This window comes from Rhinatrema bivittatum, chromosome 18 (genome assembly GCF_901001135.1).
Source record: "Rhinatrema bivittatum chromosome 18, aRhiBiv1.1, whole genome shotgun sequence".
Lineage (NCBI taxonomy): Eukaryota > Metazoa > Chordata > Amphibia > Gymnophiona > Rhinatrematidae > Rhinatrema > Rhinatrema bivittatum.
The window spans coordinates 58,447,616-58,577,378 of record NC_042632.1 but is presented as its reverse complement, the minus strand read 5'-3'; the positions used below and the strand labels follow the sequence as shown (position 1 = coordinate 58,577,378).

Sequence of the window (129,763 nt, the reverse complement as noted above, 5' to 3'; positions counted from 1 at the left end):
ACTGCCGCACCGGCATCACCCACAATCCCCACGGTGTCATGATGCCTCCCCGACTCCTTTTCAAGCAATTTCCGGGCTGACCTCTCCCTTGGAGAGGCAGCAGGGACAAATACCCGCTCGGAACAGGTGCGCACACACACATATTACCACACGTGAAGCACCGGCTGCCACATGACATAGCCCGTCATCTTGGTCGAGCGCACCCTGACAGCTGCTCAGAGGTCGCCAAAGAAAAAAAGTGGACAGAGTTCTGCACCTGCTGGGCTGCCTGTGATCTGACCCTCCTGTCGAGTGAAACTACAGAAAAAAAAAAGACTTATCTTTAAAAATGCAAACACGAAGGACACTTCCCTGAAGCTGGGCAGCAGGCTCCAGATGTCCTCCTGGGGTGAGAGAACTAGCCCCACCAGTTATCCACCTCCGGCGGCGAAAAGGACTGAGCCAAGAGTCCCCAACTCCCTGCTTGTCCACCTCAAGACCAGAAGGGATGTCCCCACCAGGACCTGCCAACCTTCTGGGAGGAACTCCTCTTCTTTCCCAATCCCTCTCTATCTTTACTATATATATTTTTTTTAACTAAAATTTAGACTCGGGTTTGCACCTCTACTACCTGCTGGAGACAGAGAAATACTGAAGATCTGCAGGTGGCACACCAGGTTATGTGGCAGTCAGCACAACTCTGTCTCCATCTGCTGGGAGGCAAAACTCAGGAGTCTGGACTGATCTGGGTACGGACAGGGATCAGGGGTGCTGCAAGGCAGGAGGTGCACTGACAGAGCTGTGTGGTGGGCACCAGTACTGTAACAGCAGGGGAAGAGTGAGGTGCATTGGCAGAGCTGTGTGGGGTTCTCACTGCTGGATTAGTGAGGAGCACTGCTGGGTACTGCTAGAGCTACACTAGCAATGCTGTAGAGGGAGGGGGAAGTACCATTAGTATTGGAAGAGCAGGGGGTTATGTAGAGCTGGAGTTAATTAAATTGGCAGAGCTGTGTATGGAGGTCTCATTACTGATATAGCAAGGAGCACTGTAGGGCACTGGCAGAGCTGCACTACCAGTGCTGTTGGGGAGGGGGGGGGGGGGGGGGTGAGAATTGGAGAAATTACTTACCTGATAAATTTGTTTTCCTTAGTGTAGACAGATGGACTCAGGACCAATGCGTCAGCCCTAGTATATATCTTGCTGCAGGAAGCTCTGCTCTTCAGTATTCTCTTTGAAAAGCAATTGTGGATATATGTGTTACTGAACAACTTGATTAACTTTGATTAAATTGGTTAACTTGAACTGGTTGATGTGGATATAACTGGAGACCGCCAGTGCCTTCAACATAGAAACATCGACACCCCGTAGGTATGGGTGTCTTAGAGGGAAGCTTGGCTTACCCGTGTTTGTCTTGCTCTCGGGGATTGTCACCAGAGGTTTCCGTGTTTGTCGGCAGCCGTGGGCGGGATGCTGAGTCCATGTCTACACTAAGGAAAACGAAATTATCAGGTAAGTAATTTCTCCATTTCCTGGCATGTAGCAGATGGACTCAGGACCAATGGGATGTACAAAAGCTACTGCCGAACCGGGTGGGAGGCTGCCTGTAGCCCACTTAGTACTGCCCTTGCGAATGCTGTGTCTTCCCGAGCCTGAACATCCAGGCGGTAGAACCTAGAGAAGGTGTGAATGGAGGACCATATCGCCGTCCGACAAATCTCGGCAGGTGACAGCATCTTGGTTTCCACCCAGGACACTGCCTGGGCTCTAGTGGAATGGGCCTTGACTTGTAGAGGTGGAGGCTTGCCTGCCTCTATGTAGGCTGCCTTGATAACTTCTCTGATCCAGCGGGCTATGGTGCCCGTGAGGCCACTTTCCTTTGTTTCTTCCCGCTGTGAAGGACGAAGAGGTGGTCTGTCTTTTGTACGGATTCTGACCTTTCCTCATATCAGACTAGGAGTCTGCCGACGTTAAGATGGCGAAGGCGGCAAGATTCTTCCGAGTCCTTATGCTCATGTGGCGATGGCAGCAAGATGGTTTGGTTTAGATAGAAGTGAAAAACCACTTTTGGGAATAAGGAGGGGACTGTGCGTAGCTATATGGATCTCGGTGTGAACCTGAGGAAGGGTTTTCGGCAGGACAGTGCTTGAAGCTCGGAGATGCGATGGGCCGAACAGACTGCCACTAGAAATGCCGTCTTCAATGTAGTCTGAGGGACAGACCACGGGTGGGTCGAAGGAGGCTCCTACTAGGAAGTCTAGGACTAAATTGAGATTCCATAAAAGTGCCGGCCACTTTAGGGGGTGGTCGGATCTGTTTGACCCCTTTCAGGAAGCAGGAGATGTCTGGATGAGAGGCTAGGTTGCTGCCCCCCACCTTGGCTCTATAGCAGGCCAATGCAGCCACCTGCACCTTTATGGAATTGAGAGACAACCACTTCTGTAAGCTGTTCTGCAGGAATTCCAGAATCGTGGGAATTTTGACTGTCCGCGGGAGGATGTCGCGGTCTTCACACCAGGCTTCGAATATTCTCCACATTCGTATGTAGGTTAGAGATGTGGAAAACTTGCGTGCTCGGAGCAGAGTGTCAATCACCGCCCTCGAGTATCTGCTCTCCTTCAGGTGTGTCCTCTCAATGGCCAGACCGTAAGAGAGAATATAGTTGGGTCTTTGTGGAGGATCGGGCCTTGTTGGAACAGATCCCTATGAGGAGGTAGAGGGCTCCCTGTCAGTAGTCTTCGCATGTCTGCATACCACAGTCTTCTTGTCCAGTCCGGGGCCACTAGAAGTACTGGTCCCCTGTGGTGTTCTCTCTTGTGGATGATTCCGCCCAGTAGCGGCCACGGTGGGAACACGTATAGCAGGATTTCCTGTGGCCGGGTCTGGACAAGAGCATCGATCCCTTGGGATTTTGGTTGCGACTGAAGAAGTTGGGAACTTGGGCGTTTGACCGGCTTGCCAGGAGGTCCATGGCTGGTGTTCCCCAGTGGTTTACTATCAACTGGAAGGCTGTGTTCGACAGCCTCCATTCCTCTGGGTCTAGACTTTTTCTGCTGAGGTAATCCGCAGTGACGTTTTCTTTTCCCACGATGTGGGTGGCTGAGATCTCTTGTAGGTTTGATTCCGTCCACGCCATTAGGGGGTCTATTTCCAGGGACACCTGTTGGCTTCTGGTTCCTCCCTAGAGGTTGATGTAGGCCACTGTTGAGGCATTGTCCGACATAACTCAGACAGATTCGCCCCGGAGTCTGTGACTGAACCGTAGGCAGGCTAGCCTGGCTGCCCGTGCTTCCAGTCGGTTGATGTTCCATCCCGACTCTTGACTGCCAGGAATGGGACAAGGGACTCCCCACCCTTGTAGGCTCACATCCGTGGTGAGCAGGATCCAGGTTGGCGGGGATAGCCTTACTCCCTTGCTCAGATGGTCTTCTTGTAGCCACCATTGTAACTGGTATCGAATTTCCTCTGGGAGCTGGAGGTGAACGGAATAATTCTGGGACATCGGATTCCATCGTGATAGTAGGGAACGCTGTAGGGGTCGCATGTGAGCTCTTGCCCATGGGACCACTTACAATCTGGATGTCATGAGACCGAGGACTTGGAGGTAGTCCCACACCTTGGGACGAAGCCTGCTTAACAGGTTTCGCAATTGTTTCAGTTTTGTTCTCCTTCTAGGAGTCAGAATGACCTTGTCTTGTCTGGGTCAAACCGGACTCCCAGGTATTCCAGAGATTGGGAGGGCTGCAGACAGTTCTTGTTTGTGTTGACCACCCACCCGAGGTTCTCCAGTAGAGTTTTGATTCTGGAGGTCGCCTGATGACTTTCCTCTGGGGATTTTGCCCTGATCAGAGTTCAGATATGGGTGTACGAGGATTCCTTCTTTCCTCAGTGTCACTGTCACTACAACCATGATTTTGGTGCACGACGGGGTCCTGTGGCTAGCCCAAAGGGTAGTGCCCGGAACTGGTAGTGGTGGTCCAGGATCGTGAAGCGTAAAAAACGTTGATACTCATGATGGACCGGGATGTGCAGGTAGGCTTCTGACAGATCCAGGGATGTGAGAAATTCTTCCGGCTGTATCGCCCTTATGACCGAGCATAGGGTTTCCATGTGGAAGTGGGGTACCCTCAGGTGGCGGTTGAAGGACTTGAGGTCCAGGATGGGCCGGAACGTATCCTCTTTCTTGGGAACGATAAAATAGATGGAATAGTGCCCCGTATTTTCTTGTTGCGTGGGCACCGGTGTTATGGCCTTTAAGTCGAGCAATTTGGCTAATGTAGATTCCACTGCCGTCCTCTTGAAAGGGTCGTGGCAGGGAGATTTCACAAACTTGTCTGGAGGGATGTTGTGGAAGTCCAGATAATATCCCTCTCGAATGATGGTTAGGACCCACTTGTCCGAAGATCTCAACTCATCTTTGGTAGAATAGGGCAAGTCTGCCCCCTATGGCTTCTTCCTGTGGATGGGTCGGCTGATCTCCATTGCAGGGTGCGGCTGGGGCCTGGACCAGTGCCGGCTCCCCTTTTGTTGTGTTTTTTTCCCGAAAGGACTGGCCCCTGCCTGCGGGGCGAGATGCTTGATATGTACTTCTGTATGGTTTGAAGCGCTGCAATCCCCTGCCCTTAGATGTTTGGGGGGAGGGGCGCTGGCTTCTCTTGCTCTTGTCCTCCAGTAGCCATGGTACTGGGGATTCGCCCCATTTGTCGGCTAACTTCTCCAGTTCGCTTCTGAACAGGAGGTTTCCCTTAAAGGGATTCTTGTGAGTCTCGTCTTGGACGTCGCGTCGGCTGACCAGCTTCTGAGCTAGAGGTGTCTTCTGGCTGCCACAAATGGACGAAACGCCTCTGGCTGCGGTGCACACCAGGTCAGAGGTCGCATCTGTGAGGAATGATACTGCTGGTTCTAGTGCTTCGACAGGTGTGGTGGTGGTGTTCCTGGTCTTTGATAAGCAGGCGTGTGTCACCATGGCACAGCAGGCCGCGATCTGTAGTGACATAGCTGAAATGAATGACTGTTTAAGGATGGATTCGAGACGTCTGTCCTGGGCATCCTTGAGTGCCACTCCTCCCTCAACTGGGATGGTAGTGCACTTTGAGACTGCGCAGACCATGGCATCCACTTTGGGGAATGCCAGGTCTTTGGCAGCGGGGTCCAGGGGGTAGAGGGCTGCCAGGGTCCGTCCCCCCTTGAACATGGCCTCTGGAGCCTCCCATTCCAGGTCAATCAGCTGTTGAATGGCCTGCAGCAAAGAGAAATGGCGGGAGGCCTGACAGACCCCCTCGAGGAGGGGGGTTCATCTTCGGTTCTCCTGTGGCACTCGTGCCTGGGATAGCGAGCTCTTTCAGGCTGTGAGCTATGAGGTCTGATAGTTCGTCTTTAGCAAAGAAACGCCTCATGGTTCGGTAAGGTTCCGTTCCTGGAGGGATTTCCCCTTCCTCCAGTGAGTCTTGATCCTAGTCCGATGTGTCCATGTCCCCAACAAGTTGGGGCTTTAAGGCGGGAGGGGCACTTCTCTGGGTTTAGAGTGTCCTGGGATGTTCGGGTCCTCTGGGGCAGGCTGTGGCATCGGGGGCGCCTGCTGCATGTGGACAAAGGTATGTAGGCCTTAGAAGAATTCTACCCAGGAGAAAGATGCTGGGTCTAAATTGAGAGGCACCGTGTCCCCGGGGAGCCCTGTTTGAGGCTTCCACCGGGGGTAGCCAGATCTGGTGCACTGTCAGTGGATCCGGATCCCAGTGCCAGCTGGAGAGACCTTGGCCTGTGTCACCCAGAGCCTCCTCACACTGTAGAACCGGGCCGTGGCCTCTTTGTGCTGCGCAGCTCTGATATGGTATGTTGGGCAGAGGCCCTGAGCCTTGAGCTTCTTGTCCGGTGGTGCCATGGCTTGTGCGTGTAGGATTGCAGAAAACTCCGGTTTGTGTGTTCAAGTGTATGCCGGGAGGCCTAGTTATGCGCTTCGGGTGCGCTGAAGTTGTGCGTGTAGGTCGGATGCGCGCGCTGCTGTGCGCACAGGGTTTACTTATGCACCCGGCACAGTGAAGTGTGTGGCTGTGCGCACAAGTGATTTTGTGCGCATGGCTCGAATCGGCAGACAGGGCAGCGACCAAGTTAAAATGGCGACGGCGAACAATATGGCTACCACCTTGGAGGGTCTCCATGTGGGAGGACCCTCGTGTCGGACAGGGGTCTAGCCCAGATAGGGCTAATCAACCTGGTAGCACTGATGCCGGCTGGCGATCTGTGTGGCTATTTGAGCCTAGGAGACTTTTAGGAAGTTTTCTACCTTACCTTGTCTCGGCGTTTCCTGGTCTCATCCCGGGTGGTCTCTGGTTGTGGGGGAAGAGGGAAAGTACCTTCGCCGCGCTCGAAGTTGCACCCAATGCCTCTCAGCCGCCCCCGTTGCCGGGGGCTAAGTCCACACTGGGAGCCGGCTGCCCGACCGAGGCCTACCTCTGAGGGATTGTGGAAATCACCTCAGGAATCTCGACTGGGGGAGGGACCCATAGGTATCACCGCAGGAGAGCGGGGCTCATCTGAGAGGTAAGTTTTCTTCTTTGCTTTGGATTTCTTTGGTTAGAATACTCTAACGCTGTGCAAGCGTGTATAGAGTCCCGAACTGCTATGGAGACGGAAAATACTGAAGAGCAGAGCTTCCTGCAGGGGTATATGTACTAGCGCTGACGTCAGGTGGAAATCTGATCCTTCTCCAACTGCTATCAGGAGCACACTATACCCACTGGTCTTGAGTCCATCTGCTACACGCCAGGAAAACCATTACTATTGGAGTGAGGTACATTGTGAGGAGTTCCAGTACTAAAACCTCAGTAGTAGTTTTGGTCAGGATACTTCTGCCAGGTACCTCCTAATGACCTGGCTTGCTCATTGTCAGAGACATATTTTATGTTTAGGGTGGAGATATCTAGTGCAGAAGTATATGGGGGGTGGGTTGTATACTTAGCAAGAGTTGCGTAAGACAGAATGCAGTTACGTAATGCAGAGCTGTTTTGGGGATCCTGGGCACTGAAATAGCAGGGAGGGGGGGGGGGGTGGAGGTGCTTGGTCAGGATGAGGTACAGTACAAAACTGAATGGAAAGTGCATAACTACTAGAACAGCAGAGGGTGTTGTGGAGTAGGAATGAGGTACTTTGTGCACGGCCATGTTTGGGAGGGGCGGGGGGTTAGGGATGAGGATGTCTTAGTACTAGCATAGCATAAGGGTTGCAGAGCAACCTAACTCTTATCCAGCCCTCTGCTCTTTAACACCACTGTAATCTATATCAAGCAGCTGCAGTCGAGGTCTGGGAATGACTTGAGAGCCAAGTTATTGTATTGCTGCGGTTTCCAACAGGTGCCGACTAGCTGTGCTGGGAAAGAAGGATGTGCAAAGCCCTCTAGAGCACATTAATTGTGTTCGATATTGGCAGCTGCAGCACCATTGCCTTGTTTAAGGGCTCTAAAATTCATTGAAGCTGGAACAAATGTGAGGAAGGGATGCAGTCATGCGATTGGTATTTGCTTTTCATAGAGGCTTATGGACAGTGCTGCCATGTGCTGTTACCTATCATCCCGCATCACCAGTAAAGTGCACGGTGCTAAAACGTTCCTATAATGTGCTGCTGTGCCCTCTACCACTCTGCACGCAGAGGTCATAGCAGGACCCTAACTTCTCGCTTGCAGCTTTCCCATCCTATTCCCAGACAGCAGCTGGACTCCTGCTCAGTCTATGAGGATTAGAAGGCACTAGGAGATACTCAGATGGGGCACTCACTCAGGATTTTCCCTCAATTTAGACAGAGGCATCAAGACCAGCTGGTACTATGAAACAAAAACTGCAGTTTAATATCTAAACAAGGCCAATCTTGTACAGTGAAAGGCAGACATGAATACACACAAGTCCACAGTGCAGGGGCCTTCCCTCCCACTCTTAACCCATACTAGTGTAAGTGTAGCCCACACAGCATTCTACTAATGTTCAAGGTTTATATATACACACATACACACATACTGTGCAGAGAAAAATTAAACTTTATAAAAGAAAGAACAGCAAGATGCTGAAGGATTGATTTTCGCTTGCTGTATATGGGATGCAGCACTTAGACCTAAGTTTATCCAATGTGCCTGACAGCAAATGACAGAATCAGAAGGACAACGTACACATTAGCAGAGTAGCTGACACCTCAAAAAAATGCAAAATCTGGAAATTCACATCTCCCATTTCTTTCTGGTTTCTCTCAGCAGTGTACATGTACCTCTGGGAGGGGGATGAGTTCCTGATCTTCCACCGAGCGGTCCACAGAGGCCTAACAAAGGAAGGCTCTCACTACCTAGGAAGTCCACCAACTTGATGACCAACAAGGAGTATTAAGAAGCTGCCAAGCAAATAGTTACTTAACGTAGAAAATAATAAAAAGCCTTTAAAAGTAGGTGCTCTCGTAAAGAAAAGGGAGGGCATAGCAAATGTGCTGACCATCTCCAAAATAGGGGAGAAGAGCTTCTTTGTAATGTTTGTTGGAAGAATTCCCTCCCTGAGACCCAAACATACTCCAGTCACAGAGTTTAAATGAGCCACTGAGACTTAGTCAAGAATTATTTTTTTTTCAAAACGTTCTGCATTGCTAATTTGTAAAATTATAACTTTCTTAAAATTGGAGTCCAGTCAGTGTTATTTTTTTAAAATACTGTAGAGCCAGACTAACGAGAACAACGCAGCATGGAAAGACTCTCAGAGTAGTGTCGGAGATTTCCAGCTTTTATCACTGTCTAATTACACCCACTGAGGTAGCTTTCTTCACAAGCATCGGAACAGAGCTTCTGCCAGCATTCATTCTGGTCATTACCAGCCCCCACAGCTTACAGCATTAGACTCAGAAACAGAAACTACTTTATTGCAAGTATTTCACAAAAAAAAAAAAAAGACAGACAACCAAGAGCTGCAACTTACAGAACCGAGAGGTGATCAGCAGCCCGGCCCACCTGACCTGGTGGGCTGTTGGCTCCGGCAGAAATCTTCCTCAAGAGTTAGGGCAACTTCAAATTGTTCCACCAAAGTGGCACCTCTGTGATGCAGGAGAGCCTCTTCAATCAGGGACAGGCAAAAAGCAATGTAAAAAGGAAGCCATGGACACTATTCAGTACAAGCGAGGTCCACAGCACCATTCATTAAGCTGCCCCCCAGCTATTCCCAGCATCACACGCCTCCAGCGCACTATAGCAATTGCCACCTGATAAACAGGCCTGGGTGGTCTTAAACGTTTATCACATCACCTTTTGTTCTGGCCTACTAAAGCCAATCAGATCCAGTCAGTGTGAGGTAAGCTGTGGTGCCTCAGGTGAATCACAGGAAAGCAGCTTAAGGAATCTGAAAACAACAAGAAAGCAGCAAATCTGTTAAAAGGAAAAATGCGAGTCATCACTGTGTGTAAACTTCCCCAGCACTGCAGCGTAAGACGGGGGCAAACTACAGCCTGTGGGCCACATCTGGCCCCCGTTATTTCCTAATGAGGCTTCTGGAGGAAGCGCAAACAAATGCTGCACAAAATACAAGTTGGTGCAACTGCTTCCTGGAGAGGGAATGATGGTAAGACGATTGAGAGGGAGTTGGAAAGGTTTCAGTGACACGGGCCTCTTGGAACAGCTGCACCCGCACTGTGCCAGCAATCGTTTCACCCTGGCGCCGAGGTAGTGTGGCACAAACGAGAGGCAGAGGTCTTGCACCACTGCTGAGGAAGAAGGGCTCTGAAATGAAGTAGCAGCAGAAAGTTGGGGAGTGAGTTTGAGGATTAGACCATATCCTCTCCTCCCACCTCAGTCCGTGCTTTGCCATGGCCCTGAATCTGTAGAGAAAGCTGAATTAGGGGCACTAGAAGACAGACTGCTCTATGGCAGATTGTTGAGAGGGGGACACTCACCCTGGATTCATCATCTCTCATGCCATAAAATGTACCCCCTCTGGGATAAACAGCGCCTGCCATGAAAGCACCAGATGTGGGCAGCTTCTGTCAGTCTCCTATTGGACAGAGTGTAGTGTGGACTAAAATGCACGGATACAAAGATAAAAACACAAAACCTGATACGTCTTTATCAGATTCCAAAAAGCTAGTTAAGAAATGTATTAACACTCCCTTCCTCAGGTCCAAACAGAGTGAGCAGCTAAGAAATGACCTTGCCAGAAAAAGTAAGAGAATCACAGAGTAGATTACAGAGGTAGGAGGAAGATGTAATGTGAGAGAGGTAGTAGGTAGTGAGTTAGAGTAGTAATCAAATACTTCAGAACAGACCTAAAGGGACATCAGAGACTTGAGCTTTTTTTTTTTTTTTTACAGTCTCTCGCTTGCATCAAACTATCCCAACTCACCTCTGTAATGCCTCACTCGATTTTCTGGCAAAAGTCATCTTTTGCTCCAACTTGCTCATTCTGTTTGGACATAAAGGAGGAAGTCAACTCCCGAAAGTTAGTTAAGAAATGTATTAACTTAGTCCACTGAAAGCGCTCCCCTTATTTCTGTGCTACTGAGAAGGAAATTCACAGTGCCATGCTTGTTCCTGCTTCAGATACAGGCCGTAGCTTGTACGCTGGGATATAAAGGAGGGGGAATCAGAATAGAGAAGTAACCATTCCAGTGGCTTCTGCTCTGCCCTGTGCCCACACACACATTAGGAAGTGCCGGTAAGAGATGAAGTCTCCCAAGCACATCCTGTACAAATACATATACCTCTACTCCTGCGCTACGTGTGCACTGCAGCAAGAGATGACAGAAACATGTGCATGGGGTGGGGGTGGGACGTAACCATTGTGGGCTGGCAAAGGGCTTCCATTCCTGGCTCTAGGAATCTGCCCTAGAAGTCTTGGTCTTCACTAAAGTAGCTGTAGCCCTCTGGGCCCAACACTTCTTCTGCAACATATGGCTGCTGCGGGGTATACTGACGCTGCTGCTGAGCTCCTCCCTGTGCTGGCAGACCTCCAGTCATCTTCGATTTTAAACTGAGAAAGGAAACATAACGTGTTAGAAAGTCCCACGAGCAGCTGCTACACAGTGTGTGTGTGAGGTCTTGCATGGGAACAGTGTCTGCTCGGCCAGTTTACTGGAACTAAGAGGATGTACCATGCCCATGTAACACACAGAAGGCGTCCCTGCTGAATAAACTCTACAAAGTCTGGACTGATCAGGCTACGCACAGGGAAAGAAAAATTGGTTCTTCCCTGCTAATGTCCGTTCCTGTAGTACTACGGATCAGTCTGTTTTGTGGAGGTGGAGAGTCGTCCGCTCAGCTGTTCAAGAGTTTTTATTATACAAGTTTTGTTATACAAGGTTTCGACTGCCTGTGTTTTGGTAGGGCACAGGTCAATACTGAGAAACTGCAGGTGGCATCAGGGTATATGAAGCAGTGTCAGGTTTGCTTTCCAACTGCTGGCACGGATGAATAAACTCAGGACTGATCCGGGTATGTACCGGGAACGGCGGCACAAAGCACAGCACAAGCTTTGTAGCACTTGCTCCCCGGCCGGGCTTCTCCATGCTACTTGCAGTACTTTTTTTTTTCTTGGGTGCATCTCCCCCTGCACTGCTGCTGAAGCCAGCCAGTCCCTCACCTGCTGGTGCCTTACACACAGGTACCCTGCAACCCTGTCCTTTTCCTTATGTAAAGGTTCGAGCCTGGCTACCAAACACAATAAAGGGGGGGGGGGGTGTAGGGAGAGCTGACCAGGAGAGAAGAACAAACCAAGGGGAAAGAAACCCCCAGCTCAGAATTCTAAATGGAAAATTAGCTGAAGTCGCTTGCTCTGTCTTTTGGGGTTTTAAAATTTACTGGTCCTCCAGCTCTGATCAACCAAACACATCCTTAGGGGCTGGCCCAGGGGTCTGATCTCTGATCCAACATCAGATGATGGAGGCAGAGAAAACGGGATCTCTGCTGCTAACACCACTCTTAAGTAGTGGCTACGATATCATTGCAGGATTCAGTTTAGTCTGCCTCCACCTGCTGGTAGGGAGAGATAACCTAGATATTTGTCATTGCTGGACTGGTGTTACTTTCCTTATTGACGTCTTCATCCAGAGGGAGGAGCATGAGAGAGCTCAATGCCCCACTTATGTTGAGCTAATCCAAAGTCATCAAACCCCTACTTGCCCTATTCTATTAGGGGGATAGCTCTTTAAGGACTTAACACCCCTAGCAGCGATCTTCCTGCGTCTCCTTTCTTATTTTTTTCTAACAGACTGCAGATTTTGCACCTCTACCACCTGCTAGAGACAAAGAAATACTTGGGGAACTGCAAGTGGCACATGGCTTAAGTAACAGTGTCAGTAAAGCTTTTCTTCTGTCTCAGTCTGCTGGAAGGGGCGAAAAACCCATGTATCTGGACTGATCCGGGGAACGATAAGGAAGCCATGTTTGAATGACACTTCTCTGCCATCATGGTGAGCCAAGAGACTGACAAATTACAGACCATGCACAGGAAATTTAGTTCTTACCTGTTAATTTTCGTTCCTGTAGTACCATGGATCAGTCCAGACCGTGGGTTGAGCCGATGGAGACAGACCAATACTGAAAGGGTATCCTATATCAGGACAGAGCCTACCCTGCAGCCCTTCAGTATAACCATTGTCAAAGCAGATAAGAATAAAGATAACCAATAAAAGATCAAGCAAGTAATGAGAGAACTCACAAAAACTAAACAATTTGCAAACATTGAATGGACTCTGTATATGATCGCTCTTGCATATCCACTGTCATCAAAACAGATGCTTCCGGTGCCTTTAAGGATAATCATAGATAAAAAACATCCAGTAATCTGCAAAAAGAGCTTCGACTGGATAGCAGAAAATACAGGAAAGGGTGGCTGGACTGATCCGTGGTACTACAGGAACGAAAATTAACAGGTAAGAACTAATTTTCCTTTCCCTACGTACCCGGATCAGTCCAGACCATGGGATGTACCAAAGCTTCCCTACAGAGGGTGGGACCGAGATAGCCCCGCTCGAAGCACCTGCCGACCGAAGGAACCAAACACTGGTGCCTGTACATCAAGGCAGTAATGTTGAGCAAAGATATGCAGGGATTTCCATGTAGCAGCCCTGCATATTTTCTGCGGAGAGACCGATTGACTCTCCTCCCAAGAAGTAGCCTGAGAACGCAAGGAATGAGCCTTTAGGCCCTCCGGAACCGCCCAACCTTGGCAGATATAGGCCGACGAGATTGCCTCCTTCAACTACCGAGCGATCATAGTCTTAGTAGCTTGGTTGCCCCTATTTGGACCACTCCACAGGACAAAAAGATAATCGGAGACCCAAAACTCATTGGTGACTTGGAGGTAACGTAATAAAATGCATTTGACATCAAGGTGACGAAAATCACCGCCAACTGTACTCGCGAAATCCTCAGGAGAGAACGCGGGCAGTTCTATCGCCTGATTAACACGAAAGGAAGAAACGACCTTCGGCAAGAAGGAAGGTACAGTCTTGAGAGAAACTCCAGAATCAGAAAACCGCAGGAAGGGCTCCCGGCAGGACAACGCTTGAATCTCCGACCCCCGTCTGACAGAGCAGATAGAAACCAGGAAGACTGTCTTGAGTGTCAGGTCCTTAAGGGTAGCCAGACAGAGAAATTCAAAAGGAGCCTCACAGAGAGCCCGAAGTACTAAATTAAGACTCCACGAAGGACAAGTGACCCGGACGGGCAGCTTCAAATACTTGGTGCCCCTGAGGAAGCGGACAACATCAGGGTGTGATGCTACTGCGTGACCATCAACAGAACCTAGGAGAAAGCAGAGAGCGGACACTTGAATGCACAAAGAGCTGAAGGAGAGACCCTTGGAGAGGCCTTTTTGGAGGAAGAAGAGAATCACCGGAACCAGAGCCAAACGAGCTGAGACACCCGATTCTGCACATACAGTTTCAAAAACCTTCTAAACACGGACATAAGCCAGAGAGGTAGACGGCTTACGGGCACGTAGAAGGGTGGATATAACTTCCTCTTTATATCCCTTCTTTCTCAGTCTTCGCCGTTCAAAAGCCAGGCCTCTAGACAGAAGCGATCTGCCTGGTCGAAAAATACGGGACCCTGCCGGAATAGGCGAGGGAGATGGCAGAGACCCGTCCGTTGCCAGGTTCACCAGATCCGCGAACCACGGTCTTTGGGGCCATCCGGTGCCATTCGGTTGACCGGTCCCCTGTGAAGTTCTATTCTTCGGAGAACTTTTCCCACAAGAGGCCAAGGAGGAAACACGTACAGAAGAGATGTCGTGGGGCCAGGGAAGGACGAGCGCATCCACTCCTTCCGAACAGGGGTGGAATGACAGGATCCTCATCATGGGCCTGCACTGGGCTCAAATCAGGGGGAGAAAATGAAAAATCTGTCTCCCCTGAGTGCTGCAGCCCCGAATCGGGAGCTGTGGAAATCCCCAAGATGGCCTCCGTTCCTACGGTTTGCCAACCCCGGAACGGCCTGGCCACGCGATCAGAAGACTTCCCCCGGGTGGTATATTTTGCTGCTGCCGGGGAGGGGCCCTTCCCACCCGGCAGGCACCCCGAGCAAAGGCCTTCGCGGGAAAGCCGCAAAGCAGGCTCCCCCGCAGGCCAGATACTGATTGGAACGTAGCATAACAGAAAAAAGCCACAAAGAGAGCCAAAAATAGCTGAGCTGTCCGGTGCTGAGGAGCGAGAGCACAGGAGAATGAACCCTGCTCGCTCCTAGCCTAAAAATCAAAACGCTGCCAAACAAACAGTCAGCACTGAAGCTGAAAGTGCCCCAAAAATCAGAACCCCCCCCCCCAAAAAAAAAAAACCAAAACCCTTTTCTCTTATGTTTTCTCAAGTGCAGGGGAAGGAATCTTCCCTGCTGACCCAGCGTCCCGGGAGATAAAGGGGAGTGACTGGAGCACCAGTATCACCCCAAAAAGGTGCACCAGGAAAGGAGCCTGGGCTGCTTAAACAAGGGGTAAAAAATCCCCTAGCAGACAGATGCTTTCTCCTGAGGAAAACAGAGTCTTTTCTGCTTTAAAGGATTTTTTTTTTTTATTATTATTATAACACTTAAATTTGAAATACTTGCTTGATCCAACAAGAATAAGGAAAGAGCCCAACAGGGTAAAGGCTAAGATGAAAAGCCAGGGAACCACAGGGTGAGCTGTCGCATCTGCTGGAGACAGACAAATACTGAAGGGCTGCAGGGTAGGCTCTGTCCTGATATGGGACACCCTTTCAGTTTTGGTCTGTCTCCACCTGCTGGGCAGGAGGCTCAACCCACGGTCTGGACTGATCCGGGAACGTACAGGGAAAGACTTCTACCCCCCCTACATCGCTTGCTGTCTCATTGTGGTCTCTCTTTTCCTGACTGCCCAGAGCCCTCGTGTCTTTACAACAGTCAATGACTTACGAATTCTTGTGTTTGGCCCCACTGATGTGAGCCTGGTACTGCTCTATGGAATTCAGGATGATGTCACAGGTGTCACAGGGGTATCCTTTCAAAGCTGACAGGGAAAAAGAGAGTCAATAAATACCACGGTCAATCACGTGCAGACACAGAATAGGACATCAACCACAGTTACTCTTACTCCCCCTCAGTTTAGGTACTACTTGAAAACATGCTGTTAATGCTACAATTACAATCAAGTGGGACCACACAACTGAAAAAGCCATTTAGCAAGGACTTACCCAAGGAAGAGGGTACAGCAGAAGCAGTGGAAGAAGAAGAGAAGGAGGTGCTGGAAGAGGATCCATCAGGTGTGGGAGAAGAACCCGAAAACTGTGTCATCAGCTTCAGTTTAGTCTCTTGCTTTTTGTGTTTCTTGCCTACATAATGCTGTTTGGCCATCAGTGGGTTGTTGAATGTTGCATGGCAGAGCTTACAGAACTTATCTGGGTCAGATTTGTCCAGCATCTCTTCATTTTTAGGAAGCACAAGAGCAGCAACAAAGTTTGTTGGGTTTCTCATCTGAGAAACAGCTTCAAGAAAGCAAAACATGAAGGATTATTAACTTTTTGGAATAGTTTGCAAGAGACTGTCATCAAACTGTAAGCAACAATAATACCTTCTCCATAGGGGCCCTGCTCCTTTATCTTCAGGTTCTTGGCATGGGTTTTGCCTTCATAATGAGACTGTGCCACAACTGGTGATGAAAATGTCATATTACAGATAGGGCAGCATTTATTACGATCCTCGTTCCCATTGCTGCTTTCCTGAAGATAGAAAGGAACACAATGGGCTCAGATTTGCTTTTCAGAAGATAAATATTTGATATACTCCTTGTCTTTATGGATTCCAAAATTTGAATGCACAAATTTTCCATCTAGAAAACTGGAGAAATTACTTACCTGATAATTTCGTTTTCCTTAGTGTAGACAGATAGACTCAGGATCAATGGGTTATGTGCTCCCCTGCTAGCAGATGGAGACTGAGTCAGGTTTCAAAGCTGCTGTCACCCTAGATGCTCCCCTGCAGTGACCTCAGCCATTCAGTATTCTCTTCAAAAGCCATTGTGGACATACTATCGAAAAAAAACCAAACTTGATTAAAACAATTAAAAAAACAGATAACCGTAACTGTATTCAACCAAACGCTGAATCCCAGCAAGATTATAGATGCCCTGATCTAAGGATTGGGAGACGGCTTACCCATAATCTCTTGGAATAGATATTCGTTTCATGGATGATTCCTTGGCACAGTTCTTGGGCAGCCATGGGCGGGATGCTGAGGCCATCTGTCTACACTAAGGATAAGAAATTATCAGGTAAGTAATTTCTCCATTTCCTAGTGTGTAGCCAGATGGACTCGGGACCAATGGGATGAAGAAAAGCTACTCCCACTCGGAGCGGGAGGCTGCCCGCAGTCCAGTTAGTACCGCCCTTGCAAAGACTGTGTCCTCTCGGGCCTGGACATCCAGGCGATAAAACCTGGAGAAGTTGTGCAAGGAAGACAACGTCACCACTCGGCAGATGTCGATGGGAGGCAGCAGCTTAGCTTACGCCAAGGATACTGCCTTAGCCCTACTGAAATGAGCTTTAACCTGAAAGGGTAATAGCTTTCCTGCCTCTACACAAGCTCCCATGACCAACTCCTTGATCTAGTGAGCTAGGATAGCTCTAAAAGCTGGTTCTCCCTGCCTCCTTCCACCATGAAGACCGAACAAGCGATCCGCTTGTGCACCTGTTCTGGAAGTTCCAGATATTGCATTAAAATCCTACTGACGTTTAAATGGTGGAGGAGGCGGTATTCTTCTGTATCCTTGTGCCTATCTAGGGATGGCAACGAAATGGACTGATTCACATGAAACTCCAAGACTACCTTGGACAAGAAGGATGGAATGGTATGAAGTTGTAATGCCCCTGGGGTCATCCGGAGGAATGATTCCCTACACAATGTCTGTAGTTCAGAGATGCGACGAGCCAAGCATATCGCCACCAGGAACACTGTTTTCGGGGTTAACAGGCATAAGGACAGACTGCGCAGTGGCCGAAAAGAGGGCCCTACCAAAAATTCCAGTACCAGATTAAGATTCCATAAGGGAACAGGCCTCTGTAGGGGTGGAGGTGCTTCACCCCTGTCAGAAAAAAACGGGCCATGTCCGGATGAGCTAACAGACGGGTTTTGTTCACCTCGCCCGTGAAACAGGAGAAAGCCGTTATCTGGACCTTCAAGGAGTTAAGGGTCAAACCTTTATTCAAGCTGTCTTGCAAAAAATTCCAGAATCAGTGGGACTTTGAAACTCGAGGGGGAATATCGCATCAGGCCTCTAATACTCTCCAGACCCTCACATACACCAGGGACATAGATAACTTCCGCGTGCGGAGTAAGATGGCAAATACTACCGCTGAATTCCTCATTTTATCAGGCAAGCCCTCTCAAGGGCCAGACCGAAAGACAGAATAGAGTCAGATTCTTGTGAAGGACGGGTCCCTGCTGTAGCAGGTCCCTGTGCAGTAAGAGGCACAGGGGGGGTCTCCACCGGGAGTCTCCGCATGGGCCAATCTGGAGCTACTAGTAGGACTAATCCCCTCTGGTGCTCAATTCTGCGAATGACCCTACCCAGCAGGGGCCCCGGAGGGAAGGCATTATAGCAACTCCTCTTCCGGCCAGGTCTGAAGGAGAGTGTCGAACCCCAGGGACCACTGATCTCTTCTGCGACTGAAGAATCGGGGAACCTTAGCATTGTGAGATGCAGCCAGGTCGATCTACTACCAGCTGAAAGGCTTTGGCCGACAATGCCCACTCTCCTGGATCCACACTCTCCCTGCTTAGAAAGTTTGCTCTGACGACGTCTTTTCCAGCAATGTGGGAAGCTGAGATCATCTGTAGATGTGTTTCCACCCATTCCATATGGAGAGCCATCTCCTGTGACACTTGAAACATATAGAAACATAGAAATGAAGGCAGAAGACGACCAAATGGTCCATCCAGTCTGCCCAACAAGCTTTCACACATTTTTTTTTCATACTTTGTTACTCTTGTCCCTTTAAATAACTTTTTTGGTTCTATTTCCCTTCCACCCCTGCCATCGTAGATAGCAGTGCTGGAGCTGCATCTAAGAGAAGTATCTATTCTATTCTATCTAATATGGACAAAAAACAACCACATCTTTTGATACTACTAGATCTCTCTGCAGCCTTTGACACTGTCAACCATTCATCTCTATTAAAATGTCTGGCAGATATAGGCATTAAAGGAACAGTCTTCAGCTGGTTCAAATCCTTCCTAGCAAATAGACAATTCAAAGTAAAGATTAACAACAAAGAATCACAACCGATCCCTTCCAACCGGGGGGTCCCTCAGGGTTCCTCCCTTTCCCCTACCCTCTTCAACATTTACCTCTTACCTCTATGTCATCTACTTACTAAACTAAACCTAACTCACTATCTCTACGCGGATGACATCCAGATACTCATCCCAATCTCAGAATCCTTACAAAAAACCTTGGCTCACTGGAACAATTGTTTGCAACAGATCAATTATCTTCTCTCCAGCCTTTGCCTCATTCTTAACAACAACAAAACTGAGATCCTAATCATCAATCAAGACATCAACATCAAACTTCTAAACCCAGCTGACCTACTCAACTCATCCACTCCCATATTAAATCACTCACCACATGTTCGAGATCTAGGTATAATGCTAGACAATCAGCTCAATTTTAAAAAATTCATAAGCACAACCACCAAAGACTGTTTTTATAAGTTACAAGTCTTAAAAAAATTGAAGCCTCTTCTTTATTTCAACGATTTTCGGATGGTCCTACAAGCCATTATTCTATCAAAAGTCGACTATTGCAATTCGCTTCTCTTTGGCCTTCCATATTCATCCATCAAACCCCTCCAAATGCTACAGAACTCTGCAGCCAGAATCCTTACCAATACGAATAAAAGAGATCACATCACCCCCCATTCTCAAGCTCCTCCACTGGCTGCCTATAAAGCAAAGGATCCTATATAAAGTACTCACCGTAATTCATAAATCCATTCACAATATCTCTCCTCTTCAATTATGTAACCAACTACGCCCTCACTCCTCCTCTAGACCCATCAGAGGAGCATATAAAGGCACACTCTATGTACCTTCAACAAAATCCTCGCATCATAAACGTGCCATATCTACAGCAGGCCCCATTCAATGGAATGCGCTCCCACCAGACATTCGGCTTGAGTTCTGCCACTCTTCATTCAAAAAAAAACTTAAAACCTGGCTCTTTAGCCAAGCTTTTCCAGGACCATGATCATCATTTTTTCCCCTCCAACCAGCAAGAACATATCTTCTTCACAAACCCCCATTTTCCATACCACTACCTACTTCGGTATCTAATCTCTTGCTGCAGGACACTTGAGACTTTCTCACTTATACGTTATCATTTTTATGCTCAATAAGACCTGTCAACTTAATTGTTTAAGTCTTTTTTTTTTTTTTTCTCCTTTATCTTTTGGTCATCAATGTTACAACGTTTTGTTAAATTTTGAACTTATGTACACTGTTCCAAGTTTCATAACCTTGTTCTATGTAATGCCTTTTGGCAATTTTCATGTTCTGTTTCAATGTAAACCGATGTGATCTTTATTTCATATAGGAACACCGGTATATAAAAATCTAAAAATAAATAAATAAATCTAGCTAATTGGTTTGGGGTAGTAACCGCCGTAATAAGCAAGCTACTCCCACACTTGTGTACCCAGCCTGTGCAACTCAGTCCTTGTTGGTTGTCTGAATACAAATCCTCTTTTCTTCATTCCCCCTGCCGTTGAAGCAGTGAGCTGCGCTGGATATGTATTCTAAGTGAAGTATCAGGTTTGATTCGGGGTAGTAACCGCGGTAACAAGCAAGCTACACCCATGCTTATTTGTTTTACCCAGACTATGTAAGTCAGACCTTGTTGGTAATTGTCTGAATATAAATAAGAACATAAGAACATAATCTTTTCTTCATTCCCCCTGCTGTTTAAGCAGATAGCTATGCTGGATATGCATTGAAAGTGAAGTATCAGGCATTTTTGGTTTGGGGTAGTAACCGCTGTAACAAGCAAGCTACTCCTCTGCTTTTATGTGGATGCAAATCCTTTTTTCCACATTTCCTCTTGCCGTTGAAGCATACAGCAATGTTGGAGTTGCACTAACCGTGTGTATGTTTATTGAATAAGGATATTAATCTCCAGGTAGTAGCCGTCATTTCCACAAGGCACCCCCATGCTTCTTCTCTTCATCCACATCCTCTAGACTTTATGGATCCACAGTATTTATCCCACTTGCTGGCTTTTGGTTCCACCCTGGCGGTTGATGTAGGCTACCGTTGTTATGTTGTCTGACATTACATGGACTGCTTGACCCTGGAGTCTGTGGCTGAGTTGTAGAGATGCCAATCTGACTGCCTGGGATTCCAGGTGGTTTGTGTTCTAGAGGGTCTCTTCCTTGGCTCAACGTCGATGGGCTGTCAGTTCCTGACAATGAGCTCCCCAGCCCCGGAGGCTCACATCTGTTGTGAGGACCAGCCAGTTCGGAGAGTAGAGGAGTACACCCCTGCCCAGATAAGCTTCCTGCAGCCACCACTGGAGCAGAGAGCATACTCCCATCAGTAAGTGGAAGTGAATCGAATAGTCTTGAGACTGCGGGGTCCAACTTGACAGTAGGGAGCGCTGAAGTGGTCGCATGTGTGCCCTCACCCACGGCACTACTTCCAGGGTTGCTATCATCAAACCAAGAACTTGGAGATAGCTCTACACCATTAGACATATCATGCTCGTCAAACAGACACACTTGGTACATCAACTTCCTTATCCGTGTGGTCGGAAGACCATGCCCTACTTGGTGTCGAACCGGACTCCCAGATATTCCAAAGACTGTGAGAGTTTGCTTTTGTCCAGGTTTACGACTCAATCAAGTTCCTGAAGTACCCACAGACTCTCTTCCATGGACTCTGCCCGAATCAACCAGTCATCCAAGTATGGATGCACCAGTATTCCCTCTTTTCTCAATGCTGCCGTTACGACCACCATAATCTTGGAAAATATTCTGGGGGCGGTGGCCAAGTCAAAGGGCAGTGGCCTCTGTCAAGCGCTATATAAGCGCAGTTTATGTTTAATGTAAACCGATGTGATATTCCCAATGAACGTCGGTATATAAAGCCATTAAATAAATAAATAATGGCGACAGAGTACTGCAAAGCGTAGGAAACAATGTTCTTGATGGATTGGAATATGCAGGTAGACCTTGGATAGGTCCAGGGAGGTTAAGAACTCTCCAGATTCTACAGCCAGGGTTTCAGTGTAAAAACGATTCACTCATAGATGTTGGTTGACGCGCTTGAGGTCCAGGATGGGGCGAAAGGAACCTTTCTTCTTGGGTACGATGAAATAGTTGGAATAATGCCTCGTATTTACCTGGGGCGCAGGTATTGGGATTATAGCCCTCATCCTGAGAAGCCTTAAAAGAGTAGTCTCCACTGCCTGCTTCTTGTGCTGGGAGTGGCAAGGAAATATCATGATTATGTCCAGACGAGTGCTGTGAAATTCCAACACATATCCTTCTCGTATGACCTCCAGTACCCATTTGTCTGAAGTGATCTCGACCCACTGTTGGTAGAAGAGGAACAGTCGACCCCCTATCTCCTCGTTCTGAAGGTGGGTCGGCAAAATTTCGTTGGGGAGTTCTGGTCAAACCTGAACCTGCCTTTCTTGGGCTGTCGACTCCGAAAGGACCGAGACCTCCCATAGGACCAAGACCTCTGAAACATCGAGTTTCTGTAGGGAAAAAGCTTTGGGAGTCCCTGATCGACCCCTCATAGGCGAGGGGGCGCTGTAATTGCTTTCTCTTATCTTCTGGTAGCTGGTGAACTGGAGACTTGCCCCATTTACTGGCCAGCTTTTCCAATTCGCTTCCGAAGAGGAGAGATCCTTTAGAGGGCATCTTTGTGAGATTTGCATTGGAGGTTGCGTCTGCTGGCCAATTCCGCAGCCATAGCTATCTTCTGGCCGCCACCACCAAGGCCGCTCCTCTAGCTGAGGTACGGACTAGGTCCAAACCCTTGTCAGCTAAAACAGCGGCGGGTTCCATAACCGTTCTGGAATTTGCTCCAGAGTTATCCACCTCCCGAGAGAGTAGCAGGCAGGAACAGGTTACCAGGGCACAACAAGAAGCAATCTGTAAGGTCATTGCTTCTGCGTCAAAGGTCTGTTTAGGATGGACTCCATCAGTCTATCATGCACATCCTTTAAGGCCATTCCTCCCTCCACTGGGATAGTTGCTTGCTTAAAGACTGCACAAACCAGCACATCCACTTTAACGATATGCAAATGTTCTCTGGCTGCCGGATCCAGTTGGTATAGAACTTCTAATGCTCATCCCCCTTTAAAACTTGCTTCTGGGGTATTCCATTCCAGGTCAGTCAACTCCTGGATGGTTTCCAGTACTGGAAAGTAGCAAGAGGCTTTCCATAGGAAAATCAGAATGGGGTATTCTTTGGTTCCAGAGAGTCTGCCCCAGGAACTCCCAGCATCTTTTCTCTATAGAAAAACTAACATGGTCTGATTCTGTTCTAAACCAGGGGGGAATTTCCCCATCTTCTAAGGAATCTGTATCCTCTTCGTCCGTGCCATCCGGGTCCCTGCCAGGGATACCCTTGGTGAGGCAAGAGATGCCTTGAGGTCTGCCGATAGGACTGAGAGAGGGAGGGCTTACCGGCTGAGGTTCCGTCCAGACAGGGGTAGGTAAGGTAGTAGACTGCACCTGTACAAAGGCTTGAAGGATGTGGTTAGTGCAGTTAGTGTAGCTGGGTTCAAAAAAGGTTTGGATAAGTTCTTGGAGGAGAAGTCCATTAATCAATTATACTTAGGGAATAGCCACTGCTATTAATTTCATCAGTAGCATGGGATCTTCTTAGTGTTTGGGTAATTGCCAGGTTCTTGTGGCCTGGTTTTGGCCTCTGTTGGAAACAGGATGCTGGGCTTGATGGACCCTTGGTCTGACCCAGCATGGCATGTTCTTATGTAAGGCCTTGAAAAAACTCCACCTAAGAGAAGGCAGCCAGGTCCTTATCTAGCCCAGGAGGTACTGGGGTAGGTGCTGCTGATGACCCAGTCCCAGAGGTACTCAGATCTGGGGTACTTCCAGTTAAGCCTGTGGCTGATCAATCTTCCGAAAGGGAGGAGCCGGGTTTAGTAAAGTCCGGGGAGGCCAACTCTCCCTGGGCTTCCTCAAAGTGCCGACAAGCATGAATCCATGTCAGACTGTGCAGCCTTACTATGACAAGCAGCACAGAAAGAAAGGCGCTTATGTTTCTTTGTTGCCGGAGCCATTGGCGACAGAAACTGTGTTCAGTCGGTTCGCGCTTAAAATTTTATGCACACAGTTTTTGGGCGCTTGAGGGCTGCGGCGAGGCGCACATATAGACTGCACGCCCAGCTTTACTTGTATTCTGCGCTTAGTAGGTTGTGCACGTATATACCTGCGAAACATTATGCACACACCTCGTGTGCAGAGCAGACATGCACAGCATATATCAATGATCTATGGAGGGCAATCCAGCACGCACAAAGACGCGCAAGATGGCGCCTCTGGACAACCACGTGGTGTGCCGACCAAGCCTAAAGCGGGGCCTAGCCCACTGGGAATGCTGCTCAACCTGCTCAGAACCCCACCTCCCCTTACCCCAACAGGATCGGGAACGTCGTCGGTAAGGCACGCCGAGCAAGGAGACCTGAGGAAGTCTTACCAAAACCCATTCAAATGTCTCTGAATCCAGGAGGTAAATCCTCTTTTTTTTTTTTTTTTTTACCTGGGCTCAGCCTTACTGGCTGAGTACAGAAACTGTCTCTGGATGCAGGGGAGGAGGGATTTGGCAGTCACCACCATGCTCGGCTTCTTGCACTCACTGCCTTTCAGCTGCTTAAGCAGCAAAGTCCACGCCGGGAACTGGCTACCAGACCAAGGCACGAGGGATCTCGGATATCACCTCAGGAATTCTCAACTGGGGGAGGGATCTTTAGGTATCACTGCAGGAGAGCGGGGCTCAATTTTTTCTTCAATTTAAAGGTAGAACTTCTTCCAAGAAATACAGCAATCCCCATAGGGAGAAATACGTCCACTATCTGCTGGAGGAGAAATACTGAAGAGCTCAGGTCACTGCAGGGGTGTATGTAGGGTGATGTCAGCTTTTAAACCTGACTCCATCTCAATCTGCTGGCAGGGGAGCATAACCATTGGTCCAGAGTCCATCTGACTACATGCTAGGAAATTCCTGTTACTCACTTTCAGAGATAGCAATAGCTTTCTTTAGTCTCTCTGGCTAATAATGTGTTACACACTTTTCTTCCAGGAACTTGTACAAACCTCTTTTAAACCCAGCTATGCTAGTCGCTTTGATCATGTCCTCTGGCACTTGTGAATTGGATTGGCCACTGTTGGAGAGATGATACTGGGCTTGATGGATCCTTGGTCTGACCCACTGCTGCATATTTGAGTGTTTTATACAGGGTGGCCCATGGAAAAGTAGCCTGTCTCTGGCACTGGTATTAGAGATGGGCTACTTTTTCATGGGCCACCCTGTATACTGTCGATCAATGTGAGAATGACTAGTTCACGATGGTGTACAGGGTAGACACTCACAATGAATTACAAAGGTAGGCAGGTACACAGGTGAACAAGGATAACATTCTAAAACTAAGGGTGTACTTCAAAGACAGATACATAAATAAGCAATCGTAGCTGGATTATAAGGGGGTTGAGAGAAAGGAAAATTTGTTTTTACCTGCTAATTTTCGTTCCTGAAGTACCACGGATCAGTCCAGACGAGTGGGTTTATGCATCCCTACCAGCAGATGGAGGCACTGCTACATAACCGAGAGTGCAACCTGCAGTGCCTTAGTATTGACCTGTACCCAAGCCAAGATGATTACGTTAACAAAATCTTCCCCTTCACTAAGGGCAAATAGAGATAAAGTTGGAGTCCCTGAAACTAGGACTGCTTCAGTTAAAAGAAAAAAAAAAACATATATCCGACTATGTACACTTCTTGTTACTCAGCAACATTCAGAAGCGAGGAAATCTTTCGAATAATGGGGACAGGTCTCTGGACTGATCTGTGGTACTTCAGGAATAAAAATTAGCAGGTAAGAACCAATTTTCCTTTCCTGTTCGTACCCCGGATTAGTCCAAATGAGTGGGATGTACCCAGGCCCCCTTATTCTGTGCGGGAACCCAAAAAGACCCGCGACATAAAACACTCTCCCCAAACTGCCTCTTCTGGGGCCCGCACATCTAAGCAATAATGTTTGGTAAAAGCGTTAAGATGTCGTCGCCGCACGGCAGATCTCTTGTGGAGAAAGCAATCGACACTCCGCCCACGAGGTCGCCTACGCTCGCAACCCCTCCGGCACTGGCTGGCCCTGGCAGAAGAAAGACTAAGCTATCTTCTCCTTTAACCAGCGAGAAATCGTGCCTTTGGAAGCCTTATTTCCCTTCTTTGCTCCACTGAACAAGACAAACAGATGATCCGATTTCTGAAAGGGATTAGTCATCTTGAGATATCTCAAAAGGATACGACGCACGTCCAATAAGTGAAGTTCTCGAGCCATTGAAGAATCGGCCGCAAGTTCGAAAAGGCAGGAAGCTCCACCACCTGGTTAAGGTGAAAAGAGGACACTACCTTTGGTGAAAAGGAGAGAACCATTTGTAAAGAGACTCCATCGTCCAAAAAATGGAGGAAAGATTCCCTTCACGACAACGCTTGCAGCTCAGAGATTCGTCTAACTGAACAAACAGCCACCAGGAAAACAATCTTCAAGATTAAATCTTTCAATGACACCCTCCGCACTGGCTCAAAAGGGGGTCCACACAGCACCTGAAGAACCTAATTCAGATTCCATGCCCGGCAGATCTTCTGCACTGGAGGATGCAGATGCTTTGGCCCTCTCAGAAAATGAGCCACACCCAGATGAGATGCTAGCAGCTTTCCCCACAATCTTGCCATGCAGGGAACCCAAAGCTGCTACCTGGACCCGGAGGGAATTGTATGCTTGCTCCTTAGATAACCCGCACTGCAGAAGTTCCAAAATCTGCGGGACATCCACTTCTAAGGGCTGTACTCTCTTCAAACACCATAATTCGAATACTCTCCACACCCAGACATAAACCATTGAAGTGGAAGGCCTCCTCACCTGAAGCAGAGTTGCAATTACCGGTTCTGAATATCCCTTCAAATGGAGCTGCCGCCTCTCAAAAGCTAGGCCACTAGACAGAAGTGATCCTCCAGGTATGAAAATACAGGTCCCTAATGAAGTAACCCTGAGAGATGAGCCAAGCGAACGGGTCAGTCGACGGCGAGTCACAGAAGGTTCACAAACCATGGACACTGTGGCCACTCAGGCGTTTCCAGAATCATCCTGCCCGGATGAGTTTCGATGTGCCGCAGCACCCGGTCTACAAGCGGCCATGAAGAAACACGTACAGCAAGAGGTACGTCAACCACGTATGAACGAGAGCGTCGATGCTCTCTGCTCAGACTTCCCGTCTGCGACTGAAAAAGCAACCCGTTTTCGCATTCACTGGACTCGCCATGAGGTCTATCACTGGTTTGCCCCACTTTGCTTGTAGCAAGGCGAAGGTTTTGGCTGAAACTCCCACTCCCCTGGATCCAGACACTGTCTGCTGAGGAAGTCCACTTGCACGTTGTCCACTCCAGCCACATGAGAAGCAGCTAGTCTCTCTAGATGTTTCTCCACCCTGCGCTTTCGACGCCACTAGACAACTCTTTGTACCACCCTGACGACTAATGTATGTTGCATTGTCCGAGAATACTCACACTGATTTGCCCCGAATGAGCGGAAGAAACGCCAACAAGGCCTTGCACTCTGCTCTGGTTTCCAGTCAATTGATCAACCAAGTCGCCTCGTCTGGCGACCCCTGGGCTGATTTCCCCAGGCAAATTGCCCCCATCCTGAGAGGCTGGCATCCGTGGTTACCAGCACCCAGTCGGGCATTTCCAGATCCATTCCTTTCTCGAGATTGTGCCATGACAGCCACGAGAGACTGGACCTGGCCTCCTCTGGCAATAGTGATAGAAGCTGAAATTCCTTTGACAGCAGATTCCAGCGGGATAACAGAGCTCTCTGCAGAGGACGCATGTGAGCAAAAGCCCATGGCACTAAATCCAGCATAGAAGCCATGGACCCCAGGACCTGTAGGTAACCCCAGACCTTGGGCACTGCCAAGCTCTGCAAGCGAAGAATCTGACTCTGCAGTTTGAGGACTCTCTCCGCAGTCAGGAACAACTTCCCCAGACTGGTATCAAAGTGAGCCCGTAGATACTCCAAGGACTGAGTCGGCTTCAGATGACTGTTTGCTAGGTTCATCACCCAGCCAGTGCCCCCAGAAGCTGGAGCACCCGCTGGACTGAACGATCACACTACCTCCGACTTTACTCGGATGAGCCAATGGTCCAGGTATGGGTGTACCAGGATGCCCTCCTTCCTAATGGTCGCCGTCACTACCACCATCACCTTTGTGAATGTGCGGAGCACCGTCACTAACCCAAAGGGAAGAGCTGGAAACTGAAAAATGTTCTCCCAAAATCATGAATCTCAGAAACCGCTGATGATCGGGTCGAATAAGGATATGAAGGTAGGGACGCTAAAAATTCCCCTTTGTGCACCGCTGCTATCACTGTGCGCAGCATCTCCATCTGAAATCACGGCACCCGGAGGGCAGCATTCACCTTCTGTAGATCGAGAATGGGCTGAAAGGTCTCTTCTTTCTTTGGGACCATGAAGTACACTGAATACCTGCCCTGCCCCCTTCTCCTGAGGGGGCACCAGAACAATGGTGCAAAGAAGCTGTAATCGCTGTAGCGTGTCTCATACCACTTCCTGTTTGCTCTGGGAGATGCAGCGAGAGACTACAAAGGCACCCCTGAGCAGATGAGAAAATTCTAAGGTGTAATCGTCTCTTACCACTTCCAGGACCCAAACGTCCGACGTTATTCTGATCCACTCCTCATAAAATAGAGAGCCTCCCTCTGATAGCTTACTGAGAGGACCATCACACCTTTATTTTTTTACCTTACTTCCGCTGTCCCCTTGGGATCCACCATCCTAGAGGGCCTGTGCTGATTCCGAAAGGGCTGCTTTCTGCCTGAACTCCGTTTCTGCGAAGCTTTTGCAGGGGCTCTGTCTGCTCAAAATCTCCTGCCCTCACAAATCTGGGTTCGCAGCAGAAAGGACTTCTTCGGACCCTCCCTGTCTTCAGGCAACTTATTGCCTTTCGACTCTCCCAAATGCTTCACGAGCTTCTCCAAATCCTCCCCAAAGAGGAGCTTCCCACTGAAAGGGAGGTTCGACAGTTGGGCCTTAGACCACACATCCGCCAACCAATTTAGTAGCCACAAGAGCCTACACGCTGCCACCGCTGAGACCATACTCCAGGAAGAAATCAGGACCATGTTGTACAGAGCATCAGCCACATAGACCACTCCCGCATCTAAACGGGCTGCCTGCGCCATCTCAGATGCCGTTCCTGAACGCTTGTCACGCACCTTCTGCACCCAGGACAAACAGGCTCTCTGCATCAGACTTCCGCACACCGCTGCTTGAAGGGCCAAAGCTGAGACTTCAAAAAGCTGCTTAAGCAGAATCTCCAGCTTCCTATCCTGGAGATCCTTGAGAGCCGCCGCTCCCATCACTGGGATGGTAGTCTTCTTAGTAACCGCCGAAACGGCTGCATCCACCTTGGGAACTCTGCATAACTCTAAGGTCTGTTCCGGCAAGGGATATAATATACCCATAGCTCTTGCGATCTTCAAGCCTCCCTCGGGAGATTCCCACTCCCTATCCACCAACTTCTTCACCTGTTTCAGCAACAGAAAAGCGGTAGAAGGCCCCTGCAATCCCTCCAGCAGATTCACTCCTCCTTTCTCAGAGTCTTCCTGGACGACCGATGGCAAGCTCCTCCAACACCTGGGGAATCAATGGACCCAATTCCTCTCTGCGGAACAGCCGAACTACACGTGGGTCATCACCTTCTGCAACTGGGAACGTCTCTGGTCCTGAGCATCTGTATCCTGTATGGGATCCTCCAAAACCACCAACGGGCCTCGGTCTAGGTTCTGCGTCAGATCTCCCAGAGCACTTACAGGGTCAGTGACTGATCTCCCAGGGCACACACAGGATCCTTGTCCGGTGCCACAGGACCCCCTTGGAGCTGGTCAGGATCATCCATGCTCTATGACAAATCTCCCTCCTCCAGGGCCCTTCCGAGACCCAGCATCCGCAGGATCTCGCCTGACTCCACAGGGCCTCTAGCCTTCTTGGTCATCTGGGACTTCCTAGGTAAAGGCCTCTTTGCCTCCAACTCTTTCTGGGCTAAATAAGTCTTATGAAGGAGAAGCACAAAGCCCTTGGAAAAATGCCTCCGGGTCTGAGGAGGAAGAGTCATGATCAACTCCCTCCCGAACCCCCCCCCCCATCCCCTGCCAGCAGCAGGGTCCTTTCCCACCGGAAAAAGCATGGGAGGCCAATTCTGGGCCTGCAGAATGGCAGCCTGCACGTCGGCATGTGCTGTCAAAATGGCCGCTGACTCATCTGACCCCTCCCCCTCCCCCCCCGGCCTCTGGAGCTGACCCAGCTGCCTGCACTTTGTCACCACTCTCTGGGGGGCCCTACCGAGGTCCCGCCCCCCACGAAGCACAATTGTGGCAAAACAAGGCCGGATTGATGAGAGATCACCTAAGGCTGCAGCCACGGCAAAATCTGCCGTGCTGTGCAGAAGGCGGCATGTCGGGGCAGTTGGGTCTGCACACACTGTCAGGTCTAAAAATAAACGGAGCCTCAGCAACCACACTGATCGCTGTCCAGTGCTGAAATACAGCACTAACCCCAATAAAGGCAGGCAATTTGGCCCGCTTCCTCCTGGCAGACAAAAAAAAAGCACAAAAAAACCACAACTTATCTGCTCCTCAGTCTTGCACAGAAACGCTGCTGCAGCCTCCCGGCTTTTTTTTAAAGCAACAGGGCCAGAACAAAAAAATAAAAAAGTCGAGGGGGGTGGGGGGGGGAATACAACCAGACTGCTCCCCTACTTCTGGAGGCTACTGAGGAACCAGACACACCGAGGGAGCGAAGGGTCCAGAGGGGGAGAGGGAACCAGGGCCCCTGGCTATCTACCCCCCCCCCCCCCCGCCAAAAAAAAGGGCAGAGTCCCGACAGGGATTGCCAACCCCCGCTTGCCCTGCTCTACCCAAAGGATGGCCCACGAAGGAACCTAGCATCTCGGGGGAGCTGAATCCTCTTATCTTCCTTTAAAAAAACCCAAAAAACCCACCTCCAGATGCAGCTTGCACCTCTACCATCTGCTGGAGACAGAAATACTGAGGGACTGCAGGCGGCACTCTCGGTTCTCTAGCAGTGCCTCAAAGTTTGTTCTCTGCCTCATCTGCTGGTAGGGATGCATAAACCCACTCGTCTGGACTGATCTGGGGTACGGACAGGAAGGGGGAGTATTGTTCAGGACAAATTTTGGTTGTCTGTGTCAGTCAAACAGTAGGCATTAGTGAATAGCCAAGTTTTCAGGTATTTGTCTGTTGTGTATTGTTTCTTATGTTCAAAGGATTCCACAGCTTGATAGTGCGCTGAGTGACAAAGTACTTGTGATCTGTTTTGAATCTGCTGGTTGTTAGTTTCATGGAATATCCTCGTTTTAGTATTACTTGAAAGGGTAAATAAACATCCTTTATTTACCCGTTCCACCCCACTTAAGATTTTATCAAATTCTATCCTGTCCCCTCTCAGCCCTCGCCTGCACAGCCACTTATAGCAGGAAAGAGGTTCCATCCGCTCTAATCATTTTTGTCACCCTCCTCTGCGCCTTTTTCTAGTTCTGAGATGGGGTGGGACCAGAACTGCACACAATACTTAAGGTGCACTTGCACCATAGCTCGATACAGAGGCGATATATTTTCCATTTTATTCTCCATTCCTTTCCACATTACTAACATTCTATTTGCCTTTTTGACTGCCTCTGTGCACTGAGCAGAGAATTTCAACATATTGTCCCAAAGGATTCCAAGGTCCTTTTCCTGGGTAATGATTTGCAATATAGGACTCAGGATCATGTACCAGTAACTGGGATTTTTCCCTATGTGCACTACTTTGCTCTTATTTACATTAAATTTAATCTGCTCGTTAGATGCCCAGTCTTAGTCTCAAAAGGTCCTTCTGTAGTTCCTCGCAATACTCTGCCATTTTAACAACGTTGAATAAATGTGTCATCTCACTCACTGTTCCCTTTTCCAGATCATTTATGAATGTTAAACAGAACAGTTACCAGTACTGATCCCTGTGGTACTTCCTAGGTCTTTTCACCCCTTGAAAGTCCTGGCCTTTGATCCAAAACCTAACTGCAAGCTCAAGTCTGTCTTCCTGAAGTCTCACACAACTCCTGGAGCTCAGAGTTCCTCGGCTTCCCCAGGTCGTCACCAAAAAGGAGCTTCTCCAAGAAAGGAAGTTTACCCCAAATGGGCCTCAGATTTTCAGCCCAACTGTGCAACCAAAAGGAGACCCCACATGGCAATTAGCGCTGCTATCACCTGAGAAGAAATCTTCACAATGACATAAAGCATCAGCTATGAAGGCAATTTAAGACTCAAGCCGCATCACTTCCGAGCTTTCTGGGAATTGCTGGGATCAACGATCAGCCCAAGCCGTTTGTCCCCTCCCCAAACAGAGGACTGAACTATAGGAATCCAAAAGAAAAAGGTTGATTTGAGAACGATCTCTTTCTATCCTGTGTATCCTTTAGGATGACACGCCCTTCCACAAGAATAAATTTTACACGTCACTGTAGATATTAAAGCATCCACCTTGCAAAACCTCAATTTGCCACTGGCAAAGGATAAAGTCTACTAATAGCCTTACTCCCTTTCAAGTCTCCCACTTCATAAGTACAATGTACCTTTAAAGACCTATGTAGGGAAAATTTTGGTGCCAATTGCTTAACTCCCTTAAGGATACGCTGTCCATTCAGTGCCTCCTGCATCTTAGAGGTAAACATTCAGAGGGAAAAACAATTAGAGAAGGCAATCCTTTTCTAAAAGAGACATACTACAGAAAATCTTTCACCTGCTGACGACAATTCTCACTCCAAGGAGACAGTCAGGCTCACAACCTCAGCATCCTCCAAGAATCCTAAGGAAAAATCAGAATCCTTATCCTTGTACAAAACTCCCCTGGACAGTCTCAGACAGCTGCCAGAAAGATCACCAGCAGACAGTGTGTTGGAGACCTTTGGAATCCTCACATCTCCGGGAGGTCCCCACCTAAAGAGAATGGCATTAATTGTGATCATTATCCAAGATGGGATCTCCAGATCTACTCTACTTCCAGATTCCAGCTGGGTCTCATCTCTGCTGAAAGTGGAAACCTCGTGGAGTTCACTTACAACTGAGGCGTCCACTAAGACAGGAGAGATTGCTGCAATGGCTGCACATGTGCCTTTGCCCAGATCACCAGATACAGAGCTACTGCCATCAAACTCAAAGGCTCTTGTCAATTTCTTCATGTCTGCCATAAGAACTCTTGTCACTTTGCTCCCCTCAACCTGGTCTTCTGTTATACCCAAGACACTCAGCGCACTAAGGATCAGAAAAGGCAAAGCATCTCTTCTAAACAGTCAGATCGCTGAAGATCTCATCTTCCTTAGAAGATGTCGCACCCTTCTCCAGACTCTCCCTGATTCACTGCTGCCAAGGATATCCTTTAGTCAGAAACAAAGACAAAGGCCTCAGTCCAGGGGTACTGTCGCTCTTCCGTGGAAGCCCTCTGGTGTGCACTTACGGCACCGGGGAAGGATCAGAACCTAAATCTGTTGCCCCAGGAGCATCTTGGCCAAACAAAAAAAAAAAGCTTGACTCCAGAAGCTCAGGTAAGCTAACATACCATCTGCTGGAGGCAGAGAATACTGACAGGTGAGATAAAAACAAGACCCTTTATAGAGTGATGTCAGAAAATCAGTTGCTCTCTGCTCCATACATCTGGACTGGTCTGGCAAGATAATAAGGAAGTGAAAGATCAAGGCACATTTAACACAAGAGTGTTAAATTCAAGAGATGGCCAGGGGGTGGGAAACTATTACAATTATGAATGAGGCAGATTTAATTTCTTTGTCATCTCCTCAGGATCTCATCTGAGCCCAACCTCGCATTAAAACAGATTGTGAGAGCATCCTGAGGTGCTGATAACATGCTGCATGGATTTAGGCTGTTTTGAATTGCTTGTGATATTTAACAAGGACACTCTGCATCACTTCAGGGACATTTTGTGAAAGATAAGTTGTCTTAGTCTTCCTGATGAAGTTCCACAAAGTTAAGTTTTCAAACCTTATTTTTGAAATAAGACCATTATTTTAACTTATTCAGGCTTACCTTCGTTCACTATTGGAGGCTTTAAACAAGGTGTAGGGTATTTTTTCATATATAATTGGAGGTTTCATATGCTTAACAAAGAACAGCATGGACAAGATAAAAATATGCTTTTTATAAAAAGTTGATACAAAAATCATAAAAAAAAAAATATTATAAAATCACCTTGTAGGTTTTTATCTAATGATGGTGCCCTAGTCATCTGATCACAAGCAATCATGGCCGAGATCAGGCATCTGAAGTTTTTCCTCCAATCTGAGCAATTACCATCAGTGCAGTAAAGCATACGTAACTGAGGGCTTTTCTTATTCATTCAAAGTTATAAACCCACCAAGGTGAATAAAATGTATAAATCCAAAAAATAAAAAATAACCCTGAATTTTACACAATATGTAATCAAATGCATAATAGTGAGACCGTGATAAAACTATGGTCTTCTTAAGGCAAGAAATCATTGTGTTCAATTGACAGAGTTGTTTAACATTTTGGAGAAGTGATAAGACTAGATGACTTACTTTTTCAACTATTGATGTACATAATTTTGTAATATACAAGGCTAAAAATTTCCCAGAGAGACTGATTACTAACATTTGCACCCCTCCAAAGATGTTTTGACATATTGCGGTTTTATGATGGTCTTAAGTCTCGATTACAAATTGTGTAAAATTCAAGACATAGGAGGTACCTATTACCTCCTATGTTGCACAACAACCTCAGTTTTGTAGACGACACATGCAGGTCTGATGGTGTAATTCAGTGGTGCTCAAGCAGAATTACACACCCCACACCCAGAAAGATGAGTTTTCAGGATATCCCTAATAAATATGAAGCTATTTACATATAGTGAAGGCAGTGCAATCTCTTAACATATTAATTAGAAATATCCTGAAAATTCAACTGGCTGTGGGGATCCAAGGATTGACTTGAATACCATTGGTATAACTTATGTGCTAATCCATGGACTCAAGCTGCAACTCATACTTGGGACTTGCCAGGAATTTTCTCACTAAGCTATAGATGCAGAATGTATTGTCTTCCCCTGGATTATCATACAGAGATGTGTCAGGCAATCACAAAACTGGACTTGGAGCTTTTACCTCAAGATTTTAATCTAATTAATTAACTTATAGCTTGACTCAAATCCCTTTTAGTCACAAGGTAGCAGTGATGTGTGTATATGTTGTTTTTTGCTTACGACCTCTCCTTCCCCTCTGCCACTATTCTGTACCTTGTCTACAAACTTCATCTTTTTCTCTGGAGATAGCTCATCTTCTTCCTCCTCTCTATGAATGGACATGTACCTCCGCACTTTGTTTGCATGCTTCTTACTCTAGAACAGAAAAAAAAAAAAATCAAGACATACTTAGATGGTGAAACTTGAAACAGGTGTGAAATCTAGGCAATCTTGCCCATTAAGCAGTACTGTAGCAGATAAGCAGACACACTATGCAGAGGCAAAAGAAACAAAGTAATTATTTTCTAAGTCATAATAACCAAAACTTCAACTTCTTTTAATTATTTTATGAGACGTATTGATATTTTGAGGGGGAATAAATCAAACACAATGCTCATTTAAGAAAAGAGCATGTACATAAATCTAAAGCGTGTTAGTACCTGGTAATGTGCAAGCTTCTGGGACTCCGAAATAAGAACAGCACTGCACACTTTGCAATGACCATCTGTGAAAAGTTGGCTATTCTCTTGGATCAGACGATCAACTGTGAGGGAAGGAACAAAAAGGCTCAGAGGAATTACATAACATTGAAGATACTCTGGAGGCACAAAAATCCTCCAGATACTTGATGACCCACCATGAAAATAAATATCTGAACTTTCCAGAATTTTCACTATACAGTTTCTGTTCCAAGATGATCTTACTAATTCTGTAACTATAGTTACCTCTCCCAGACCTCCTCAATGATAAGAGTTTACAGAACAAAAGGGTAATTCTACGGGAGAAAGATAACAGAGATAGAGGCACAGACACTGACAGCATCAAGTATGACCAGTGTGGAGATCAAAAGGTATCCAGGAAGAAGCAAAATCCGGCAAAGCAAGTAGGAGGGATTAGCTGTAAACGTGTAGTGCCACAAAGGGGAGGAAGAAAACGTGGCAGTACCAGGACTGGAGGTGCAGGCATGATCAAGTAGGGCTTGCCTTGAAGCAGGAACCGGTAAACTCCTGTTGGGATGGAGTAGAAAAGTTAAAATCTGAGCAGGGCAGGATCAGACATGGATGATCCGACTGGGGTACAGGCCCGACAGGATGAGTGCAGGGTCTGGCTAGAGCAGCGTCAGGATGCCAGAGGAATGATCAGGGATGCCCTTGGAGAGGAAAAGGGCCCAGTGATGAGGACTCATTTGACCAAGGGAGGGTCAGGCATGTCCTAAAAGGGGGAGGGGAGAGGTCTCATTTAGCCAGAGCTAGGTCAGGGTCAGACAGAGGGAGCAACAAACAAGCAAGTCCACAATTGGAAAGGCGGGTGCGGTAAGTACAGGCAAGCCCCTGAAATGGGGAAAGAGGACTGAGATAGTGGAGGGGGGGGGGGACGTGGTCTCAGGGCTTAATTAGATGTTTTATGCAGGGTACAAGCTTTCCAACCTGCCTGTGAGCCACCGCGGCAGCCTAGCGTCTGCACACGAGCTCGGCCCACACAGCTCACCTGCCGCTTTCCCCACTGGCAATGCTAGATCGTCTCCATTACTACCAGTTTCGTCCGCCATCTTCTCTCCCTTCACACCAGCAGCGGCCGTAATCTCGCGAGAAGTGGCGGCTGCGGCGTATTGCCCGCGCGGAATCCATGTCGAATCTCGCGAGGTTTCCGCAGAGCCGGCAGGAGTGGCGGCGGTTGGAAAAGCGAAGCCAAGCGCGCGGAGTGAAATAACGGGATCTACTCTCGCGAGATCTCGTGCACAAGGCTTTGTTCTTCCCGCGTGATGTCACTGACATTGGAAGCGGGGGAGGGAGGGGGGGTGCCACTTACCATAGAGTTAGGTGCTTGCGAGGCAGATGTTATTGATAAGGCTTTGGTGGCAGGGGTGTGCGGAAGTACAATGCTATACCAGGTCCAGCAAGGACCAGTGCATGCTTCTCACGCCCTGAAGTCACCCAGTTCTAGCCTTCAAATATTGTTAATGCAAAAAGTGTCCAAACCTTTTTTAAACCCAAGTATATTAGCCTTGACCATATTCTCTGGCAAAAGAATCCAAATAGCTCAATGACTGAAAACCCCCCAAAATTTTTAATTAAATCTGCTGTTTGTTTAATGGTGGGGATAGAGTGGAAGGGGTTGAGCCTAGATGTGGAAGGGAGAGATACTGGTAAGTGGAGAAGTTGGGGCCTGAGAGGGCAAAGTGGCCAGGGGAGTAGGGAAAGCGAGTGGAAGGGACACTCTTACAGTGAATTTCTAGGGAAATTCTGCTCAAAATATTTAAAATTCTGCATCTTTAAGTAATAACTTTTTTCTGTATTAATTTAAAATGTAATTACTTAAAGACTGTCATGTAAATTGTTTTTTTTTATTTATACTTTATTAAGTTTCTTGAAAATTGTACAATGCATTGTAAATTGTATTATTTTGACCAATATAAAGTTTGCAGAATTTTACAGAATCTTAAGTTTTTGTGCACAGAATTTTACATTTTTGCGCAGAATTCCCCTACGAGTGTGTGAGAGATTGGGAGTTGGTGTGTATCCCCTTTTCTAGTCCAATTTGAAAGAGTAAATACTGTCCTCTATTTACCTGATTCATCCCACTCATGATTTAATAAACCTCTATCCTGTCCCCTGTCAGCCATCTCTTTTCCAAGCTGAAGAGCCCTAACCTGTGTAGCCTTATCACATGGGAACTTATTTCATCCTCTTTATCTTTTTCAACACCCTCACACAGGCTACCTATGTCTCTCTCTCACACACCCCATCACACAAGCTAGCACCCTCACATACACATGATTTCGTTTTCATACACACCAACTCCCAATCTCTCACACACATACACACTTCTTCAGAATCTCCTCATATAGGCTCCCTCTCTGGCACCCACACTTAAGCACCCCCCTGGTCTCTCTTCCCCCTCCCCCCTGGTCTTTCTCACACTCCCCTGCTTACCCCCCATCTTTCTCACACACCCTCCCAATCACCCCCCCTGCTCTCACCCCCTCCCCCCGCTCTCTCTCTCATACCCTCTCACTCTTCCCTCTTTCACAACCCCTTCCCTCCTTTCACACACACAATTCTCTACACACATTCTTACTGGGGCCTTCATCTTCGCCACGAGTGGAGCATGTCCCGTAGCACCTTCATCTTTGCCACAAACGGCGCACATTCCACGGCACACCTGAGCCTTCACCTTTTCTGCGAACAGTGCGCCATGGCCTTCATGTTCGCCGCAAACGGCGGGCACTCCGTGGCATGCTGAGGCCTTCATCTTCACCGCGAATGGCGCGAGCCCCATTCACGGCACGCCGGGATTTCCTCTGTCATTTTCTGCGCAGAATTGACACAGTAGCACAGAATTCTCCCTGGACTAAAGCGCATGGGATACACACTTTATATCCCTAGAGGCTAGAGAATGGAAATGAAGAAATGGGGTAACCTGTTAACATTAAATGTAACACTTCTGTATAGGGATAATGTGCACAGAGTGGCAGTTACTATCCAAAACAATTTGCTGGGCAGACAGGATAGACCATTTTGGTCTTTTTTCTGCCATCATTTACTATGTTACCTTCTCATCACTGGGTGTGACATGCTGATGTTAGAAGGCTCCTATACAGAAAGGCATAATAAAGTAACAAGGCTCATCGACAGAAAACTGTGAATAGTATAACACCACTTTACTAGAAAAGCACTGGATCGCGATCCTGAAAGAAGTGTAGAGAATGAAGAATTTGTGATCACCTGGGTCCAACTGATAAAAAGCTTGATGCAAGGAAACCAGATATTTAGTAAAGGAGCATTGCTGGTAGAAGTTCCAGTACTATCCATAATGGACATATTTTGAAAGGTGCAGAATATAAAAGATGTTAAATAAATAATAAAATATTAAGTGTGCAACATATGGAGAAAAGATCTCGTTTCAAAAAATGTCTCATCAAAGACCAGGAAAATGTGACAGAAAGTTTCAATAAAGTTATTCAGATCTGAGTATGTAGAAATAAGGAAAAACAAACAAGTTGTTTTGTAGATTAGCCAGTTACGAAGTTTAAAAATAAATAGATTGTATGGGAGGCCTTTTTTATTGAAATATATACCTGAAATGTCTAATACTTTTGTGCCATAATTTCGTTATTATGTTTGATATACTATGTAACTTGCTTTGAACATTTCTTTGAAAAGGAAGAAATAGAATTAAAACATTTTTTTGGACCTTTATTTCTACACTAGAAGGCTTGTGAAATATGAGCAAATGTTAAGCCGATCAATAGGTTAGAAAACATCCTCGAGCAAAGCCTTTGTTCATTCTCGTCATCTTTACTGCCAGCTGCCCACGTGTATACAGACAAAAGCAGGCTACCCAAAGAGGAGAAATGCGCTTGCGCACAGGCGGATGAGGTAGCCGAAGGAAACGCGCTTGCGCAAAAGCGGAAGACGTACTCAGCTGAGAGAAGGGACGCTCGCCGGCTCAGAGGCGGGCAAGGCAGGAAGAGGCTGAGCATGCGCCTGCGCAGAAGTGGGCCAGGTAGGCGGTGCCTGCAGGGCGTAGGCGCGCCTGCGTAGAGACGGGAGCGCGCTGCTCCGTGCGCGGACTTGTTCTCCGGCCTTTCCCCCTTGCTGGGCCCGGTGAGTGACTTTTCCCTCCTGGTCACCGGGAGTTTCCGGGATCGCTCTGTTTACTGCCCTCGTGCTCCTGCGGCTCTCCTCTGTCCGTTCCAGTTAATTTCTCTAAAGCACCTTCTTTTAGGCAGAAATCTTATGACTTAATTCTGGTCCATACCTGCGGGCGCTATTTCGAGGCCCGGCCCCACCTCCTATGACGTTTGTGCTCGTCATCATCGTTTATTTATGTCACGCTTTTGTACTCAGCTCTTGCACTCTCATTTGTTTCTTAGCAATGTATAGACGTATCCCGAAAGGCAGGATTCATCTTAGAAAAGTGCTTGCCTTCTGACCAGTGCTTGACAATATTAGTGGGATTTGCTGTGCATTACAGGTCATGGAAATTCTAAAGGGGATTGTAAACTCAGTTTTATGGGTTGGGAATTAAGCAACAAGTAGGACTTTAAAACCATGACTTTACAACAATAGTTAATATTCTTTCTATCAATGATCAAGGACTAACATTAAAATTCAGTTTTCTTGTATTATTTCTCACCGGATCCATGTTCTGGTCATGTTCTTCTCCCCATGTTTGCTGCACCCTGATAATCCCACTGTTCCTCTTTCCCCATCCTTCCCATGTTTGCAATTTCTATGAATCAACTTGAATGTTCCCTCCAACAGATTAATGGCTTAAGTTACTCTCGCGTTTAATTATTTAAATTAAACATACATGGTTGATTATAGTTACAGTAGTTATATTTTGGTCTATGGAAACATTATTTATGTAAAGCCAAGCTGCGAATTGTTTACTTACTCTATAAACTGTTATATGTAAAAGATGTTGCTAACTTATATTTACTTTACTGTTTACTTATTGTATAAACTGTTTAATGTAAAGCCTGTTGCTAAAATTAATGTTTACTGTAAACCGAGGTGATGTATAACTATAAGTACCGCTGTATATAAAAATCTCTAAATAAATAAATAAATAAATTTGTAGACACTCTTTCCAAATGATGCTCCCGGTGGCTTAGAAAACATTATTAGAACACAGGTGCAATAAGTTGCTGGTTGAAAGAGCTTCCAATCTAACAGGCCGATGCAATATCGTGTGCTGAGCCTAGTTTAAAGGTCAACGAGTGCTTGGCTGCATGGCCAAGTGATCCAGGCCACCATCGCTACCAAACTGGACTACTGCAACGCTCTCCTCTTAGGCCTCCCCTATGCCACAATTAAACCCCTGCAAATGTTGCAAAATGCAACAGCAAGAATCATCTCAAACACACGCAAATACCAACATATCACCCCCATTCTCAAAGAGCTCCATTGGCTTCCCATCCTATCCCGTATCCACTACAAAGCCATCACTATTGTACACAAATCCATTCACTCACACAACTCCAACTGGCTAGATATCCCATTCACCCCCCCACCCACTCCTCCCCGCCCGTCCAGATCCACCAATAGTGGCACCCTACATGTACCCTCTCTAAAGACAGCCTGCCTCTCCTTCGGCCCTTCCCTCTGGAACTCCATGCCCCTTACCCTGCGCCTCAAACCTTGCCTCATCAAGTTCAAAAAGAAATTGAAAACTTGGCTATTCAAACGAGCCTACCCAGAATAGACCATGTTACCTAATGCCCCTAAACCATGCCACCTATCTCATGAACATCTAATTTTAGTCCATGATCCCCCTGATCATCTTCTGAAGCAACTGATGTATATAATGTTACTGATGCGGTAAATGTTGTAAACGCTTGTTATTGTTTATATCGGCTTGTTCACTTTCCTTCTACGCTTTCCTAGTGTTCCTTCGACCTGTTATAATGTAATTTCTGATCTGCTGTTAATATGTGAACCGGTGTGATGTCCCCACTAACACCGGTATATAAAAGGTTTAAAATAAATAAAAAAATAAATAACCCCTTATGCTATAAGGGGATTAGCGTGTCCACACCAGCGCAAAGCTAATAATGCTCATCACATGTAGATTAATGTTAATGAGGTTATTACCCACTTGTGTGAAAAATAAATGTGCGCCTGAGGTGCCCATTTTTACTGTAAAAAATAAGTGCCTGCATTGGAGCAGGTATTAACTTTAGGGGCACCTCAAGACTTAAAAGAAAAGCTGAAAATACTGCTTTTCTGTAGTTCCTCTGACTTAATATTGTGGTGATATTAAGTCGGAGGAGCTGAAAAAAGGAGTACAATTAAAAAATTAATTTAAAAAAGTTGCCGGTGGTCAGGTTATGAAAGCAAAGGATATGTTGAGGCTCTATTTTCCTAACCCCTGGCTGTGCACAGGTTAAGAAAACTGGTGCTTGTAAAATTAAGTGTCTTTCTTTCTAACCTACGCACAGCCACTTTTCCTGTGCGCTCGATGCCAGGGAGGCGCTGGGGATCACAATTTCCCCTAACGCCTCCTTTTTACGCAGTGGCTCATTTGCCTGCTGCATCCTTCGCCTGGGAGAGATGGATGGGTGCACGTTAGGAAAGCGGGCGTCCAGTTTGGACTCATGGTTTTAGCGCATCCATATTGCTTCGGCCTGTAAATGAGGGAACCAGAGACAAACTGATTTGCTTAAGGTCACTGGGAGTGTCTGTACAATTTTATACTTCTAATATTATTCCGGGGAGAATTCTGCACCAAAAAATTAAAACTCTGTGCACACACTTTCTAAATTTTGCAAAATTCTGCACATTTATTTGTCAGAATAACAATATTTTTTTGCAAATTATCATTCTGCATTTCAGTGCAATCCAGTATTTACATTTTTCTGACTTAACAAGAGTCTGTAGTGCCCTGGGCAAACCAATTTAACAGCCCCTCTTAGAGTGGTAGATATATATAAAGTCATGTTCTACCTTGTACAGTTCTCATTCTCTCTCTCTTCCCCCCATGGTGACAGCTCTCATACTGACTTCAGAGGTCCTCCCAGAGATGGGCCAGGAATGGTTTTCAGGCAGGCTCGAGGAGCTAGGCTGTACTGCGAGACTGTGCATTGCTACCATTCACGTGCTTCCGCAGATCATGCTCTTCCTCTTCTGACAAGGCTCGCAGAGCAAATATTAATTATTGCCACGCTCATGCTTGCAATAGTACTCAAGAGTGGCGGTGTGGCTTGGATTCTGCAAGGTGAAGGGGGGAATCTGCGGGAAGGGGCAATTATGTGCAAATTCCGCAGTAGTACAGAATTGCCCTAGGAAACGCATTCATTTATGTGCTGGGTGCATATTTGCTGTCTTTAAAACTGTTTATACTTTCTTATTTATGTGTGCTAATATTTGATTATAATCATGATTACTAAGTAGATCTGGATTTATTGGTAAATTGATGTTTATCATATTGATTATGCTGTGGTACTATTTCTGGTAGTTTTATTGTATATAATTTTCCCATTTAATTTCAATTGCTGTGAGCTTTATTGGATACAGTGATCCTTACAAACAGGCTGATACAGTAAACTGCACGGGAGAGCCGGTGCTCCGAGGCGCGCGCCCGCTCTCCCGATGCACTTCCAGGCCCCTCTCCTGTGCGCGCAATTTTGTATTCAAATGAAGGCCCGCGCTAATAAGGAGGCGCTAGGGTCACTAGCGTGTCTGTAGCGCCTCCTTATTGGCAGAAGCAGTGGCTGTCAGTGGGTTTGACAGCTGACGCTTAATTTTACCGGCATTGGTTGTCGAACCCGCTGACAGCCACAGGTTTGGAAAATTGAGTGTCTGTCTTCCAACCCGTGGGTAGACTTTTTTTTTTTTTGGGGGGGGGGGGGCCTCCGACTTAATATCGCTATGATATTAAGTCAGAGGGTGTACAGAAAAGCAGTTACATGTGATGAGCGCTATTAGTTTTGGGGGGGGGGGGGGGGTTTGGCCACGTGTTTTCCATGCGCTATTACTCCTTAGTGTATAAGAGGTAAAAATAGCGTCTCAAACACGTGGCCAAATGGGGGCTAACGGTGCACTCGGCCGAGCGCACCATACTGCTGCTCCCTTTCCTCCACCCTATTTAACATTTATATGCTCCCCCTCACCAACCTTCTTTCCAACCTTGGTGTGACACATTTCATCTATGCAGACGATGTGCAAATCCTTATCCCTTTCACCAATTCCATTCTCACCGCACTCCAAAACTGGAATACCATTCTTGCTTCCATCAACCAGCTCCTCACTGACATGCACTTATCCCTCAATTCCCAAAAAACAGAACTCCTTATCATCTCTTCCAAACAATCATCAACACCCATACCCTCTACCCTCTCCTCTACCACTTTCCCATCTAATACACGAAACCTGGGTGTTATACTTGATAACCAACTCAATTTCAAACCCTACATCAATTCTATCCTCAGCAGCTGCTATTTTAAACTACAAACCCTTAAAAAACTCAAACCCCTTCTATATCTCTCGGATTTTCGTACTGTACTCCAATCTATTATTTTTTCGAAAATTGACTACTGCAACTCTCTCCTCCTTGGCCTCCCTGCCACCTACATCAAACCTCTACAACTCCTTCAGAACGCCACTGCACGCATCCTCACAAATATCAACAAGAAAGACCACATCACTCCCACTCTCATTGCTCTCCACTGGCTTCCCATTCAATCACGCATCATATACAAAACCCTTACCCTCATCCACAAAAGCATCACCAACGAACAATACAACTGGATAAACCCACCGTTCCTCCCTCGCACTTCCATAAGACCAACCCGTGCCTCCCTACGTGGAACACTAGTCTCCCCCTCTATAAAATCGACCAGACTTATCTCCACAACCTGCAGAGCCCTCTCTCTCGCCGGCCCCACCCTCTGGAACTCTATGCCTCGAGACCTACGCACTGAAACCTCCACACCCTTATTCAAAAAGAAACTTAAAACCTGGCTCTTCCTCCAAGCCTACCCTCCCTCACTTCCGCCTACTGACCCTCCCTCTCCTTAACCTTCCACCAATTTTGACCCTCACTTGACTTTCCTCCATTTACCCTCACTAGCCCCTTCTCCCCTTTCCCTTCCCCTAAACAAGAACCAGCATTATCTACAAACTCATCGTGGAGCTCTGTATATAACCTTATCCTGTTCTGTTTTGTTATTGTTATCTCTCCCCCCCTAGTTCCCTCATGTTTCTCCCAGTTTGAATCCCTCCCACTAATGTAGCTAGTTTCTTTGTTATTGCATCATATTGTTACCTGTTATTATGTGAAGGCAATGCCTATATAACCGTGGTTAGTAAGTTACATGTAAACCGACACGATGTGCAAACGGTTGTTGGTATATAAAACTGTTCAAATAAATAAATAAATACTGAATTGGTCTGATTGTAAGTGATGGCAGAAAAAGCCCCCTGTGATCCATCCAGTCTACTCAGCAAGTGTTTTTTTTTTTTTGTTTTTTTTTTAAGTAGTAATTTCTGCTCCATGCCTTCTGCTATGGGTAGTAACTGCTGCTCTGTGCAGGTTACCCCTATGCCTTCTGTTGAGGGTAATAATTGCCACCCCATGTAGGTTATCCCTATACATTCTATTAAGGATTGTAACTATCACTCTGTGAAGGTTACCCCTCTTTCTTCACTTCCACCCTTTAGCAACTAAAGATCTTTTTGTGTCATCCCATGACCTTTTGAATTCCATTACCATTCTTGCCTTCACTACGTCTTCTGTAATGTATCCATTACACTTTCCATGAAGAAATATTTCCTGATGTTCCTTGTTCTACCCTCTTGGAGTTTCATATCATGATTCATAGTTTTATAGCTTTGTTTAAATTGGAGAAGGTGGGAAAGAAGGGAGAAGTGTTGCTTGTTGGAGATTTTAATCTGCCGGATATGGACTGGAGATTTCCTTCTGCAGAAACTACCAGAAGTAGAGAGATAGTGGATGCCCTGCAAGGGGCTCTGTTCAAACAAATGATAATGGAACCCAATCTAGTGCTCACTAATGGGGATAATGTCTCTAAGGTCCACCTCAGCACCAGTGATCAAATAGTTTATGTAACATGGATCATTATCTAACATGAGTTAGACGTTGTCTTTTGGCGATCTATTTTTATTTCTTCTTCCTTTATAAAGGCTATTTAAAAGTTTTATTTAAAACATTAAGACATTTAGACATTTATAACTCAATGTATTTGTCTAATATATTTCTCTATTTAACTTTTGTTTAAAAGGTTCTATTTATCTGTTCAAAAAGTTATTTGTTATATGTAATTGCTCCCAAGCAAACCTTTCAATAGTTCTCTGTAAACCGATTTGATTTGCATATAATGTAAGAAGACCGGTATATAAAAAACATAAATAAATAAATAAAATCATAAAATTTGTGCTCTTTGGTGGGCATAGCAAGGGGAAAAGGGCATCAAAGGTGAATATTTCCTGGTTAAGAGGCATCACGTTATCCTGACCATGGATGCCTCCACCTGGAGCTGGGGTGCGTATCTTCTACAATTCAAAATGCAAGGATTATGCTTGCTCAAGGAATCACATTGCCAAATCTCCTAGAGTTGAGAGCGGAACATCATGTCCTCAGGGTTTTCCAGCACATACTTCATCCTCGGCATATAATAATTCATACAACCAAGTCACATTGTATTATCTCAACAGGCAAGTGGGAACTGGGTCTTGTACCCTTCTGCAAAGAGACTTTAGCTACCTGGAAGTAGGCAAAGATCCACTGTGCCACCCTTCAGGCGTCTACTTCCAGGGATCCAAAACAGAAGTGGACAGACTTGGGAGAGTTTTAGACCTTACAAATGGATTCTTTCTCAAACTATCGCGGGCAAGCCTTGTATATGACTCTTCGCACCAGAACAGAACGGGAAGTCTCTCTTTATCCAAGCTGGTTAAGGGACGCACCAGATGCTTTCCTAATTTCTTGGTCCAAGAAGAACCGTACAGAAAAGCATGCAAAATGGGGCCAGGATGATGATGATAGCCCCAGCATGGCCCAGACACCCATGGTATGTATGTCTCATTCAACAGAGCCCCCACAAAGTCTGGGAACAGATCCCTCCCTATTCACTCAGGAGGGAGGGTTACTCCTCTCTCTCTTGCAACCTTCTTTCAGTCTCACAGCTTGGAAATGGAGCGCTTGACCCTAGCCCACTTCCACCTATCATCTGCTGTCGAAGACGTCTGTCTCTGCAAGGAAACCATCCACTCGATGAAACTATACCTTCAAATGGAAACGATACACCAGATGGTGTGAAGAATGTTCCTTAAACTCGTTCACATGCGTACCTTGGCTATTATTAGATGACCTCACTACTTTTCCAGTAAAGGTCTTACAACGTCTTCCATTTGAGTACATATGAGTGCTATATCTGCTCATCATGTTTCAGAGGAGGGAAATTCCATATCGCACCATTCTCTCGTTTTTCGATTCATGAAGGGACTTCTACACTTACAAAAGCCTCCCGTGCCTTGGGTTGTTAACATAAGACTACAGGGACTGATGGAACTGCCCTTCAAAACTCTGGATAATGTCACACTAAAGTTCCTAAATTGGAACATAGTCTTTTTAGTAGCAATTACGTCAGCAAGAAGAGTAAGCGAACTTTAGGCCCTTGTGCACTTCTCACCTCACGTACAATTTTTCCATGACAGAGAGTGGTCTTGCGAACCCACCTAAAGTTCTTTGCAAAGGAAGTCTCCGCATTTCATATAAATCAGTCTGTTGTGCTTCCCACATAAATATGAGCAAGAAGAGAAATTGCATTTACTGGACTGCAAGAGGGCTTTGGCCTATTATAAACGGTGAATGGAGAGTACTACACAGTCCTGTCAACTTTTCATGTCTTATGATCCAGATTGGGAATGCCAGTTGTGAAAAGAACTCTCTCTAATTGGATTGCATCCTGCATACAACATTATGTGCCAAAATCCATGACTTTTCTCACACCAAGTCAGAGCAAGGGCAGCTTCCCTGTTGCATCTGGAAAATGTTCATTGATGCCATCTGCAAAGCGGCTACACGGTTGTCCATCTATACCTTCACATCACACTGCTACCTAGACGAATAGGCTAACTTGGATGGCACAGTGGGAAGAGCAGTATTGCACCACTTTTCATTGAGATGGGTGCTCTCTACAGAGGAGTCTGGGTTGTAGCATCTCTACATGCTCTGGATGTTTTTTTGCTTTGATATGAACTGAGGAGACTTCTGGAAGGCTCGTGTGCACAGGAACTGTTGCATATTCCCAGTAGTGCAAAAAAGCCTTAAGCTTTGAGAGACAGCTCCGCCTATTGCCGCCCTGATGATGTCATCCATGCAGCATGGCCAATTCATCCTGCTAGCTATGGAAAACACCATTTCCAGTAAGCAAACGTGCTTTCAGCAGATATAGTTTTGAAGCAGTACTGAAATGGAAGAAAAGTCTTTGAGATTTTTCTGAAGGAACTTTTTCCAGATATAAAATTTTGCTTAATGGTGACATTGATTTTAAAGATTAAACTATTTGATTTCTATAATGGGTTTTTCAAGTACTTGGAATCGGAGCATTGCAAAAGGAATTCCTCTGTAGTGTCTGAAACCAGAGATCTGTTCCACAAGGAGGAACTGCACCACAGAGGGTTTCTATTTTGGATCCTCGATTTAAGAACTAGTGTTCTAACAGTGTCATACTTGTTGGGACACAGTGTTTGGGGTATCGTATGAATGCGTGAGTTGTATTAAGGCTTTTTATAAGATGAAAGTAGAAATATGAATATTGTGAATACTAGTTTGAAATGAAATATCAATAACATCCATTTTTTGGAAAGTGTTAGAAATAAAATTAAATATTGTACAGTTTCTTTCGATATTAGTATTACAGTATTAGGTAAGAACAGGCTAGTAGCTTTCTGTGTGTAAATATGCCAGAGGTTATGTTCCAGTGCTTTCCAGTTTGGAGGGTATTTTCCCCCTGCTTGATTGGAAGTGGGGGTAGTTGGTTATTTTAAATTTATGTACAGTTTATCTGGAGCGACTTCAAGTGGCACACTGTCTTCAGTACCATGGGTAACTGTGAAGCTTTTCTTCTGGGTCTATGGACGGAGACGAGGAGAGTCTTACCTGCATAGCTAGCCCTATGTGAAATGTTTATTCATGTAAATCTCTTTGAAAATTGATCTCTTAAATTTGCCTTTACTGGCAGTAGAGCTCTTTTTCTGCTCTGCTTTGGGACTGCCTCTTCCCCCTGTATCTTAGGTTGATAGATTCTCTCTCATTTTCGTCTCAGTTGAAACTTCTCTCTTTACCTTTGCCTGCCTGTGTTCTGTGTTATTCAGACTCACTCAGACCCAGTTTACTTATTTTTATTCTCATCTTTCCCATTTTTATTTACCTGTTGAAGCATTTTGGGATATCTTTATGTGAAAGATGTTTACAAAATACAGTTTTTATTTAAATTTTATTATAAATCTTATCTGCTTTTTTTCTGAGCTTGTGAATAACAAATGCCATCGATAGGATTCTAGGGAAAGATGAAAACTGGATTAAATTACATTTTTGCTTCTCATGTTTTGTAGTTTGCTCTAGAGTAAAAGATGCCACGCAAAAAGAGGAAGAGTTGTGTGGATGGAGCTGGCTTACAGTCGCTGGAGGGTGAGGAAGAAGTTGACAGTGAAGAGCAAGAGCAGATGAGCGCGGCAACTAAGAAGTGCATTTCTATGGATGCTTTTATTGTTATATCGGACAGCGAAGGAGAGGTCAGTAAGCAGAGGAGTGGTCACATCTGGGGAGGGATGGGGAAGGGCAAACCCATAATAAATACAGTGATGCCAGAGACCCGTCTCTCTTCTCATGTGGTGCTTGAAGGAGAGTTATGTCTCTGTGCACACTAAGTAGTAGATATTACTTGATTTGGGGAGCAGAACAGTGACAATGATACACTTACATGGAGTGGGAGTTTACTTTTCCTCCTATCTACTTGTGCTCTCCTTCATTTTTCTCTGAAAAACTTCTGTTTTTCCTCCTCACAGTGTTGCAGGAATTGGGCTGTTTGTTTGCCTGCCTCATTTTGCTTTGCTCTTTCTCTTCTGTCCTTCCCATCTATATGCTTTGTCTTCTCTTTGTTTCAACAGTTTCCCTTCACTCCTTTGTATCGAGAACATTAAAAACAGGAAACCTGAAAGAGAATTAGTTGGCTGAAAGTGGCTTTGAGTGAGGATATGGCCACAACAGTAAAAGGAAATGAGTTCTTTGGTTTTGTTTTTACTGTGGAGGATATGGGATATAACCACATTGGAATCATTCTTTGTAGGTGATTTGGAGGATCTAAAATAAGTCAATATGCAACTTGAATGATTAAACTAAATGGTAGCAAATCACCTGATGGTATTCACCTGGATGTAGATCTGTTTGCATCACCCTGTGTAGGTCAAATGGTGAACCAGCCTCAGACGCCCTTGCCTGTCACTGAGGCAAGGGGCTTCTGTATGCATATCCTCTTCCTTTAGTGGTGAAGACTCTCTCGAAGCTTCATGAGGACAAGGTGACTATGAACCTCATAACTCCTCATTGGCTGAGACAGGTCTGGTTTCCACGTCTATGGGAGTTGTCCATCTGGAGACCGATCAGTCTGGGGACTTCCCCAGATCTTATCACCCAAGATCAAGGCAGGCTGTGGTATCCGAACCTCCAGGCCCTTTTGCTCACAGCCTGGATGTTGAGAGGTTAATCCTGCAGCCACCTGATTTTTTCAGAGGATGTGTCTTGGGTCCTGGTGGCTTTTAGAAAGACTTCTATGGATTGAAGTGGAGGAGGTTTTCTGTGGTGAGAGCAGAAGGCCCTAAATCCGTTCTGTCCCATACAAAAACTGCTTGACTACCTTCTACACCTATCTTAAGCTGGCTTAAAAACCAACTCCGTTAGAGTTCATCTTAGTGCAGTTGTCGCATACCACCAAGGTGTAGATGGTGCGCCCATCTCTGATCAGCTATAGTTGTACGTTTCACGTGGGACCTGCTTCAAATGAAGCTGCCTGCTGTGTCTTGGGACCTCAACATGGTGTTAGCTCAGCTGATGAAAGCTTCTTTTGAGCTGCTGTGCAACTGTGACCTAGAAGATCATATTTTTGGTGGCTGTCACTTCTGCGCTCAGGTCAGCGAGCTCCAGGCCATAGTGACCTATCCACCTTACACTAAGTTTTATCATGACAGGGTGGTCTTGCATATGTACCCTAAGTTCCTGCCTAAGGTGGTGATGGATTTCCATCTTAACCAGTCAATCGTCCTGCAAGTATTCTTTCCCAGGCCATTCACACCAAGGAGAATGAGCATTGTACAGTTTGGACTGCAAGCGAGCCTTAGCCTTCTGTCTGGATCAGACAGAAGCCCATAGACAGTCCACACAACTTTTAATTTATTTTTTTTTTATAAGAATAGGTTGTGCATTGCTGTTGCCAGACACTGTCCAGTTGGCTAGTAGATTGCATCTCCTTCTTCTGTTATGCCCAAGTGGGACTACATCTTGGGTGTCATGTCAAGGCTTATTCTGTCAGAGCCATGGCAGTGTCGATGACCCACTTGCGAGCAGTTCCTGTTGAGATCTGCAAGGCTGCGACACGTGAAGTTCTCTCCACACAGTCACATCTCATTACTGTCTGAATAGGGGTGGTCTATGCGACAGTAGGTTCGGCACCCATACTTGGATGATTGGTTGATCCGGGCGAAGTCATTGGAAGAGAGGCTCTGGGTGACCAGCTGGGTGACATGGACAAAAGCAATCTCAAGCCCTCCCAATCCTTGGAATATCTGGGAGTCCAGTTCAAACCAAGCAGGGCAATGTCAAACAACGCAACAGCGGTAGCCTACATCAACCACCAGGGGGGAACCAAGAGCTTATGGAATGGGCGGAATTACATCTACAGATAATCTTGGCCTCCCACATCACAGGAAAGACAACGTCCGAGCAGACTTTCTATGTAGGAAGAGTCTGGATCCAGGAGAATGGGCATAGTCTGCCAAAGCCTTTCAACTGGTGGTAGATCGCTGGGACCTCCTGTCAATAGACTTGCTGGCTGCATCTCAGAATGCAAAGGTTCCCCGGTTTTTTTTCAGTCGTGGAAGAGATCAGTGGTCCCTGGGGATCAATGCCCTAGTTCAGACCGGGCCAGAAGAGTACTTACTATACTCCTCTCCATGGCCCCTGCTGGGCAGGGTCATTCGTAGGATCGAGCACCACAAGGGATTAGTCCTACTAAAGGTTTTGGATTGGCCCAGGCATCCGTGGTATGCAGACATGCGGAGAATCCTGGTGGAGACCCCCTGTGCCTCCCACCATACAGGGACCTGCTCCAGAAAGGTCCGGTCCTTCACGAGGATCAGTCGATTCTGTCTTATGTTTAGCCCTTGAAAGGGTTCGCCTGATGAAGCATGGATATTTAGCAGCAGTAATTACCACCTTGCTCCGCACATGGAAGGTTCTCTACGTCCTTAGTGTATGTGCGGGTCTGGAGAGTATTTGAGGCCTGATGCAAGGAACATGGTGTTGCCCCTCGGATGGTCCAAATCCCTCTGGTTCTGGAATTCTTACAGGATGGCTTGAATAAAGGATTGGCCCTTAACTCCTTGAAGGTCCAGGTAGCGGCTCTCTCCTGTTTCAGGGGCAAGATGAACGGAACCCGCCTGTTGACACATCTGGATATGACTGTTTTCTGAAAGGGGTAAAACACCTCCGGCCACCCGTTCGGTGGCCAGTTCCCTTGTGGAATTTTAATCTAGTATTGGAGTTTTTGGCAGGGCCCTCCTTTTGGCCGCTGCGCAATCTTTCCTTACACTTATTAACCCTGAAAATGGTCTTCCTGGTGGTGAGATATTCAGCTTGTCACATCTCTGAACTACAGGCATTGTTTGTGTCAAGAACCGTTCCTCAGGACCACTACAGGAGCGTTACAACTTCATACCATTCCATTCTTCTTACCCAAGGTAGTCTTGGAGTTTCATGTGAATCAGTCCATTTCGTTGCCATCCCTAGGTAGGCACAAGGTCACAGAAGAATACCGTCTCCTCCGTCATTTAAACGTCAATAGGCTTTTGTTGCGGGAAGTTTCAGAACTATTGCGCAAGACGAACCGCTTGTTTGTTGTTCATGGTGGAAGGAAGCGGGGCGAACCATCTTTGCGGGCTACCATAGCTCACTGGATCAAGGAGGTGGTCACAGGAGCCTTTGTAGAGGCAGGAAAGCCATTACGCTTTCAGGTTAAATCTCATTCCACCAGGGCTCAGGCAGTCTCCTGGGCAGAAGCTAGAATGCTGTCTTCCATCGACATCTACCAAGCGGCGATGTGGTCCTCCTTATACACCTTCTCCAGGTTCTATCACCTGGACTTTCAAGCCCGAGAGGACGCAGCCTTTGCAAGGAAAGTGCTAACTGGACATAGGCAGCCTCTCGCCCTGATCGGGAGTAGCTTTTGTACATCCCATTGGTCCTGAGTCCATCTGGCTACACGCTAGGAAATGGAGAAATTACTTACCTGATAATTTAATTTTCCTTAGTGTAGTCAGATGGACTCAGCATCCTGTCCACGGCTGCTAAGGAATTAACCGTGAAATGAATATCGATTCCAAGAGATTACGGGTAAGCCGCCCAATCCCTAGATCAGGGCATCTGTAATCTTGCTGGGATTCAGTGTGTGTTTGGATGAGTACAGTTAAGTTATCTGTTTTAAATCATAAGAACATGCCATACTGAGTGAAACCAAGGGTCCATCAAGCCCAGCATCCTGTTTCCAACAGTGGCCAATCCAGGCCATAAGAACCTGACAAGTACCCAAAAACTAAGTCTATTCCATGTAACCATTGCTAATGGCAGTGGCTATTCTCTAAGTGACCTTAATAGCAGGTAATGGACTTCTCCTCCAAGAACTTATCCAATCCTTTTTTAAACCCAGCTACACTAACCACGTCCTCTGGCAACAAATTCCAAATCCTCAGCTGTCTCTTCTCCAAGCTGAACAGTCCTAACTTCTTTTAACCTTTCCTCATGGGGAAGCTGTTCCATCCCCTTTATCATTTTGGTTGCCCTTCTCTGTACCTTCTCCATCGCAATTATATCTTTTTTGAGATGCAGCGACCAAAATTGTACACAGTATTCAAGGTGCGGTCTCACCATGGAGCGATACAGAGGCATTATGACATTTTCTGTCTTATTCACCGTTCCCTTTCTAATAATTCCCAACATTCTGTTTGCTTTTTTGACTGCTGCAGCACACTGCACCGACGATTTTAAAGTATTATCCACTATGACGCCTAGATCTCTTTCTTGGGTTGTAGCACCTAACATTGTGTAACAATAGCATGAGTTATTTTTCCCTATATGCATCACCTTGCACTTATCCACATTATTTTATTTATTTATTTATTTATTTATTTAAATGCTTTTAAAATATACCGACATTCATAGGACATATCATGCCGGTTCACAATCAACATTGTAAAGGAGGAAGAGGAAATTACAAATAACAGGGAGGGGGGAGGTGGAGCAGTGAAGGAAAAAGGAGAGGATGGGGGTCAGGTGACAGTAAGCGCAGAAGTTGCGGGAAGGAGAAAGGTAGTGAAGTGCTAGGGGAGAGAGAAATTGATAGGAACTGTGTTAAAAAAAACTGAGAATAAAAAATTAACAAATTTACAAAATCAGGAATTCCCTAGGATGCATCAACAGATTAGAAGGGGTAAGGGAATTGGAAGTGACAGTGGAGGGGGTTTAGGTCTGATTGGAGTCAGGGTATGCTTGTAAGAAAAGCCAGGTTTTGATGCCTTTTTTGAAGTTGGGTAAGGAAGGTTCAAGGCGGAGATACGTGGGAAGAGAGTTCCAGAGGGAGGGGCCGGCTATGGTAAAGGCTCTCTCTCTGGTAGTTGAGTGGTGTGCTATTTTGAGGGGTGGGATGTGTAAAGTGCCCGCCGTGGAGGCTCTGGATGGACGATTGGATGTACGGAAATGTGGTGTTTCCTTGAGCCATTCGTGGTCATTTTTGTGAAGCATGTTATGGAGTATTGTAAGGGTTTTGTATTTTATACGGAAAGGGATGGGGAGCCAATGCAGTTCTTTTAAGATGGGTGTGATGTGTTCTCTCTTACGAGTGTCTGTGATGATTCGTGCCATGGAGTTCTGCAAGATTTGTAGGGGTTTAATTGTGGCGTAGGGCAGGCCTAGGAGAAGTGAATTGCAGTAGTCTAATTTTGATAGGATTGTGGACTGCAATACAAGGCGAAAGTCTTGAAGGTGGAGGAGGGGTTTGAGCTTTTTGAGGATGTGGAGTTTATAGAAGCCGGTTTTTAGAAGGGATTTGATGTGTGGATGAAAATTAAGGTGTTTGTCTAATACAACACCTAGGTCTCTTATAGATGGCAGGATGGGGAGGGTTGTGGGGGGTAGTTTTAGTAGAGGCCTGTGAGGTAACCTCGAGTTTGTTGGAAATGAGGATGATTTCAGTTTTTGCTGTGTTAAGAGCAAGTTGGAGGCTGTCTAAGAGAGAGTTAATGGAGGCAAGACAGGATTCCCAGAAGTTTAGAGTTTCTTGTAGGGTTTTTTGCATGGGGATGAGGATCTGTACATCATCCGCATACATGAAGAAATTGAGACCGAGGTTAGAAAGTAGATAGCAGAGGGGAAGAAGATATATGTTAAAGAGGGTGGAGGATAAGGAAGATCCTTGGGGGACACCCTGGAGGAGGGGTATGCGTGGGGACTCAGAGTTGTCAATGTTGACCAGGTATTCTCTATGGGTGAGATATGAGGTAAACCATGATAGTACAGTGCCAGAGATGCCGATTTCTGATAGCCGGGATAGGAGTATTTGGTGGTTGACAGTGTCGAAAGCAGCAGAGATATCTAGTATAGCGAGTAAGAATGAGGTTCCTTGGTCCATGCCTATATGTATGGTGTTGGTGACTGCCAGAAGGAGGTTTTCCGTATTGCGACCTTTACGGAAGCCGAATTGTGCGGGGTGCAGAATGTTGTGGTTTTCGAGGTAGTCAGAGAGCTGGGTATTGACAACCTTTTCAAGTATTTTAGATACAAAAGGGAGGTTGGATATAGGCCGGTAGTTAGAGGGGTCTTTGGGGTCTAAGGTGGGCTTTTTTAGGAGGGGCTTGACTATTGCAAGTTTGAGTGGGTCTGGGACCTTGCCATATGTAAGAGAGCAGTTGATCAAGTCAGATAGAAGTCTGGATATGGATGTGGGAGAAGATAGGAGGGTCTTAGAGGGGATGGTGTCAGCAGAATGGGAAGCAGGTTTCATTCTTTTTAGAATGGTTTCAATTTCAAGGGTAGATGTTTGTTCGAACGTTTGCAGATTGGTTCTGGATGTTTTGGTAGGTAGGTGGAAAGTGGTGGGGGGCTTGGTGGTGAAGCGAAGGAGAATGTTGTCAATTTTATTCTTGAAGAAATTAGCAATTTCTGTGCATTTCTCTTTGGCGTTTTGTTCTGGGGAGAAGGGGCATGGGGGGGCAGTGAGATTAGCAACAAACGTGAAAAGGGCATTTGCATCGAATTGATAATTGTGGATTTTGGCTGCGTAGAAGTCTTTTTTGGCTTGGTTAGTGGCTTGACGGTAGTGGTGTAATGAATGTTTATATGCTGACTTGTGTGTGGGAGTGGGGTTTTACGCCAGGTGCGTTCTTTGGCTCTAAGGTCCTGTTTGATCGTTTTGAGTTCTTTGGTGTACCATGGTTTTTGTCTGTGTTGGCTAAGGGTATTTTTTTGTGTATCATGGGGCAGACTTCCTCCGCTATCTTGGCATTGATGTTATTCCAAGATTGCAAAGCTGTGTTCGGGTTGGAGAGGTCCAGGGATTTGTTTGCTTTCTCAAAGGCACGGGAGATGTCTTCCGATGAGCAGTGCTTGCGGAAGGCAATAGTCTTGCTGGTGGCCTGAGTTTTATCTCGAGAGAGAGAGGATGAGGAGGGGGCATTGTTGTGGAGGTGGGCGTTAATGATGAAATGATCAGACCAGGGGATGGGAGTGGAGGTAGGGGTGCTGTGTGAGGTGATGTGCTTGTTGACAAAGAGGAGGTCCAGTGTGTGACCAGCCTTATGTGTGGGAGAGGTGATGAGTTGCTTGAAGCCTAATGCTTGGAGGGTGATCATTAGTGTTTCACAGGCAGGTGTGATAGGGTTGTTGTCTGCATGGAGGTTGAAATCTCCGAGAATGATTGCTGCAGAGTCAAGTTTGATGTTGTTTGTTATATATTCTATGAGGGGGGATGTGTCGTGTTCAAGTAGGCCTGGGGGGGCGTAGATGAGGCAGATCTGCATAGTCTTAGATTTAAAGAGGCCAATTTCCAGTTTGTGGGGTGGTTTAGAAGGGTGGAGTTTGAGTTTGAGGTGCTTTTTAGCGGCGAGGAGTAATCCTCCCCCTTTTTTTTGAGGCGGGGGATAGAGAAGATATCATAGGTCTGAGAGGGGAGTTGGTTGATGAAGACGTGGTCAGAATCTTTTAGCCATGTTTCAGTAATGGCACATATGTCGGGGCTGGCATCAGTAAGTAGGTCATGAAGAATTGGAGCTTTTTTGCAGATAGATTGGGCGTTGACGAGGGATATGACTAGTGAGGCAAGGCCTAAGAATTGTGTGAGGGGCGTAATCATGATGGGTATTAGTGATCTTTGGGTGATAATTGGGCAATGGCTGGTGGTATTTGTTTTGGGTCGGCTGGTGTGTGGGAGGATAGGGATGGTGAGACGGCACATCTCTGAGGAGGGAGACTTGCCAGTAAGAGGGGGAGAGGTATAAAGTGAGAAGGGGATGGAGGCAGGGAGTTATATCGACTGGAATGAAGGGCAGAGGTGCTTTGGCTCTTGGGTTTAAAGAGTCTGAGCTCTGGCTCTTATGTAACGTAGTTTGTGGTGCGGGGGGGGGGGTGGGTTGAGAGTGAGAGGGTCAAGGGGGGTGGATGGTGGGGGGTAGGATGCTTTGTTTTCTCTGGGATTGGGGTGGGTACTGAGAAGAATGCTGTAGTGGGAGGTTATCAGGTGGATACAATACATGTGCAGAAAGCAGGTGGAAGCAGGCGGATATGCAATACAATAGATGCAGGTGGATGCAATACAATAGCAGGCGGATATGCAATACAATAGATGCAGGTGGAGGCAATACATGTGCAGAGTGCAGGTATAAAACAGACTGCAGTTGGAGTGCAGATAAAATACAGAAAATCATACAGAATATAATATAATACAGAAAGCAGGTGGATATAGTACAAGTATGAAAATCAGTGCGAGATACAGGGCTAAGCACTGATGGTACAGTACAATAGATACAAGCTAGCAGGTGGGCCTTGCTGTCCGGCTCGTGGGGGGGGGAGGGGTAGGGCCTTACCCTGCGGTGGTATGCTGTTTGTTGTAGAATCCGACCGGGTCGGGGAGACTAGGTGGATAAGATCTGAGCTGGGAAGATAATAGTTATATTCTGTATGAAGAGTAAAGTGATCGTCATTGGTCCTGGACAGTTCAGCGGAGGACTGTGGCCAGCCTGTTTGGTGGGAGTTAGGTGGCAATGGGGTCCTTGAAGAGAGCACAAGTTAGGTGGTCTCCCGTACGTCAGGGTCCATAGAAGAGACACCCAAAGAGGCTCACAAAGGAGCGCACTAAGGAGCAAGCTCCTTAGGGCGCGCTCCTTCGGGTGCGTGACGCCCGGTGCGTGACGCCCCAGGACGCTCCGTTACTTTTAAGGGGCCAAATCCGAGCGGGGATAGGCCGGCTGGGGTGGGGGTGGGAGTGTTTCAACTCACCACGTGGTTGCAGCGTTTGTCTCTCTTTTTTTTCAGCTTTCTTTAATTTATTGGTTTTGGAGATTTTGATATTTAGAACACTTTCCATTATTTTTCCTGGCACTGAAGTCAGGCTAACTGGTCTGTAATTTCCCGGATAGCCCCATGAGCCCTTTTTAAATATTGGTGTTACATTTGCTATCCTCCAGTCTTCAGGTACAATGGATGACTTTAATGATAGGATACAAATTTTTACAAATAGGTCTGAAATTTCATGTTTGAGTTCCTTCATAACTCTGGGGTGTATACCATCCGGTCCAGGTGATTTATTACTCTTCAGTTTGTCAATCAGGTCTTACCACAGCTTCTAGGTTCACCATGATTTGCTTCAGTCCATCTGAATCATTACCCATGAAAACCTTCTCCGGTACTTCCCCAACATCCTCTTCAGTAAACACCGAAGCAAAGAAATCATTTAAACTTTCTGTGATGGTCTTATCTTCTTTAAGTGCCCCTTTAACCCCTCAATCATCTAACGGTCCAGCTGACTCCCTCGCAATCTTTCTGCTTTGGATATATTTTAAAAAGGTTTTACTGTGAGTTTTTGCCTCTACGGCCAACTTCTTTTCAAATTCTCTCTTAGCCTGTCTTATCAATGTCTTACATTTAACTTGCCAATGTTTATGCTTTATCCTATTTTCTTCTGTTGGATCCTTCTTCCACTTTCTGAATGAAGATCTTTTGGCTAAAATAGCTTCTTTCACCTCCCCTTTTAACCATGCCGGTAATTGTTTTGCCTTCTTTCCACCTTTCTTAATGTGTGGAATACATCTGGACTGTGCTTCTAGAATGGTATTTTTTAACAATGACCACGCCTCTTGGACACTCTTAACCTCTGTATACCGCCTTTACAAATTTACAGGTCGATCCAGTAAGGCCGCGGTAAAAACAGTGAGGTAGTGTCAGGCGCACCCTTCCTCCCCGCACGCACAGTTCTCTTCACTAACTCCCCGATACTCTCCTCTAATCGCATGCAAATGCATGCCGCGGCTGTGAAGCGTTAGGGAAGGGTTATGCCCGCGCAACCCATTTTACTGTATAGGCGCTGTAACAGCGCCTATACAGTAACCTGGGTGCGCTGGTACCTGTCATTTCAAATGACATTTGAAATGACAGGCACCAGGAAGTGTAAAAAAGTTTAAAAAGTGTAAAAAACAAAAAACCTGTGTGTTATATAAAAAAATAAAACAATTTTAAATACCTGTCGGAGGGCCGTGGGTCCCGGTGGGCGGCGGGCAGCCATCAGCGGCATCCGGTAGTCCCTTCTCCCTTCCTCCCTCCCTCCCCTGCCTGGATGAGCGCCAAAATCGCACGGGCGGGTCGGCAGCGGGGGGGGGGGGGGGGGCGGCAGCAGGATCCGGGAGCGGCGGGTAGGCGGCAGCGGGGTCCGGGGGTGGCAGCGAGATCCGGGGAGCCAGCAGCGGCAGCATGTTCGATCGGGCAGGCAGCTAGGTGGCAAAGTAAAGATGGCCGCCTGCACGGGAAAATCGTGCAATTGGCTGCTGAAGACGTGACGTCACACCCCGTGACGCCAAACGTCGTGACGTCACGTCTTCAGCGGCCAATTGCACGATTTTCCCGTGCAGGCGGCCATCTTTACTTTGCCACCTAGCTGCCTGCCCGATCGAACATGCTGCCGCTGCTGACTCCCCGGATCTCGCTGCCGCTGCCCCCCGGACCCCGCTGCCGCTGCCCCCCCCGGCCCCCGCTCCCGCCTCCCCGCCGCTCCCGGACCCTGCTGCCGCCCCCCCCCCCCGCTGCCGACCCGCCCGTGCGATTTTGGCGCTCATCCAGGCAGGGGAGGAAGGGAGAAGGGACTACCGGATGCCGCTGATGGCTGCCCGCCGCCCACCGGGACCCATGGCCCTCCGACAGGTATTTAAAATTGTTTTATTTTTTTATATAACACACAGGTTTTTTGTTTTTTACACTTTTTAAACTTACCATAGCAGGCCCGAGCCTTGCTACTTTTTCGTTTGTTTTTTTTTGCCCTGGTCCCGTCCGGTCTCCTGCAGCCCCGTCCGGTCCGGACGGGGCTGCAGGAGACCGGACGGGACCAGGGCGGGTAAGCAATGTTTTTACCCTACACTACACTACACTAACTCCTACTAGGGGGAGGCGGTAAACTAGCAGGTTAAGGCCGCGGCAGAACAGCGGGTTACGGAGGAGATAATATCAGCGCCCGTTACAGTATCGCAGGGGAATAGCTAATTCCTTCATTATACAGCTTTTTCGTTCATTTACATGCCGGGTGCGGAAAAGGTTATGCGTCTGTTTTCAGAAGCGATACGGACGCATGAAACTGGAGACTGTATCGCCGAATTGCCTTGCGCGCCCGAATTGTGCGCTACGAGCACGTTACAGACGGGCAATCCTCGAGCGGACGATACTGGATCGACCTGTTAGTGAAAACTGTTTACAGTTTAAAACATACATAATCGATAAAACCAAAATAAACACATTTCTGCAGACAAACAATGAGCTCCTATCAAACAAAAGTGCCATAACTCGCTTTAAATGTAAACTTAGGGTATTGGAGAGGAAAGGGGGGGAAGTAACTGCTCCTTTCAGGTTTTTTTTTCTAACTATTTTCCTCCTTTTATCAAAGTTTCCCTTTTTGAAAGTTTAGCACAAGAGCTGTGGATTTACTTATTGTCTCCCTTCCAGTCATTAAATCAAATTTGATCATATTATGATCACTATTGCCAAGCGGCCCCACCACCGTTACCTCTCTCACCAAGTCCTGTGCTCCACTGAGAATTAGATCTAAAATTGCTCCCTCTCTCGTCGGTTCCTGAACCAATTGCTCCATAAAGCTATCATTTATTCCATCCAGGAACGTTATCTCTCTAGCGTGACCCGATGACACATTTACCCAGTCTATATTGGGGTAATTGAAGTCTCCCATTATTACTGCACTACCAATTTAGTTAGCTTCCCTAATTTCTCTTAGCATTTCACTGTCCATCTCACCATCTTGACCAGGTGGACAGTAGTACACTCCTATCACTGTAGTCTTCCCCATCACAGAAGAGATTTCTATCCATGAAGATTCAATTTTGTATTTAGTCTAATGCAGGATGTTTATCCTGTTGGACTCTGTGCCATCCCGGACATAAAGCACCACACCGCCTCCCGGGTGCTCCTCTCTGTCATTGCGATGTAATTTGTACCCCGGTATAGCACTGTCCCATTGGTTATCCTCTTTCCACCAGGTCTCTGAGATGCCAATCAAGTTGTATTGAAGTTTTTCGATAGTATGTCCACAGTGGCTTTTGAAGAGAATACTGAATGGCTGAGGTCACTGTTGGGGGGAGGGGGGGGTATCTAGGGTGACGTCAGGTTTGAAACCTGATTCAGTCTCCATCTGCTAGCAGGAGCACATAACCCATGGGTCCTGAGTCCAGCTGTCTACACTAAGGAAAACAAAATTATCAGGTAAGTAATTTCTCCAATATTTATAAACGATCTTTAAAAGGGGACCTAATTGTAAATAAGGGGAGCAGTGAGCACACTAACCAGTCGTACCTCCAAGTATTGAAGGAAGGTATGAGCAGGCAGCACCAAATATCCACGAGGAACATATTAGAAGCAAAACACTTTATTTCAATAGCAAAACAGTTCTTAGAACAATGCTGATAAAATGCTGCTTGTTTCCAGCTGAGAGATATAGTTTTCCCATGGCTACAGGCAACATTTTGTCAGCATTGTTCTATGAATTTTTTGCTTTTGACATAGTGTTTTGCTTTTAATATGTTCTTTGTGGACATTTGATGCTGTCTGCTCACTCCTTCCTTCAGTAATAGAAAAGGGGGATGACAAGCAAGGTGATCAAATATGCAGACACAGTTATTCCAAGTTGTTAAATCATAATTGGATTGTGAGAAATTACAGGAGGACCTTGGAGACTGGAGGTCCAAGTGGCAGTAAGTGCAAAGTGTTGTACACAGGGAAAAATAATCCAAACTATAACTCAATGTTAGGTTCCATAGTAGGAGTCACCACTCAGGAAAATGATCTAAGTGTCTTCATGGACAAGTTGTTAAAATTCTTGGCTTGGTGTGTGGTGGTAGTCACAAAAGCAAACAAGGTTAGGAGTTATTGGGAAAAAGAATGGAGAATGTCTTCAATCTTCTGTATTGCTGCATGGTGAGATCACATCTAAAGTAGTGTGAGCAAGTTTGGTCACCACAATCTCAAAAAAGATATAGCAGAACAGGAAAACATTCAGAGAAGTGATAAAGGGAATGGAATGGTTCTCCTATGGGGAAAAGACTAAAGAGATTAGGACTGTTCAGCTTGGAGCTGTGATAGACTGCACGCCATTCATGATTTTGTAATGGGTAAATGTGAATCAATTGTTTACTCTTTTTCAAAAAAATTGACTGTAAGTAGCACATTTAAAAGAAATTGAAGAAAATAGATTTTTTCATGTGATGCATAATTAAGCTCTGGAATTCATTGCCAGAAGATATGGTAAAGGCAGAAAATGTAACTGGGTCTAAAAAAGGTTTTGAGCAAGTTACTGGTGGAAAAGTCTGCAAACTGTTAGCCTTATCACTGGGTGTACGCAACATGGGATCTATCTACTTTTTAGGATCCTGCCAGGTACTTGTGACCTGGATTGGCCATTGTTTGAAACTGGATGCTGGGCTTGATAAAACCCTTAGTCTGAGACAGTATGGCATGTTCTTATATGATGCCTTTGTCATGCTGAGATTATGATCCCTTTTGCATTTCCCTGCCAAAAATACTAGTAGTCCACATGTTTGGAATGTTGTTGTTTTTTATTGTCTGGGGAATTGATCTGCAGACATAAAGGGAAAAGCACAGGACGGCTTCTACGGCCAAGTTCAAACGCAAAGCTCATCAAGCAGCATTGTCTGAATTCTCAAGGTGGCTCCTCACCCAGTGACAATGTTGCTTTGTATATAGACAGGCTTAGGGTGGCAGTTACATGGGGGTAATCTGCACAGAGTAGCAATTATTACCCTAAGAAATTTGGGCAGACTGGGTGGAGCATATGTGGTTTGTTTTTTTCTGCCGTCGTTACTCTGGCATTATTTGCTCTTGTTAATGGACTCCTTTCCTTCCCATACAGCAGGAGATGATGGAGAAGAGTGGATTGCAGAAAAGAAGAACAAAACCTCAGTTGGACAGAGCAAAGCTTGCAGTCAGAAGAAGAATTGCACGTAGGTGTGGCTGTTTCTCTTGGAGCTTTGTCCATCTAGGTGCAGTGACGCGGCACAAGTCGTCTTAGCAGTTGGAACTGTGCTGAGAGAATACTCACTCAATTGTTGAAGTGGTGCTGTCTGTCTCGCTACAGACAGCAAGCAAACCTAACTGCTACGTGGTCCAGCAGTCAGTTTTATTTATTTATTTTTATCTGATCAGATTTATGGTCCGGGTATGATGCAAAATACGGTAACACTTTCTTTCCAGCAGTCACAATACACGTGACTAGGACAATAATTAACACAGACAAACCTGCCTTCTGCAAAACAGACAAAATACCACATTGTTACCAGCATCGTTGGCAGTAAAACACCAGAGAGATGCAGAAGCTCTGAGCTACTAGAAACACAGAAACATGTAGTATGTATTTATTTGTCGGGGTCCATCACATCTGTTTACATGTTGGTGTGGAGAGATAGTAGGACGAGCGTGTCACTATTTTACATGGAGGAGGCAAATCAAAAGTATAAGTACCCCCCCCCCCCTTGTAATGCCCATTGCCCAGAAACTGCTGCTCCCAAATAAAAAAAAAATTTTGCTGGCTGTCATTTAAAGAAACCTCCCCCCGTTTGCGTAGTATTTCTGGCATCAAATTGCTGCAGACGTTCATTAGCAATGGCATGAGCTGTGGTGTCAAATGCCGCAGAACGATCAAGCAAGAAGATTGTTGTATTTTGTTCTTTGAAAACCCGACTGGCTGGTGGGCCCCCAGGACAGGGTTGGGGACCACTGCTCTGTTCCATTCTGCTGGCCTGGTAAATAGTGTGGCTAGATGTGAGGTATTGCCCAATTCCATATTCTTATGGACTCCAAACAGAGAAGAGATCCAGTTCCTCCTTGTTTGTTGATGTAGAGCATAGACTCCAGATTGTTTGTTTGTATTAAAATGATCATCTTGGATATCAGTTGCTGGAAAGTTAAAAGGGCAAGACATGGCTCATAATTCTAAGAGACTGATGTAACAGTTCATTTTCTGGGTAAACCACTTGCCCTGTGTTTGGAGGACTTGGTTTATGCTCCCTAGCCTAGGGGTGAAGCATCTTTAGTTAGGTCAGCCTAATGTGATCTGTGAAAAAGAGAAATGAGTCATCAGCTTTTCCCTTAAAAGTCACCAAGACAGAAATTTGGGTTTCTTGGTCACATCTGTCTGATGTTATAAGCTTTGCAAAGATTGATGCCAGTGGGTTTAAGATCTATTGAGACCATCTCATATAGAATCTGGCAATGAAGCCATACAGACCCAAAACCATTGCAAACTGTGGTTGCTGGGCTGTGGAAATTTTACAGATGTTATTGATAAATTACCTAGTCAGTAGGAGGCAACAACAGGCCCAGTATCCTGTTTCCAACAGTGACCAATCCAGGTCACAAGGATCTGGCAGGATCTCTAGGGTTGACAGTTTCTATGCTGCTTATCCCAGGGATATGCAGTGGATTTCCCCAAGTTTACCTTAATAATGGTTTATGTACTTTACTTCCAGGAACTTGTCCAAACCTTTTTTAAACCCAGCTAAACTAACAGCTTTCACCACATCCTCTGGCAATGAATTCCAGAAATTAATTATGCATTGAGTGTAAAAAAAAATATATATATTTCCCTATTTGTCTTAAATGTATAACCTAGCAACTTCACTGAATGTCCCCTAGTTTTTGTACTTTTTGAAAGTCTTGGGATCTCTGTATGGTACTCACTCAGCTGATCAGATCACTTTTTTGAGTCCATAAATACTTGTCATCTCAGGTATTTAACTTGGAAAGTGGTGTTCTTATTACAGTCAGTTCTGCCAGAAGAGTTGGTGAGCTTCAAGCCCTATTGACTATACACAGTTCTACCACTACAGAGTAGTTTTGCATACACATCCACAATTTCTTTCCAAAAATGGCCGATTGCTATTTTATCAGTTTGTTGTTCTTCTGGCCTTTTTATTCCTGAGATTTCCAACACAGAGCTGAATTTACCTTATATGCCTTAGATTATAAAAGAGTTCTCTCTTTCTACATCAACAGAACTAAAGGAGTTAGAACATACACAGAGTTTCTTATGACCCTAACAGACCTGGGCTAATGATCAAAACAGTTACGTACAAAATAGCAGTCAGATTGCATGCAGTTCCTTTTGCAGTGCATAAGCAATTCTCTTGTTAGATGGCCATATAAAAGCACACACTAAGAGCAATGGCAGCTTTTCTAACTCATCTTTGCTCTACATTCATTGAGGAACTATATGAAGTTTCTACATGGAGTTTAATGTACAGTTTTTTGAAGGGATGAATAAACATGTGGACAAAGGTGAGCCAGTAGATGTGGTGTATTTGGATTTTCAGAAGGCATTCGACAAATTCCCTCATGAGAGGCTTCTAAGGAAACTAAAAAGTCATGGGATAGGAGGCGATGGCCTTTGTGGATTGCAAGTTGATTAAAAGACAAGAAACAGAGAGTAGGATTAAATGATCAGTTTTCACAGTGGAAAAGGGTAAACAGTGGAGTGCCTCAGGGATCTGTACTTGGACCGGTGCTTTTCAATATATTTATAAATGATCTGGAAAGGGGTACAATGAGTGAGGTTATCAAATTTGCAGATGACATAAAATTATGCAGAACAGTTAAATCTCAAGCAGATTGTAATGAGTTGCAGGAGAACTTTGCAAGAGTGGAAGATTTTGTAATTCTATATATTATGTTTTGAATTATGTTGCAAATTGCTTAGGAAGATATTTTCTGTTAGGCGATAAATAATTTTAAATAAATAAGATTGGGTTTCCAAATGGCAGGTGAAATTTAAAGTGGACAAGTGCAAGGTGATGCATATAGGGAAAAATAACCCTTGCTGTAGTTACACGATGTTAGGTTCCATATTAGGAGCTACCACCCAGGAAAAAGATCTAGGCGTCATAGTGGATAACACATTGAAATCGTCGGCACAGTGTGCTGCGGCAGTCAAAAAAGCGAATAGAATGTTAATTATTAGGAAGGGAATGGTTAATAGAACGGAAAATGTCATAATGCCTCTGTAACACTCCATGGTGAGACCGCATCTTGAATACTGTGTACAATTCTGGTCACCTCATCTCAAAAAAGATATAATTGCGATGGAGAAGGTACAGAGAAGGGCAACCAAAATGATAAAGGGGATGGAACAGCTCCCCTATGAGGAAAGGCTGAAGAGGTTAGGGCTGTTCAGCTTGGAGAAGAGGCGACTGAGGGGGGATATGATAGAGGTGTTTAAAATCATGAGAGGTCTAGAACAAGTTAATGTAAATTGGTTATTTACTCTCTCAGATAATAGAAGGACCAGGGGGCACTCCATGAAGTTAGCAAGTAGTTCATTTAAAAGAAATCGTAGAAAATTCTTTTTCACTCAGTACATAGTTAAGTTCTGGAATTCATTGCCAGAGGATGTGGTTACAACAATTAGTTTAACTGGGTTTAAAAAAGGTTTGGATAAGTTCCTAGAGGAAAAATCCATAAACTGCTATAATTAATAAGCAATAGTAGCTTGTGATTTATCTAATGTTTGGGTTCTTGCCAGGCTCTTGTGGCCTGGTTTTGGCCTCTGTTGGAAACAGGATGCTGGGCTTGATGGACCCTTGGTCTGACCCAGTATGGAATTTCTTATGTTCTTAATGCATGCATTTACCTCTTGGTACTGCCTGGGTACGGACTCTTATCACAGTATTAAATGTGGGCAATCAGTACAAACATTTTTTTTTGAAGTTGACTCATAATGTTTGTTCATCTACTTCCGGCCATGCACCTATTGCTTAGGTTATCTCAAGGGAGAGTATGGATAGGGTAATTCAGGCAGCTTGGGGATCCCCATGGGATATTGAATTCATCTTGCTTGTCCATGAGAAAAGCAAATTTGCCTATTTGTAATTGGTGTAATCCATCAATAACAAGATAAATCAGTTGCACATCCTCTCCACTCTCCCTGGCGTTTAAAATGTATTTTCTGATATGAATGAGGAGGCCTTGTGGTACGGTGCTCACTGCACATGAGCAGAAAAACCTTTTAGGCCTTTCTAGTTCCATTTGGAATCAGGCAAGGTCCTCGCATCCTGTCTCCAACAGTGGTAAATTGAAAAGGGAAGTCCACTTCTTGCTGCCTTTCCCAAGGCTCCCTGGCTAATAATGTGATAGGCACTTTTCCGCCAGGAGCTTGATCTCGTCCGCTGGCCACAGCTGAGTGAAATAAATACTTTCTCCAGTTTGTTGAAAATCTGCGAAAGGGTAAAGAACCATTCCTTAGCTACCAGTTCCACCCCAAGCATGAGTTTATAAATCTCATCTCTTCTCCAAGCAGAAGAGCCCTAACCTGTTTAGCCTTTCTTTATAAGGGGGGAGTTCATCTCCTTTATCATTTTTGTTGCCTTTCTCTGTACTTTCTGCCTTTTTTTTTTTGAGATGGGATGACCAGAACCACACACAATATTCATGATGTGTTAAGACTGGTAAAAGACAGGAAACGAGATTAAATGCTCAGTTTTCACAATGGAAAAAGTTAAACAGTGGAGGGTCTCAGGGATCTGTACTGGGACCAGTGTTTTTTTAATATATTTATGAATGATCTGGAAAGGGATACTTGCAGATGACTCAAAATTATTGAGAGTAATTAAATTGCAAGTGGATTGTGATAAATTAAAGTAGGACCTTGCGAGACTGGAAGATTGGGCTTCCATATGGCAGATGAAATATGTGGACAAGTGCAAGGTGTTGCATATAGGGAAAAATAACCCTTGCTGTAGTTACACAATGTTAGGTTCCATATTAGGAGCTACCACCCAGGAAAAAGATCTAGGCATCATAGGGGACAATACTTTAAAATATTCAGCTCAGTGTGCTGCAGCAGTCAAAAAAGCAAACAAATGTTAGGAATTATTAGGAAGAGAATGGTGAATAAAATGGAAAATGTCATAATGCCTCTGTATCGCTCCATGGTGAGACCGCACCTTGAATACTGTGTACAATTCTGGTTGCTGCATCTCAATAAAGATATAATTGTACTACTTCAGGTCAGAATTCAAATGCACAAAAGGTGAAATTGCCAGGAAATATAGGATAGTGTGGTTGCAATAATCATAAAAGGTGTGAGGTTTGATGGGTGATCAGAAGGTGACAGGCAATATAATTTTGTTTCATAATGCGTCTTCAGGTCCTTTTTTGTCTGTTCCAAAGTGTCTATAATCATTTTAAATTAAAATCACAGTTATGTATTTAAAGTCATGCAAGAGAGGTTTCAGATCCCAATGCATAGTCAGAGTCCCTGATAACTCTGCGACATCTCGGTGAAGTCCTGAACTTGCTTTCAAGATCTGCCTTGTCAAAGCAGAGGTGGTTATTGGAGAAATGATGCACCTCCATTAAGCTATAACCTGCATATCTGCTGCTGCGTCAGAACAAGGCTTGTACTGTAGCTATCTCGGTTTTAAAAAAAAAAGAAAAAGAGGCTTTGTAGGAAGCACTTGCATCACTGGAAATAGGACATCAGGGAAGGGCTGCCATCTTACACGGAGTCCAAGAATGGATCTAGGGTTAGGGTTTGTTTGCTTGATAGCAGGCAAGTAGCTTTAAATGCACGTCATGAAGGTCAAATCAGAGCATGAAAAGTTAAAGGGACACTTGGAGGATGTGCTGCTGCTTGTTAAAGCGTGGAGTGAGGTAATACTGAAATTAATTGTGCACCATGTTATAAATGTGAACTGAGTGCAAACTGTAGGCAGGGCTTTGTGTTCTGCGGTGGCCTCAGAGTAAGGTGGTTTATTTCCTTCTTGTAGAGATGACTGAGGAGGAGCAGCTGGCTCTGGCTGTGAAAATGAGTGAACAAGAAGCCAGTCACATGAGCTCACAGCAGGAGGAGGAAGAGGAGCTCCTGAGGAAGGCTATTGCAGCAAGTCTTAATGTAACTGTCTTATACTCCATGATGCGACTCAGCTCTCCCCCAGCCAGGAGAGAAAAATGGAAACCCTGGGCTGCTAAATTTGTTTATGTAATTTGGAAGTAAATAGGAACAAATAAGGGCAAATCAACTGATGATAAATGAAAAGCAATTTGTCATGAGCCCCATCTGTAGTGGATGAGACCCTGGACAAGTGCTTCTTGGGTTGGGATGTAACTACTAAACGGTTAACCAAGAAGTATAATCTTTAGTTTTGAGCCTGACCCTTTCATAGATTAGCTCACAGCATCCCCCAGAGAAGTTTGACGGAGGCTGGTGCTGCTCTGGACTGGCTTTGGCACTTCAGACTTGTAGGCCTTGGGGTGGGATTGTCACAATACTGACTCAGCTCTGCCATGCCAGACAGTATTCAATGACTGGCACTGTGCCTTCCAGTCTCCTGCTCTGTACTTGTTAACGGTAAGATCAGAGGTTCCCCAAACCAGTGCTGGGGGCCCTCCAGCCTGTCAGGTTTTCAGGATATCCACAATAAATATGCATGAGCTAAAATCCGCATGTTATGGAGGCAGGATGAGACCAATCGTGTAGTAAAGGGAAACTTTTTTTTATTAAAACACAATTGCCCAACTCAGGCCGAGTTTCACCTTAACCATGGGCTGCGTCAGGGGCTTAATGGGGCGGTATGGAAATGTAAAATAAGTGGGTGATATGTTCCAGCGGTGGCTCTATGCAAAATGTTCTTAAAAGGTGGTGTGAGATCTGTGGGTAAGTCGCCACTCATGATCAGGGATATTCTGTATTTAAAGCAACTAGGACACCCCCCTCCCCCCCCCCCCCCCCCCCCCCCCCCCCCCCCCGGCTTTCCTGCCAGTGGGAAGAAGGGAAGGAAAGAAATGCACAAAGGTCTTTTGAATGAGGTGAGAGGAAGGAACAGGAGGTGGGTGAGATATGAATGGAAGTGGCAGATCATGGGGCAGATGAAATGGGATCATGCAGGGTGGGAAAGAGTGCATCACGTGGAAAGGGGGGTGTGAGGGAATATACAGACAACTCCCTCATTCTACCTTAAGAAGACCAGCTCAAGCTTTTAAGGGTCATCCTTAAGGCAGAACGCCGCAAGAGATTCTGGGTGAAGGGAGGTTCTCTTTTCACGTAGATAAGCAGCTGAATTAGCCATGCTGTCTGGATACGTCTTCCATGCCACCAGGTGGCGGAGCTCTCTATAGTAAAGACTTTCAGCCGGGTGCTCCCTCCTACATCCTCTCTGTTCCCTGTACGTACCCAGATCAGTCCAGAGTCCTGGGTTTGCCCCCCCCCCCCTCTAACGGATGGAGACAGAAGTTTAACAAACAAAACTCTGCCTTATATAGGCTGGTGCCACCTGTAGTCTGGCAGTCTTCTTCTGTCTCCAGCAGGTGGAGGAGGTGCCAAACCTACAGTCTGGTGTGAGAGAGTGTAGATAGGTTTAGATAAGGAATACAGATTATTTGAAGGTACGAAGGACCGCAGTGTTTTCCTGCAGGTCATAGCCTCCCAGGGGGTGGTGAGGTCCTGAGGGGACCATCCCCCCCCCCTCTGTTTCAGAGGCAGCTGAAGTACGGGAGTAGACAACCCCGATTACCAGTTTGTGGAGATCACTGGGGGTGACACTGGGGAGCCCTGCTCACTCCCCCTAGTTTGATCCGGGACCCCGAGGCTTATTGTCAGGTATTTAAAAAAAAAAAAAAAAAAAATTTTCTCTTGGTCTTTTTCTTCGGGGATCGACTCTCCCTTCTCTTGGGTGCTAGTGGGGGCTTTTGGGCTCCATTTCGCCGTGTTTGCGTTCACATTTGAGGGGTTGCTGTTGAGGCGGCATGCCGTATCGGGCCGCGTGGCTGCATTTGTCGCGCAATGGTATTTGCACCGACTGCCTTCCGGGGGGAGAGGGAGCCTCCATGACCTGTGGCAGGGTCTAACTTTGGGTCCAAACTGTGACCGGCGCCTTTAGGGAGTTGCACCCCCCGGCCTCAGGTCCGTTCCCGCGAAACGTGGGAACGGGTGCCATTTTAGGTGCGTTCAAGTCACTGCCTCTGGGGACGGGCACCATTTTAGGTGCACTTGGGTCACTGCCTCTGGGGACGGGCGCCATTTTGCCTCCGTTAGCGCCGGCAGCCCCCACAGTGCAAATAGCACGTCAGTAGGAGGACCCTCCTCTGTGACTATCCCCACAGCGAAGGGTCCCTGAGGGGGACAAGGCTGAGGGGTCTGGCTTGCCCATTGATGCGGACCCCAATATGGGGGGTGAGGGTACGTCCTCAGACTCTTCTTTCTCCTCTGACTTCGTTTTATTAATGCATAAAGCCTTTAAGGCCCGGAAGGCGGGGAGGAAGAGGCCGTACAGTCATATCTCTGCCGGAGACCCAGAAGCGAGCCAGGTCCGACCCGGAGCCAGGCCCCTTGGGGGCACAGCGTCCCTTGCGCACTCAGGCACCGGTAGGGGACACGCCGAACTGGTACAGAAGGGTCTGCGGGCGTCCCATGGAGCGGACGGGAACGACCCGAAGGTGGTCAGGCTTTTTCCAAGGGTTGAACTGAGTCCACTCATTCCAGCGATACTGGGAGAATTGGGGATCCAACTGCCACAGGAAGAGTCGTGCTTAGGGGCTATGGATCCAGCGGTGCTGGGGCTCTGGGGTCCACCCTCTGCTTTCCCTTTTCATTTTTCAGCAATGGATTTGCTTTTCAAGGAATGAGATACTCTGGATTTGGGCCTTAAGGTTGCGAAGGCCATGGATAAGCTTTATCCCCTGCTGGAGGTCGTCTTGGAACTACTGAAGGTTCTGCGGTGGTGGCAGTCACTAAGAAAACAACTATACTGGTCACCGGGGGGGTGACCCTTAAGCATTTGCTGGATCGTAAGCTGGAAGTTCAACTCAAGAAGATCTTTGAAGTTTCAGCGCTGGGAATCAGAGCGGCCATTTGTAGTAATTTTTCCTTGTGTGCAGGTCTTCGTTGGGTGCAACAGCTCCTAACCAACGATTCGCTTTCGCAAGAGGAAGTGCTGCAAGCGGGACGCCTTGAGGCGATCATTGCTTATAGCGCGGATGCCTTTTATGACCTGCTCCGCATGTCGGCCAGGTCCATGGTATCAGCATTGTCAGCACGCCGCTTATTGTGACTTCATAACGGGGCAGTGGATGTGTCTTCAAAATCTCAGCTGGTATCTTTACCTTTTAAGGGCAAGCTGCTGTTTGGCAAGGAACTGGAAGATCTGATTCAGTCTTTAGGTGAAAATAAGATGCATCAGTTGCCAGAAGACAGACTGAAATAGAGAGGGGCCTTTCCTGCCAGACCTAGATTGCGTGAGGTCTGAGACCTCAGACATCACGGGGCTCTGTTTCTTCCTTTCGCCACAATCCCAACAGGCAGCAGACACAGTCCTTTCGCGGGCGACGTTTTGGTAGATCGGGCTCCACCCTGAACGTTTCGGGTGGCAAGTCCTCACAATGATGTGCAGCCGGTCCATTCCTCTGTTCCAGTAGTAGGAGGTAGTCTATCCCTTTTCTACGAGGAGTGGGCCAAAATTACATCGGATCAGTGGGTTCTCACTGTGATAAGACACAGTTACACGTTAGATTTTGCACGCCAACCCCAACAACGATTCCTGGTGTCGCTATGCGGGCTTGCAGCAAAGCGCCGGACAGTCCGGGAGACTTTACAGCGTCTTCTCGATCTCTGCGCTATTATTCCGGTACCCTCCACGGAGCGTCGAAGAGGCCAGTACTCCATTTACTTTGTAGTACCCAAGAAAGAGGGAACTTTCCGACCCATCCTCTATTTGAAACGGGTCAACAGATGTCTGCGGATTCCTCAGTTCCGTCGGTTCGGTTGGGAGAGTTTCTGGCATCCTTAGATCTCACCGAAGCCTTTTTACAAATCGGGATCCGGACAGATCATCAAGGGTTTCTAAGGTTTTCCGTGCTGGGACAGCATTATCAGTTTCAGGCACGGAATTCAAAACTCCAGAGCAGACAAACTCAGCAGGATATTTCATCCTCACGAATGGCAGTTGGACAAGAAAGTAGCCCAATGCCTATTCACGATTTGAGGTCATCCCTCAATCGATCTTTTTGCAACAGAACACAACACACAGCTGGAAAGCTTCTGTTCAATTTACCTGAGCTCACAAAGAATTGCATCTGATGCCTTTCTCATCAGTTGGTCTCACAACCTACTGTATGCATTCCCCCCCATACCTCTCATCTCCCGCATCATACAGAGATGCATCGAAGATGAAGCCGATCTAATCTTAATAGCGCCAGCTTGGCCAAGACAACCATGGTACAGCTACCTAGTTCGTCTATTGATATGCAACCGCATTCCCCTGGGAAGCAACCCTCAGCTGCTAACCCAGGACAACGGGTATCTCCTACATCCTCTTCATTCCTCCCTACATCTCACAGCCTGGAGGTTGAACAGATTGCATACCAACACCTAGATATTTCTCCTGCTCTTCAAGAGATCTTAGTATCCTCGAGAAAACCTTCAACTCGACTAAGTTACAAAAGAAAGTGGTCTCGCTATGCTTCGTGGTGTTCGACAACAGAAACAAAATCCGTTCACTTGCCCACCTGAACGGCTTCTTTCATACCTTCATGTAATCTATAATGAAGGCCTGGCGACTTCTTTACTCTGAGTTCATCTAAGCGCTATTGCAGCTTACCATACTTATCTTAATGGAGAACCCATTTCGTGTCGTACTTTAGTCTCCAGATTCATGAAGGGAGTGTTAGTCTACACCCTCCATTACAAAAACCACCAGTACAATGGGACATTAACGTGGTCATTGAACAACTAATGCTTCCCCCCTTTGAACCATTAGACACTTGTCACCTTAGATACCTTTCATGGAAAGTACTTTTCCTAGTTGCGTTAACTTCAGTGAGAAGAGTAAGTGAACTGCAGGCGCTAGTCCACTATCTGCCTTATCTGCAATTTCACCATGACAAGGTGACTCTTCGCACTCACCCTAAATTCCTACCAAAGTTTTTTTTCCAGTTTCCACATTAACCAGACTATAACCTTACCAACTTTTCATCTGAAACATGCAAATGACAATGATAGAAAACTCCACACTTTGGACTGTAAACGTACACTAGCCTACTACAAGTTGTGCACTACTTCACCTAACAGACCTTCGCAACTCTTTCTATCTTTCAACCCGAACGCGCAAGGACGTCCAGTGACTAAACGAACGCTTTCCACATGGATTTCGAACTGTATCCAATTTTGCTATCGGCAACGTTCGCAAACTCTTCCAGTCCAAAAGCGCACCAAGTTCGTACGCTGGCAGCTTCGATGGCCCATCTCCATGAAGTTCCCATCATAGATATTTGCAAAGCTGCAACATGGTCATCACTGCACACTTTCACATCCCATTACTGTTTGGACAAACAAACTGTGAATGATGCACTAATGGGTAGGACTATCCTACAAAAGAGCACATGTTCCTTGCATATACAGCCTTCAAAGGAACTGTCCGCCTCAAACTCTGTATTGAGCTAATTACAAATTACACTAAACGATAGCTCAATACTTCAACAGGGGACTCCCAGACAGCATGGCTAATTCAGCTGCTTATGTACGTGAAAAGAGCAAGTTTGCTTACTGTTAATGGTGTTTTCCGTAGATAGCAGATGAATTAGCCATGCTGACCCACCCGTCTCCCCAAACAGTTCCAGCAACATCTTCACTTGCTTTAATACTGACTGAGGAGCTTGAGGTGAATCAGAGAGGATGTAAGAGGGAGCACCCGGCTGAAAGTCTTTACTATAGAGAGCTCCGCCACCTAGTGGCACAGAAGACGTACCCAGACAGCATGGCTAATTCATCTTCTATCTATGGAAAACACAGTTTACAGTAAGCAAACTTGCTCTTTACCCTGCCATAAAAACCCAGGCCTAGAGAGCTTGAGGAGGCCTCAGGATTCACCCAGACAGAGTAAGTTTATCTGATAGTTATGCCTGACATAAAGTGAGCTACTGTTTTGGTTTCTGCATCTTTGAAGCACTATAATGAAATACTTGCACCAGTATTAAGCTGGCCCAGTCTTATTATGTTCCTGAGGTATTCCTAAGGCTGCAGCAGGCCTGAAAACCCTACAGGGGGTAAGGATCATAGTTTTAAAAACAAAATGTATATGAATATGTTGAGGGCCCCACAGAGACCGATCTTGCCCTGCACCCTGCTAGGGTCAGCCTGACAAGTATACATGTTGCATTGATAAATTCCCGGATCAGTCCAGACTGCTGTGAAGGATGCAGTGAGTGAGTTCCCATGCGGGTAATATTTTAGGTAAATTACCATTTTGACTTGTTTATATCTTCTTCATCTTAGAACTGTTATCCATCAGATTCCTGGGAACAAAGCACAGCCCTTCCTGAACAGGCTATGCAGGTGGAAGAGGAAGTGCACTTGGAAGTTCTTGGATTTACAGAGGCCATTTCCGATTTGTCTGAGAGCACACAGGCTACCTCTGATGGACAGACAGCTGTGGCCAAGAGCCCCGTGGTGTTACTGCAGCGACTGAGTCAGGATATTGTGGACAGCTCAAGCATTATCCTGTCACCAGGAAGAGAGAATCTTTTTGCAAAGTTGATAAAAGAACCTTTGACCCCCTTAGTAAGCGATTCCAGTGACTCTTTATGTTCCTCTCCTTGCAGCCCCATCTTCCCTTGTCGATCCCTAGATCAGCTGGTTCCTCGGAAGCTGTTTGCAGATTCAGGCACAAGACTGCAAGCAGAAAGCCAGCAACTGGATAAATGCTCGGACATAGCTGGAAGTCCAAAGCTGGAACCCAGTGCTGGCTCTCAGCCAAAGCAGGATTACAGGGCTGAGGAAAAGGAGCAGGCAGGAACAGGCAAAGGGGCAGTGCACTATTACTGGGGCATTCCATTTTGTCCCAGAGGGGTGGATCCCAGCCAGTACACTCAGGTTATTCTGTGCCAACTTGAAGTGTACCAGAAAAATCTGAAACTGGCACAAAGGCAACTACTGCAGAAGAAGGAGTATGGGGAGCCAGTACTGCCCTGCACATCTGCTTTGAGACTGAGTGAGCATGATAAAGGGAATGAAAAAGATGTGGAAAGCCAAGGAGCCACAGAAGAGGCAGGGCAGGAGGAAAAGAGAGGGGAGGAGGCTGGACCTGCAGGCTGGCAATCCTATGTAAACAGTAATAAATCTCTTAGGAGTCCTGTGCACGATCAAGAAGCAGAAGTGGAGAGATCTGAACCAGCAGACACAGCAGCCAGCAATGGCCTGCAGGTAATGGGATGTGATGGCAAGAGATAGCAGGAAGGGGATTAGCACTGAATACTGTATCCCTAATATTGCTTCAACAATTTAATGTTCAGTTAATCAGGGAATGCTATTCCTTCCTCTCCTCCTAGTGACTGTGATTTTATTCCTCCTTTTCCTTGTAGCTGTGCTTTCTTATTCCTCTTCCTCCCCCTAGTGAGTGCTTTATTTCTATTTCTTTGGTATTTCTCTTCCTGTGCTCCTTGCTACCTGGCCTAGTGCTAGCTGCTGTTGCACACTAGGTGGCAGTGCTGTCTTGGGTTTGATCTGTGCTTCTCATTTGGTCCAGTTTCATTCCCTGTTAGATTGCAAGTAACTTCTAGAGGCTTTTTGCCAAGTGGCTGCTTTTGTGTTTTAGCACAGTCCAGTCCTTCAGTAGTGAATTATTGCCTGCTTGCCCACTGACGTGCTTTTTATGTTTAAGCATTTATGAGATGCCCATACCAAAGCCCTGGTTGATGTACAAATGTACAATCACAATAAAATAGCATATGAACAAAACCATCAAAAATACAAGTACCATTAAAATGAGTAAAATAATTAACAAAATAAAATTAGAACATAAAATCTCCAACAACTGAATGCTTGCATTTCTTTTCTAGGTTTAACATTTATAATCTTTGTCCTTTTAATAAGCAGACTGAATTAGTTATTACAGGTAGGTGACATTTATCTGGCACCAAATGGACTCGTCTCTCCAAACTAGAGCTCTGAGCTCTGCTGAGCATGTGCGGGAGTTCCCGTGCGGGTGTTGCCTCGATCATTTTTTTGTCCGAGCACAGTATGGACGTGAACTCAATCTCTCCAAATATTTTTTTTCTCTGAAAGTCCTTATAACCTTTTAAATTTGATATTTTTTCTTCATTCTCTTCTTAAGTTGCCTCACTGTCTCTGCAGCTGCACAATAGCACTTTTCAGTGGCACAAAAAAAACAACAAAACGTGGGCTTCTCTTCCATTATGTCTGGCCAGAAGAAGAATTCAACAGTGGTGCAATTTTTAAAGTTGTAGCAGTGGAAAGATTGTCCCTCATCGACAGGTATGAACTGTTACTGATGATTTGGCCCAGGGCATGACCAGAAGAACTGCTGTACCTGTGGATGAATGCATGCAGCATTGTAGGGCGCTTTGCATCAAGAAACTGCGTAAATCTCTCTGGAGTCACAGTAGGATCTCATCTGCTGCCTCGTCTGCCTTGCTGGGAATAGAGCTGAGCAGGAGCTCATCTAAAACTCCCCCATCTGCTCAGGTTGAAGCTGTGGGGTCGAGTTCCATGAGAGGCCATGCATGGAAGACAAAAAATATCACTGGAGCCATCGCCACCTGCATTAAAGACAAGTGAGGTTCATCAGTACCACCATTGATACAGTCATCATGGGCACTATCGGCGTAAGCAGCTTTGTTGTTCCCAATGCATGATGCATCAACTTGCCCAACGCATCTTCCACCAATGCATTTGATACATGATGCGCCGAGGTGCTTGAATTGAGGCCCACTGATGCACTTGAGGCATGGAGCTCAGACTTCACTGAAGTGTACAGCCTTGATGTACACAGATGCCTCTCTTCTACAATCACATGGCACTCATGATCTTATACTACATGATTCTGCGGTGCAGAATGTAAGGACACACAATGCAACTCTGATGCGATTGACACAATATTGAAGACCTACACCAGATTTCTTGACATGCATCTCCAAAGACCTGTTAAAGCATACCAAAACATCCAATGTGTCCAAACACGCTACCCCATCGAAGCCACCGACCCATCCACTTCAGACTTCAATGTATTAGGTCACTTTGCTAACACAGTCGACACAGCCCATCCTAGATCTGCAGGAGAAGGGGGTCAGATTTCCTCTGCCCCCTCCTATGACTAGTGGCGGAAGGACTTCACCTGGAGACTATAGAACCGGTATCCTTTAGAGTACTGCTTACTTCTAACAGGCCACCTATTCTCATGTAGCAGCCTATCTTGATCATAGAAGAGGATGTCCCTCCACCTACACCAGGCCAGAAGGCACATCAATTGCTTAACCAATTTAGTGAAGAGTTTCTTTCCTTTCATCTCCTTGCTCAGAGAGGTAATGTTCCAGCCTCTCCTTTCCACTGTCTCTATAGCACCAGAGTCCTGATCTCTCCTATAGGGGGTGAACTGATTATCAGAACACTTGATTAGCGATTTCTTCATTGTCTATCACAGTAGATTCTAGTGTCAGAGGTTTCAGACCAGGAAGCCCCTCTGTTTGCCCTCTTTGTCATTGAAATCCTGGATAAATGAGCCAGTTCATTTAGATTCAGATAAAGATTCTACAAGTGGTAGCTCCTAATATGGAACCTAACATTGTATAACTACAGCAAGGGTTATTTTTCCCTATATGCATCACCTTGCACTTGTCCACATTAAATTTCATCTGCCATTTGGATGCCCAATCTTCCAGCCTCACAAGGTCCTCCTGTAATGTATCACAATCCTCTTGTGATTTAACTACTCCTCATAATTTTGTGTCATCCGCAAATTTGATAACCTCACTCGTCGTATTCCTTTCCAGATCATTTATATATATTGAAAAGCACCAGTCCAAGTACAGATCCCTGAGGCACTCCACTGTGTACCCTTTTCCACTGAGAAAATTGACCATTTAATCCTACTCCCTGTTTCCTGTCTGCATTAAAAAATTAAAGCCTTTCCTACCTGCCACTGAGCAAGGCTACTACTATCCACAACCACTCCTGGATTGGAGTAGGGCATCCGCCACCTCCATTGATCGGACTATGAAGCTTTCGATTCTGTTTCACGTAGCTCCTCAGCTTCCATTGAGGCTAGACATGTGTATAACTTTGCGCAAGGAGCATCTGCGAGGTTGTCCATGAAAAACTAGTGGACCTCCTCTGCTTGGGGCACAGTCTTTTCAGCAAAAAACCCTGGAAGATGGTTGCTTAGGTAAAGGACCAAAATGTGGCAGTGCAATTGCTCTTGATGTCTCTTGAACAGCCCTCCACAGTGTGACATCACATCTACCCATATAAATAACCATACTTCCACAGGAAGTCCTACCGTCTTTTCAACAGTATCATCTGCTGCCTCTTCCAGCCCAGCATCAACAGCCACTTCTGCCAAGCCTTGACAAAGAGATGCCATCAGCTTAAAAACTGCACAACAGGTCTAGCCTAAACCAGGCTTACTTTTTGATCCCTCAAATCAATCTGTTCTCGACTCTGCCAGTATGGGGAAGAATCCAACATTTTTTGAGGAGTGGCATCAAATCACTAAGGACGCTTGTGTCTTCCAAACTGTGCAGTCTGGGTACAAGTTGCATTTTCTCCTGGCCACCATCTCTCTATATTGTTCAGCACTTCATCCCGATCCATCTCATTTACCACAGCTTTGTCTGGATGTCAAATTGCTTCTCCAACAACAAGCAATAGAGCCAATCCCACTGTCTCAACATATATGGGGTTTTATTCCCGATTTGAGTCATCTGAACAAACATATTATTTCAAGGGTAACTCTCAGCATGATCCTTCTTTCCATACAGAAGGTTGTATGGTTATGGGCCTTGGATCTAAAGGATGCATATGCTCACATACCCATCTACTCTTTGCATTTGGGGGGGATATGATAGAGGTCTTTAAAATCATGAGAGGTCTAGAACAGGTAAATGTGAATTGGTTATTTGCTCTTTCGGATAATAGAAGGACTAGGGTGCATTCCATGAAGTTAGCATGTAGCACATTTAAAACTAATCAGAAAATTATTTTTTACTCGACGCACAATTAAACTCTGGAATTTGTTGTGGTTAGTGCAGTTAGTATAGCTGGATTTTAAAAAGTTTGGATAGGTTCTTGGAGGAGAAGTCCATTACCTGCTATTAATCAAGCTGACTTAGAAAATAGCCACTGCTATTACTAGCATCAGCAGCATGGGATCTACTTAGTGTTTGGGTACTTGCCAGGTATTTGTAGCCTGGATTGGCCACTGTTGGAAACAGGATGCTGGGCGTGATGGACTCTTGGTCTGACTCAGTATGGCAATTTCTTATGTTTCTTACCTCGGCTTCCAGGTGGATTCTTCCCATTACCAATACAAAGTACTCCCATTTGGCTTTTCATCAGTGCTGAGGTCTTTATGAAATACCTTGTAGTAGTGGCATCTCATTTCCATTACCAGGGAATACAAGTCTTCCCGTACCTGGACAAATAAGCTCATCACAGTGAAATCACGAGATGAAGTGCTCCACTCCCTGAGCTTGAGCATAGGTCTTGTACACCACTTAGTTTTTCTGCTCATCTTCAAGAAATCGAGCATGGAGCCCACTCGGAGACTCAGATTCATCGGGGCTTGGATAAACTTGCTGCAGGAAAGAACATTTCTGCCTTCTGACTGAGTGAACACCAAGGTATCACTCATCCAGAACCTTCTTTCTTCTCCACGCTTGTCGGCCAGAAAGCTCCTCATAATCCTATGTCGAATAGTTGTGGCCATCCATGTGGTTCCGCTGACCCATCTTCATATCTGCTCCCTACAGTGGGTCTATGTACCCAATGGGATCAAGTAACTCAAACATTTTTGTCTCAAGTGCACATCACAGCCACTGTGAAACAGAAGTTGAAGTAGTGGCTGATCCCTCAAATTCTCAACAGAGTCTCTTTGCTTGCTTCTTTGTTAAGTAGTAGTAGTAGTGACTGATGTCTCCACCAAATTGGGGAGTGTACACCAGGATCGTTTGAACACAGGACATATGGATTCTTCAAAAGAGCTATTATCAAATCTAGGAGAGTTGAGAGCAATCAGATATTCTATCAATGTTGACGTCTCTTCTTCAGGGGTAGAGCATCCTGATTCAAATAGACCACCATATGGCCATGTTTTATGTCAACAAGCAAAGAGGAAGCCCTAAGAATCTGGAATTGGGCGGAAAGAAATTGAGCTGTTGTACAGGCCACTTGTCTGCCAAGCTCTCCACCATGTTGGCAGATTGACTCAGCAGTGATTCAATCATGTGAGTGGTCTCTACAACAATCAGTGGCCACTGAACTCTTCAGTTTATGGGGTCTACCATTGTGGAGGACTTATTTCCATCACAACACAATACAAAATGAAATCTGTTTTTTTCTCAATACTGCCAAGCGATCAGACTAGCTCAAGACATTTTCCTCCCCCATCATTACCACTTATCGCCAGAACAGTGCAAAAGGTTCTTCAGTACCGTGCTCCACTGATCCTCCTAGACCTAGTATGGCCCAGACCTGGTACGTATATCTTATACAGTTTTACAGAAGTTCTCCCATAAATCTGGGAGCAGACTCTGCGTTTAACTCAGGAAGACATAGTAATGACATGACATTGTATCATCCCAGCTCTCAAACTTAGCTTGAATGTCGAGCATTCAGTGATCAGTGATCTCCACTTAACCTACAGAGATTGTAAACATACTAGTCTCAGCTAGAAAACCTTCAACTAGAAGAAATTATTATGCTTTCAAATGGAATAAGTAATCCAAATTGTGTCAACGAACACTTTGGACTAATTTTGTTATGAACCTATGCATCTGCTGAAATACTTGCTCCACCTTTCTCACGCATGTCTCGCCATCTCTTCTGTATGGGTGCATCTCAGCGCTATAGCTGCTTACCATACATTACTGGATGGAAAACTGATCTCTCCATTTGCTGATATCTTGATTCATAAAAGGTATATGGCATATCAACCCCCTGGACAAAAGCCACCTGTTCAATGGGACCTGAATTTGGCCGTTTCCCAACTAATGAAGCCTCCCTTTCAGCCTTTGGAGTCAGCTTCTCTAAAATACTAGACATGAAAAGTGGTGGTCCTCATCACTAGAAGAATCGGCAAACTCCAAGTTTTCGTTCACTATTGCCCATACATGCAATTCTTCCACAACAGGGTTAATTCATTGTACTCAAAGCTTCTGCCAAAGGTAGTCTTGGCTTTCGATATCAATTACTGTATTTTCCGGTGTATAAGACGAGTTTTTAACCCCTGAAAATCTTCTCAAAAGTCGGGGGTCATCTTATACGCCGGAAAATACGGTAATCCATCGTATTGCCTCCCTTCTTTCCTAGTACCCATGTGCATGAAGGTGAAAAAGCCCTAGCATAAAACCTCCCAATGTTGGTCTCATACGATCTCAACAGGTTAGGAGTAGCAGTTGTCAAGCATATCTTGTCTGAGTGCATGCACCACTGCTGTGCCTTAGCAGGACTGCATGTCAGACTCTGAAGGCTCATCCAATGAAAGCCATGGCTGCTTCTGTTGCTCATGTTCGAGGATTACCTATTGAAAATATCTGCAAAGCTACAACTTGGTCTTCCGTTCATACCTTTATGTTCCACTGCTGTCTTGATAACCTCTCCAAGACTGACCATAAATTTGAACGAGCAGTTTTGTGAAATCTGTTCTTGCTGTTGTCCACTCTCCATAGTGTGTGCTGACTTGCCTACTGAGGAACAACAAATTAAAGACCCGTATATTGTCCAGGAAGCCAATGTACAACCATAAGGAAGGACAAAGCATGAACCAAAATTATAGGCGAACAATAATACAAACAAGGTAATGCACACTAAGCATTACTAAATGGGTGTCAGCAAGCCGGGAAAAAAGTGCAACACCGCTCTATCACAGAGGTTTCCCAGTCCTCTCAATTATTCACCCATATGATAAGTGATAATTTTTTCTGGAAAAAATTTTGGGTTGTGTATTAAAAACCTTTTCAACGAATGTAGACAAACTGAGTGTTTAATGAACAATCATTCTAAATTGTTTATACCCATACAAATACAACAACAAAATGTCCTGACAGTTGACATTTTTGTAGAGCCTACATGAGGGGGAATTTATCTTTAAAGTGCAGATGCTCCAAACCGGATCGCTTGATCTCCATGGGTGTAAGAAAAGGACCTGTAAATAACCCACAGCAGTGCAATGCTACTCTACTGTCCACACATTTATCTGGTTAACACCTCTCTTCCAAACATAAGAGTAGAAGCTGGCTTCCTGTTGAAGTCTCTGAAATCTCTCTGCCCTTTCTACACAATTTCTGCCCTATCTCTAATCTACCATTTGTCGCCAAGGTTATGGAAAAAGTAGTAAATATTCAACTTTCAAACTATCTTGAAGACTACAGTATCCTTCACAAATCTCAATACGGATTCTGGAAATTGCTAAGCACAGAAACCCTGCTCATATCCCTCACATACCACCTTGTTATGGGTCTAGATAAGGGAACCTCCTTCCTGCTCGTACTACTCGACATCTCTGTGGCCTTCGACACAGTGAACCATTCCATCCTCCTGAATAGACTATCTGATATAGGGATTAAAGGAACAGCCCTCAGATGGTTCGACTCCTTCCTCACCAATAGAGGTTATAAGGTCAAAGTCAACAATAAAGAATCTCCACTAATCAATCCCTCACTAGGAGTTCCCCAGGGCTCCTCCCTGTCCCCCACCCTCTTCAACATATACCTCCGCCAACTGCTAACAGATCTAGGGCTGAAACATTACCTCTATGCAGACAATGTCCAAATTGTAATCCCTATAACCGAGTCAGTTACAAAAACACTCAATTTCTGGAACAACTGCCTTCAAGAGATTAATCTCCTCCTCTCAAGCCTAAACCTGGTACTCAACACGGCCAAAACAGAGCTCCTCCATATAACGCCAGAACACAACGACACACATCAGCCAACCCAACCCGATACTCTAATCACGCAAGCAAGAGACCTCGGAGTAGTAATAGACAACCATCTGAACCTCAAGAAGTTCATCAACCAAACCACCAAAGACTGCTTCTATAAATTACAGATACTAAAACGACTCAAACCACTCTTATACTTTCGAGACTTCAGATCGGTTCTCCAAGCCATTCTGTTTTCTAAGATTGACTACTGCAATTCTATTCTGCTTGGTCTCCCCTCCTCCTCCACCAAACCACTCCAAATGCTCCAGAACGTGGCCGCAAGAATCCTTACAAACACGAACAGAAGAGAGCATATCACCCCCATCCTCGGAGATCTGCATTGGCTTCCTATAAGCTTTAGAGTCAGGCACAAAGCCTTGTCTATTATTCACAAAACTATCCACCACCAGGCACCCTTAGACTTGCAACTCCCACTCAGGCACTACACATCCTCCAGACATATCAGGGAAGTATACAAAGGATTCCTACATGCCGCCCCCACTAAATCCACCCATCTAACAACCACTAGAGAGCGGGCCTTCTCGACAGTGGGACCTAGCATAGGGAATGCCATTCCCCCGGAGTGCAGACAGGAACCTTGTTTGCGGACATTCAAGAAAAAGCTCAAGACCTGGCTATTTCGTCAAGCCTTCCTTTACTAAACCAACACCAGCTTGGTTAAAGAATAGGTTATGGATATTAGACTGGTAACCAGGCAATCTTCAGCAAAGTCACTATGACAGCACCGTTATTGTTACTGAGTTACTCCTTCCGCTGCTAGCGTTTTCTTCTCCCTACCCCAGTACCCCTGTCTTATTGTAACTTTCTTGCAACTTGTTTTTTTGTTAAGGTTAACGTTTGTCACACTGTTCATTGTAAACCGATCTGATACGATATTTTTCATGAAGGTCGGTATAAAAAAAAGTATAAATAAATAAAATAAAAATACTCTGTCTGTATCTAGTTCTGTGACCTTGCTGTCACTCCTTTCCTTAATGCAATATCGAAGCATAAGCTAGCAAAAGTTCCTAATTTTCCATTTAGCGTGGAAAATTAATTAACAAATGAATTATTCAGAAAATTTGGTGTTGCCCATCCTTGCCTATGCAAGGAAAGATTGTTCAGAATAGGTAGAACTGTATTTGTACCAAACATTTCTGTATGACAAGAGAGATCAGCATCTGTGCTAGAAACGTAGGAGGTAATGGCAGAAAAAGACCAACCGATCCATCCAGTCTGCCCGCTTATTCCTGTCCACATTGGATTGGACATTTCTCAGCTGCAAACCATATTGCTCCTTATCCGAGACATCTTATGTCATCATCCTCCATTCTACTCTACCCTCCTGGACAGCTGAGCATGCAAGGTCCCCCTTTTTAATTTACCCCCGTCCCATTCCGAGCCACAAGATTTCACAGTAATCCCAACTGCCGCTAGTGTCTGTGCAGCTGTTGCCCAAACTTCTGGCCTTTATGGACAACACTGTCGGCGTAAACCTACCTTATCGATGCATTCAATGACCCAAACAGCCTGCAGGCTTTGGGGTAAGCTGCATGGAACACTGGTATGGCTGCATCAGGTTTCCAAAAAGACATTGGGGTGATCTCTATGGAGTGACCATGATTAAACCCCAAACCGCAATGAATAGGGGAGGCCCAAATGTTTTGGACAGTGACTTTGCTAGTTTTGGTGGCTGTGTGGATTATTTAAAAAAATGGTAATAAGATATGGATGGGGATCTGGGTATTGGATTTAGTGTTTGTTTTTCTAATAAACATAGAGTAAGATGATACAGCAGGAAATGGCCTTCTGGCGAGGTGGGGGAGGCCCCTTTGGACTGATGTGGAGGGCAGTGTTAGGAAAGGGGTTGAAAAGTCAGGTCAAAGACACAGGGGATGAAGAATTAAGGGGTAGATGTTCAAAAAATACGCGCATACATCCATGAGGGCACACACATGGACACGCGATTTTATAACATGCGTGTGCTATCCAGCGCACACTCATGGACACGCGATGTTATAACATGCGTGTGCTATCCAGCGCACACTCATGGACACGCGATTTTATAACATGCGTGTGCTATCCAGCGCACACTCATGAATGCGATTTTATAACATGCGTGTGCTATCCAGCGCACACTCATGGACACGCGATTTTATAACATGCGTGTGCTATCCAGCGCACACCCATGGACGCGATTTTATAACGCGCGCGCTACCCAGTGCACACACATGGACGCGATTTTATAACATGCGCATGCTACCATGCAATTTTATAACATGCGCATGCTACTCAGCGCACACACATGGACACGCGATTTTATAACATGCGCGCACGTTATAAGATTCCGGGTTGTCGGGCACAAGGGAAGGTATAATTTAGCAAATTTGCACAGTGACGCATCTGGGCCTTCCCCAGTTCCCAACCCCCTACCCCTAACCACCTTTCCCCTATCCCTATCCTAGCCCCACCCCCCCATTTATTAAACTCACGTTTTGCTCCTGCAAAGGAGCAGGAGCAAGTTGCGCTCGCTGGCACAGCAGCAAATGGACGCTGTACCAGGTGCCTCTAGCCTGGCTCCTCCAGACCGGCCCTTACGTGCATGGCCGGGCCCGTTTGAAAATTGGCTCAGCACATGTAAGGCCCGGCCATGCGCATAAACCCTGGGGTTTTAAAATCTGGCCTTAAGTGTTGAGCTGAATATGCTTATCCACTCAAAAGTAGAAGAGTCCCACCTGGACAGATGAGAGAGACTCATCTTCTTTTTCTGCTGTCATTTACCATGTAGCTTGCCAGACAGACCTGGCTAAGGTAGTTGCCTGTATTTGGACTTAGAAAAATTTGTGCACATATATTGGACGCACAACAGAGACAAAAAGGATTGAATTAGCATAAGTTTCATATTTGTGAGCAGCATTGCTAGTTTTCATGGCTTTAACTGCTGAAGCCGTGATGGACTGATGCCACTACTCACAAGCTAATTCTACCCCATTTTGTGTACCTTGCTATCAAAATGTGTTTGTATGTTCCTTTTTCCTGCAGTCTTCCCAGGCATTGTTTGTAGAGGAGACTCCTGAAGATGAAGAAAACGAGCAGGTCGCACTGAGGTGAGACATAATGCTCTTACACCTCAGGGTGGATAGGTAATATAATGCTGAATTCGGGCTGCATCATCATTAAGGACTCTTAGAGTATGGCTCCTTTCTTGTTGGGATTTTGTTGTCTTGATCTTTCCTTCTAGATTTTATGATAAGTCTTGTGAGAGGGGGGTAGGGGAAGTTACTCGTTTTTGGTCTCCCCAGAGTTTGTCATTAATTAACCCCCTGGAATTTGTATTCTGGTGTGCTTGATTCACTGTTATGTTTTGGGGCAAAATCCTTGGGAAGTTCTTCCATTATATAGAGTATGTCATGGCAGTTTGGAGAACTTGTGCTTTTGTTTTCCTGCACAAAATTCCTGTCAGAAGGAATAGTCATTACTGATCTCTCCGGACCAGCTTTGAGAAATTAGCTTCCCTCCATCCTCATAGCTAAACTATACCCCTACCTGTGTTTCAGCCATAAACCAGTACTGGAATGAGGGGGTAAGGTAGTCACATACAGAGTAGCAGGTTGGAAAGCTTTGTCTTGTTTGCTGACGTGAACTGTAAAGCAGTACAGGTATCCTGACCAGTGGAGACTGGCAGTATAATGCGTTTTTGGGGAGGTGGAGGGAGTTTAACACCACAGCTTCTCATCCCTCTGCACCCCATCCGGTGGCCATCTTGGATCCGCCTCCCCTTCCCTTAATTCTTATCTGTGTTTTTCTCCTCAACTATTAGCTCCCAATACCACGCTTTCTTCGAGGATGGGTAACATCAGCAGATGGAGCCCAGTATGGAAAACATGTCAAAGTTTCTAGAACTTTGACTTAGCCTCTTTGAGCATGCTCAGCATGTATTATACCATGCGGGGTCCCCTCAGTCTTTTTTCTTCTGTGTCACAGCAAGATTGCGTCTCTCTCTCCTTTTCTAACTACTTAGGAAGTTTTACTTTTCCGTTTTTTTTGTTTTTTTTCGCGAGAGCAATCGACGCAGGGTCCTTCCGGTTCTCCCCTTATCTTAGCTAAGTTTTTTGTCGTTTTGAGTACGATTTCTTTTGCAGTTGTTTACCCTGGGCGGTGGTACCTTCAGTGCCTGCTAGTCATCGCAGGCCACTATAGAGTTCGATTTTGCGTCCCGTTTATTTTGAGTCGATATGTCCTCATCTGGGTTTAAGCCGTGCCCCCGGTGCTTGAGGACTGTGCTGATCACAGACCCACATTATTGATGTATCCTTTGCCTGGGGGCATCGCACAATATCCAGGGTTGCAGCAAGTGTGTCCAGATGACCTCTGAAGGGCATAAGATCAGACTCATTTACATTTATTAGGTTTATAGACCGCCTAACACAGAATGGTCTAGGCGGTTAACAATGAAACACGCATAAAATAATTGACGATAAAAAGAAAACATAAAATTACATTAAAAAGCATAAAAGAATAGCAATTAAAATACAGTTTCAAATCATAAAACTCAAAAATAGACAGATTTAAACAAGTGGGTCTTGAGAAGACCTTTGAACTTTTTAAGAGAGTCACATTTTCGTATTCAAGTGGGAGGAGATTCCAGGACATAGGTCCGGCAGTGGAGAAGGAGCATTCGCGTGTAATATAGAGGTGAGCTGCTTTTGGCGAGGGGACTTTGGGAAGGAGGTGTTGTGATGAGTGTAGAGAGTGAGTGGGTAGGTAAAGTTTAAGTAAGGAGTTGGCCCATGGACAAGAGAAGTTTATATATTATTGTTCCCAGTTTATACTTGATGCGTTCGGATATGGGATAGCCAGTGGAGATGAATTAGAGTTGGTGATCTGAGCATTTTTAGGCTGGGGAAGGGCTCTCTCCCTCCCCCTAGTGGTGTAATGAGCACTTTTCCGTAGAAAAATACAATTATGTAGGTATTACCACAAAGTGTGAAAAGTTAATGCACTTTGCGGTAATACCTATGCGATAAATAGGCTATTACCATAAAACATGCCCCTTTTCCTATCGCATGTGATATTTACTGTAGATTGATAAATCTAGGCCTAAGTCTGTACCTGAGGCAATGGAGGATAAAGTGATTTGCCCAGGATCACAAGGAACGGCAGTGGGATTTGAACCCTGGTTTGTAGCCCGATGCTCTAACCACTAGGCTATGCCTCCATTTCCAGTACCACATTTTGCTGTTTGGGCTAGTGTTAGCCTCACGTATGTTCACAAAATGCCTGGACGTAGGTGGCTGGGAGTCCATGTTTTCACTCACTTCGATGATTGGCTGGTCAAGAGAATCTCTTGGGCAGGGACCATGGAGTCCATGAGCTCAACCGTCCAGGTGCTGGAGTCACCAGGTTTGTCATCAATTCTTCTGAGTCCCGTTTCAGCTCATCACCGCAATTGGACTTCATAGGAGCCCTGCTAGACATGGTTCAAGCCAAGGCCATCTCTTTGAAGAGCATCGTGGCAGCCAGCAGGTCTCAGCATGGCACGCGTTGAGGCTGTTGGGCCACATGGCTGCATCAGTATATGTCACTCCTTGGGCACGATTATATGTATGGAGAGTCCAATGGACGTTATGGGCCCAGTGGCATCAGACCATGCAGGGGCTTTGAGACTGCATCCCAGGTACTCCGTCCCTCTGGGATTTCTTATCCTGGTGGCGGGAAGATTCCAGTCTGGAACGGGGGTTCTGCTTTCAAAGTCCTTGGGTTCAAATTGTACTGACAACGGATGTATCCACCCTGGGTTTGGGGAGCTCGTGTAGATGAGCTCAGCACCCAAGGTCTCTTGTTCACCCGGGAACAGCTGGGTCAAATCCAACTTCCTGGAGCTCCAGTCGATCAGTTCTGTGGACTTTCAGAAATCAGCTGTCGAACAAAATTGTGTTGATACAAACCAGCAACTAGGTGACAGTGTGGTATTACAACAAGCAGGGTGGTATGTGCTCATACCTCCTGTGACGGGAGGCAGTTCAGATTAGGTCATGGGCCCTCTCCTGCTCAGGGCTATATATCTGGCCACAGTGGAGAATGCAATGGTGGACAGGCCGACTCCACGAATATTTTGTGGACCCTGTTTAGCATACTTGGAGAGACTCAGCCCAAGTTCTAGAAACTTTGACATAAGTTTTCCATGGTGAGGACTAAGAACAGCTGTTAACATGTAAATAAGTCTGCTTTCCACATTTCCACACCATATTTCTGCAACACCTTTTTTTTTTTTTCATTTTTTCTGTATTAGCTTTTTATTTGCAAAACACAAAAGAAAACTTGTGTATCGTACTCATAAGGAAAATATCCAAGTAATATACTTTACTGCTTCACAAGAACCCAGTAAAAATGGGAGACAATTAAAAAAAAAATATCTACAGGAAAAATAAGAAATTAAACTCAGGAGAGAGGAAGTAAATCAATTCAATCATAGTCCTCAATTAGCTGCTACTAAAGGACTTACTTTTGTCTCAGATTTATCTACCAAAAAGGACTCAAAAGGAGTTGGATCAGAAAAAATAAATTGCTTACCTTGAAAAGTTATAAAACATCTGCAAGGAAATTGTAAGTAAAAAGTTGCACCTATAGCCAGAACTCTCCTCTTCAAGGTCCGGAAATGTATCCTTCGGGCCTGAGTAGGTCTGGAGACGTCAGGAAAAATATTAATTTTCTGTCCACAAAATAACATCTCCCTCTTTAAAAAAAATCTGAAAGACCAGTTCTTTATCTCCAAGGAAAAGGACATAAACAATGTAGCCCTCTTATTGATAACATCTAATGACTCTTCTAAAAAAGTAGAAATGCCAGGGCTGTTCTCATTAAGCTCACCTTGCATACCAGACATTTTACTAGACTGAATAGGAAAATAAAAATGTTCAAAACAAGAGGGATCTTCTTCTCTACTCTAGCACATCTGTGCAGAGTGCAGTAAACGCAGTGCTGTTTCCTGTGGCTCTCATAAAGTTTGACTCCCGCACCTGCAGTCCTCTGAGCCCAGATTGTTCCTTCTGCTTCTTTTTCATGGTGTTTACTGTGGGTTGTAGTTGTAGTGTTCTTGGGATATTTTTAACTGATTGCACTCTGATGGTGCTGATTTTGAAATAGTACTAATAAGTGTTGGGTTGTGTTCTAGCTGCTCTTGTGCTGGTTCTTTATATATGGCTTGGGTTTTATTATGGTTTGTAGTGTGTGCTTTATGAGATGTTTAGTGCTATTATTATGGGTTCATTAGTTTAATGGTATTTGGTGGCTTCACAAGTTTTGGTTTAGGGTTTTATTTTGTTTTTTGGGTTTGTTTATTGTTTTGTTTTTATTTGAACGAAATGAAAAATGAAACCAAACAAAAAGTACTGGGCTATTTAGCCCCTGCCATAAGAAAGCAGAAGAAACCCTCCTGGGATCTTCCCTTATGTATCAGCTGTAAGCAGTGCTGATGCCGTTGTTCTTTTCCTGCACCCAGGGGGCAGGAGCGGCAAGGAATCACGCGGGCCTCATGAAAACTTCAGACTAATAAAGGGGGTAATTAGGTAATGGGGGGGGGGGGGGGGGTTGGAGGCTGGGACGAGGGCTTGGGAGGATTTAAAAAACTTTTTTTTTTGGTGATGGGAATCTGCCAAAGATTTTAAAATGAAATGAAGGAAAACGAAGAAAATTCAATTAACATTTTCCATTTAATTTTAAAGGGATGCATTTACTATTTGTTATCTGCTTTACATACTATGAGTTTTTAATTGGATTTACTGTTTCTGTGATGGGTTTCTCTGTGATATTTTGTATTTATGGGCACTGCTTAGTTGTACTTCTTAGCTACAGTTCTCTGCCTTGAGCTGATAAAGGAGAGGCGAGCTACAAGTAAAAATGTGATTGGACTTCCCAAGATTGTCTGTGGCTTTTACTTGATAGTAAAATGATTGAGCTTGAGCAGGAAATGTACAGCATTGCTTCATCATTGATAGGGATCCTTTGCTTTCTTCTGTAACAGACTTGGATGTCAGTTTCTCTTTCCTCGTGGACTTTAGATTGGTCTTCAAGTGTCTTTTGTTCACTTGAGCAAGTTGCTGTAAAATGGCTGGACATAGTCTGAAGGGGGTAGCAGGGAGGCTGGGAATTAAGCCAATAGGATGTTCCCATGTGGGCATTTTGGGGGCCATAGAAGCGATGTACACGGAAAGAGGGTGCAGTATGGCCCTGGGATTTGCAGGGATCAAACATTAACAGTCTGGCTTTGCTTGCCAAGGTTCTCCTGGCAGAAGTTTGCAAGTACTGTGAGCTTCCTGCTTCTCTAGATAAGAGGAGACAATTGAGGAAAGAAAGGTAACAATGTGTAGTAGGGAGACAGTGATAAAGGGGTGTGGGGAAAAATCCAAGGCATCCTGCTGAGCTAGAAGCCTTCTAAAATGATGCAATCTAAAGCTGTCACAAACATGATTTGTCTGAGTTGTCTTACATTTGCAAATGGAAACCCAACTTACAGTGCATTCTGTGTATATTGCTGTTTTGTGTAGTACTGTGGCACTGGCAGCAGAGTCTGATGGGCAAGCTCCTGCTGCTGGCACATGTAGACCAATGGAAGAGGAGGAAATGACCATATGTCCAGGTAAGATGGCATCAGTGCATGTTTCCTTCTCTCTCTCTCTCTGACAGGACCAAGAGGAGTGACCCTGTTTCCAGCTTCTGTAGTCACTCTTCCTGCTCCAGCAGGTGAAATCTCTCATGCAAGTGTGGCTCGCCACACCCCCCTCCCATCCCCATCATTCTGGGTGACTCCCGAGTCCTGGAAACACAGTGATATGCTGTGAGAATGTTCTCCCCAGCCTCTCCCTTCTGGACAGCAAGACAGAGACCAGCCCTCTGCTTCAGGCAGCAGGTGGTGAGGCTGGACAGGATAGATAGGGCCGTAGCAGGGAGCTGACAGTCTTTTCCTTGCTGTCCTCTCACCCACAGGCTTGCCTCCTCCTCTCCTGATCTCCAGTGCTGCTACCTACAGTCAGAAGAGGAGCAGAGAAAAGCCTCTGCTCCAGCCCCACAGCAGTGTGAGGTCAGGAATGGAGGGACTGGAGCAGGAATCAGAATGGCTCAGCTTGGCTCTGCTCTGTGCTCTGCCTGCTCCTCCAGTCCTCTGCAGTGTTGCTCAGTGCCATGGGGACAGGAGGGCAAGAGCCATATTTTGCACGTGAAAGAGCCTCATGTGGCTTCCAAGCAACAGGTTGCCCTTCCCTGAGATCCAGCTTTATTCCACATAAACGCTTTGCCAGGTCACCTGACATTAGACACTTACCATTTCAGTGTGGTTTTTTTTCACTGCTGTAACCAGGCTACAGTTTGGTTGACTCTGGGGCAGTGTTGTAAGCTGTGTGTTTGTGTACACAGGTCGTGAAACAAGTCTACACAAGAAAACATAGTATGCACAGGAAAAGAAAAGTAGAACAGTATTTCAAAGAATAATTTGCACAAATTTGTATGCTGTGTTATACACGAACTTTTTTTTTGTGCACACCCCACAAAAAAATTAGAAGGAACATTGCTGCAGGGTATCTCATGAGTCTGCAGGTTATCTCATGAGTTATGTATTGTGATTTCTAATGTACAATCAGGACAACAATTTAATCTTGAAAGAAGCACATATCCCATTTTGTTCTATGCTGATCAACTACTAGGTTGCTTCATGCCAAATATAATATATTTGTTTAATTATGAGTTCATATTTGTAGGCTTAAATACAGTCAAATAGCAAAGTAAACTGGGGTAATTCTGGAGCAGCATCCTATAGAAATGGTATATCTGTGTGTTGCAGAGACCCAGCCAAGCCCATCACATGGTACTGAAGCAGAGAGCACGCAAATCCCGCCAGCTGGGCACCTTGTACCTGTGCAAGTAAGGGACTGAGCTGATATTGTCATATTTCTTTTTCCCACTTCCTTGTTTCTCTGTTGCAAGCTCTGTATAAGAAAATGAGACCTAACTAAGTTGCTGAAAGCTTTGTTTGCAAAGTAAGGGAATTGGAATCTAGCTAGAGCTTTTTTTTTGACCCAGCAGTTTCCTTCTGCTCCTTCCAGCTCAGAACCAGGACTGGAATCTGACACCATTTACTTGGGGATTTTTCCCTTTCAAATCAGGACATGCTAGGGAGGTAAAGGTTCTAGAAGAAATAAATGATTGCATTATGGAGCATCTGTTCCAGGGACAGATGAGAGAGGTCTCTATTATAGACCTAATTCTTAGTGGAAGGCAAGATTTGGTGCAAGAGATAACAGTAGTAGGGCCACTTGGCAATAGTGATAACACTAGCAAATTTGACTTAATAACTGGAGGGAGGGCATAAAGGAAAAATACAGTGTTAGCATTTAACTTCAAAAGGGAAATTATGATAAAAGGAGGAAAATAGAAAAAAAAACCAAAGGTGCAGCTGCAAAAATTGAGTTATATAAGGCATGAATGTTGTTTAAAAATACCATCTTGGAAGCCCAGACCAGATGTATTCCACACATTAAAAAAGGCAATCAAAGCTAAATGATTGCTGACATGGTTAAAAGGTGAGTTGAAAGAGGTTATTATATTTAAAAAAAACTTCTTTTCAAAAATGATAAACTGATACAAATGAGGATAGGAAAAAGCATAAGCATTTGCAAGTTAGATGCAAAACATTAATAAAGCAGGCAAAAAGTGAATTTGAAAAGAAGCTTGCCATAGAGGCATAAACTCATAATAAACACTTTTTAAATACATTCGAAGTAGGAAGCCTGTGAAGGAGTTGGTTGAACTGTTAGATGACAGGAGTGAAAGGAGCACTTAGGTTAGACAAGGCCATAGTAGAAAGACTAAATTAATTCTTTGCTTCATTGTTTACAGAGGGAGGTGTTGGGGAGATACCTGAATCAGAAACCATATTTAATGGTGGTGATGTGAATGAATTTAATTAAATCATGGTGAACCTGGAAGATGTAATAGAACAAATTAGCAAACTATAGAAATGCAAATCACCTGAACCAGACGGTTTATACCCAGAAATTTGAAAGAACTAAAAAAATGAAATTTCAGACCTTTAACATGTAATTTGTAACATCAATAAAATTATCTATTGTTCTGAAGATTGGAGGGAGGGCAATGTAATGGATGCTTGGAATGCATTCCTGGAGGAAGTGGTGAAGAAGAAACAGTCAGCTAATTCAGAGGGGCAGGGGATAAACACCGTGGATCCCTAAAGGATAGAGAATGCAAAGGAAGAAGAGGGTGATTGGAGGTAACCTGTATGGAGCGGCAGTTAACTACCCTTAAGAGAAGGCATGGGGATTACTCCCCTTAACCAATAAGCATTGATGCTTTTGACACAACTGCAGCATGACTTCCTGCCTTGACAGCAGGGATAGGGGGAGGGAGTGGGGAACTGGATAGAGAGAGACAACAACCAACATGGGCCCTGACCTTTATGGTCTGGGGTGCTGACATACATACATAAGGGAAAAATCACAGGACGGCTTCTACGGCCAAGTCCCAAAGCAAAGAACATTAAGCAGCATTGTCTGAATGATCAAGAAGGCTCCTCACCCAGTAAAAAGGTTGCCAGCAATAATTTATGGGTTTGACCGTCTATTTATTTATTTTTATGTACCGACATTCGAACTGGTATATCACATCGGTTTACAAAAAATAAACAGTTACTTACAATGAAATTGACATTTTTACAGTGTTAAGAAAAGGTTTAAGATACATTAGTTGAAGATTTAAGTGAAGGTGAACCCAATTGGTGTTACATATATTCTTATGTGGCGTAATCTTAAAGAGGAAGGCAGATAACATGTTAACTTCATAAATGTGGTCACGTGTTATTCATAAGAACATAAGAAAATGCCATACTGGGTCAGACCAAGGGTCCATCAAGCCCAGCATCCTGTTTCCAACAGTGGCCAATCCAGGCCATAAGAACCTGGCAAGTACCCAAAAACTAAGTCTATCCCATGTTACCATTGCTAATGGCAGTGGCTATTCTCTAAGTGAACTTAATAGCAGGTAATGGACTTCTCCTCCAAGAACTTATCCAATCCTTTTTTAAACACAGCTATACTAACTGTACTAACCACATCCTCTGGCAACAAATTCTAGAGTTTAATTGTGCGTTGAGTAAAAAAGAACTTTCTCCGATTAGTTTTAAATGTGCCCCATGCTAACTTCATGGAGTGCCCCCTAGTCTTTCTGCTATCCGAAAGAGTAAATAACCGATTCACATCTACCCGTTCTAGACCTCTCATGATTTTAAACACCTCTATCATATCCCCCCTCAGTCGTCTCTTCTCCAAGCTGAAAAGTCCTAACCTCTTTAGTCTTTCCCCATAGGGGAGTTGTTCCATTCCCCTTATCATTTTGGTAGCCCTTCTCTGTACCTTCTCCATCGCAATTATATCTTTTTTGAGATACAGCGACCAGAATTGTACACCGTATTCAAGGTGCGGTCTCACCATGGAGCGATACAGAGGCATTTTGACATTTTCCGTTTTATTCATCATTCCTTTTCTAATAATTCCCAACATTCTGTTTGCTTTTTTGACTGCCGCAGCACACTGCACCGAAGATTTCAATGTGTTATCCACTATGACACCTAGATCTTTCTTGGGTTGTAGCACCTAATATGGAACCCAACATTGTGTAATTATAGCATGGGTTATTTTTCCCTATATGCATCACCTTGCACTTATCCACATTAAATTTCATCTGCCATTTGGATGCCCAATTTTCCAGTCTCACAAGGTCTTCCTGCAATTTATCACAATCTGCTTGTGATTTAACTACTCTGAACAACTTTGTGTCATCTGCAAATTTGATTATCTCACTCGTCGTATTTCTTTCCAGATCATTTATAAATATATTGAACAGTAAGGGTCCCAATACAGATCCCTGAGGCACTCCACTGTCCACTCCCTTCCACTTCGATAGTATAGGTAAGCGTCGGGTAAAGAGAGACTTAGAACTTTTTAACACGCATGGAGTTTGTGGATATAGCAGTTATATGGGAGATTTATTTATTTATTTAATGGTTTTATATACCGACATTCAAAAGAAATATCACATCGGTTTCCAGAGAACAATAACCAAGCAAATAACGCGCTTGACATGTAACAAGAGGAACTCATACAAAACAGTAGTAAACAATGTATGAAGATATGTATATATGAGTATATAAGTACATATGAGGGTAGATAGAAGCAAATAAGTAGTTATATACACAGGTTATTTACACATCATTAAATCATTACAAATTTGTGTGAACAATGTTGCTGAATGAGTCACGTATAAATATATATATTGAGGGGATAGTGGAGGTACATTAGAAATTGTGCGATGGGGTGGATAGGATTAGGTGTAAGCATGAGTGAATAGCCACATTTTTAGTTTTTGTTTGAAAATTTTATGACAGTCCTCCTGGCGTAGGTCAACTGGCATTGTGTTCCATAGAGTTGGGCCGGCTATGGAGAGAGCACGTGCTCTTGTGGAAGCCAAGTTGGTGGATTTGGTGGAGGGCGTGCGTATAGTGGCAAGGTATTGGCTTCTAGTAGGTTTGGATGAGTCGTGTAAAAATAAAGAATTGTTAAACCATTTCATTTCAGGATTGTGAAGAGCTTTATGTATGATGGAGAGGGTCTTATATTGGATTCAGTATGCAATAGGGAGCCAGTGTAGTTCCTTTAGTATGGGAGATATGTGTTCATTTCTGCGTGTGTTAGTGAGAATCCTGGCAGTTGTGTTTTGGAGAATTTGGAGGGGGTGTATGGCATTTTTGGGTAAGCCTAGGAGGAGAGAGTTACAGTAATCGATTTTGGAAGATATTGTAGCTTGTAGAACTGTGCAAAAGCCAGATAGGTGGAGCAGTGGTTTTAATTTCTTTAGGGTGTGAATTTTGAAGAAACATTCTTTCAATGAGTTTGAATTGGTTGTGTAGAGTGACACCTAGATCTCGTACCTGTTGGGTGAATGCTATAGGTGGAGAAAGGGTGTGGGGCAGAGGAAGGGTGTTAGGGTAGTTTTGTGGACAGATGAGCATAATTTCAGTTTTTACCGTATTAAGGGCAAGGTGAATGTTGGATAACAGCTTGTTGATAGCAAGTAACGTGGATTCCCAGATTTTCATGGCTTTGGGTAGGGTTTCAGAAATTGGTATAAGTATCTGTACGTCGTCTGCATAAATATAGTGAGGAAGATTGAGATTGGATAGGAGGTGGCAGAGCGGAAGGATGTAATTGTTAAAGAGGGTGGAGGACAGTGTGGAACCTTGCGGGACTCCTTGTTCTAGAGGTATTGCCTTGGACTCATGGTTTCCAATTTTGACTTTGAAGTTTCGATTACTGAGATATGATGTGAACCAATTGTGTGCGGTGCCTGTTATTCCAATTTCTTTCAGTCGCTGGAGGAGGACATTGTGGCTGACTGTATCAAAGGCTGAGGATATGTCTAAAAAGGCTAGAATATATGCTTGTCCTTTGTCCGTTCCTTTAATGAGATGGTCTGACAAGGAAGGAGGAGGGTTTCTGTGCTATGGAATTTCCGAAATCCGTATTGAGAGGGAGAGAGGAGACTGTGGTCATCTAGGTATTCAGTGATGGAGATAGCATCTCCTCCTTCCAGCGCACACAGGTGGGAAGGAAGTGATACAGTCCTGCGCCACCCCTGGCTCTAGGTGGCTGTCTTGGCCCCCTAGTGTTTCCACTTGCCCACTAGCAGTGACCTGAAGCTTTTCACACATTGATATGGTTGAACCCTAAACCTCTTGCTTCATTGGTGTGTTAGAAGGTAGGTGTATGTAGCATGCCAGTCTGCTGAAAAGAGTGGTAGAGATGACTCCATTAAGAGAACAAATATGTAGAATAATCTTTCAAGATTAGTTCTTTCAGCTCTAGATGCTACTGTTACATACTGCAGATAGATTTACTGAGCTGTTTAAGCAAAGCACGTCATGCAAACATCAGTGGAAGTAACATTACAGAGAATCCCGATGGGGACCTGAAACAAAGGAGATTCTGAAGAGTTCTGCTTTAGAAATGAAAGGAGAGCAAACTTGATGCTATGTGTTCCCTGTACAAGATCACAGCTCAAAAGCGGAGTCAGTTGCTACAGTTTTATCGGTTGTGGCAACCGTATCTTACTTGGAGGGAGGACATGCTGACGAAGGTTGGGTCTCATGCCTCTTAATGTTGATTTTTGTCCCCCAGCTGTGTTAACCTAATTTCAATGCCGATTTGTTGTATTTTGCTTATTTCTTTTTTCTTTTTTGTAACAGAGTATTATGTACATTTCTGGGATATCAGTATTTGGGTATTAATGATGGGAGTCACTCACACATCACTGCGATCTGGTATGATACGTAGTTGCCTAATCCAACTGCACATACTCCCCTTTGCACTTTATACCTGGGGTCTGGTATGTAGCGTAAACTACGCATTCGACATATGTTTGGTTTTCTAATGTACAGTGGACTACCTTTAATGGGTTCTTGATGAGATCTTATCAGTGACTGCCTTTCGAGTAAGATATACGATTGTATATGTATGTGCTTTCACTAGCGTTGTTTGTATACACACTTGTACTGGTTGTATTGCTGTTCGCATTGTTCAATAAACTTTACATTACAAAAAAAAAAAAGAAATGAAAGGAGAGCAATATTGAAAACAAGATAAAACTTTTCTGTGGTTTATTCTTTCTATCTTAGGCATGCTCCAATGAAGACACAATAGACGGAGAGTATGTGCAGTGCCCCCTGTGTGGCCAGGACTTTCCACCTGTTAAGATCGAGCTACATGCTGCATATTGTGATGGCCAAGCAAAACTGGAGGAAAAGCAGCATATCTCAGGTCTGAACTGTCTTCTTTATTGTGGCATGTCATGCTGGAGGAAAGAGGTAAAACTCTGAAATGATCCAATTTCAGGGTCCTCAGAGACTTTACAAAGAGCTTTGTCGGCTGGATATGGAGAGTGACCACACAGCCAGTCAGCTGCATTCTCTTCTCACATAGGCTGCTTGCTCAAGGAAGAAGGGACCAGTTAGGAGCAGCTGTGGTGCATAACCCTCTTGTTCTTTGCTTGTTTAGTACTAACACGCCGACAGAAAGGAAAGCAAAACCAAGTTCCCAGTGGACCAGATGTGGCTGCTTCCTTACAGATTGGCAGGTAAGTACCGGTAGGTATGCTGATGTGTCACTTGCCTGTCTGCATATAAAGACTTGGAGATAAGAAGAGAGTGTAGGTGAATTCACTGGTAAGGTTGAAGACCTATACTGAGCAGCGTTACTCTCAGGGTCAGGTAAGATCCTGGGCATGTTCACTTTGTTCTTTATCTGACTGTACTTCTGCTTTTGCTGTGGAGTGTGTGGCTGTAGAGTGAGAATAGAAGCAGAGCTTTCCCAGTGTTCTGTTTATATTTCTGTGGAAGAAGGCCTAAGGATGCAGCAGAAGTCGTAGGATAACTCTTCTCACTCCAGTAGCCTCTGAGCCATACAGAATCCAAAGAGGTTGTTGAAAGACTGGAATGGAACAGGCCGAGTGGATATGAAGGGAAGAGTATGAGGGATAGAGACTGGAAACGTCAAGATTTTGAGTCGTTTTTCTTCTCCCCACCAGTCTGGGTGGTAGGGTCGTCTGCCTCTGTAGAGTGAGACCAGTGCTAGACCCTTGAAGGTACCACTCAGTGATGGTGTCCAGCTCTCTCTCTAACCTGCTTCTAGTTCGGCTTTTTCACAAGAGTAGTACTTCATAACCATTTTCTATTAGAAAAGTTGAAACACCTGCTTCTGACCAACATTCTGAGGTGCTCTTATTATCCCATCAAATATTATTAGCTGCTCGAGGGGAAATGGCTTATTTTTAGAGGAAACCCTTGGTTCCGCCCATTCAAAGAGTCATTCAAAGATTGGCTAAGATTTACTTTGTAAGCAGGCTGACTGCAGTTAAGTGAAAGTGACTTGGTAAATTTGAGAAAAGATGGCGTCGCTATGTGTTATGGCAAGCTGAGAGATCACTGGGGGTGTTTGTTTTGTTTCTTCCATTGCTGCATTTATTTATGAACTTTTAATTTACCGACATTCGTAGAACACATCACGCCGGTTTACAATTCACTCAAAGAAAGGAAAATTACATTTAACGGGGGGGGGGGGGGGGGGGGGAGAAAAGAAGGGCTGGGAACGAGAGGGACTAAGAGTAGAGAGGAGAGAGTGCATGGCAGAGGGGGAGATTTCCAAATCTCATGATGGAAATGTACACGTTCTTGTTTCTTGGGTTATTGGGGTGATATGTTCTCAGCCCTCTGTTATGACTGGTATCCTTGAGAAGGCAATATGTAACAATGGGGAGGACATGTCTGGCTTTGATGGAGTTGATTTATGTACAGTTTTGCTAGCAGTTGTTGGTGTTTTCTAATAAAACATTAAATCAAAAAGAAAAAGTTGAAACTGAACATTTCTAGACCTGCTGCGGGTCTCGCTGATAGGGACCCAGATGGCAAGGATGATGAAGGGGATCCTTACTCCCTGGAGGATGGAGAAATTCCTCTGGGGTTGGACCCGTATAGGATAATATTTCCAGCTCTGATCTTCCAGACACTGAAGATGCTAGGGGTGCCAGGTGCTGATTCCATTTTAGTTTCTTTACATAAAGCATTATGGATGCTATTCAAGAACTGATTAATCTTGAATGGGGTGCCCCAGAAGCTAATTTTAAAGGGGGACAAGCCTCGGAAGTGCTGTACCCCCTGGATCCAGCGGCAAGAGAGCAGTTGGGCTTTCTGAAGTGGAGGCCGTAACCAAGTGGATGACTATCCCTATGGAAGGGGGGACGGCATTAAAGGATGCACAGGATAGGAGAATTGAGGCAGTAGCAATGCATTTGCAGATAGCCTCTTGCTGCTCCCTGGTGGCTCACTCTTGCTTGCTTCTCTCTCAGGAGGTCGATGAGTCTGGTTTGAATTCCAGGGCAGTGATGGAACCAGCAGCCGCCCTTTTGGCAGGTGCAGGCTGTGACCTGGTCCACACTTCTGTCCAGAGGGGTAACTTCAGTGATAGCGGCCAGGTGTCGGCTGTGGCTGAGGAATTTGTCGGCCAATACAATTTTAAAGTCTAGCCTTTTGAAAGTTCACTCTTGTTTGGGAGTGAGTTAAAAAAAAAAAAAAAAAAAGCCAATAAATGGTGTGTCCCGGGTTCCTCGGTTATCAGAGGATTGAAAGCAGGCGCCGCACTTGTTCGGCGTGAGAAGTCATGCTAGGGTTTTCAAATGTTTTCGATCCCACAGAGGAGCGGCTTCTCAGAGGGCTCAACCTTTGGGTCTCAGTCCTTCATCCCAGGCAGCCCAGATGTGATGCAGGTTTTGAGCAGTGGTGCCCCCCAACCCCCTCATTGAGAGTGTGCTGACCCATCTCCAGGAACAGGAGATAGGGGGTCAGCTGTCTTTCCTTTTTGTTGGATGTGGTTCGAGATCATGTCAGGCCAATGGGTTCTGGAGGTGATAAGAGATGGCTATGCTCTTATGTTTCTCAGCGTTCTTCGGGACATTTTCATGGTGTCTCCCTGCAGCTCTTCGTAGAAGACAGCTGTGGCATGTACGTTGTCAAGATTCCTTGGCCTGTGTACCGTGATCCTAGTGCCCATGTCACAAGAAAATACGTCCCGACATTCCATTTCTTTCTTTGAACTAGAGAAGGAGGGTTTCTTGCACCCCATCCTGGATCTCAAGGGAATCAACCGGCTTTTGTGAGTGACTCGTTCCTGCATGGAAACCTTAAACTCGCTGACAATGGCAGTACAGTCGGGGGAGTTTCTTACGTCTTGGGATTGTCTGAGGCATACCTGCATATTCATATCTGGCTGGAGCATCAATGGTTTTCTGCATATCACTATTTTAGGGTGACAGTATCAGTTTTGAGTGCTGCCCTTCGGTTTGGCCACCACGTCCAGAATCTTCTCCAAGGGTCATGGTGGTGGTAGCGGCAGTGTTGAGAAAGAATGGCATTCTGGTCCACCCATACTTAAATGATTGGCTAGTTAAGGCCAAGAGCATGAAAGCAAGTATTCAGGCCTTGCGCAAGGTGATCTCCTGGCTACAGGAACTAGGTTGGGTAGTGAACTTGACCAAGAGCAATCTGCAGCCATCCCAGACACTGGAGTAAGTCTGTGTTCATTTTTGACACAAAGCAAGTCAGGGTGTTCCTGTCAGAGAACCGCATTCAAAAACGGATGGTGCAGATGCAACTATTGACAGAAACAATATGCCCGATGGTGTGGTCTTATCTACAGGTGCTTGGGTTGATGGCAGCCATCCTAGAGATGGTTCCGAGAACAAGGGTACACACTGCTTGCACATTAGAGTTCACAGTCTCAGGACTACTCGGTTCGGCTTCAATTTCCAGTGAAGATCAGCATCCAATTGCAGTGGTGGTTGCAAGCGGATCATCTAACGAAGGGCATTCCCCTACAAACACCAGACTGGCTAGTACTCACGGCGGATGCAAGCCTCCATAGTTGGAGGCTCACCATCAGGAGTTTACAGCTCAGGGGCGCTGGAGTACAGAGGGGAGTATCTCTGGAACATCAGTTGGATGGAAACCTGTGCCTTTCAGTTGGCATGCTTGCGATTCGTCAATTGCTTGCAGGGTCGAGCAGTCCAAATAATATTGGACAATGTGACGACTGTGGCTTACATCAATTGCAAGGGAGGAACCAAGAGCTAGCAAGTGTTGCTGGAAATAGCTCAACTCATGGAATGGGCGGAAGTACATTTTGAGGACATCTCAAAATGTTATTTATAAGGACATGTTATTTATACTTATATTTTACTATCTAATCTTCATTTCCCTTCTCATTCCAAGTTATTGTTTTCCCTTGTTTTATGTAACTGCTTTTCTGCACTTTTGTTAAATGGTAAAGTTTCACCCCTGTTTCTTGTGAACCAGCATGATGGGACCACCGTCTTGAATGTTGGTATATAAAAAACTTAAATAAATAAAATAAAATAAATCTCAGCCTCACACATTGTAGGAAAAGACAATGTAAGTGCTCGTTTTCGCAGCAGACAGTCTGGATCCAGGAAAAAAAGGTATTGTCAAAGCGTTCCAGCTTGTAGTGGGCCGCTGGGGCCTCCCATTTCTAGACTTTCTGGTGACATCACACAATGCGAAGGTTCCTCGCTTCTTCAGTCGCAGGAGAGATCTGAAGTCTTTTTGCATCAATGTCCTTGTGCAGGAGTGGGCAGAAGGCAAGCTTCTATATGCCTTTCCGACGTGGCCCATGTTGGGCAGAATAATTTGGAGGATCGAGAGACACATGGGGATGGAGCTTCTGATGGTGCCAGATTGGCCCAGGAGGTTGTGGTATGCATATCTGTGGAGGCTCCTGGTAGAATCTCCTTTCCAATTACTGGTCCACAGAGATCTGCTGTGGCAGGGGCCTATTCTTCATGAAGATCCGACTCGATTTCATCTTCCGGTATGGCCCTTGAGAAGGTTCGGTTGCTGTAGCGTGGATACTCCACTGCTGTGATTTCCACCCTGTTTCGAGCATCTCCAGAGATTACTGATATGTCAGATCCAGTCCCTAGGTTAGTGATATTACACTCCTTGTTTGAACTCAATGTTTTCTTGTTAACTGAGTGAATGGTTGTCTGTTAATAGCTATGATCATGTATTGTTTGGTTTTGCAGAGAATACTGGTGGGCTGATGGTGCAGGAGTACATATACTGTGGCATCAGCTTTGCTCCGTCTTCATCTGCTGGTTGAGGTGCATAACCCACTAATGTGGATTAACCTATCTTCATTAAAGAAATATCAGGTAAGTAGTATTTTCTCCTTTCCCAATCTGTATAAAAGATAGATCTCATTCAGTTTTGTTAAAAGACCCTCTGAGATCAATCTCCTAAACCCTTAAGTATTTAAGTTTCTCCTTCAATTCTTGATGCAGTAAAACATACATTGTTGAGATGCAATCTTTTACTCTCTTTGCGGATTCATATAACGCATCAAAAAGGTTTTCCCAAGTTAACATTCTTCCTAATATGTGATTGCTGCAGAAAATGTTTAATTTGTGCATAAGGATAACTGTCTTGTGGGATTAATCAATATTTTCCTAGTGTGTAGACAGATGGACTCAGGACCAGTGGGTTTATGCTCCTCTGCCAGCAGATGGATCAAGCTGACGTCACAGTATATATAACTCTGCAGTGACTCCAGCCTGCCAGTATTCTCTGTTTCCAACAGGTGGTGGATGCGCATCTCCCTGTGGGGATTGCTTTGAGCTTTTTGAAAGGAGAAGTTTGAAATTCTAAATTCAGGAAAAGAAAGCCCCATTCTCCTGAGGTGGTACCTAAAGGTCCCTCTACTAGTTGAGAATTCCTGAGGCGATTTCCGTGGTCCCTCAGAGGTGTGCCTTGGTCTGGTAGTTGGGTTTCCTGGCATGGACTTAGCTGCTAGTTTAGCTGAAAGGCAGCGGGTGCAGGAGGCCGAGTGTGGCGGTGATGGCAGATGCCCACTCCCTCCACAGCCGGAGACCGTCTCTGAATGCAGCCGGTAAGCGCTGAGCCTCAGGTAAGGTTTATTAAAAAAAAAAAAAAAAGTCTTACCTGAGTTGGAGACAGTTAAGAACATAAGAAATTGCCATGCTGGGTCAGACCAAGGGTCCATCAGGCCCAGCATCCTGTTTCCAACAGAGGCCAAACCAGGCCACAAGAACCTGGCAATTACCCAAACACTAAGAAGATCCCAAGGTACTGATGCAATTAATAGCAGTGGCTATTCCCTAAGTAAACTTGATTAATGGACTTCTCCTCCAAGACCTTATCCAAACCTTTTTTTGAACCCAGCTACACTAACTGCACTAACCACATCCTCTGGCAACAAATTCCAGAGCTTAACTGTGCATTGAGGGGTTTCAGGACTTCCTTGGGTCTCCATTCTTGGCACGCTGTGCCAATGTTTGATCCTGCTCACGTTGGGGAACAGGGCAGCCTGGCAGTTTGAGTGGCTCCCAGTGGGCTAGGCCGTGCACTTGGAGCTGCCTGGTAGGCCCAGCTCTTGTGCGTGTTCTGCTGCTCTCTATAGGCCGTTGGTGGGTGCAGTGTGTTGGCTCTGTGCACGAGTTGTGCACTCTGTTTTTGGGTGCATTTTTTACATGCACAAACTTTTTTATAAGTGTGCCTTGCCGTGCTTTCTTCTAGGCGCTTATTTTTTGGGCACATTTCATTTTGAGCGTGAGCGGTTCCAATGCACGTTTGCTGTAGCGATGGTGCCGGTAAGCAAGAAGCCTAAGCGTCTTCCTATTTGTGTTGCCTGTCTTATTAGGGCTTCTAACCTGTGTCAGTACTGCTCAGACGCTCAGGAATAGTTGTCTTCCTCGCATTTTGCTAAGCCTGGCTCTTCCCATTCTGATGATGGGTTGGTCATGGCCTTGACTGGGGGGACGCCAGATCTTGGTTCTCTCTTAACTGGCTCCTCCGCTATCGAGGACATTTCTGTGGGACCAGCTCCAGTTCCTTCTGGGCTTGGTTTAGACCCGCCTGCTTATTCTTGGGTGGAATTTCTTTCTAGTCTTACAAGGCTTTCTTCAGGCGCAGTCCTCCGCTTCCCCCATTTCTGGCTGAGTGGCTCCTCCCTCTTCCAGTCCTATGTGTAAGCACCAGGGCTGCCTCGGCTCCCTGTGCTTATTCCTGACAGGAATCCGGATGGCACTGATGATGTTGCTCCTGATTCCCTGGAAGATGGGGAAATTCCTCCAGGGCTGGAACCATATTGAACTATGTTGCGCTTCTTTCATAAAGATGAACTGCCGGCCCTGATTTCCTGGTTCAGATGCTATATCAGAGCTGAGGAAGAATCAGACTTTGGTTTCCTTACGTAAAGCCTCTTGGTTTTTTCCCCGGTGATGGATGCCATCCAGGAAGTGAGTGATCTGGAATGGGATCAGGCAAATTTTAAAGGGAGTCGGACAATGGAAGGCCCAGACCCAGCGGTGAGAGAGCGTTTGCGTTTTCCCAGAGTGGATGCTCTGGTATGTGCCGTGTCTAAGCGGATGAGGATAAGGGAGGAGCGGCCTTGAAGGATGAGGATAAGGGAGGAGCGGCCTTGAAGGATGTACGTGATAGGATTGAGGTTATTCTTAAGCTAGCCTTTGAGGCCGTGGCGATGAATTTACAGATTGCCTCCTGTTGTGCCTTAGCGGCGAGATCTTGCCTGCTTCTCTCTCAGGAGGTTGAGTCTGGAGGGAATTCGAGTGGATATGGAAGCTGCTGCTGCCTTTTTAGCAGAAGCAAGCTGTGATTTGGTCCAACCTCGGCCATGGGAGTGGCTTCGGCGATAGCGGCCAGGCGTCAACTCTGGTTGTGAACTTGGGCAGCTGAGCCTGCCTTCATACCCTTAGGATTTCCAGGCCGGTGAAGAAATCCTTTTCTGCAGGGCTTTGCACTTGCTGCATCCCTGCTTCCTGTTTCTGGATTCCTTCCCTGGGGGGTTCCCTCTCCATTTCAGATGTTCCAAGCAGGCTGAGAGCTCTATCTCGAGGGATAACATCCTACTGGAACCAGCATTTGGTTAGGATTGAGATACACAGCCTGCTTCCTTGTGTTCTTTGCTCCTGCTAGGGCATTCGTGGTATAACTTAGTGTTTACCTGCAGGGAATGATACCCCACTTTTCCCCTGGTTTTGCAAGGCTCTGGCCAGAATTGCCTTTAGCTTTTCTCAGTTCACTGAATTGAGGATAAAACGTTGCCCCTAAGTTTGCCTGGACATGTCTGGGAAAAATCCAGAACTGTCCAAGAAAACCAGCCTCCTTCTATAAAAGTATAATTGCATGATTAAAGACTTCTCCATTTTAGAAACCTGTTCAGATACTGTCTCATGAGTTTGTTCCCAGAAATTAGTCAAGTCAAAATTAGTAGAAGAGGCAGGAGCCCCAGTTTGTTTGTTTTATTATTAGGCGGGGAGAACATTTTAGAGAAAGAAGGGATAAAATTCTCAGCTGACCCCAACACGTCTATCATATATTTCTTAAACAGCTCTTGGGGACCAATTAACGAAGACGGAGGAAAATGACTTACTCGAAGATTAAGAAACCGACCAAAACATTTATTGTGACTGAAAAGTTCAGTGTTTAGAGAGCATTATTGCAGCAGCCTGGCGGGGCAGCTTTCTTTCCGGCCTGCAGATCCTTAGATGTCAGGCTGGGGTTCTCAGTGATTTCATGCAGCTTGGCACAAGTGTTAGTATATTTGTGGCTGGAGGAATTGTCTTCCTTTTCTCAAGAGCTCTGCGAGGACCTTGAAAAGCAAAGTAAAATTCAAAATAAACAGGCTTTGTGTAAAAGGATTGAGTCTTGCATAGGCTCTTTGGTGGATCCTTATTTATTTCAAAAACGTTTGCACCACCTGTCGGAATTCCTGGAATGAGACTCCCCTGAATGCCCTGCTGTCTCCTGTTTTCTGGCTGCGCAGGTGTGAGAAATGCTACGTGTGCAAATCCTTGGTGTTGCTGCGGGAGTACCAGAGGCACGTGGACAACTGCCTGCAGACCGCTGTCCTGGAGACTGAAGGAAGCCGCAGGCTGCGAAGTACCAAGGTGAGTATGGGAGACTAGCGCAGCATTTATTACATCTCACCTGTCGTGTAGCAAGAGTCTCTGCGCCATGAGTGCCTGCGGGTTCTGCTTTGTTCCCCTGCTTGAAGGTAGAATGAGCCTTTTAAAAAAGGTTACAGTGTAGTGGTAAAATTATTTCTTCAATTATAGGAAGCATTACAGTGTGCTAGAAGGGAACCCACTTATTACCATATTTTATGAAAACTGAGTGGGATGGTGAGTGGCATTGAGCTGACCGGCCAGACCTTTCGTAAGACAGTGGTACTACATCACTCTATGAGGTGCCTTATTGGGTGGCAGAATATATCTCTCTTACCTTCAGCCACTGCTCATGGCCAGATGTTCTAGCTGAGTTTGTTTCCTGATTGCATGGATTCTGTAGAGGAGGGAGGTACCTGTAGGATAATCCTACCTTCATGTTTGGCAGCAGGTTGGAAGATGTGAAGGAAGACTCCTCAGCATGTTGGAGCAATCTGAATCCAAGTGTTGGGACACTATTCCAGGTACGGGGGAGTACGATGTCTCTTCAGAAGCCCCTTAAGAGGAGCTCCAGCCCGATTCATGTTTGTGGCATCGTTGGTCAGCAGAAAAAAGGAGGTGATAGTGCCCCTCTGTAAGTTCCTGGTGAGAACTCATTTGGAGAATCGTGTACGATTGTAGAGACCGCAGATTTTAAAAGATATAAACCAGATGGGCTCTGTCCAGAGGGTAGCTTCTGAAATGGTCAGTGACCTTTCTTATAAAGCATATGGTGCCAAACTTAATCTAAACATCTATACCCTAGAGGAAAGGCGAGATAGGGGAGATATGACGGAAACATTTTCTTAGCATCCAGTCAGATGAATTCAGAGCAATTGGGTTATGCACCTCTACCAGCAGATGGAGACAGAGCAAACTGACGTCACAGTACATATACCCCTGCAATGACATCAGCCTGCCAGTAGTCTCCGTCTCTAGCAGGTAGTGGACGTGCATCTCCCAACTGGGGATTGCTTCATTTTGAGAGAGAATTAAGGAAGTAAATTTGCCCCTCTCTCCTGCGGTGATACCAGATGGTTCCTCTCCCAGTTGAGAATTCCTGAGATGATGTCCGTGGTCCCTCAGATGAGGGCCTTAGTCCGGTAGCTGGTTTTCAGCCGGCATGGACTTAACTGCTTAAGCAGCTGAAAGGCAGCGGGTGCAGGAAGCCGAGCGTGGCAGTGACGGCTCATACCCTCCCCCCCCCCCCCCCCCCCCGCAGCTGGAGACTGTCTCTGTACGCAGCCAGGTAAGTACAGGGGGCTTTTGTTGCTTAGGGCTTCCTCCCCCAGTCTCCGTGCGCTGTTCCGACGTTCGTCCCGCTCCGTGGGCAGCCTCCTTGGGCTGGGCCCTGCTCAGAGGCTTTTTCGCTTGCCTGATAATTTCCTTTTGGACAGTAAGATGAATCCAGCTTCCCACCCTTGGCTGCCGAATGATTGCATAATGATCCTACTGTGTGTCTGTGTTACAGGGATTATTAGTAAGGGTTACTCCAGTCCCTAGACTAGTGTTATTGCATTCTTGTCTGAGCACAATGTTGGCTGAATATTGCAATGGTTATCTGTTTTTAACCAAGTTTTTTTTGCTAGTCTGTCCACAGTTGCTTTTGAGGAAAATACTGGCAGGCTGATGTTACCGTGACGTAAGTTTGCTCTGTCTCCATCTGCTGGTAGAGGTGCATAACCCACTTGTTTTGGATTCGTCTGACTGTCCTAAAGAAAAAGAAATTATTAGGTAAGTAGTCATTTCTCATTAAATACCTCTGAGGTATTGAGCAGGAAGTAGGTCTGTTTCAGTAGAAAAGAGGTCATGGGATGAGGGTGAAAGAGGGAAGACTCAGGAGTAACCTAAGGAAATATTTCTTTACAGAGAGGGTGGGTTTTGGAGACGAGGATAGTATCTGAATTCCAGCCCAGGGAATCTCTGAGGGACAGTGGTGGGGATTGTAGAGCAGACCAGAGAAGCTGTGTGGTCTTTTTCTACCATCATATTTCTATATTTGTAACATTGATGTCACTATGAACCTTTTATGTTCAGGACAGAATATCAGTTGTCACTTGTCAGCTGTTTAAAAAAAAAAGATACTCTAAAATAATAGTTGTAAGAAAGTGACTCCATCTCTAATTCACTGTTTCAGAAGGGGCCCTTCATCAGGGATAGTACTGAATAGTCTTTCACCATGTGCCTGATGAAAGTCCATTTCTGGGAATGAAACATTGGATTGCAGATGTATTATTTACCTGAAATATTTTTCTATATGCTTAGTGCCTGGCCTTTTCTGCATACATTTACCTGGTTCTCTCTTCTGGAAGACCCTTGTGCTTTTCCAGTTTTGTCTTTGAGGATATGCTTGGGACTACAACGTTCTGTTTACCACTTGTACCTGTTCGGGGAAGCGTGAAGGTTAAGAAGCACTGTATTTACACAGCACACACTGTCACTGCAGGACACAGAGTGGTCTCTCTGATTCGCTATGTTTTATTAACGTCTTGGCCTTTTTCTTCTTTCTGTGTTAGATGCTGAAGTGAAAAGCAGTGCCCCAGAATTAGGAGCACAAAGGTGAGATTGTTCACATTGTGACTGGCAGCTTTCAGCCATGCACTGTGGGACTGCTTGCTTCTAGTGCCAGGCTTCAGCCAAGTCAACCTAAATCCCTGATAAAGTACTTTCCTTCTCAAGAGCCATTTCTTCCTTTTCTACCTTTCTTTCCTCTCTGTGTTGTCTTACCTAATTGTGTAGGCTATATTGCCTTTATTAATTGCAAAAGGTTGTGAAACACTGCCAGAAATGGTGGGACGAGAGGGTCGAAGGAGGCAGACTGGTGTGAGAGTGCAGGAGAGGGAAGTGATAAGCTGTGGTTGAGGGTGTAGCGTAGTGAGGGAGAGACACCCAACATGGCCATGTTTCAGCACAAATGCCTGATTCAGGGGTGTCAATTCACATTAGTTCATATATAAAAAACAGGGCAAATTTGAGAATATACAGTCTTTGATTAACTAATTAGTTAACAGCAAAGACTGCTGAGATACAGAAACATGGTTATTCATTTTTGTATATGTAATGAACCTTAACTATTAAAAATGTGCCCCGATACGTACCTATATGATAGAATCACGATAGCTGTATTTGATTCCCAAAAGGATAAACTAAAAAAAATGAAACAATCGGGGGCTAAAATTATTTCTCAGAGGACCAGCAGGATGTCCATCCGTCACACATGGGTGACATCATCAGATGGAGCCCGGCACAGAACTTTGATCTCAAAGGTTCTAGAACTCTCAAACATGCCCTACTGAGCATGTGCATCTGGGAGCTCAGTTTGACACGTTGGCAGAGAGAGTGTTTCTCGTGGAGAGAGAGCGCTGAAATTGCAGAGTCAGATTCAGCATCTGCTAGAGCTTTCGGTGCCCAGGGTCTGGGACTATTTACAGGTCCTGGGTTCTATGGCATCACCATTGGAATTAATGCATTGAGCGTTCGTGTACATGCAGCCTCTGCAGGGGGCTGTTCTCTCCCGTTGGAATCCGTTATTGGAAGAGTTTCATCTTCCTCTTCTGTTAGAGGGGGGGAAGTCAGGAACAGTTTTTCATGGTGATTTACTCACACCAGTCTTGAGCATGCTGCGGAGTTGGAGGTTCCAAATTGGGTAATAATCATTACCAAAGCAAGCACAGGGCCAGTCTTCGAAACATGAGGCTTCATGGTCTATCAGTCAGTTAGAAATGAGAGTGGTGTGTTTCACGTTGCTTGTCTGTCTGCCACTATTAAGCAGCCATCCAGTACAGATCCTATCTGACAATTCGATGACATCAACCATCAAGGCGGGGAACCAAGAATCAGGTGGTGGTTTGAGTGGCCCGGGAGTTGATTCTCTAGGCAGAGAAGCACTTGAAGCAGCTGGCGGGTATCTTGCATCACCAGGATGGACAACGTTCAGGTGGATTTTCTCAGTTGGAGAAAGTTAGACCCCGGGAATAGGAGCTGTCAGAGGCAGCAATGTGTCTCATTCAAAGAAGATGGGCATATCCTCATATGGACTTAATGGCAACCAAAGAGAACACCAAGGTGTCATGGTACGGAAGGAATTGATGCTTTGGTTCTGCCGTGGACTCAAGGGATTCTTCTTTGTCTTCCCTCCGTGGCCTCTGGTGGGCAAGAGAATTACGGTGGATAGAGAAACATATAGAGTGGCCACATCAACCATGATTCCCAGATCTGATCAAAATAGCCATAGACAGGCTGCTGAGATTTGGACATCAGTCGACTCTTTTCCAACAGGGCCCAATATTTTCGGGTAAGGCGACTCACTTCTGTCTCGTGGTTTCGCTCTTGAGAGGAGATGACTGAGATAGAAGAAATATTCCGAAGCAGTTATTTCCACGTTATTGCAGGCTAGGAGACCTTCTACATCCTTGGTGTACATGCAAATTTGGAGGGTCTTTCAGTCCTGGTCTGCTGTTGACTGAGTGCAGCCTCAGCCTGTTCAAGCTACGATGTTGCATATTTTGGCTTTTCTACAGGAAGGTTCTGGTCAAGGAACTGGCCTTTAACTCAGAGTCCAGGTAGCAACATTGGCTTGTCTCTGGAGTAAGGTGCAAGAGTATCCTCTGTCCGCATATCCACATGTTATATGGTTCCTTCAGGGGTCTAAGAACTTGTGTCCTCAGGTGTGGAATATTTGTCAGTCTTGGAATCTGAATCTAATCCTTAGAGGATTGTGTGAGGCTTGGTTTGAACCACTAAAGAGGTCTACGTGACTCTTAAAGTGGTTTTCTTGGTGACTATTTGTTCAGCCAGGAGAATTTCGGAACTGTAGGTGCTGTTGAGTTGAGATCCCTTCCTACAGATTTCTGATCCAGGGGTATCTTTATGCATGGTGCCTTTTTTTCTGCCTAAGGTCTCAGTGTGCCTAACCACATCCTCTGGCAATGAATTCCAAAGCTTAACTATACGCTGTGTGAAAAAGAATTTTCTTCGATTTGTTTTAAATGAGCTACTTGCTAACTTCATGGAGTGGCCCCTAGTCCTTCTATTATCTGAAAGAGAATTTGATTTACATTAACCTGTTCAAGTCCTTTCATGATTTTGTAGACCTCTATCATATCTCCCTTCAGTCGTCTCTACTCCAAACTGAACAACTCTAACCTCTTTACTCTTTCCTCGTAGGGGAGCTGTTTGAGATGCGGCGACCAGAATTGTACACAGTATTCAAGGTGCGGTCTCACCATGGAGCGATACAGAGGCATTATGACATTTTCCATTTTATTCACCATTCCCTTCCTAATAATTCCCAACATTCTGTTTGCTTTTTTGACTGCCGCAGCACACTGAGCCGACGATTTCAATGTGTTATCCACTATGACACCTAGATCTTTCTTGGGTTGTAGCACCTAATATGGAACCCAACATTGTGTAATTATAGCATGGTTTATTTTTCCCTATATGCATCACCTTGCACTTATCCACATTAAATTTCATTTGCCATTTGGATGCCCAATTTTCCAGTCTCACAAGGTCTTCCTGCAATTTATCACAATCTGCTTGTGATTTAACTACTCTGAACAATTTTGTGTCATCTGCAAATTTGATTATCTCACTCGTCGTGTTTCTTTCCAGATCATTTATAAATATATTGAAAAGTAAGGGTCCCAATACAGATCCCTGAGGCACTCCACTGCCCACTCCCTTCCACTGACAAAACTGTCCATTTAATCCTACTCTCCTTTTCCTGTCTTTTAGCCAGTTTGCAATCCACGAAAGGACATAGCCACCTATCCCATGACTTTTTACTTTTCCTAGAAGCCTCTCATGAGGAACTTTGTCAAACGCCTTCTGAAAATCCAAGTATACTATATCTACCGGTTCACCTTTATCCACATGTTTATTAACTCCTTCAAAAAAGTGAAGCAGATTTGTGAGGCAAGACTTGCCCTGGGTAAAGCCATGCTGACTTTGTTCCATTAAACAATGTCTTTCCATATGTTTTGTGATTTTATTCTTTATAACAGTTTCCACGATTTTTCTTGGCACTGAGGTCAGGATCACCGATCTACAGTTTCCCTGATCACCCCTGGAGCCCCTTTTAAATATCGGCATTATATTGGCCACCCTCCAGTCTTCAGGTACAACGAATGATTTTAATGATGTTACAATGATAGGTGACCTCCTGGGCTGAGTCACATGTGTCTCCCCATGAAATTTGCAGGGTGGCTACTGGGAAGTTGCAGACTTTTGCTAAGCATTATCTCTTGCATGTCGGGGCTTTGGCTTCCCTGTACTTTGGTGAGGATGTTCTACAAGCGGAGCTCTCCAGGTCCCACCCGAGTTAAGGGGAGCTTAGGTACGTCCCAGGAGACTGGACTGATCTGGGTACATACAGGGAAAGGAAGATTGGTTCTTACCTGCTAATTTTTGTTCCTGCAATACCACAGATCAGTCCAGACACCCACCCATTTGATGGGGGGGTGGGGGGAGAGTCTGTCGCTCGTACTGTTGCTTTATATATAGTGTGCAGTTATTGAAGCTGATCACTTATGTTAAATTTGAGAAACTAGTTATCCATTGTATTTTTGGGTAACTTCCCCTTCTTCTGGCTTGTTGGAGGGGAGGGAGTTTGCTTAGAAGTTTATGGTTGTTACTGTCATCTTGGCTTGGGTGCAGGTCAGTACTGAGGGACTGCAGGTGGTGTCAGTGAGACTCAGCGGTGTCAGTGAGACTCTCTCTGTCTTCACCTGCTGGAAGGGAGGCAAAACCCAGGAGTCTGGACTGATCTGGCTACCTACAGGAACGAAAATTAGCAGGTAAGAACCAATTTTCCTTTATTATCATAACTTTGTTTTTCACATATGTATTAAATTGGACTATTTCTGAACTATTACACTGTAATAGTTCTCTTCTCTGTTTGCAGTTCTCTTTGTTTGGATGGGGAGGTCTCATTTGCTCTTGTTCGTTCGTTCTTTTCTAGGGCTTTCCCATCAGGGGCTGAGGAGGAGCATGAAGCGGCTGGGTGCAGTCACCATGCCTGGAGCCCCACTGTTGACTTCCAGCTCAGCGAGTCCCCCATTAAATCTTTTGTGGGTATCTCAGAGGCCACAGACTGCCTGGTTGATTTTAAGCAGCAGTTCAGTAAAAGGCCGAATAGTGGGTGTATCAGTCGAGCTGGCCGTGGGAGGAGAAAAAGGAGGACTTGAGAGAGATCTGGACAGAAGTACAACTCTGCAAGAGCCGTGGGGCTGCAGCTTCCCTTTAAAGCAGCAGGAGATTCTAGTTTGGCCAGTAAAAGGATGCAGCCTCCGAGCAAGGCAGGCTGCAAAAGTAGAACTCTTCTGTTTTTATATGTCTGTATTTCCTGTAAATAGAAATATATATATATAATGCATAGGATTTATTCTGTATTTTATAGTTCCTGATTTATTGTGCTATAAATAGTAAATTATAGTTCAGAATCCTTTTTTAAGACCAGAAATAATAAGAGAAAGCAGGGTAATATACGAGGCATACAGTGCACGGATTACCCTCACACAGTTAAGATTGCACCTGTTACCCCTCCATTTGGGCTACTCTCCCTGTGCCTCTTCTGGCTTTGGCCGATCGCTGCTGCTGCTGTCGCCCATTCTGCGTGCTCGATGAGCTGTTGCTCTTACTCTGTAACGCTGCTCACTATTCTTTTGCATTAGAGCACCACAGACTTTTGTGGTTAGTTATCATATAAACCCCAAGCCCATTATCACAACTGAGCCTATGGCAAGAAATATCAGTGTTCATCTCCTGTCTGCCAGAGGCAGGCCAACATGCAGTGCTACAGATGTCCTAAGATCTTTTAACTCTGCTATGCACACGGATTTGGGAGCCCAGGCTGTTTCTCCCCCTCTCCCAAATGCAAAAATGTGGCCCCTGAAGTTGGCAGTTTTCGCTAGGATAAGGAAGTGTTTTCTGTGCGTGGGAAGACCTGTGTTTCAGCTGCTGATCCTTTTAGGAGGCAATGTTTAGGTCCACAGACCTGCAAGCACATTTTCAAAGGGAAAACTCCTGTGTGGAGTTTGAAAATGCAGGGGCTGACCTTGGGAGCAGTGACACAGTCCTCACCTGCTGTCAGCTGGCTCCATCCTCCCCTCCCCTCCCACCCCTGCTACAGAAGGTGGTGCTGCTGCTGCTGAGCTATGGACACCAGCATCCCAGTTCCCCGCTTATCACAAGGGATTCCTCGCATCCCTTTCCTCGTGCTGGGTCAGGCGAAAGGTCCATCAAGCCCAACATCTGTCTCCAGCGCTGGCGGGTCTGGGTCACAAAGATCCAGAAGAAGCAATGGGTTTTCCCAGCTCTTGGCGAGTAATTGGTTATGACCTTTTCCTCCAGGAACTTGTCCGAGCCTTTTTTTAAAATCTGCTATACTAGATGACTTGACCACGTCCGCTGGCAACAGATTCCACAGCTTAATTGTGCAAGGAGTGAAACAATTCTTCCTCCAGTTTGTTTTAAATCTGCTGGTGGTTAGTCTCATTGTTTAGTATCATTTGAAAGATTAATAGGGGGCATTTATTTAGCCTAATTCATAGCACAAGGTTTAGAGCCTGAGCCTGTTTACTCATCTTCATAAGGGAGCTGGGTTTGCTATTCTCTTTGTTTGTAGCAGAGGTAAAGGGCGTATTTTACTTTATTTATCTGAAAAAGAGGGCGGCCTGAGAAAAATCATCCATGTCGTTTGATTCTCTCATCCTCTTCCAGCAGATGAATTCAGTGTGTAGTGAAACTTTTTCTTTACTAGACAGCATGGCCTGCCATCTCTCTTCTCTGTTTGATTTTTAGATTTCCTTAAACTTGCCCCAGATCTGGGCACACGCAGCAGTTCCCTGTCTTTTCCAGTCCAGATTGTTGTTGAGGTAGCAGTTCTAGAGAGAATCTCAAAATGTCAGCTTGCTTATACATAGTCTCGCTTGCTTCCTCGCGTATCCCTGAATCGACTCTTCAGCTGTCCATGTTGTATAAATGCTTTCCCCATATCACACTCCACTTTTCAGCTGTCCGTGCTGTATTTCTGCTCTGCTTGTTTCTATCTCACTGATGCCTGCATGGGACTCTATCCACTTTTCAGCTGTCCGTGCTGTATTTCTGCACTGCTTGTATTTCACTGATGCCTGCATGGGACGCTATCCACTTTTCAGCTGTCCGTGCTGTATTTCTGCACTGCTTGTATCTCACTGATGCCTGCATGGGACTCTATCCACTTTTCAGCTGTCCGTGCTGTATTTCTGCTCTGCTTGTTTCTATCTCACTGATGCCTGCATGGGACTCTATCCACTTTTCAGCTGTCCGTGCTGTATTTCTGCACTGCTTGTATCTCACTGATGCCTGCATGGGACGCTATCCACTTTTCAGCTGTCCGTGCTGTATTTCTGCTCTGCTTGTATCTCACTGATGCCTGCATGGGACTCTATCCACTTTTCAGCTGTTCGTGCTGTATTTCTGCTCTGCTTGTATCTCACTGATGCCTGCATGGGACTCTATCCACTTTTCAGCTGTTCGTGCTGTATTTCTGCTCTGCTTGTATCTCACTGATGCCTGCATGGGACGCTATCCACTTTTCAGCTGTCCGTGCTGTATTTCTGCTGGAAGGGGATCTTGATTACTTCACATTATTTTTTGCTTTAGTTTCTTATAGGGTGATATTCTAAATTAATTCACCTCAGCTGAATAGTTAGTTTGATGGTCAGATACCCAGGCCAACATGAGAAAAGTTTAATGGTACTTCATTGGAACGATCTATAGGGCAGCGCCAATCCTGTCATCCAAAAAGAGGCTTGGATTTCAGTCAGCAGCAAAGTGCTGGATGCTGATGAACTATTATCACGAGCTATGTCAGGCGGAAGTGATGTAGTCCTTGCAGGCAATGTGCACTTCAAATTATTGTACAATGTTCTGTCTTTTCTCTCTGTTGTAACTTAACTGCATTTACTAGCAATTATCCAAAGTTCCTCATTTCTGTGTCTTGCTACTGTTTAAAAACTGAAAGAGATGTGAAAAATGTAGTTGGCCTTCTTTTCCTTCCTAAACGTTCTCGGGCCTTCCTTCCCAAGAATCTACTGCAATGGAGAATGGGCCTGTGCTTTGTGACTGGGGATCAGGGGTGTATGGAAAAGAAGTTGCCCTTTGCTCGCCAGCACCACCAGTGTCTTCTCCATAGAAGGCTTGAAGCTATTTTATTCTCATGCAAATAAAAATAAAGAAACGATTTATGAAAACTAGTGGAATGGTTTGTTTGTAGTATCTGTCCTTGTTTAGCTTAAGTTGAAATAACTTTGCTGGTAAGATAAGGCAAGGTGTGCTCTTTAAATCCCTTGTAAGAGACGTTCTCAGTATAAGGCTCCCTGTAGTCCATTTTCCTTCCTCCTTAAGTACAGTTGAATGTATTGTACAACTGTCTCCATGTATGGCTCATGCTGTCTTTACTAAGCCATAATGAAAAAGCTTGCAGACGGGTAACTGCATTACAGTGGTGGGTGGTGCCTTATAAATTAACAGATGTATTGAGATGCATCTAATGAAAGCTTCTGCCTCAATAAATCTGTTAAATCTCTAAAGCGCCAGCAACCTTGATCTGAACGGCATATGAAATTTAATGTGGAAACGTGCAAACTGATGCACATGTAGGGAAAACAGAGGTACACAGTGATCTGTATTGGGCATCACCATCCAAGAAAAGGAACTTTGCAGCGCTTGTGGAATATATTGAAATGCTCAGTTCATTGTGTGGTGGCAATCAAAAAAGCAAATAGAAGGCTAGGAATTATATGGAAGGGAAGGAGAATAAAACAGAAAAGAATATATTGCCTCTGTATCGAGCCATGCTACGACCGTCCCTTGAGTTTTATGTGCAGTGCTCATCCACCCCATCTCAAAAAACATAGAAACATAGAAACGACGGCAGAAGAAGACCAAACGGCCCATCCAGTCTGATATTCTTCTTTGTGCTCCTCCCTTTGGGATCCTTTATTTTTTGAGAACCAGATAAGTTTCATTTTTCTTTTGCTTTTCTTTACTTTTCTAACATATAGATTAGTTGCCTTGATAATTGCTCCTTTTAGTTTGGTCCACTGTTGATCCACATCTCTCTCGTTCTCCCAGCCTTTTAGTTCTTCCTCCAGGTACTTCCCCATTTCATCAAAGTCCCTGTTTTTGAACTGCAAAACTTGGGTCTTCGTGCTTCTTCTCTGTATCTTTTGTGTGATATGAAACCATACCGTTTGATCACTGGTGCTGAGGTGGGCGCCCACCTGAACATCAGAGACATTACCTCCATTAGTGAGCACTAAGTCGAGTATAGCTCCTTCTCTTGTGGGTTCCATTACCATTTGTTTGAACAAAGTCCCTTGCAGGGCATCCATTATTTCTCTACTACTGTTAGATTCTGCAGATGGGATTCTCCAGTCTACATCCGGCAGATTAAAGTCTCCAATGATCACTTCTCCCTTCTTTCCCATCTTTTGGATGTCTTCAACCAGATCTCTGTCATGCTCTTCCTTTTGATTTGGAGGCCTGTAAACCACTCCAATATAAATGGATGCCCCATCATCTTTTTTTAGGTTGGCCCATAGTGCTTCTTCATTGCCCCATCTTCCTTGCAGCTCAGATGCTTTGATATATTTCTGACATAAAGAGCCACTCCTCCCCCTTTCATATCCGTCCTTCCTTAACAAGTTATAGCCCAGTATTGCCGTATCCTAATCATGAGATTGCGTGAACCACGTCTCCTTGACAGCAAAAACATCCAAGTCCACCTCCACCATTAGGGCTTGCAGATCTGGGATTTTATTGCCCAAACTACGAGCATTTGTGCTCATAGCTTTCCAGCTTTTCTCGTTCAGGTTACTGCTTTTCCTGGACTCCTTTTGTTATTCACTTCACCCTTTCCCTTTGCAATTGTGCAAAGGAAAAGATTAGTGCCTCTGATGACAGAGTTATCCATCACAATGAGCTTTTTCCTTTGGTTACTGATCTGGAATTTCTGTATGCATTGGGTTTCTTCTCTCTTTTCAGATAACACTTCAATCTTTTTCTCAAGAACTTCTTCAGTATTAAATACAGAGAAGGCTTTTTGTACTTGTTGCACTTGATACAGTGTGCGTCTCCGCATCACGGGTCTAATTCTACTAGAGCCCACTGTAATCCTGTTGTTTTTTGAGTTCCTTAATGCCCTGTGTGAGTGGGGTAGACTTGTGGGCTGCACAACTGTCAAGAACGGGTGTCTGCGGATCTAGAAAAAATAGGATGGTGACACAAATGATAAAGGGGATGGAATGGTTTTCCTATGATGAGAAGCTACTTAGATTAGAACTTTTCAACTTAGAAAAGAGACAGCCAAGAGGGGACATGATAAAAGTTTATAAAATCATGAGAAGGGTGAAACAGGCAAATAAGGGGCAGTTATTTACATGCCATGAAACTAATAACTAGGAAATGTAAAGTTGTAGAAAGTACTTTTTCACCCAGTGCACAATCAAACTCGAATCTGTAGCCAGAGGATGTGATTAAGGCGACTAGTAGGATTTAAGAGAGATTTGGGCAAGTTCCTGGAGGAATAGTCCATTAAACATTATTTGCCAGGTGGATGAATGAAAGCCATCATCTCTAGGAGAGAACAACCAGAAATAGATCTACTTTTTGGGATCTGCAGGTACTTGTGATCCAGACTGGCCACTGTCAGAGACACCATGGCATATTTTTATGTTTCTGCATACCCATGCTGAATGGTAGACTTTTAATGAAGAGACTCTTTGACAGATACCATTGCAATAGGACCGCGCCTATGGAACTCCATCCCTTCAGAGCTTCGCCAGGAACCATGCCTACCCACTTTTAGGAAAAGACTAAAAACCTGGCTTTTCAAAAAAGCCTACCAGAGTTCAGATTGATCCAGGTTCCCTTTCAACCACCAATTGTCACCCCTAACCTCCTTCTTCCCTCTATCCTAGTGTAAACCCCACCAGCCCATACCCCACCCCTTCCTTGACTTCATTTAGCCCTCGACATCCTCTTGACACAGATCCTTTATTGCATACTATGTAAATATTCACTGTAAATGCGTTTTACTATGTAAATATTCCTGTCCCTTTTCTCTTTTTTCCCCCTATCCCAGTTGGTAATTTCCTTGTTCTTTGTAACTATTATTTTCTGCACCAGTTCAATTACCCTAGTTCTATGTTTATTACACGACTTGTTAAATGTAAACCGACTTGATGCAACCTTTGGTCGTGAAAGCCGGTATAGAAATTAATAAATAAATAAATAAAATAAAATATGTACTAGATGGTCCAGAGATCCCTCAGACAGTCTATATTTTCTGGGACTCATTGGTGCATCTGCTAGACCCTTTCAGTGTCAGTTCGTGAGTGAAATGTTTTATTGCCATCATAATGCACATTCTCCGAGGACAAGCAGGATGGTAGTCCTCACACATGGGTGATATCATCAGATAGAGCCCCAATGTGGAAAGCTTGTGTCAAAAGTTTCTAGAACTTTGACTAGGCACACTGAGCATGCTCAGCATGCCCTATACCACGTGTCCAAGCAGGGTCCCTCTTCAGTCCCTTATTTTCCGTGGAGCTCTAAGCCTTGTGGTGTGATTGAGCTTACTTTTCCTATTTTTAGCCTTGTGGAAAACTTTTTTGCTCTTCCTGTTTTCACAGTTTTTTCCTTCGATCGGTCACTGGATCCCTCTGTCTTCCCGTAGTGTCTCTAGTCAGCGTGTTCGGCATTTTGGGTAAGTTTCCTTTCGCAGATGATTCCCCCCTTTGTGGCAGTGCCTTGGTACCCACCAGCCATCGACCCTGCCGCCATTGCTTTTGACTTTGCGGCCTTTTTGTTTTGCCTCATTGTGGCCACGACCGATTTTTGCCGATGCCACTTTGGAACCACCATAAGACCCTCCAACAACTCCGCCAGTACTCCAGATCCATCCTCATCCAGGAGGCCTAGGAAGTCTCTTTTGCCATAGGAAGTACTATCCTCCACACCATTTACATCGACAGGACCATCTGTTCCGTTGATGCCATCAGTAGATAGGGGCGCCAGAGACAGAATGTTGTCTATCTCCTCTGGGCTGAGGATGCTGGGTTTGTCATCTTCGACATCTGCACTGGGGAAAGACCAGGTCGCGCATCGAGGGAAGCCTAAGAAGCATCAGCACAGGTCCCAGTCGATGCATGGTGCCAGGCACAGGGGAAACACCAGCTTTTGCAGCGATGCCCCCAAAGCAACCTTACAGCGAGAAAAGCCCATCCTCTATCAGTGCTGGGGGTCTGTGACGGTCTCAACTGGTCCTGGTGCCAATCGCTGATCCCCCTTGCAGATCTGAAGAATATCTGGTCACCTCTCCTTCCTCCCAGTCGATGGTTGTATCGGCAAAATTTGAGGAGGAACTGGAGTGCTGAGTCCAGCTGGCAATGGAGTGGATGCTGCAGGGCTTTGGTCCTCTGGTACCACCAGAGCCAGTGCTGCCCACCCTTATATTGCTTCTGGAGAAGCTCAATGTGCATATCAGTGCATTGCCAATCCAGCTGGTGCTGGTTCCCGGGACATCATTGATGCCCTGCCGGGCACTGGTCTCCCCCTACCAATACGGTGGTCATTGCCAGTTCCTCCAGGGAGGAAGCTCAACCAAGGATGGCGGTCACCGAGGCCTGTAGACCCCATCCAGTTCTACTGGTGTTTGCACCTCTGGACGAAGGCCGAGCAACTAGTGCCCCATCCCCTGTAGCATATAGTGAGTATGAGGATCCCTTTGATCCTTGGGGGGATGATCCGACGGATTCCTCAGAGGACTCTGATGGTCTTCCATCAGACTCTTCTCCAAATGAACGAAGGAAGTCCCTGCTTGAGGACCTGATCTTTGCAGGGTTTGATTGTGATGGTGGATGCCATCATAAGAACATAAGAAATTGCCATGCTGGGTCAGACCAAGGGTCCATCAAGCCCAGTATCCTGTTTCCAACAGAGGCCAAACCAGGCTCTCGAGGGCCTATTTCAACTTTTCACAGAGGAGAATGCCAGGCACAAAATGCTTGAGATCCTCCAGTTTGTGGAGCCTCCTAAGGAGATCGTGGTGGTCCTGAGACGAGATCCTTAAGGAGTGGCTGCTGAAGTTATGGGAACAGCCCCTCACAGTGCTTCCTGTTAACAAGAAGGCAGCTGGGGTCTGCCTTGTCCAGAAGGCTGCTGGATTTGATAAGCATCAGCTGCCTCATTAGTCAATGGTGGTTGAATCTGCTCTCGAGGGCCAAGTGCTCTCAGACCCGGGGAAGGACCACAGAGCAATGGACTCTCTTGGGAGGAAGGTGTTCCAAGGCACCATGCTTATTGTCCGCATCACTGCCTTATCAGTTCTGCATGAGCCAGTACTCGCAGGACATCTGGAAGCAGGTGCAGGAGGTAGCTGAGCAGCTGGCTCAACAGCAGCAAGACATTCTCATGTCGCTGGTGCACAAGAGTCTGGAGAGCAGAAAACACCGAGGTCTGTGCGACCTATGATATTTTCAAAATGGCAGTGAGAGTCTCTGCAGCGGGAATTGGGGCCCTTAGAATGACATGACTGCGGGCCTCAGATCTCCAACCGGAGGTACAGGAATGACCCATTGACGTACCATATACTGGAGAGAATCTCTTTGGGGATAGGGTGAGGAATGCTGTGGCCCAACTTTGGAACCACCATGAAACCCTCCAACAACTCCGCCAGTACTCCAGATCCATCCTCATCCAGGAGGCCATCAAGACCAGGGCCTAGGAAGTCTTTCTTTCGCCATAGTAAGTACTAAACCCCCAGCCAGCTCCTCAGTCAACACTGGGGAGCCCAGACATAGATCTGTTTGCATCCCCCTGCAGCAGAAAGTGCCTCAGTTCTGCTGCCTGTAGTGATCAGATAGCAAACCAGCCTCTGATGCCCTTGCCCGTCACTGGGGCAAGGATCTTCTGAATGTGTATCCTCCAATTCCCTTAGTGATGAAGTCTTGCGAGGGCAGAGGGACTATGATCCTCACAGCCCCTCATTGGCCGAGACAGGTCTGGTTTCTGCGCTCCTGCGGGAGTTGTCCATCTGGAACCCATCACCCTGGGGACTTACCCAGTTCTCATCACATAAGATCAGGGCAGGCTGCGGCATCCCAACCTCCAGGCCCTATCGCTCACAGCCTGGATGTTGAAAGATTGATTCTGCAGCTGCTTGATTTTTCAGAAGATGTGTCTTGGGTCCTAGTGGCTTCTAGAAAGCCTTCTACTAGAAAGTCCTCTGAACTGAAGTGGAGGAGGTTTTCTATGTGGTGTGAGCAGAAGGCCCTAGTTCCATTCTCCTGCCCCACACAAAAACTGCTTGATTACCTTCTACACCTATTGGAGGCTGGCTTGAAAACCAACTCTGATAATGTTCATCAGTGCAATTGGTTCACATCACCTTATGTATATTTATTTATTTATTTATTTAACATTTTTCTATACCGACCTTCATGGTTAAAATACTATATCAGGACGGTTTACATCGAACAGGGGTAAAATAACTAGATAAAGGAAAAAACAAAGTTACATTAAAACGAGGACTGTGAACTTGGAAGCTTAGGAAGCTAGAAGAAAAATATAAAGTTAAGTTAAAGGGAGAGAAGCAAATTCCGGACTAGAGGTAGTCCAGACTAGAGATAGTCCACATGTTAGAGTCGGTATCCATGCTATCCAGGTATTCAGAGGAGGGGAGGATCCATTAATCATGAGTAGATAACGCCTAATGTGTATCCCAGGGTTCTGGGAAGGCTTGGCGGAACAGCCACGTTTTGAGTTTTTTCTTAAAAGTTTGCAAGCAAGGTTCCAGCCTAAGTTCTGCAGGGAGGTTGTTCCAGATGGCTGGGCCTGCTGTCGAAAATGCTCGGTCCCTAGATGCGATGAGTCGCGTGGCTTTGGTTGGAGGGGCTTGTAGCGTTCCTTTGGATATTTCTCTCATTGGCCTGTTAGAAGTATGGAGTTTTAACGGAATTTCAAGGTCGAGATAAAGGAAATTATAGATGAATTTGTGTATTAATGTTAAAGATTTGTGAAGGACTCTGTAGTTGACTGGTAACCAGTGTAGATTTCGGAGGATGGGTGTAATATGATCACTCCGGTTGGTGCTTGTCAGGATTCTAGCTGCAGCATTCTGTATCATCTGGAGTGGCCTGATGGATGAGTTGGGTAATCCTGTGAGGAGCGCGCTGCAGTAGTCTATTTTGGCAAAAATCAATGATTGAAGAACTGTCCTAAAGTCGTGGAAATATAAGAGAGGTTTGAGTCTTTTTAATACCTGTAGTCTGAAGAAGCAGTTTTTGGTTATAGTGTTAATCATACTCTTTAGGTTAAGACGGTTATCAAGTATAACCCCAAGGTCTCTAACTTGAGTATGAGAGAGGGCGTGGTTATGTTGGGCCTGTGACTGGTGGTTGTCTTGGATGGCGGAAATGAGGAGGAGTTCGGTCTTTTTAGCATTGAGACCAAATTTAAACTGTTTGAGGAGATTAGTGATAGAATGTAGGCAGTTGTTCCAGATCGAGAGTGATTTGGTAATGGATTCCGTATGGGGATCAGGATCTGCACATCATCTGCGTAAATGTAGTGAATAAGGTTGAGACTTGTTAACAGTTGGCACAGGGGGAGGAGGTAGATATTAAAAAGGGTGGGGGACAGGGAGGATCCTTGAGGTACTCCTAGTGATGAATTTGTTGGTGGTGATTCTTTATTATTTATTCTGACCTTGAAGCTTCTATCGCTAAGGAAAGGCTTGAACCAGTTGTAGACTTGTCCTGAGATGCCTATGTCTAATAGACGATTCAGGAGGATGGCGTGGTTGACGGTATCGAACGCCGCTGATATGTCTAACAGGATTAGAAGAAAAGAATGTCCTTTGTCTAGTCCCATAATAATATGGTCAGTTAGGGAGATGAGCAAGGTTTCTGTGCTGCGTGATTTGCGGAAACCATACTGTGAAGGATATAGTATATTGTAATCTTCTAAATATTCTGATAGCTGGGTGTTAACCACCTTTTCTGTGAGTTTGGCTAAGAATGGAAGATTCGATATAGGGTGGAAATTAGCTAGTTCACTAGGGTCTAAGTTGTGTTTCTTAAGGAGGGGTTTGAGAGAGGCGTTTTTTAGGTTGTTTGGGTACAGTCCTTGGGTTAAGCAGCAGTTTATGATGTTGGCCAGTGGACCGGAGATAGTGTTTGGTATGAGTAGGAGTAGCTTGGTTGGTAGGTTGTCTGTGGGATGGCTGGATGGTTTCTGCTTCTTGAGAATGGATTCAATCTCTTTAGATGAAGTTAATTCGAAGTTTTCTAATTTGGCTCCCTTAAGCATGTGGGTATTGGTAAATGAAGCGAGGGTGTTGGTATTGGGTGGGAGGAGGGAGATCGTGTTTGATATCTTCTGCTGAAAGAATATGGCTAGCTCGTTTGCCTTGGATTGAGCTTGTTCGTCTGGGATCGGTGGTGGTAGTGACTTTGTGATTTGAGACACATATGAGAAGAGAGCCTTCGCATCATATTGGAGATCATGGATTTTATTGGCGTAAAAAACTTTTTTTGATTTTAAAATTGATGACCTGTAATAATGTAAGGTTCCTCTGTATGATGAAAGCGTGGAGGGGGAAGGGGCTTTACGCCATTTGTTTTCTTTGTGACGTAGTTCTTGTTTTATCTGTTTGAGTTCATAGGTGAACCAAGGTTGATTTCCTTTTTTTGAGGGGTTAATTCTTTTCGAGATAGATGGGCAGAGCTTATTAGCTACATCTTCTGTGATCTTGTGCCAGGAGAGCACCGCTGTGTTGGGGTTGGATAGATCTATATTTTTGAGATCCTTAGTGAGCTGTTCATTAAGTGTCTCGGAAGCACATGATTTCCTGAAGTGAATGGAGGAGAGGTGTTGGGTGGTGGGTGTCTGTTTATTTGAAGTGAGGGTGGTTGTTATCAGATAGTGGTCTGACCAGGGGATGGGGGTACAAGCCGGATCCTTGGTGATGGAGAAATTAGAGTTGATAAAGATAAGGTCCAAGGTATGTCCTGCTTTATGTGTGGGTCCGTTGACGATCTGGGTGAATCCCATTGCATTGAGGGCAGTGAGTAGGGCTTCACAATTGGGTGCATGGTGAGAGGCTTCAAAGTGTATGTTAAAGTCTCCCAAGATTATGGTAGGAGAGTCAGTATTGATATGTTTAACGATGGATTCAATAAGGGGGGAGGCGTCTGCTTCCAATACTCCTGGGGGGGCATAAACTAGTAAGACTTGCAGATGATTAGATTTGAATAAACCTAGTTCTAGTTTGGATTCTGTCTTGATTGTATGAGATGTTAGTCTGAGTTCTTTCTTGGAGGCTAGTAATAGGCCGCCCCCTCGTTTTTTGTGTCTGTGTATAGAGAAAAAATCGTATTTGTGGGTAGGTAATTGATTGATTAGCGCTATATCCGAGTTTTTTAGCCAGGTTTCTGTAATGGCGCACACGTCACGGTTATAGTCTAAGAGATAGTCGTTGAGGATATGAGTTTTTTTTGTCAGGGATTGAGAATTAAATAGGGTCACTGAGAGAAGTGTTAGACATAGGAGCTGAGTCAGGGGAGTGATCAAAATAGGGATGAGAGATTTGGGAGTTCTTGCTGGAGGGGATTGAGCTGGGAGCATGTTGAAGAGGTGATGGTGATATCTGATGGGAATATGTTGGGTCATCATATTTGTGTTACTCTGGACTTATTGTGAGAGCAGAGATGAGACTTGGTTAAGGGTCCTGGGTGGTTGTTGTTTCCAGGCCTCGCTTTCCGATGAGTTAATTGATTGAAAAGGGTTGTTTGAGTCGCGGGCGTGTGGAGTCGGAAGGGGGCTGCTCAGGGGCTGCACGAAGGGGCCCACAGAGGGGCAACCACTTTTTCGCGCCCCTTCGATGAGCGGCGCCCGTGCTCAGGTTTATTTAAATGTCCCTCTCCCTCGCTGATTGGTTGTTTGAGCTGGTGGGCGGGTCTATTGTGCCGCTGCCTGTGGGATCAGAGCTAAGGCCTGCCGGGGGGAAGGGATGAAACCTTGAGGCCTTACCCCGACAGGTCCAGGCGCCGAACGCGCAGGCCTCCCCTCCTTGATGCACAAACGGTAGTAGACCCGGCGGTGTCAGCGGGTTGAGCAGGAGTGGAGATATCCTTCAATTTTCTGTGGAATGGCGTGGGGCTTTCTCGGGGCTGTACGAAGGGGCGAGACAAAGGGGCAGGCCCCTTTGTTGCGCTCCTTCGGCGCGAGACAATTTTTTAAACTTCCCTCTGCTGCTGTCTGATTGGCCGGATCTGGCTGGTGGGCGGGTCTTAGTGCCGTGGGTTCGCTGCTCTGTCTGCACGGTCGGCGATCGGGCCCGCAGGGGGGAAGGGAATTTAACAGGCCTTACCCCGACGGGTATATACATATATATACATATATATATATATACATATATATACATATACACATACATATACACATATACACATACACACACACACATATACATATATATATATATACACACATATATATACATATATATATACACACACATATATATATACATATACACATAT

At 45.5% G+C, this 129,763-nt stretch overlaps 2 protein-coding genes across 12 annotated transcripts; one reads left to right on the top strand and one right to left on the bottom strand.

The window, feature by feature from the left end:
- Positions 1-7,791: 7,791 nt before the first annotated feature.
- Positions 7,792-36,667, bottom strand: ZNF346 (zinc finger protein 346). The gene is made up of 7 exons (XM_029583849.1): positions 36,517-36,667; positions 35,469-35,572; positions 35,083-35,184; positions 16,009-16,156; positions 15,632-15,922; positions 15,354-15,447; positions 7,792-10,959 (listed from the first exon to the last, which is right to left on the bottom strand). The coding sequence occupies exons 1-7, from the start codon at positions 36,575-36,577 to the stop codon at positions 10,815-10,817; spliced, it is 945 nt and encodes a 314-aa protein (XP_029439709.1). The 5' UTR covers positions 36,578-36,667; the 3' UTR covers positions 7,792-10,814.
- Positions 36,668-39,410: 2,743 nt separating this feature from the next.
- Positions 39,411-119,410, top strand: UIMC1 (ubiquitin interaction motif containing 1). Of its 11 annotated transcripts, none has more exons than XR_003853492.1 (14): positions 39,413-39,635; positions 49,113-49,292; positions 63,455-63,545; positions 69,363-69,487; positions 75,860-76,786; positions 87,564-87,628; positions 93,068-93,159; positions 94,357-94,436; positions 100,258-100,399; positions 100,637-100,715; positions 109,010-109,133; positions 109,579-109,764; positions 111,686-111,728; positions 116,134-116,231. XR_003853492.1 is itself a non-coding variant. In XM_029584051.1 (14 exons), the coding sequence occupies exons 2-14, from the start codon at positions 49,131-49,133 to the stop codon at positions 116,357-116,359; spliced, it is 2,229 nt and encodes a 742-aa protein (XP_029439911.1). In that variant the 5' UTR covers positions 39,413-39,635; positions 49,113-49,130; the 3' UTR covers positions 116,360-119,410. The 11 variants fall into 11 exon arrangements, 9 of the variants coding, with proteins under 9 accessions (XP_029439914.1, XP_029439913.1, XP_029439915.1 ...); XM_029584051.1 differs by having other exon boundaries at positions 63,458-63,545; positions 109,579-109,654; positions 116,134-119,410; XM_029584050.1 differs by having other exon boundaries at positions 39,414-39,635; positions 109,582-109,654; positions 116,134-119,410.
- The last annotated feature ends 10,353 nt before the right edge of the window (positions 119,411-129,763 follow it).

Bases quoted from the DNA above. Each gene is read 5' to 3' on its own strand.
- ZNF346 (XM_029583849.1), bottom strand. From the start codon at position 36,577: ATGGCGGACGAAACTGGTAGTAATGGAGACGATCTAGCATTGCCAGTG. The intron at 35,185-35,468 runs GTACTAACACGC...TTTCTGTTCTAG, and splicing joins AGAAGCTTGCACATTACCAG to AGTAAGAAGCATGCAAACAA. The intron at 15,448-15,631 runs GTAAGTCCTTGC...TTTCCCTGTCAG, and splicing joins TGCTGTACCCTCTTCCTTGG to CTTTGAAAGGATACCCCTGT.
- UIMC1 (XM_029584048.1), top strand. From the start codon at position 49,131: ATGCCACGCAAAAAGAGGAAGAGTTGTGTGGATGGAGCTGGCTTACAG. The intron at 76,787-87,563 runs GTAATGGGATGT...TTTTTCCTGCAG, and splicing joins CAGCCAGCAATGGCCTGCAG to TCTTCCCAGGCATTGTTTGT. The intron at 100,716-109,009 runs GTAAGTACCGGT...CTGGCTGCGCAG, and splicing joins GCTTCCTTACAGATTGGCAG to GTGTGAGAAATGCTACGTGT.